This window comes from Telopea speciosissima, chromosome 5 (assembly GCF_018873765.1).
Source record: "Telopea speciosissima isolate NSW1024214 ecotype Mountain lineage chromosome 5, Tspe_v1, whole genome shotgun sequence".
Classification (NCBI taxonomy): Eukaryota; Viridiplantae; Streptophyta; class Magnoliopsida; order Proteales; family Proteaceae; genus Telopea; species Telopea speciosissima.
Window position 1 is genome coordinate 9,842,728 of NC_057920.1, and position 144,179 is coordinate 9,986,906.

Genomic DNA, 144,179 nt, shown 5'->3' on the forward strand with positions numbered 1-144,179 from the left:
GAATCTCCTGAGTCCCCTAAAGTTTATATGACTAACACATTACCCACTAGTACAGTGTGTCTAATAGGGAAGAACAAAAGAGAATAGGTTCCAACCAGTCCACAATAATCCAATTTATCCAACAAAGAAGACTTAGGCTGTGCTTGGAATGCATACCAAACACTGCCTTATATTGGTTGGACCGTTTAACTCAACAAAAAACTCACTCACTGAGTCATGAACCGTCTCCACCATATAATCTGTTATCATCCTAACCAGCAAACCATAATAAATGATTACATGTACAGTAATACAGTGAAAAAACATAAAAGGGATCTTTTTGTTGACACCTCCTCAAGGTGTCAAATAATTTGTGTCTTTTTTTTTTAATGAAAAAAAAAAAATGCATTACTTAAAAAGATGGCAAATTAGTACATTGTTCAAGCATACAAGGGATAGATTGTTTCGCAAATACAAGAGCCATTGATTTTACCCATTTTAAAATCCTATCATCAGTTAAGTTTCGGAACGAGATATCCTTTGACATTTCCGAAATCTGTAAAAAATAAGTTAGAACCTCGTATGGCCAAGGAGATTGGGATGGAGTTGGAAGAAGTCCAGGAAATGAGTTGTTAGAATACCAAACTTCTTTCAGCTTCACACTTCTCTTGGTAGCAAAAAATAACCCGTTAATTATCTCAACCAGCTCGGATTCCAAAACATTAGATTTCTTAATGAAACCTGCACTGACCAAAATGAGTTTGCCATCTATCACAATGCCAAAGGCCCAACCAAGAGAGTTTAGTTCTGTGGAGTCAACCCCTGTGCATAACAAGACGGGAAAGTCTAAAATAGGTAAACCAGGCATGGAAGAGATAAGCAAATCCCCTCATTAGAGTTGGTTACAAGAAGGGATAAAAATGGGGATAGGGAAATATGAAGATCTTGCAACCAGATGGTAACCTTTCTTAGCAGCATTAAAGGATTAGGTTGAACAAGCTTAAAACAAAAATTGTTCCAAATACAGTAGCAAGTAATAATAAACATAGAAAAAAACTAGATAAGAGTGGGTTTATCAAGCCTGCAGGAGAGAAAGGTAGACATGCAGAAATGTTCCAAGGAAGGATGGTTGAGAAACTCGGTTCTCAGACCCAGAGGACCAGCTGCCTAGATATGTTTAACCCAATCACAAGAGAGGAAGATATGCCAGAGGGTTGCATTATAAGTGCCACAGAGAGTACAAGTGGGATCGACCTGAATCCATTTCGAAACAATATCTTTAACTGAAATCCCTGCATTTAATACACGCCACAAAAACAATTTAAACTTAGGATGCAAGTTAAGTTTCCAAAAGAAATTCCACCAATTGAAAGAAGAAAAATCACGATTAGTGGAGTGAGAGTTGAGAAATTTAGCCGCTCTTTTAGTATTAAAACGGCCATCTTTGGCAAGGGTGCACCACCACAAATCACAAGCATCCGACAAAGGAATAAGTGAGATGGCATGTGCAAAATTAGGGACAACTTGTTTGAGTCAATCACAATCCCAGATGAGGTTATTGGACAAGAATAGACAATATTTTTCAGGGTAAGTTTGATGAGAGGAATCCAAGCAAATGGTAAACCTAGGATGGACGGGATCCATGGATCAGTCCAAAAGTAGGTATCTTGACCATTGCCTACTCTCCTACGACCTTAAATGACCAATGATTTTAGTGATGCTGTTCCAAGTCCAAGATCCCTTTTTTGAAATAGTTTTGGGATAGAAAGGAGAAGTATTTGAAAAGTTATGAGCTTTCAAAACCCAAGCCCACAAAGCATTGTCATTAATCAAAAGTCTCCATCCCAGCTTCAAGAGAAAATAATTTGTATCTTATTTACCAAAAAAAAAAATGTTTTTCAGTTTATAATGAATTAGTTAAAGTTTTCACGGAACAATTTTTAAGCTACTTTAACCATTTTTAAGCTTTCATTAAGATGTAATTGGAATACACTCATGAAACACGAAACTTGAATAGTAGTTGGGCAATGGTCCCATGAGATGGAGATAAACATTTACAAATTAAAGAGGAAAAGGCTCCACCTAATAGCCTCCATATAATGTTGATGATAGGCGACTACGTTCCTATCTTGAAGTCAAAGTAGTCCCAGTAATAGTGTCTTAAGGGATTTTTATCTCCTCAAATGCAGTGCACTACACTTGAGAATCCAAGTGTTAAAACACGGGCAATGGTGTCCTTTTATCTTCTCAAGTGTTGGGTGTATGGTTGATAAGAGGATAAAAACAAATGTGACTCTCAGGCCTTATCTTGTGCTCCAACCGTGGTTCTAGGGGAAATGCCTGCAGCCCGGTTGATGTTTCCACGGACACTCCCATTGCCACTGACTACACGTATGCAGAGGCCATGCAACCACGCAAAGAATTCTTCCCCGAACATATTGAATTATTTCACCATTTAATTCATGTTTGCCATGACTTTCAGGTTTTTCCCCCTTCGGGTCATTGTAAGTAAGTCATGGATTTCACAAGTTACACAAGCGGTTCTTGATATCAATTCTTCTTATATTAGAGAATCTGACGGTCGTGAAAACTCTTCCAGAAATTTGAAGGGATAGATAGAAAGATGTCTTCATCTCAATTAATTAATTAGGTCACTGTAAGTAAGCCATGGATTTCTCAAGTTACACGAGTTGTTCTTGATATCCATTCTTCTTATATTAGAGAATCTGACGTTCATGAAAACTCTTCTAAAAATTTGAAAGTTGCACGAGCTGTTCTTGATATCCATTCTTCTTATATTAGAGAATCTGACGTTCGTTGAGAACTCTTCTAGAAATTTGAAGGGATAGAGAGAAAGATGTCTTCATCTCAAGTAATTAATTAATTAATTGGGTCAATTCAATGTAAGTAAGCCATGGATTTCTCAAGTTACACGAACTGTTCTTGATATCAATTCTTCATATATTAGAGAATCTGATGTTCGTGAAAACTCTTCTAGAAATTTGAAGGGATAGAGAGAAAGATGTCTTCATCTCAATTAATTAATTAGGTCACTGTAAGTAAGCCATGGATTTCTCAAGTTACATGAGTTGTTCTTGATATCCATTCTTCTTATATTAGAGAATCTGACGTTCATGAAAACTCTTCTAAAAATTAGAAAGTTGCATGAGCTGTTCTTGATATCCATTCTTCTTATATTAGAGAATCTGACGTTCGTTGAGAACTCTTCTAAAAATTTGAAGGGATAGAGAGAAAGATGTCTTCATCACAAGTAATTAATTAATTAATTTATTGGGTCAATTCAATGTAAGTAAGCCATGGATTTCTCAAGTTACACGAATTGTTCTTGATATCAATTCTTCTTATATTAGAAAATCTGACGTTCGTGAAAACTCTTCTAGAAATTTGAAGGGATAGAGAGAAAGATGTCTTCATCTTCCCCGAGCAAAAGAAGAGATATGCATTAACTATGTTGATGAATTGATGATGATGGCTTTCTATTATAAGGAGACAAATAAAATTTGTTCTTTATTGTTTCTATATTAGGTTTATCCTTTCATTTTGATTTTTGTTTTCTTTGGATGCCTATGATGATGAATTGATGATGCGTTTCTATTTTGAGAGTGTTTGAATGACACCGTATATTTAAAACTTGATTTTTTTCTTTAATTGTTGTTTGTCTTGTTCTCAAAAGTTCTTTAAATTAGAGATATAAAAGGATTTCAAAAAAAATAACTTGAAAATGACATGTTAATGTCTGTCATTGTCCCATGCACGTATTTCATGTATATATATGAAATTACAATATGAGAGAAAGGTCTCTGTCCGGGAGTGTGGCCTGTGCCAGCACTCCCATGAGTCTATCTCTCTCCTCCCCATTTGAAAAGACACTTCTGCCCCCCTTGTTTTGATGAGGAGAGAGATAGACACATGGGAGTGCTGGCGTAGGCCACACTCCCGGACAGAAAACTACTTCCCTTATCGTCATTGAAAAAAATATTTACAATACTAAAAGGGTAAAAAAACATAGCGAAGAACAAAACAGAATGGGATCCACAGTAATCCAACAAATTAAGAAGACTGGATCCAACTCCTCTCCACCTCTCCAATAAGGAGAGCCTAATGAGCATCCAACGGCTATGTTAATTGGATTAACACAACCCCTACCACAAATTTGATTACTAACACATGTTAATCAATAACAGGGAAAAAAATATCCTGAAAGTCATGGGAAACAAGAATTTAATTGGGGAAAGTGAAACAATTCAATATGTTTTCTCCCACAAGAAAGGGTCGAAAAGACAAATCCCCCCAATTAATGCATCGTAACCCCCACGACTCTCATGCCACCATGCATGCATGAAGGATTATTATCTTCTCTAATTCCCTATAGCTCGGCAGTGCGACAATGCTAGTGTAAATGTCCAACACGTGACAGCTCGGACATCCTACGGTCTGAGCTCAACATAGTCAATGAGCTCGAACATCCATACTAGCGTTGCACTGCCGAGCTATAGGGAATTGGAGAGTTACCCTATTTTTTGTGCAAGGGCCACACGACCAATGGATGACACCCCTAATAGTAACTAGCTAAAGATCGAGCCCAACTGGTTGACACCCCTAATAGTAACTAGTTGCCTCTCGTCAACATTATATCTATCAGCTCGAGCCAAGACAAGAAGACCTAGCTCCTATCCAGCCGTGGCGGGAACTGGACGGTCCAATACTCGAAAACCACCCCAAAAACAGGGGGTGGTCATTTCACATGTGGGGCCTAGGTGGGACCCACTTGTGAAATGGCCACACCACCCCTATTTTTGCTGTCGTTTAGTGGGGCTGAATGCTCCAGCTCCCGCGATGACTAGACAGAATCCTCTTCCAAGACAAGACGTCCTTAATTCATAAATGTTTATCTCCATCTCATGGGGCCATTGCCCCAACTACCATTCAAGTGTCGTGTTTCATGAGTGCATTACATTTTCAGTGACACCTTAGTGAAAGCTTAGAAATGGTCTAGTGATAACTTTAACTAATTCATTATGGACTGAAAAAATCTTTTTTATTCATCGTAAGGGAAGATAATATTTAAGAAATAGGAAGTGGTTCTCTACTCGAGAGGGCAGGTAGCCCACACCAACGCTCACTGTGTCTATCTCTCTCTTTCCTAAAACAAGAGATAAAAATGTTTTTTCACATCAAGAGGAGAGAGATAGACACATGGGAGCACTGACGTAGGCCATGCTCTCCGAGAGAGTTCTTTTTCTCTTTAAGAAACATACCTCATAGTTTCTCATTCACAAAAATCATTTTGCATGGAGAAGATAACATATTCTCCAACATAACAAATAAAAAAAACACACAAAAACAAAAGGAGAAAATAAATTCTTTGGAAATAGCTTTGTTATTTACGTGATCTAATGATTAAGACTCACTTACATAATTGCTAATAAAGAGGGATGGGAAAAACAAAATAGTCTCTTTCAATCTATTTATAATGGCTATTAATAATTAAGATTGTCAATCGAAATTTGGTCCCCTTCCCCCTTTTTTCTCCAGATTAGATGAAATATTTATAGTTTTTAAGAGATGGGTGCTTAAAAGGAAACACGGATGTATTTTTGTTTTTTCTTTGAACTAGATCAAGCATTATTTGATGTCATTATCTGAGGTGTAGAAATAAAAACCTATACATGATGCGGAAAATACTATAAATTGGAAAGAAAAAACAATCACGCAACAATGATACACGGATATACGTCACGTCTAAGAAGAGAAGAGAACAGTTTCACTAGCAATAGAGAAAAGTTTACAAGTTTTCTTCCTCACAAAGAATTCTTCGTAACCCTAATAAACCCAGCTACTAATATGTAGATTTCGTTTGGTTAGAAGGGGAATTACAGAGAAGGAAAGAGAAATTTTCATACTTAAAAGATAAACTTTTGTAATCACTACCCCATGTAACTATATCATTAATTTCAAATCATTCCATATTTAGCTATTAAATTCCATTTTACTTTGCATCTAAATTCTCTTTGATTTAAAAAGTAACATAAAATTTACATGTAAAATGTATCATTACTAAATATGACAAAATTGAAGTAATTTATCCAATCACATAGGATAATGATTACAAAAGTTTTTTTTTCAAGTTTGAAAAACTCTTTTCCTATAAAAACCCTAAAACAAGTTAGTCGTATAGGTTTTTAACGATCCTTTAGAAATAGTCCACAACTAAAACTACGGCATACAAGACATCAACCCTTAACATGAAGGACATGTGTTTTTTTGGGTGGATAGATTTGTATTAATCAAATATTGAAGGTTATAGTTACCATTAGTGGGACCGTTCAACTCGACAAAGAACTCCGTCACTGAGTCATAAACCGTCTTCGCCTTAAAGAAAAAGGAAAAAAAAAAAAAAACCCCACCTGTCGAGAAAGAGCAGATTCTATGATCAATAGAAGATTTATCATTAAAAAACTAACAACATCAATTGTATTGATTATTTATATTATTTTGACTTTTGAGGCCAAATTACGAATGTCTACTCTCTTTCAACCTAAATATTATAGGAGAGAAAGAACGTTAATTGGGCATGTACGGTTTACTGCATGTCTTTGTGTCGATATAGAGGCACGTGAAATGGCCGTTGTGGCCTCATGAAAAGACAGAATTTACCAATGATGCAACGGTCATTTCGTTCATCCCTCCATCAGGGCACAAAGGCAACGCAGATCATCACATCTAGTTAGCATTATCTTTCCCATATTATATACAGATGAATTGTTATGGATAACAGCTCATGAAACTTGGAGAAATCCATAATTAATTAATTATTAATTAGTAGTAAGATGGTGAGCCATGGTAGGACCGTAGAACTGCCCACTAAGCAAGGGAAGGTTATCCTTCCTTCTCCCAAAAACAGAAACTAACTCATGGTAACGTGGTAAACAAGAACAGGAAAGAAAAATAACCTGAAAGTCATGGCAAACAAGAATTTAGTTGGTGAAAGCGAGGGAAGTTTGGATCCGGATCCTCTACTTCCATCCTACTTCTGTCTCCTCTCATTGTGTCACCTGGCCTGACAATCATCCAATGGTTAAAATAAGTATTTGCATGTAGGAGTGTTAAAACCTAGCCCGAGTTGATGTAATCACTCCAAACTGATAAAATCGGAATCAAATCGACTTTATTTGATCAGCTTTATGCTAGGGAATTACACATTTGAAATCAAACCGAAATCGACTTAATCTGAAATCGAAGTCGACTTAACTCAATATCAATCCAAAACTCATTAAAAAATGTATTTTTTCCATAACTTTCCATACATATATAAGTCAAACCGAATCCAAATTGGACAGAAATCAAAACTAATCTGATAACAAAACAATAAAGAAATGGGTAAAAACCCAAAATCAGATTAAAACCGAGACTTTCCTTATTGTTTTAGTTTCGGATTCACCTTTACCACACTAAAATCGATTCAACGCAAACCAAAACCAGCCCGAACCAACCGATTGACAAGAGTATTTGCATGCTTCCAAAGGTTTTCAAATGGATTAAACTTGAATAAAATAATTCTCATAATTTTTGATAGAAATAATTCTAAGTTGGATCTGAGAGAAGGGGAATCCATATGTTAATGCACTCAAGTTTGTGGTCCCCCAAAACAATAAATCTAAAAAAAAAATTCAAAATTCAAAGCAATAAATCTATAAAAAAAAAAAAAATTCAAAATATATGCACCTGGTGGAGTCGAACCCACAAAACAAAGGGCCACAGCAGATCCCATTGATCTAATGAACAGAAACTGGCCAATTGGGCTACAGGCGTATAGAAGTAAAGTAAATACAAATCAGATCCATAGACGTTTTTTTTTAATTTATTATTATTATTATTATTATTATTTTGGATAAAACATAGATGGAAATTAGAAGATTAAATACATAGCACCTTATGGGAGTCAAACCTACAAAACCAAAGCATGAATTCATGACAATTGAGCGAGGTACTCTTGTTCGTTTCTGTCTTTTCAAGGGATGTAGTGGTTATTTTGCTCACCCCTGTGTTTGGGCGTAGGAACAGTGTGCACATATAGAAACTCACATAATAATATCTCAAAACTCAGAATATCTTTGTCAATCAGACCATATTTTATTTTGGGAAAAAGATCTCTACTTGGTGGTGTTTTCTACACCCTCTCACAAGGCACCGTGAGATGACGTCTCTACCCCTGACCCAGACGCTTGTATAAAGACCATGCAACCAAGTAGAGATCTCTGGCCTTTTAATTTTTCTTCATGACATTCCTTTAACGTAAAGTTTCTTCATCTTCCCCATTGTCTATTTGTACTACAAATAGCTTTAAGACCATTTACATTTGAGTGAACCTTCGATTGAGAGTGCGAAAATTCTTATGTTATAAAGAAGTTTTGACTAAGCAGGGTAATCACACAATTGTCTCATGCATGGAAATAGTTAAAGGGAAAAAGAGCTTTGTTCAGGAATGTGATCTACACCAACACTCCCATGAGTCTATCTTTCTCCTTTCCATATGAAAAAACACCTTTGCCCCTTGTTTTGATGAGGTGAGAGATACACATGGGAGTGCTGGCGTAGACCAGAACAAAAAATTGCTTCTTAATTAAAAAAAAAAAAAAAAAATAGGGACTAACTCATTATGGATTAAAAAAGTTTTTTTTATTCATAGTAGGGGAAGATAATATTTAAGAAACAGGAAGTGGTTCTCTGCCCAAGAGCGTGGCCTATGTTAGTGTTTCCATGTGTCTATTTCTCTCTTCTTTATGTGAAAAGATGTCTTTATCCCTTGTTTTGGAAGGAGAGATAGACACAAGAAAAAACTGAGGTAGGCAATGGTCGAACAGTGGGAAAGTAGTCATTTCAGTTCCCATGTGAGGGATTGAAGGGAAATTGGAGGGTGTCAGAATTGGAGGTGATAATGATCCGGCAATGGTCCCCGACAGAGTTTTTCTTCCCTTAAGATACATACCCCCTAGTTTCTCTTTGATAGAAATCATTTTTTAAGCATGCTGAGGAAAACAAACTCTACCACATAACATAAAGAAGAAGAAGGAGATAACTTTGTCATTTTCGTGATCTTTAAATAAGACTTAAGAGTTGCCTTATTAGTCTCTTTCAATCTATTTTTAAGGCTATTAACAATTAAGATTTTCAACAGAACTTTGGTCCCCCACCCCTCTTTTTCTCCGGAGTCCAGACTAGATGGAATATTTTTAGTATATATATAAAAGATGGGTGCTTAAAAGGAAACACTGATGGATTTTTGTTATTTTCTTTGGATTAAATTAAACATTAGGGGAAAAGGTTAGGCACATTGCCAAGGTGTTCAACATGTGTTATCCTCTCTTCTCCTCTTTTGAAAAAGACCCCTTGCCCAAAAATAGAAATCAGAATCAATTGAGACTATTCACATGTCCCATTGCGAATTCCGCATATTTGAAGGCAGGAGGTCAAGGGACCGACCCTTCCTTCTCCTTGCCCTGATTCTGTAGAATTAAAAAATATATGCACCTAGTGAGAGTCGAACCCACAATATCAAAGGCCGAAAGCCTTAAACTGATCTGTTGATCATAACTACTTTTGTGTTGAGCTATAGGTGCTTCTTATTCATTATTTGAGAAAAAAATAAATTAAAAAGAAATAAAAATACGACCAATTCGATCAAATTCCGGTTTTTGAAATCATGGATGTAATATTGGAGAACCATATGATTAAAATTGAATTAGTAGGATCTCAAACTAAAATGATTAAACTATGAGAGAGATTAGGAATCTAATACGGTGTATACAATCATAATAAATACTTTTTTAGACTAAGGAATCCAGATTGCAAAAAAAATTAAAAGATAGCTGATTTACTTGTAAAAGAAATTTATATGCACGGGAAATACTAACTTTCCCTTATTTCATGTTAGGTTGTTAACAAAAGCAAGTTATATGATGAATCTTATTGTTTATTCACTAAATCCAATAATCTAATTATATATGGTAATATGCAATATAATTTTATTTTTATCTTTTTGGGAGCGTGGGAGGTCAAAGCTTGCAATCAATTAATTGTTATTATAAGAGATTGTTGCCTGATCGTGTAGCCTCAGCATGGGAGCCAATAAGAGTAAAAGTAAAGACATCAATATGGATGAGATTTTTTATTTCATGGGTGTAGGATGGTAATTTTGTACGCTCTTGTCTCTAGGTGCAGGATCGTCTACGTGATCGGGCCGGCATGATTCTTTTTCTTATAAAATAAAGTTCGGTTTCTCAATTGCATGCTCTCAAATTCTCTACAAATCTTCGAACGCCCCTTTTCTGCTCTCATTGACCTGTTGTGAGAAATTCTATCCCTCAATACAGGGTTTTCGATCTCTACGTTTAGAATTAGAGGAAAAGATTCCCAAGACTTTAGAATGGGAATTCTTCCTTTCCACACATTCTCATATAATAAACCGTGGGATTCACATTGACAATTCTCTCCTCAGACAAAGTATGGATATCTATTGAACTAATCCATTTCCCAATATTTCATTGATATTATTTTCCATTTTGGCCTTGTGGGTAAAAACCTCTCCTTTTATGGTTATTGGGCAAAATATCACTGTTAGGCTGTGTGGCCCTACACAACGGGCCAATTAGAACATGAGGGTAAAAATTTTCATTTAAAAAAAGGACAATATGGTCAATTTTGTATGATCCAGTGTTTCATACGCAACTTGGGAAGGATTTTTTCTCCTCATAATTATTATTTGCTTTTTCAGGTGAACCATAATTATCAATTTATTTCGTTTATATGATGTAATCACTAGTGATGATATGTGAACGATGATGTCGGATTCACATCTTATCTTTCACAGTGGAACCTTCCAACTGCCGTGTTGCAATTGGACACTACTTAATTAGTATCCCCAACTCAACATTTTTCTTCTTCTAGATAGAAGAAGGTCCAATAATATAAAGATAGTCCCATCAATGATCTTAGCATTATTCTTTAATTATTTTTATTTTGCATAAAAAATTAATGAATAATTTGTCGGAAGTGGTTTTCTGTGGAACACGGCCTACGCAAGCACTCCTTGTATCTATCTCTCTTCTCTCCAAAACAAAAGATAGAGATATCTTTTCATATGGGGTAGAAAGAGGTAAACAAATAGGAGTATTGGTGTCGGCCACACTCTTGACAGGGTTCTTTTTTCCATAATTTTTTTGAAAAGAAAAAAAAAATTTATATTAATAATGGGAAGGGGTTTTGTGCATGGTCATGCATGGTGCACAATCATACACCAATTAAACTCTTGGTTGGAGTGAAAGGTCGTGTACCATACACAATCGTGTGCATATATATCCTTTTGCCTTAAATAATAATATGAGAGAAAGAACGCCACCCAATCGTGCTAGACATGCCACTCCTATGCTAACATAGGGGTGCATGAAATAACTGAAGCACCCTAGTCATTTAGGGGGTTCCAAAGGGTGCAGCAGTTATTTCGCACACCCCTTTGTCAGGGCATAAGGGTGGTGTGCGCTGTGCATTTGGGTGGTGTTCTCTTTCCCTAATAATAGATAAGAAGATTACAAAAGAGGGAGGACTCAAAGAACCTCCAGAACAAAAATACATCAACCCGACCTCCAAATCGACATCCTCTATGACCACGTAACACAACCATTTGGATGTGCTAGGGAAGGGAGGCAGTTCCAGATACAAAATGCCAATAGAGATCAATGATTTAAAGGGAGAGAGTGCTAGCATGGCCTATTATGCCATCAATGTAGAGAGACATTTCTCTCTTTAGTTAATCATTATTCGAATCAAGGAGATAAGAGTATTTGTCTTCGTACCCTGCCCCGATGACTCAAAGATTCGTTTTCCTTTATTTTTTGGGATTGGGCCTTCATTCCTTTTTCTTTATTCTATTGGGGGTAGGGATAGATGGCAACCAGGAGACTTGAACTCAAGACCTCCCAATAACAATGGTCTTCCACACACCACATATTACCAAGTGCGAGGCACTTGTTCACTAGAGAGGCTATGATTACTTTATAATGATAAGGGCCCAAAAAAAAAAAAAAAAAAAAAACACTAACTACTTAAAAATAATAAACAAAAATTCTCAAAGTTTTTGCTTAGTTGTAAACCACACTGATTCAATTTAAAAACTCAAAATTGTTATTTGACTATTTGTTAAATCAAGACGATTCTTAATCAAGTTTTATAACTAATCGGGTTCAGTGGATTTTTGTGATAAAAGAATTCAAATTTCATGTTTTGATTTGACTGCACGTGTTGGAATCCACATAATAACTTAAAAAGCCTTAGAAAATGGATATGAGAAGCGTGACGTGTAAAAGATGAAAACCATATTAAAAAAACCACATGCACTTAGATCCGAGTATCCGAGCACCACAACGTGACGCGTATACGATGAAAACCATATTCAAACCCTTGATGAGTAGGAAAAGTGGAAAACGATGGACCCTCCTCCACTTGTGGAGGAAAACTTTTTTCCACCAAAAGAATACTCCCCCTCCCCCTCTTTTAGAATATTCCAAGCAAAGTAATGTAATGGGGCCCGGATCAGGGTTTACAGTCTTGAAAGACTTTTTTTAACAACTATATAAAAAAACAAGATCTAAGGTTAATTGTTTTATCTATCTCGAACTTCCTTTTCTGTTTTTTTGCTTTTTTTTTGAAAAATATCAACGCCACCCCTGACTTTATCAAACTAATTTCACACAGACCCCCAACCGTTAGATAAGAGATGGTAAATGATGATATCAGTTATTTAATATTTTTTAAAAGACATTTTTACCCTTATTAATGGATGAAGTACCTAATCTACCCTTTCAATTAAAACACCCACAAACCCTTCTTCTTCCTCACACTCACCGACAATCTTGGAGAATCCACTACAACCTACCGTCTTTTGAAGAAGAGACCTACTCCGGCGATAAAGCAGCCCCGCGTCAACCAGCGACCATCTTCCTCAGTGGGTGAGATCGTAGGTATGTCCAATATAATAGTAATGGTGTGGAAATGGAAATGGAACTTCGCAGGTGATCTGATTCTTCTTTTTATCGTTGGTGGGTCGTTCACCCAACTGCAAATTGTCATCTGAAGAACAACCCATTTTATTATTTGAAGGAAACGATATTCTTCTCCTCTGCAATTTTCCAATTCAATACCAGAAAGACAAACACAAAGTCTCAATCAGTCTCTCATTTACTCTGCTTCATTGAATGCTTGGATTTAAGAAGACCTCCTGTACTGCAAAAGTAGGTGAACTCTTCCATGAGTTAGAGAGAGAGAGAGATAGAGAGTGAATAGTTTTGGTTTAGACTTTAGAGGAGAGTAGTAGACCCATTTCCTATGTCGGGTTTTTGGTTTATGAGCTTAAGCGTTAGATTTTATTCATTTTTCTTTCTTTTTTCTTTGAAATCTTTGCTGGTTTAACTTTTCTTCCTTGCTGCCCCTACACCTGAGCACAACACTCCCCTCACCCCCGTGGTAAACATAATCAAGGAAGTCCTGATGCATCAATTCTCCAGTCCCCACCAATTCTCAAACATCTCATAGTATTTGATATACAACCGACAATCAAATGAGGCCTAGTTATCACAAGTCATGGCACTTATTTTGTTAGTGGCATATTATCACCCAGACCTAGGATTGTATCCTGTTAATAGTAGATCTTGGCTTCCCATTGCGCTAGTGGTCCTCCCAAACACAACCTCAAAAATAAAAACTCCTTTTATCACCCAAAAAGAAGAGGAAATAATTGCAGAGCCACAATTACAGCCAAGGTATATGAAGCATTTGAAGAAAGAGAAATGGTAGGATTTTGAAGGGGCATTATAACATTAAGAGCAACATATGGACAGCTTTAAACTTAACTTTGATGGTAGTTTGGCCGGAAATCCTAGGTCAGCAAGAGTAGAGTTATAAGGAATCAGAAAGTTGGTAGTTTGGTTATAGTTTCAGGCCCCATATGGGGAAAATAATTACTTTAAACAGAGTATGGTTGCTGATCCAGGGATTGGAGAAACTGGTTCACAGCCATTCTTCTCCTGTTCTTGGTCAAACAAATTTCATATATTAACACCGTTTAAAAATGGGTAACGGTTGATATTATGGTAGTTAGTGGGTGTGCCTTAAAATATAGGCAAACGTCAGGGGGTGGCACTAATAATTTTCCCTTCTTTTTTTAATTATCCCACAAAAGCAATGCTCTCACTTCTATTTGTTCGTCTTGTAAATTAAATTCTTAAAGGTATAAGGTTCCTACATTGCATATTCAAGCGATGGGGGAAACCCTTTTCGAATATGATAATAGGGATAGAAACATTTATGACATATCATCTCCTCACATGAATAGATATGTGAGATATGTGAGGTGGTGTATAATTTCATTTTTGACTTGACGTTGTGCAAAAAAAATTTTAATTATTAAATTATATCTTTAATTTATAGTTTTAAGAATTGGGTATCGTATAAATCGGTTTGTATATATTGTATCAAATAGTTTTCCCTCAAAGATAATAATGTCATGTGGTGTTTTGACGCTTATACCTTTGGGTCTATATAGTTCACCGATCCAGTATCGACCAAGTATCAATATCGGTGTTGGCCGATACACCATATCTAAGATCGATAGCTAAAACCAATGCCTAGTCCCCTCTTCTTCCCTCCCCATTCTCTCCATCTCTTCTCCTCGACTCCTCACAGTCATCGGTACCTCCTTCCCCCAAACTGTAACCCTCCTCTATAACTCTCCATATGAATAAAATGTTGAACCACATAAATATATGTAAACAAGGAGAGCACGGTGAGCGGTTTGTGATATTCCTTGAATTTAAGAAGGAAATTGAAGAACAACAGAGTTTTACTTGAAGAACTTGGTATATTAAAGTAGGGAAAAAAAACTTTGTCCGGGAGTGTAGCATTTGCCAGCACTCCCATGAGTTTCTCTCTCTCTCCTCCTCATATGAAAAGACACCTCTATCATCTTTTTTAAGGAGGAGAGAGATAGACACATGGGAGTGATGGCGTAGGTGCGCCACACTCTCGGACAAAAAACTGCTTTCCATTAAAGTAATAGTTAAAGAAAATAGAGGCTGAGCTTGAGAAACCAATATGATTAATGAACTCTTGAGCTGCTAAACCAACAAAACTTCAAGTGGTTCTTGTGATTAGATAAGAATACAACTAGGTTCAGCAAGGGAATTACGAAGGGGAATTGAAAGAAGGAATTGGAGATCTGATCTTAATTTGAGATTCTATTTATGAGGTTCACTCTATTCTTGATTCAAGTTCATGACCAAAACTCCAGAATTTTTAGGGTTGTAGAGAGAGGGAAGATGAGGAAGAAGAAGATTGAAGTAATTGAATATTTTTTTAAGGGAAAAAGGGCTTTATCTAGGAGCATAGCTGTTGAGCTCAGACACATGATAGGGTGAAATGACCCCCTGAAAGGCAGAAATTCCACCCCTGTCGATGCTTCCACCCATTGGTCTTCGCGCTAGCGCATGGACAAAGATTTCTTCCCCATTTCTTTATTACCTTCAATCAAGAGTATGCTTTGTTGTTTTATAGGGATTAACTATAGAATTATGTAACAATCCAACAGATTAACCAATTACAATTAACCAACCAATGGGGGGAGAGGGTGTATCTCAATTGGCAAGGGAGCTTGTCTAAATTGACATTCATTCTAAGTTTGGGAGCATGAACCCTGTGACAGCATGAGACCAATAAGAATGCGTGTGAAAGCATCAACAAGAGCAAGATTTCTTCAAGTAAGTCATTTTTTTTATCAGTTTTTTGGCTCATAAAGAAACCAGTCACATTCACGTTCTGTAAATACCAAATCTCTTCTTAATATTCTTTTCATAGTCCAACTCCAATAGCATCAATTCGAGACAATAACTCATTTTCTGCAAATTCCACATTGAAAATAAGCATGGAAGCTTACTAGTAATGAAATCTGTTCCGTTATTCTACCAAAAAAAGGCTGAAACTTAAATGATATTTTGGCTATGATCCTCCGGTTTCTATTCATTTCATACTACATCGCACACAGCAAACATGATCGGAGCTTGGATTTGGAAATTTTATCTTTCATATTGGAAACTTTGATAAGTTTCTACCACCAGATTTGCAATGGAAGATCTTTGAATTCGTCTATTTTTTTTTTGGCAACAACATCACCATGATTACTTCATCTTTGTGATGCATTGAAATCGTGGTTCTATTTTTCCACAGAACTTATCCATTATTGGGATTATCGTGTCAGCATTGACCATTATGTTGAAAGCGTATTTAACGTGTTGACTATGTATGGTTTTAATGCACTTTTTTGGACTTTCTACCCTGGCCTGGCCCCTCACTAATAAAGGCCAAAAAAAAAACAGAGAATTCACCCAATTTATTTATATTTATTTTTCTCCAATTGAGAGAACCGTGCAATAATAAATGGAGGCTCCAATACTAAATCCAAATGCCCCACCATAAGTGGCCTCGTACAATACCCGCACTGACACAAAAGATAACGTAAGAGAAGAGACAATACGTTTTAAACGTGATCTTATGTCATAATGGTTTTTTGTTTTTTTAATTTCTTAGATAAATTATAGGCTTTTTAAAAAGAAAATTTTTTTTTTTTTGGATTTTTTTAAAAAAAAAGGGAGAATGTTTTTACTTGGGACACAGATGCCAGAATGACCACCATGCCTCATGTATGACGAAAATTTTGCCCCTTTTGTGTCACTGCATGCACTCTCATTGATAGACGCACACAACATGGCCCTAGGTCCCAACCAGAAAATAGTTGTCCAAAAAAAATTATCTAAATCCACTAAGATAAGAAAAAATATTACATAAAAAATAATAGGTTGTAACTTTATTTTATTTCTTTTATTACCCTTAATTTTATGTGTACTTTTTTTAACCATAATTTCCCTTCCCCTTCTCTCTCCCTCTCTCTCCCCCCTTTTCTTTGTCTCCAATGACCCCCATGGTTCTTAGTATCGGTATTGGATTGATCATATCGGGCAATTTGTACTGGCTTTGCACCTTGTCAATCCCGATATTGTATCGGTGACACGGTACAAATAAAATGTAAATCAGTCAAAAAAACCTATTTTTAAAAGAGGATCAAGGGTAAATTTATCAAATACGGCTTATCTTTGTCGATACTGTATTGGTTTCTGAGTTGACCCATACCCGTTTTGATACCAAGCGCTAAAACCTTGGCTACCCCTAACCGTTTCTCAATCATTGCCATAGACATAGGCAAATACCATATTAATAAGTTAATTTTTAAAAAAGTGAGAGAACACACATGCGCACTAGCCAATGGGAGCATGTGTGCAAGCATCGACTTAGGCGGGATTTCCACCTTTACATAGGGGCAGCATAGTACTTTCCATGGGAGCAAGACAATTTTGTATCCAGGTGCAAGAAACACGCTGACCACACGACCACGTAACGTTCTTTTTCTTTTTTTTTAAAATAAGATAAAAAGACAATTAAAAGAAAATTATAACTCGTATAGGAATGTGCCAATGTCCTTTCTCAATGCGATCGATGTTCGACATTAATAACAGCTAGGAATTGTTATCCTCTGTTGTCTGCTACCCAGACAACAGAGTGTTGTCCCCTCACATGGACGCGGAATGATAATTTGATCATCCTGCATTCCTACCCAAACACACTACCCGATGAGTGGTTAAATCGTCATTTCGTGCCCATGTGAGGGAACAACACTTTGTTGTCCGGGTAGCGGACAGCAGAGGATAAAAATTGTAACGGCTAGGGTGGTCATTTCTGTCCCTTTCTATTAGAGAAACTTGGGGAAATGGAGCCGCTAAGAAAATAAATCAGATAAAGGTCCATAGTAGCCCAGTTAGGCACTTATGTATGTGGACCCCGCCATGCAGAATTTTTTTTTAAAAAAACAAGTGGAATTATACATTCCGAGTCAGCACCGAATTTTTCATATTTAAGCATGTTTTAAACCATCTTTCCATTACTAGAATAAGGTGTAGACAAGAATTGGTTTTAGTGTCCTTTCTGACTGTGAAAGCCAACCAGACTCTCTCACACAGAGAGAGAGAGAGAGAGAGAGAGAGATCAGGGTGATGCTGGTGTTGGTGTGTTTCATACAGTCTTGGCGTTGCAGCTTTCTTCGAAAATCCACTGAAAAGGTTTGACACGAACACAAAGATTCTATTTTTAAGCAGAGGACCCAAGATTAGAGTTACCAAACCATCCACCCTTCTCTCTCTCGCTAACTTTATCATCGGTCTGTTCAGTTCGAGTCTCGCTCTGCTGCTTCGTCTTCTCCTTTCTTCTCGGTTAAGTAAAAGCAAATTCGACAGGGAAGGATGAATTCTGCGAATTTAGGTTCACGGGTTCAAGCTTGCTCGATATTTAGTCATGGAGGCAGATCCAAATCTCTAACTAGTTCGATGTTTAACCCCTTGCCGAGGTTGCCCATGTCTCTCTTTTCTCCAAGGGTGAGAGGAGTTATCGCTTCTTCTTCTTCTTCTGCTGCTGCTGCTTCCATCTCTGCAGTTCATGTCACCAAGGAGCAGGAGAAAACGCTGAAAGAGGGAGAAAGCCTAGAGATGGAGACGGGCTTTAATTTCAAAGCTTACATGATTCAGAAGGGATCTTCCGTGAATCAAGCCCTTGAAGGCGCTGTTTCCCTCAAAGATCCGCTCAAGATCCACGAAGCCATGCGTTACTCACTCCTCGCCGGCGGCAAGCGTGTGCGTCCTATCCTCTGCATCGCCGCATGCGAGCTCGTCGGAGGCGATGAAAACACAGCGATGCCTGCTGCGTGTGCGGTAGAGATGATCCATACCATGTCGTTGATTCACGACGACCTTCCCTGTATGGACAACGATGATCTCCGTCGTGGGAAGCCCACTAATCACAAGGTTTTCGGCGAGGATGTGGCTGTCATTTCCGGCGATGCTCTGCTAGCCTTCGCTTTCGAGCACATCACCACCGCAACAGTCGGTGTTCCGCCAGCGAGGGTCGTTCGTGTTATCGGTGAATTGGCTAAGGTGATTGGGATCGGAGGCCTGGTTGCAGGTCAGGTGGTTGATATTGGTTCTGCAGGGGTTTCTGATGTTGGATTGGAGCAGCTTGAGTTCATCCACACCCACAAGACTGCCTCCTTGCTTGAAGGATCAGTGGTTCTTGGAGCGATTCTGGGTGGTGGATCTGATGAACAAGTTGAGAAGCTGAGGAAATTTGCGAGGTCTATTGGGTTGCTGTTTCAGGTAGTGGACGATATCCTTGATGTCACCAAATCTTCTAAAGATTTGGGGAAGACGGCCGGCAAGGATTTGGTGGCTGACAAGGTTACTTATCCAAAACTTCTTGGGTTAGAGAAATCACGAGAGTTTGCAGAGAAGCTGAACAAAGATGCTAAGGAAATCCTCTCTGGATTCGATCCAGAGAAAGCGGCTCCACTGATTGCTCTGGCAAACTATATTGCTTACAGACAGAACTAGTTTGTTTCTTGAAGAAAGATTCTTGGTTGCCTAATTTGTCCAGAAATAATTTGAATAGATAGGATTATATGTTAGTAGGGGAAAAAAAGACTAAAAGTGCTAATAGGCAGGCCTGTATCAAGTCAAGTATAATTTTTCAATGCCAATCCATTATTTATATATGGTTTTATCATCTTCAGCTTTCATGATATAATTCTCTTGTATTGGATCTTAGAAATTTTTGGTTTGATTTCAATGCCTTGAGAGATATTTTAAGGATTTCAATCCAACATCCCATTCTTTCAATTCAAGATTTTGGCAGATTCTGAGATATGTACAAGATTCCCAAGTCCAAAACAGGATTTTTCTCTTTTGTCACTTTAAAACATCTTCATCTGAAATTCTTGGCAAACAACTCCAGAGGAATTGTTGGAGTAGTGTTGCAGACCTCTACTCTTTTTAACTGAACAAAAGAGTTCCACATAAATACTCTGGCATGACTTGTTCCAATTGCGAACACTAAACTCCAAAATATAAATTGCTGGTCAAAAATCAAAATAAGATGACAATGGAGATCTTTTCCTTAACAGAGGTAGGTTTGAATATGAACCAATCTCAAGTCGGTATTCATTGGCCGGATTCATCTGAAGTCGATATCTGATATTCGGTGGCATCTGAAGATGATATTCATTGGCAGGATCAATCCGAAGTCCGATATTCACTGGCTGGATTTGAAGTCTGGTGAGGCCAATTAACCTAGTTACCAGCATCGAGTTAAAGAACCCACCTGGAAAATTTTATTCTTCACCTTTTCAGAGGAAATAAATTTGAAGTAATGAGACGAAAACCAGTCTGATTGAAAGTTCTTTGGCTTACATTACATACCTTACCAAGGTTCCTCATTGAATAATGAATGTTGCAATTTTCTTGAAGTGATTGGTTCCCAAATCAGTGAAATCAAATCTCCTTCAGAATATCCTACCTGATACAGCAAATCTCCTCAGAAAATTCGAGCGATCTTGACATTTTATTCAATGTTCCTGCAGGATCTCCTTAAAAGAGGTAAATTTGAATATGGATTGATCTTAAGTCGAATATTCATTGGCCGGATTCGAAGTTGAGATTCGCTGGTGGGCCAATTAATTCGCTTCCTGGGATAAATGTTGGAAGAGCCAACAGGAGAACTTCATTTCTTCACCTTCCAGGGAAAGAATGAACTTGAAGTAATGGGAGGGAAGTAGTAGTCTGATGGAAGGTAGTCTGTCTCATATGGTATACTCTGGCAAAGTTCCTCATTGCAGAAGGTTGCAACTTTCTTAATGTGACATGGATTCTAAATCAGTGTAATCAAAGTTTCTTTCCTTCCATCTTGCCTGATTCAGCTATTCTCAGAAATGTCGAGCAATCTTAACCTTTTCTTCAATACTATTCCTTCATTCTTTGAGCCAACAAATCCAGCATTTCATAGATTTCTGTTGATCTTGACTGTGATGTGTCACCTGAAACAAACTCATGAACTTGGTGATTAACTTCAATAGAGCTGCAACCTGGTGTTCTTTTGATCCCCTTTTCCTTCAATTTCTTCCTCACCTCAGCAACATCATCCCACCTACCAGTGCAAGCATAGATGTTTGAAAGAGTAACATAATTCCCTTTGTTCTCAGGATCCATCTTTAATAAATATTCCATCGCTCTCTCACCTACGTCTACCTTTTTATGAACTTGACAGGCACTGAAGAGTGATCCCCAAATGACCGAATCAGGTTCAACAGGCATGGTTTTAACAAATTCCTCTGCCTTCTCCAGTAACCCAGCTCGTCCAAGGAGGTCAACCATACAACCGTAGTGCTCAATCCTAGGCACAAGGGAGTAATCCTTACTCATGGATTCAAAATAGCGAGTCCCTTCCTTGACAAGACCTGTGTGAGAACAAGCACATAGAACTCCAAGAAATGTGACTTCATCTGGGCTCACTCCCTCAGATACCATGTTTGAGAAGAACTCTAGGGCCTCTGTACAGCGACCATTCATGGCTAGTCCAACTATCATTGCTGTCCAAGTTATCACATCTTTCTTTCTTCCCATGTTAATAAAGACATCCAAAGCCTTCTCCATGTCGCCGCACTTTGCATACATGTCTATCAGTGCAGTACCAAGATTGTTATCAATCTCAACTCCATTTTTATTTATATAACCATGAATCCAGCTTCCCGTTTCTAGTACACCCAAATTAGCACAAGCAGTGAGGACGCTGAGAAGGGTTATCTCAGTGGGCTTAATTTTCACTAGCTGCATTTGGCGGAACAGTGTCAAGGAACGATCACAGTGGCCATACTTCAGGTAACCATCAATCATGGCTGTCCAAGAAACAACATCTTTCTCTGGAATCTGCTCAAAGATTCTCTCAGCAGAGACCAAGTCACCAACCTTGATGTAACCTGAGATCAATGAATTCCATGAAGCAGCATCCTTCATGGGCATTTCCATAAACAGCCTCTTTGCATCTTTAGTCCTTCCCAAATTTGCATAACCGGAAACCATTGAATTCCATGACACAAGGCTCTTCTCAGGGGCATGATCAAAATACTTCGTAGCTGACACTAAATCTCCATGTCTGAGATATCCTGCGATCACACTGTTCCAAGACACTACATCCTTCACAGGCATTTCGTCGAAGACTTTGGTAGCGGCTCTCATGCTGCCTTCACAGACAGAGTACATGTTCAAGAGGGTTGTAAGGACATAAGGATCCGATCCGAACCCAGTTCTTATAATACAACCGTGGACCTCCTTCCCACGTCTGAGCTCCAACTGGTCTTCACAGGCACGCAGAACAAAGGGATAGGAGAAGTTGTTAGGGAGGAGGTTTTCCCCGCGCATTCGAAAGTATAGGAGGATGGCTTCCTCGGCTAGATTGTTAATCAATGATCCTCTGATCATGGTGTTGTAGAGGAAAAGGTTAGGGTCTTGGATTCGGTAGAAAACCTCTCTTGCGTAGCCAAAGCTTCGAGAGGTAGAAGAAAGAGCAGCAAACTCGACGAGCTTGCTAACCAGATAGGGGTTTTGATCAATGGCGGTTTTGACCATATGGGCGTGGATTTGCTTCAGTTCTGTCAAGCCGCTAACCTTCTGGAGCAGAAGCAGGCATTGTGTGGCGGATCTATGATCCATTTTTTCAGAAAAGAAAGACGGGGGGGAAAGAGAAGCACATGAAGAGATCGTTTTCAAAACTCCTGGATTTTTTAAGCCTGCAGGCGCCGCGCCTGACTGATTCAAAAAAAATAACGCCGTTGCCGGGGATCGAACCCGGGTCACCCGCGTGACAGGCGGGAATACTTACCACTATACTACAACGACTTTGATGAAAACGAGAGCACTAATGATGGTAATTATAAAAGTGTACTAAACTCACCAACTCAATCAGTAAACCTAATGGCGAGTAATGGGTGCTAGAAAATAGTGAAAACGCATTTCAAACCTCCAACAAATAATGAGAATAATATTGATAATAGATTCATAGGTGTTTTCCTTGTGAGTGAAGGAAAACTTTCACTTAAATAATTGTTATTTAACCTAACGTAAGGGTGTCAACTGGTTGGGCTTAATCGATTTCAGTCAAGCCTAATCCATCCTCACTAATTTAAAGTCTCACACTGTTTCCACCTGTCTGGATAATCGAGTCTCGTATGCTAGGTGATTGACATATTTCTATTTGGTTGGTCAATAACTAGTCCATAATCTGGGCTCAACGTAATCAAGCTATATCTCATAAAAAAAAAAAAACAAAAAAAGATAATCAAGTTATAATCATGCTTTGAATAGGTTAATTGACGAATCAGACTATATATAAACTAGTTATAAGTGTATAAACAGTCGATCCCAATATTTGGTAAGTCAATTGTTGAGCCATTACCTTTCATTAGGAACATCCAATTATTTACATGATCCAAACAAAACAAAGTAGTTAAAACTGAGGAATAAACAAAAAAGAAAAAAGGTGTGAAGAGATAGGGAAAAGAGGGATGGAAAAAGAGATGAGAAATAAAAAATTGACAAACAACAAATGATAGATGACGAATAACAAGAAAAAAAAAAAAGAGAGACTTAGAAGGAGATAACAGTTGGAGCCAACGATCCACTAAAGACTAACGTATCTACAACTACATCCCCGAGCGGCAGCTAAATGGCGGCGTGAATGCAAGATGCTATCGGAATGATCAGCCGGATAGAGGCTAGGGTTGTTTCCTTCCCACCATGTGCTTCCTTGTGTGCCAGAAAAAAATAAAAATAAAAACAAAAAATGAAAGTAAGAGGAAAGAGGCTCAGTTAAATAGGGTCTGCCGCATGGATATCCTCGCCCTCCAATAGGTTCTATCCGAAGTCATACTTGGTACAAGACCTATATTATGCATATTTAGGTTCATGAAGATTTACATAACAAATCTTCTACTCAAAACATATTTCCTACACAAAATCTTAAACCCATCACCTTAAACCAAAAATGCTCAAGTCGAGTCACATTGGATTAGGGTATGCTCTGTTGTTTCTAACACTATAGGGTAATGTTTGCAATCCGTAGACAAATAGGGTGGTTGAGGTGCTTTCTAGATGTTAGTGATGATTTACACACAAAGAGAGGGTGGATGGGCTTGTTTGAACTATGGTAGAGAACATTATTGGAGACAATATTTTGAGGGTATGGCAGATGGGCTTGTCTCGTATGAAGATTCTCACGTCTATGGAATATGTGGGTGGTTTGATATAATTCAGCATACGGGCCCAGCCCAGACCAAAATTTGTGTGGGCCTGGGCCTGAATATATTGGGCTGATGAAGAAACGAATTTGTATGAAATTTGATTTGATTTTCTATTTACTTTTCAATTTTGCATTCCATTGATGTGCATTGTTCTTCCAAAATATTGGTGGAGCCCATATCCCAGATCAAGATGTCTTCATTAAAAGGAAAAACGGCACTGAAAAGATTAAAAAAACATTAAAAGCTTGGGCCACGTTTGGTATGCATTCTAAGCCGATTTTGCATTCTTAGACGATAAAAATAATTATGTTTATCACCCAAGAATGTGAAATTGACTTGGAATACATACCAAACACAGCCTTGATCTCCAACATCGCAATCCATATTCATTTAAGGGAAACTGATCCGGTGTAGATGCAATGGGAACTCCAAATGTGTTTGATGAAATCCTCATGAAACCAAGCACGTAGGCTCGTGTCATTGTGCTCATTTAATTTATTTGATCAGACGGTTGGTAGCTCATGTACAAATGAAGGGCTCACCATATTACCTTGTGATAAATATATTGAAAAATGTAGGCCATATGTATTTAGCCACTAAAACTTAAAAAGGGGGAAATGCCAATTCTTCACATGAAGGCAGAAATGACCACCCTATCCCCTTTCTGAAAACACTGCCCCGCGAATTGGAGGTGATAATTATTCAGTTATGCGTTGCTTTAACCAACTGGCTTAAATACATAGCCCAATACTTGGCCTCAAGAGACTTTTACAAGCCCAGGCCTGGTCCATTCCTGATGGTTGGGCACTTGGGCTTCAACGGAACCGGAATTGGAACCGGCCGTTTACCATTGAATCGAATTGCACCATAGAAAAAATGTTTTGGCTTTGATTTCATTGTTTTTTTTTTTTTTTTGGTTGGATTTTGATTTGCACCGAAAAACCAACAATTTTAAACCAAATAGGAACCAGAAAAACTGAACAAAAAATGCTACCTCTTACTTGAATACCAGTTTACATGTCAATAAATGATTAATTTTTTTTTGTTCAAAAAAATCAATGATTAATTTTATAAGCAAGAAATGTTGAATCATATATGAAACATATATATAAAATATCTTGGGATTATTTATGTAATATATATGTTCAAGTACAAATTGAAAATGATAGATTGGGCTGACAAGGAAAGAGAAGGGAATGAACAATTAATATGTACTTTGTAGTGGGATGGGATTTTATGGGAGGGAAAGAGAGAGGAAATAGGAGGAGAAGAGAGATAACCACAAAATGATCTTTTTTATGAATAGTATCAAAATCCTACCAATTGACTTTGAAATGCCCCATTTATTTGATGAGGAGGATAATGGAAATGTTGTGGGATTAAATTTCCAGTGTAGTGGGTTGGGGAACAGAGGTGAAAATTTTATTTTTCCCATGAATTGTAATCTAAGATAAGGGTGGGATTTTTCAAGTGTCACGTCAATAGATAAAACATTTAATCTGAGTTTTTATAAGTTCACCACCTCAGGTTAAACAAACAAGGTTGGGGTGAGATTTTGAGGTGCCATATCAATACTTTCCCACCCCAATTCTCCCATCCTACATAAGTCTCCATCAAACAAACAAGGCCAAATCTCCATCAATCAAACAAAGGCTATAGTGAATGGGGTGGGAAAATGGGATGTCACTTTACTAGATATGAATAAATGCATTTAATGAAATTGTTAGTTACCAAAAAAAAAAATAATTAAAGTTGTCTGTAATAGTTTGGGGTAAGCACAAGTTTTCAATTCCTTTTTACCTTTTTTTCACTTTTATCCTTTAAATAAATAAGACTTTGAATATTTTACAATGGAATATCAAGAATTTACTATATTTAATGAAGTATAATGCTTTACTATTTATCACATGACAATATATGGATATGTCATTATTAATTAGAGCCAGTCTCATTAATACAATATTTACTTTAAAATGAGTAGAGAAAGTGACTAAAGTTACAAAAGATATCATTTTGTATTTTTTATTCACTTCCGTCTAATGATATTTTCATAATAAGAAAGGTTGTCTAAGCTACTAGAGGAAGGTACATTAACATCCCCTCTCTATCTCTTTCTCATCCTTACATGAAATGATCTCATTGCCCTCACCTATTAATGGGAAAAAGCTAGACACGTTGGTTAGATATCCAACATGTGTCATTATCTCTCTTCTTCATTTGAAAAAAGACTCATTTGTCCTTGTATGTCGAACTTTACAATTGATGTACTTAGCTAACTTATAAAAAACTGACAGCATGCCCAACCCTCTCCTTCTATTTATTGTAGATTAAAATTTGACCATTAAAAGAGACATGAGGATCTATCTATAGGATTCACTAAAATTCATATTCCACACACACAGACAAATATAGTGAAAAAGGGGGTCTAGAAGGATCTATGAAACGCGGCCCTTACCATCACATGCCTTCGATCCTTACCCTTTTCCTTTTCTTTCCTGCCAAGGCTTTGACCCGTCAACTTTACCGCGATGTACCAAAAGGAAACAACGAGGAAACAATGGATTCTCCAATCCAATCAGAGGAATTGGCCCACCAAGATCGCGAAGTGTCCACTAACTAAACGCCACGTGCCTTAAACAGAGATTAAGAACTCTAATTAATGAACTTAAGGGCTTCACTAACTAACCATGGTAACAGTAACAGTAACGGTAACGGTAACTGTAACGGTAACAGTTCCAAGTCAAGCAGGCTTATAAGGAGGTCAGCTCCTTCGCGGAAGAAGTTCATTTGAAAACGAAGACAGTAGCCATGGAGAGTGAGTGAGTGAGTGAAGAAAGCTAAGTGTTCTAAGCGGAGCGACAGGGAAGTGCAGAGGGACGAGTAGAGGAATTCTCTGATCTTTGCGTTTAAGTAAAACTTCTGGAAAATCATCTATCTTCTTTGTTTTTTGGGTTTTTTTCGTCTTTGAATTTTCTGAAATTCTTCTGCTTTCTTTTGCTTCGAGTCTGTGATTGAATTGTGGTGTTTTTGTTTTCTTTTATGTAACGCTTGAAGCTTATGTTCTCGGCAGTTTGATCTCTTTTTTCCTTTTGTGGTTCTATATGCTTATAGCATACCTGATGCTCTGATCGAGAATTGCGTTTTCTTGAAGCAAGTCTGGAGTTTTTTTAATTGAGAAAAAGATTGAATTTCTGTTTTAATACTTTTGGATTTTGAGTTTCTGTTATAATTAATTTATTGCCTCTGTTGGATGTCTGTTATATCCATTTCTGGTTTTCGTGAGTGATGTTAAAATCAAACGAATTCTTGTTTCACCCACTCTGTCCATGACAATCCAAATGATGAATGGATGGATTTCGGTCCTCTGGTTTTCAAACTTTTAGAACTCGTTGGGAGTTCTTGATACGATCCCCATTCTTATTGGCTTATCGGTATCTTAAATGTGGTAAGTTAAGACAAATTCTTAATTTTCACCGAATTATATATAGTTGTGGTGGATGAGAATCATGAGATGGGGGCAAATACTTAGAATTACAAACAGAGTATATGTAGCTCAGTGTTAGTGGACAAACCATGTTTTTTGACTACCCTGCTACATGTGCTCACTTTGTACTTTCGATAGGTTGGGGCTGTTTTTCAGTTGAGAATTGGAAATATAACCATTGAGATTAGTTTCAATCTTGATCATCTAATCATGTTTGGTGCATTAAAATGTGGGCTTAAGTTCTCTATTGACTTCATCTTTTTTTTTTTCCCTTTCTGCTAAAGCCTTTTTCTTTTCCTTTTCACCTTTTTGTGATATCCATTTTAATTTATTGGTCAATGTTCTGACAATTTGCAACTTGTGGCATGACTAACCTCCTGCTTTGAACTGCCCAAACACAGGTTCTGGGCCTTGATTTATCTTTTTGAACTGGGTGACCATGTGTCCTTCAGCACCTGTCCCTTCGCTTGCTAAAATTGAGTTCCATTTCACTGATGAAGTGCTTGTAGACCATTTGGAAAGAATGGTCCGTGGGGCGCCTCTTCCAGACAATGTGATTACAGATGTGAACCCTTACAATGTTTTGCCCTGGAATTTGCCTGGTAAGTGTTGATGTAGATTTCTAGTTGGTCATCAGAAAAGGGAGTCAATTTTCTTCAGCATTATTTATTGATATGGCTATCAGATATTGCCTTTCATCTTCATGTATCATCTTGGTTTTATGTTACAGTGTCCAAGGCCCTATTTTACTGGTTGGAAAAGTGAATGATTTATAGATCAACATTTCTCATTAGGAACCTTCCTTTGCTGCTAATTCAGCAAGTGGGACAGTTAATTTTCAGTGTTCTTGCTTTCAAAATTTCACTCCTTATCTTCACCTGCTCTTAATTCTTCTTCATTCCTTTTCTTTCCTTTTTTCCTGCACGAGGGTTTTGGGTTGGCCTTATCTTGCCTCAGTAATTAGGGCTAAAAATATATTTGGATCTAGTACCTTGGGCATTTATTTCCAATAGTGCAAGATATCTGACATGGACTTGTATCACTCATCCTATTCTGCGTACATATGGAGATGATAAAGCTAGCCACCGCCCCCCAACCCCCCCCCAATAGACACATGTCGGCAATCTTAGCTCATTAGCCCCTTGATTTGAGTCGTGTGGAGAGCTGATTCTCTTCTTTCTTCTGTGTTGAAACAATTAGTCACGAAAGTTGCAAAACTTTGTTAACTTGGTCTTGAAAATGATAACATATGGCATATCTATTTGTGCTTAAAGGTTTACATTCTTTTGACCTTCTTTCATATGTGCATGACTGTGGCGATACTTTCGGAAAGATAATAGTAGATGCTATTACTATTTTCATGCACAAGTCAAGTGTTTATATTTTTCTTACGTGCACGACACCTAAACTCCACTCAATGGTCATTTACCCAGAATTTTTAGCCAGACAATTCCCCATACAAGTGACTGAAACACCCCTGAGTGAACAAGTTTCCTGGCTTTAAGGTGAATAGAAACACTTCCCTACTCCCATGACTGGACCTGGCAGGGCTGGCATTCCTCATAGAAAATGTGATGGCAATATTGGATAATGTGTTAAATAATTCACAGGAAAACATTTTACTTCCTCAGGAGTCGCAATGTCTTATCAATTCATCAATTAAATTTAATCACCAGATCTTTTTAGAAAATGTGAGGGCTGGCATTCCTCATAGAAAATGTGATGACAATAATAGTGCAGTTAAGCGTGGTTATCCAATTTATATTTTCTATTGAACACTGCCAATAACATGCCAGAGTTTGCTTATTTATACAGTAACTCAGCTTAGAGAATCATGTTACAGATGACATGTGGTACTTCTTCAATTCGTCGGATCCTAAAGCTACAGGTACTGGATATTGGAAAGCTACAGGGGAGGGATGCAGAATACCAAAAAATGCTACCACTACTGGTTGCAGAAATACTCTGGAATTTTACGAAGGCAGAGCTCCTTGTGGAACCAAAACTGATTGGATGATGTATGAATACAAGTTATATTGGAAGGGACTCTCTGAAAAGAATGAGGCACAGGTATTTTAAGAACCAATAAATGCCTATCTGCTCTTCAGCTTTGACAAACCTACTAGCCAACTGCTGATTGCTTGCATAATTTGCAGGATTCCAATTCACTGTGTACGGTCTTTCTCAATAGCATCCAGAGTCCAAACCATGAACAGCACCAGAACCATACTGGTGCAGATGATGCTAATGGAAATTGTATTCGTCCAATGTCAGCAATCAGGGTGAACGAATGTGGCTTGAGAAGGTCCCAGGTAAGTGAACTCCATTACTTGGTTTCTTTGCTGCCTTGTTGGAAAGGACATCTTCTGCAGCACTATATGATAAGGTGCTTTGTATATTTCTTGACTGCCTCCCACTCCCGCATCAATGTTGTACTGATTCAAAATAAATCCCTACTAGGTTCATGGAGAGAACTCAGTCCACAGTCTCTCTAGTGTGTTTGCACATGTTGTCTTGATTGAAAACATGAGCAGTGACTGTGCTTGTGAGATTCATCTATGGAATTGAAGTTAGCTGCTCATTTTGGGACCATGGCTTCTCTTGTGCATTTGGATTTTTGCATACTGATTCTTCGCATAAAATGAGTATGGGATTTAGTATGCTTTCATCTCCTATTTTAAAACATCAGACATGTTTATACCTGTGCAGGTGAACTATGGTATTGATGAGAATGGACCGGCAGCTGTGTCTGAAAGGTATCTGCCAGATCAGAGGCCTAATAATCCAGTCCAGGACCTGCATGAAAACTATGATTTCTCAATAGGAGACTTCATAGAATTAAATGATCTTGTTAATCCTGAATCTCCTTCCAGTTCTGAATCAAGTTGCTTGACCATGTCATCGGATGAATGCTTTGATTCCTTGGCCTTGTTGCGGGATATAGAGGCTGAAAATACACAGAAAACCCAGACAAATTCTACATTCTGTGTCTCTACATCTCACAGACCCAAACAGATGGTTCTCAAGTCAACATCGTCTGGTATGTCCACCAATCAGTTCTTTTTCCAGTCGTTTCTAATATCTATATCCTTGTTGCGGTTTCTCAATTGTGTTGGATAAATTCATATTATGTCTTCAAACTTAAGAAATCTTAGTTTTCTTCAGTCACAACTATTGTCTGTTAAAATATAGATACCGCCAGAAGCAAGTGTCAGGACCCATCATGGTGGGCCCTTTGCTTAGACGAATAAGCACATAATCAGACGACATGCAAGCTGAGGTGGAGATTTCCATTGGTCCTCACAATATGCACCCTTGCAGAGTTCGGGACCCACCATTAGACTTGCATTGTATACTTGTATAACTACTATCTAAATGATTATTGACCCTGACCATTGTCTAGTCCTTACCTATGTTATTGGTGGGAAATCAAACAACAAACCCTTGCTGAATACTGGCCTTGAATGGCTTGTTGGTTGCAATTGATATTAACTTTGCAGTTGGTGAAAGCCTCATCTACAACCTTATGCCTTCCAGGATCAGCAGTACAGCAACATGTTGCAGTTCAAGGCCCTCGGCTTGCCCTTGAGAACAAGATTCAAAAACATGTTGTAGTTCAAGGCCCCTATACAAAAGCAGCAAATCAAGTGGCATCATCAAGTGGTCTCCCAGCAGATTCACATGGAAAAAGAAAGGTTGTTGGTTGGATGACAAAGCTTAGGAAGAAATGTTGCTGCTTCATGCCATTTTAGCTTTTGTATGTGTGTATATATATTATATGTTTTATAAGAGTGTGATAGGTAGTTTAGGCTCCGTCTGGTTGCCAAAAAAAGGAAGGGAAAGAAAGTGAAATTGGTTTTAAAAAGAAAAAAGAAAATTAGTTATCATTGCCTAACATGATTGTATAACCTACTTAAAATTCTCACCATATTTAGTAATTATACTTTTCAAATGTAATTTTTATTTTACTTTTCAAATCCAAATGATTTAGATTCAAAGTAAGGTAAAATTTAATAACCAAAATTGGAATGATTTGATGTTAGTGACACAATCATGTTAGGTAAGGATCACAAAAGTTTCTTTTTTGAGTTTGAAAATTTTCACTTTCCTATTCTTTATTTCCGTTGCAACCAGACATTATGGACAGGATTAGTATATTTACACTTTGTAGAGGTATTGCTTCTCTGTTTTTTTTTTTTTTTCCCGACCATTACCCCTTTGTATAACTCACCATAAAAGAAGTATATAGTTTTCTGGAAATTTAACCAAGTACTTGTGCTTTTGTGTGTGAGCATATAAAACATTGAAAACAACTGGAGTTGTCATATAAAAGTGGACAAGGAGAGAAACACATGCACTTGCTGTAGTTGTTATTTACTAGGCAATTCTTGTTATATTAGAATGCTCGAAAGTTGAAAATAGCCTAATAAAGGTGTGGATGATTGGGAGTATACTCAGTTTATTAGGCTCATCACAGATAATGTCTGAACAACTTGGTAGGTTAGTACAGGTATGGATGATTGAATGTAAACTTGCAAGGAAGTTCTGCAGATAGTTGTCGAGGTAATAACAAAAAAATCATCTCTCGTTGTTGTACGAAGGTTCATCTCCAAGATCAATTGATTTTGCAGCAGTAATGATCTTAATATTCTAGTATTGAACCATTTCTGTGGCAAGGCATATGCCCTTGTGGACTTTAGTGTTGGGGCCGGGGTGAAGCTCAGTAAAAAGTGCAGACAAAGGTCTTCAGCTGCTAGTTAAATATTGAACTTGGGTGATTCTTACATTGGAATGAACTTTCACTGTTTAAACTGGAAAATTATGTTGCTAAATAGAAAATGGCATTCGAAGGTGGCCCTAACCTTTTGGTAGTTTTGAACAAAAAGGCCACTCTTACACTTGAAGCTGCACTTTCACACTTGCAGCTCAAGTTTTCTAACCATTTGCTTCAAGCAATGACCCCTTTCTACTATATTGATTTGATAACTAACTACTTGGTGGAATTGAACAATCTTACTGAACAGTTGCAATGATTTTCTCTTGAATTGTTTGAAGTGCATCTTTCATGAAACTATCAAAAAAGGAATAAGGCCAAATGTAGAATTTAGGAAGGACCTTACTTTGCTTCTTGTTCAAGGAGGCCTACAATTATTTAAAATCTTTTTAAGTCCCCCTACTTGTCTATTAATCGATGGCAAGGATTTGATCTTAAAAACTACTTTTTCTTATGATCTTATCCTTTTGATGTAGCTTTCAAATGATAATTGACCCTTGCAGAGTTATGGGACACACCTATAGATTTGGTTTTATTATACTAAATAGTAAAACTAAGTATCTAAATGATAATTGCTCCTGACCATTGGATAGTCATTCTTTTTTCTTTTTGGTGAACCTCCCTCCCTTGCTGGATACTTTCCGTGGCCCACCTGAAAAGTGGGAGGGACACTGCTGTGTTGGATGGAGGATTTGCACGAAATTCATTTTGAAATCCAAACAAATACTATCGACAAATTAGATTGTGAATTCAATGGATTCATTTGACTTAAGGATTCGAGGGTGGCCCAATGATTTTTAGAATCTCTGATGTATAATGTTATATATCTAAATCTAAGATAAATGATAATTCTAAGAATTATCATTTATCTTAGAATTTGACTTAAGAATTTTTTATAGAATAAAAAAAAAATTCTAAGATAAATGATAATTCTTTTCTCCTTTTTTCTACATTTAGTTGGGGAAAAATAAAGTTGTTAGGTTCAGTGGTGCCTAAGCCCAGACACAGGAAGGACGAAATGAGCATTACCATTTAGGACTCAGGCTGCCCTCCGCCTCATAATTGGTCCCCCCCCACCTCTCGGTTTCCTTAAACTGAATTGTGATGCCTTCTTTATCCCCTCCTCCTCCTTAGGGGGGTATAGGTATCATTTTGCGCAATCACATGGGAAATCCAATTCTGGCCTTCTCAGAACCTGGCATCGTCTCCTCTGTGTTGATGGGGGAAGCTATGGCCTTGCGCGCCGGGTTGTTAACCATCTTAGAAGCAAATTTGGGCAATGTGATTATCGAGTCGGACTACTCCCAGCTGATTTCTCTGCTGCTCAACAGGACAGACTCTCATACCCCTTATTTGGTTGCAAGCATAGTGGATGACATCGCGGTTTTGAAATCCAGCTTAGAGGGATGCTCTCTCTCTTGTATTTCTAGAGAAGCGAATAGTATCGCTGATTCTCTAGCTAGGAAAACCCTGTCTATGGCAAGTAGGACAGATTGGCCTATTTCCTCTCCTTGGCTTCATGATTTATGTAATTTGGATGCCTTGAGCTCCCCTTGCCTTCTTTTGCAATAAATTCACTCTTTACCAAAAAAAAAAAAAAAATAGTGGCTGAGCTTCTATTGTCTTTTATAATGCAAAGTTCAATCGATTATTCAAATTATAAACAGCCTTCTCAGGGGTTATGTTAATCAGATTAATTGGACTTGAATGAACTAATCAAGTCATAAACAATTGATCCGATTGGTACAAGTAGGGCCTATCAATGTTGAATTTAGATTCTCTTCAATGACATTTAACCATTAAAGTCAATCTCCCACCATCCATGGGGTGTGGACCCCCACATCCCAGAGGTGGTCCCCTTACAAGGATTAAATCTTGGTATCAGGTTCAGGATTGGTATCAATCCCGATTGACACTGACATGAATCGGTCGATATGGGCCGTATCAGACGATTTGCTCTCTTTTATGACCAAAAAAAGAAAAAAAATTCAAATTTTGAACCATTTTGCCCTCAGTATGGACCGATATACCGCACCAGTATCGGTATCATATCAGTATTAGGTACCAGCGATTCCTTTTCATCTAGCCCCTGGTGTCGGAGCATCAATGAACACAGTTATAAAAGGTCGAGAGAGTACCGCGGATGCACGTTCACTGCTAGATTTATTCTCAGATGTCTTGCCATGTCGAGCCAAGAGTAGCATCCCAGATTACTTTCCATTTAATCTGGTATGTGTTGTCTTCGGCACTATTTGGTGTTCTGCTTTTCTTTCAAATGCAAAATGTCTGTCCCTATTGATGCTTCCACGAGCGCTCCCATTAGCTTCCGTACACATGGAGGGGACACACTCTCTCGCAAGAAACACTTCCCCTAAAAATTTACTTTACTTTTGGTTCAAATCCCTTGGATTCGAAAAGTAATTTAATAACCACATTGAAAAATAGAACCATTAACTAAATATGATCGATAAGAAATTTAGAAATTTATGTTATACAATCAATGTAAGATAATGATTAGTATAAAAATTTATTTTTCTTTTTAAAACTTAATTTTACAAAAAAAATTTCTCCATTTACAACGAAACTGAGCCTTTATGTTGGGGGGAGTTTGTTAAGTGGTTAAGTAAGCTTTGCAATGGGGAATTTGCTTTTCTCCAAACCTGGCTAGATCAAAAACCTAGAATCAAATTGTGTAAAAGTTAAAAATTGATCTGCATTCTTCACTGAAACTAGTTTTTGAGTTGACCTGTGACTATATTGTGCTGAATTGAGTTGTTTGCTTTAGAGTATAAACTATGTGTGTACTGTAATTTTCATACCACAGTTCAAGTAAAATTGATGGAAGACGTACCAAAAAAGGTTGAGCTTCCTTCCATAATCATAATCCAAAAAAATATCACTCCCCTGACACAGTTTATCTCTCACATTATTACACATGTATATTTGGCAGTCAATGGGAGCGCGCACATAAAGGCATTAGGCAGACAATCGTTACTTTCTTTCATGGGCGGCAGTATAGTCATTTTTGCCCTCTCTGTTTGGACATAGATAGGTGTGCACGTGCGACACCCAGTGAAAACATACCTAGAAGCATCAAATAGGTGGTCACCGACTTGCTTAAATATGGTCCGCTTCACACCACAATGCCTCTTCCAAGAGTCATATGCGCCATATTACATAGAAGTTGATTTGGTGAGCACTATATTTGTGGTGCATGGCTTAATGAATGCTGCCCATCATGGGGACTTCATGGGATTCTTAAGACAAAAGATGTATGAGCTTGGTTGAAGCTCCCTATTTGTATGTGGAGAACCCTCTCTCTCTCTCTCTCTCTCTCTAAAATGTGACATGGATGTGGTCTCTTTCTCTCTCTGAAGCTCCCTAATCTTAGAGACTTTGACTTTATTTTTGAGGATTGCCAAGTTATCTTTATGTGGAGAACTCTCTCTCTCGTTTATCAAAAAAGAGAACTCTCTCTCTCTCTCTCTCTTAAATGTGACATGGATGTGGTCTTCTTGTTGGCAATGCGTGCTTGTTTGACTGTTTGTAGTGAGAAATGCATAGCAAGAAAGGGTAATGAAGGTCACATGTACCATATAAACACAAAAGTGGAAGTTGAGAAAATGGTTCACAGATGGAGAAGGGAGGGGAGTTGGATTTTTCCTGATGGACCCAACGTTTTAAAAATTGGAACCCGGTAATCGAATCGGTGAATTGGCTGACATCGATCTCGATTTTTATCGATTCTAAATTTTGCTTCCTGGATTGGAATCGGATCAATCGGTTCTTAAATCATTTTCTGTATAAATCATCTTGAATTGAAACGATTCATGAGCCGATTCTCAATTTCTAAACCGATTTGATTTTTACCATAAAATAGCTTAAATTCCTAATTCTTGAATCAATTCAGTTCCATTTCAGACCGAAATCCTTTCTAACGGATTCCTTTCCTGATTCCAAGTTTTAAAACCTTGAGTGGACCGCAAATAGTTAGGCTATGACATTGTTGTTGTTGGTACTTGGTTTTTTTTTTATATCAAAGATGGGCAGCGTCAGCTACCCAAACAATTTATTAATGAAACAAATAAGAAGAAAGTCTGCGGAAGATCGCAGGATTAGCAATACTATCAGGTGGTGAAAACCACCAAACTTTAGACAATCCAAAACGAGAGGCACTCGTAGCCAACAAGTGGGCTTCCCTGTTGAGGGAACGGGGAACAAAAGTATACAACACTAAACGAAACTGAGATCTCAGCCACAACCGCTGCAGCCCAGTCTAAAGACCCAGAACCTGAATTCAAAGCTTTAACCAGAGACAAACAGTCCGAGAACACTAATAACCAAAATGCCAGTTTCCAAAAGTTTCAAGAAACTATCTGGCACACCAACACAAAAAAAAAAAAAAAAAAAGGAAAGTAGTTCTCTGTCCGGAAGTGTGGTCTATGCCAGCACTCTCATGTGTCTATCTCTCTCCTCCTCAAAACAAGGAGGCAGAGATATCTTTTCACATGAGAGGAGAGAGATAGACTCATGGGAGTGCTGGCATAGGCCACACTCCCAGACAGAGAACTTTTTCCCAAAAAGATATTAGCGGGAGAACTCATTTTCATCTATAAATAGGCAAAGCCCTCAACCGTCGAGAACCCGGAAGCCGGAACGCAGTATTTATAGTTCCCTTCAAAATTTCTCTCTCTCTCTCTCTTAAATGTGACATGGATGTGGTCTTCTTGTTGGCAATGCGTGCTTCTTTGACTGTTTGTAGTGAGAAATGCATGGCAAGGAAGGGTGATGAAGGTCACATGTACCATATAAACACAAAAGTGGAAGTTGAGAAAATGGTTCACAGATGGAGAAGGGGGGGGGGGGGAGTTGGATTTTTCCAGATGGACCCAACGTTTTAAAAATCGGAAATCGGTAATCAAATCAGTGAATTGGCTGACATCGATCCCAATTTTTATCGATTCTAATTGTTGCTTCCTGAATCAGAATTGGATCGATTGATTCTTAATCATTTTCTTTATAAATCATTTGAATTGGAAGAATTCATAAGCTGATTCCCGATTCTTAAACCGATTTGATTTTCACCGTCAAATAGGTTAGATTCCTGATTTTTTAACCAGTTCAGTTTGATTTCGGCCGATTTTTTATTCCAAGTTTTAAAACCTTGGGTGGACCCTATATAGTTAAGAGGGAAGTTTCACAGACGGCCGTATCCCTCCTCACAAAGAATTAAAAAAATCTAATTTATTAATACTTCTAACCCATTAATAAATACTTGAAACTTCCACTCTCTCACAGAGCCGTGTGTATGAGAACTTTCGGAATTAAGCGGGAGAACTCATTCTCGTCTATAAATAGGCCAACAAAGCCCTCAACCGTCGAGAACCCGGAAGCCGGGAACACAGCATTTATAGTTCCCTTCAAAATTTCTCTCTCTGTCTCTCTCTCTCTCTGCCCGTCCCTTCCTCCTTCCATTAAAGTGGAAACTGAGGTTCCAGATTGAATCTGTATAATTCTTGTAGATTCTATTCAGGGTCTGAATAGAGTGCATCGATGGGAGGACAATTCAGCAATAGGAGAGGGGAGACTCTGCCTGTCTTTCAGCGCGGTTCCAATTTGCAGTACTCAGTCGAGATGAGCTCAAATGAAGCAGCAACAGCATTCAGCCTCGACGACCCAAATTTGCAGTCTTTCGATTCCACCCTGCAAGTAAGCACGAACCCACCCTGTCATAATCACAATTGGCTCTGGGATCGAGCTTCGAGCGCTCTCATTTGACTCACTAAAAGAAGTTACTGGAAGCTTCCTTGAGATGAACCAGGAAGTTGTCCAAGGCATCTTACATTGTAAGAAAGGTAAATGGAAAAACAAGCAACTCTTCGAGCTTGTGAAGGATTACTTCGAGAGTAGTCAGCAAACTTTGGATTCCTGTACGGCCTTGGATGAATGCCTAATGAAATCCCGTGACAGGCAGTTGATCCTTCATGTTCAATTGCAAAAATTTGAGGAGGAGGAGAGAGAGGGGTAGATGACAAAAAGCATTGGGCGACACTGGAGGAGGAACTGAAGAATTTTAAGGCTGCTGGGAACCCATTCACGGAGGAGTTCTCCCAAAACTTCCTAACGGTTCACAACCATCAGGTGTTGATGTTAGAGAAGCTGCAACTTCGAAAGAACAAACTCTATAAGAAGCTTGAATCTGTGGAGACATGGAGGAAGGTTTCAAGCATTATATTTGCTGCAACTTTTGCTGCCATAATTATTTGCTCGGTGGTGGCAGGTGCCATGGCAGCGCCTCATGTTGTTGCTGCAGTGGCAGCTGCTACTTCAATCCCTGTAGGATCAATTGGTACTTGGTTTAATTCTCTTTGGAAGGGCTATGAGAATACTCTGAAAGAACAGAAGAAATTGATTGACTCAATGTACGCTGCCACTTATAATGCAATCAAGGACTTGGAGGGTATTTGGGTTCCGGTTAACCTCTTGTCAATAGAGATCCAAACTCTAATGCAAAATGCTGATTTTGCCTTTAGGGAAGGAGGGGCAGTGAAGGTTGTAGTGGAGGAGATCAAGAAGAAGTTGGGGTTTTTTATGAAAGACATAAAAGATTTGACTGAACAAGCTGACAGATGCAGCCAGAATATTCGAAAGGCGAGGACAGTTGTTCTGCAGAGGGTAAGTAAACATCCCAAGAACTGAAGAAACCTCTTGGTATGCACTGTTGAGTGATGACTGATGTTTGTTCAGTAACCTTATGTAATTTTCAGAATTGATACTTTCAGTTCTTAGTTTGGATTTGTTTGAAATGCTGGGCCTTTTTTTTTTTCCTTCAATATCTTTGTTATAATAATAATAGAATGTAATTTAAGTACCACATGAATGCAGTTCACTAGTAGTAAATTTGTTGGTGTGATACTTCAGAATGTGATGGTTCCCTCTACTTGTAACAAATATTTGATTTCTGCCCTGCTCTGCTCTCTCTGTTTCTCTCTTCAAATACTCTCTATTTTGAAGAATTCAACCTTTATGATTACTATCTTCATGACACCTAGATTGCAGCAGACAACCATTCCTCACACAAGTGTTACTTTCATTATAATGCAACTTTTAATGTGTACAAATGATATAAATCAACATAACCAAAAAATCTATTTATCAAGAACCATAACCAAGGATTCTAAGCAGTGTACAGTTAGCCTCCAAAATTGAATCTATAAACAAGACCTACCCTATATAGTTTAAGCGGATTAGGGTTTTATTTTTCTCAAAAGGGCTCTTATGGTGATCAGACACTACTGGTCCTCCTCCTCTCTCTCTCTCTCTCTCCACAAAACCATTTGCTTACTTAGTCCTTGTGATGGGATCATGAGGCATCCTCCTTACGTCTTATCCTCGATATGGTTTGTCTGATTAAGGCTCTCTAGTTATAGAAATGAGAAAATTTTGGATAATGTAGTTTATTTTCAAGTGAATATATATATAAGTCAGCATTTAAAAGTTCTCCATGAAGTTTAACTGATTCATAGATTTTTCCTTCAGATCTGAGGGGTGAGTCCGCCTTTATTGAAATATCTTAATGTCAGTTGAAAGGACTGAACCAGAAATGGATTGGATTTATAGGAACCTAAGGGTAAAGCCAATATGTGATAGGATGAGGGAAAGTTGATTGAGATGATTTCAGTCCTGTGCATCGAAGACCAGTGACTACACTGGTGAAAAAGAGTGATATGATTCTAGTTGAAGGTGTTAGAAGGGCTGGGATTCACTAAGGTTGAAGTAGTGAGTAGAAGCTTCAGTGCTCATGTCTTAATAGAAAATATAGCCCCTGCAAGATTGGAATAGAGAACAGGTTTTGTGTATCAAACCCTAAGATGTTTGCAAATGGCTTGGTGGAGAATGTCCAAAATATTGAGTAATTGGGTTTCTTCACATTCCATTTATGGTTAATTTTACTGCTAGTTTGAGAATTTCCAGTAATAATAGAATGAGTAGTGTGACCCTCTGGATTGTGGAAATATTTTGTTTTGTGAAAATTTTATTAATATTTGAATACATATTTTTTTTTCAAGGAAAATAATCTTTTGAAGTCATGTAAAGGGTTGTTACACTCTGAAAAGTTCTTATTTTGACTATGCTATATATGCTCACATAGAACTTTCACTAGGTTGGGGCTATTTAGTTTCGATCTTGATCATCTGATCATGTTTGGTGCATGAATTTGGGTTTAAATTTTTCCCTGTTGTATTCATCTCATTTTTTTTAAAATTTGCCCTGGAATTTGGGTGGTAAGTATTGATGTGGATCCCTGGTTGGACTTTATCAGAAAGGCAGTCATCTATGATGGTTTTTGGATTAAATCCTTTAACATTATTTATTCATTTGGACATTTCCTTTCTTTATATATCAGCTTGACTATATATTTCAGTGTTCAAGGCTATATTTTACTGGTTGGAAAAGCTGGTGATCTACAGGTCAACAATTGTCATTAGGAACCTTCCTTTGGTGCAAATTCAGCTAAAGGAGGGTACAGTTAGTTTTCAGTATTCTTACTTTCTGTATGTCACACCTTGTCTTCACCTGATCTTAATTCTTCTTCAAAAGCAGGCATCAATTAAATTTGAGCACTTTACCTTTTAGATTTAGTTCAGGCAGTTCCAGGGTCCTGGTTTTCGACAAAAATAGTGCAGCTAATTACGGTTACCCAACTTATATTTTCTATTGAATACAACCAAATACTGTTATGTGTGTCTCAAATTTTTGTACCCTTTTCAAAGATTGACACGCTCAGACATTTTTTTTTGGTAAAGGGTTTGATAGGATTTTTTTTTGAGGTCTGTAATGGTAGTGGAGGGCTTGGGCCGATAGGAGGGGTATTACCTTATTTTTCGTATCTTATTGTGTAAGCAAGGGTGAAGTCGATTTGGGGTTTTTTGTGTTAGGGTTTTGAGAAGGGAGCTAGCAGCACCGTTTTGGGTGTTCTTGAGAGATCTCCACATTGTAATTTTCTTCCATTACATTGTGAAACATCTTCAGCTTCACTGTGGACGTAGCACATTGCTTTGGTGTATGAACCACATAAAATCTGTGTAGTGTCATCTATCTTCGCTCTGTTTTGTTTGTTCATGTTTGCTTTAACAAATGCCAATAATATTCCTGAGCTTGCTTAATTATATGGTAATTCAGCTAATGACAAACATGTTGCAGATAAAATTTGGTACTTCTTTAATTGGGAGGACCCTAAAGCTACAGGCACTGGTTATTGGAAAGCTACAGGGGAGGGACATAAAATACCAAAAAATTGCTACCACTACTGGATGCAGAACCACCCTGGAATTTAACAAAGGCAGAGCTCCCTATGGAACTAATACTGATTGGATGAAGTATGCGTACATACAAGTAATATCTGAAGGGACGCTCTGAAAAGAATGAGGCACAGGTACTTCAACAACCAATAAATGGCGATCTGCTTTTAAGCTTAAACAACTCTAACTTCGATTTGGATTCTCTACTGTCGAGCTGTCCGGCAGGACCCTACTGCCAAAACACAGCAATGCGGTAAATGACCGCCTTACCAACTGCTGATTGCTTGCATAATTTGCAGGGTTCCAGTTCATTGTGAAGAGTCTTTTCTCGTTTCTCAATAGCATCCAATATCCAAACTTGAAGACTTCCAGAGACTTCACCCGCATGTTAGAAATTTTTGTTTCCCCTAGTGGTACAGAAAAATAAACATAGAATAGATAAGAATGGAAAGTACTGCAAAAGGTTATTAAACTCTGACTTTGATTCTGATAAGATCCAGTCGATACTGATTCGGTCAGAATCAGTTGGAATCGGTTGGGTTAAATCGACAAATTCAATTCCGATTCGTGAAACCTTGCTCTTGCTCGTACACGTGACTTCTACATTCCCGGTTTTGTCCCCTGTTATAAATACAAAAGACTACATTAGTCCATTACACCTGATGGTGGCATGAAAAATCTTATACCTTAATTTTTGGTAACCGTACACAGGTTCTAAGTGGAAAGGCCAATTGTAGAATTTATTACAAATCTCAGTTGATCTTATTATCATTTGCTTGTTGGTTAAGCAATCCTCAAAACAACTTAAAAAGTTAAATCTCCTTCAGCCACTATTTGTCTATTAATCGATGGTTAGAATTTGATCTTAAAAATTAAATTTTCTTGTGATCTTATCCTTTGCCATGCCACATGAGGTTTCAACTTTATAAGAATTTTGGGATCCACCTTTAAATTTGGTTGTATTATTATACTTTCTTTTTTTTTTGGTAAAGAGTTGTATTATTATACAAAAGTATACAAATGGTATTCCCTTTGTTATTGGTGAAATTGCAATTTGCAAACAACAAAGCTTCCCTTGTTGGATGCTGGCCGTGGCCCATCTGATACGCGGGACGGAAATGTGTTTAGGATTTGGAGAAAGACACCTGCTTTTCAGCCCCCGGGCCTTGAGTGTCATATCCCAAGAAAACGGTTTAGTATCGGTCCGCCTAGGAGATCGGTGAGGTGTCCCCACTAAGAGATGGCTTAGTATTAGAGGGATTGAGAGATTTGTGAGGAGTGCAAACTTAGTCCCACATTGGTTAGGGAGGGTGACCTCTTAGCTACTTGGTATGACGTGATTTAAAACTGTGAAGCCCATGAGCCAAAGCGGATAATTTCATGCTAAGAGAGGGGCTGAGTCATTACTGTAGTATAAAAAAACGAGCCTTAGTAATAACTGACATTAATGCATTAATATTCATCGACAATGATAGGTATAGATACCCCTCGAAGAGAGATGGTGGAATTAAGATATATAATCACTCAAATTGAAATTAAAGAAATGAAATACATACATACATACATACCCACGAAACATGCACCCATATTTGTGGCTGTGCTACCTAGATCCTTTACCAATGGCTGAGTTCTCATATCAATTATCAACCTTTAAAAAAAAATAGAGTTTTTTTTCATAACATAAATCATATTGTTAAGAAACACAAATAAAGATAAAATAATACAGAAGAGAACTGAAAGAAACTCCAAGGGAGAAAGAAACAAAACGGAGATGAAATGCGATCGAAGGACACCTTACACATGGAAGCAACCAAGACCGCAACATCCCAATAATGTGGATTGTTTCAGTTCAAGAGGAGAGACACTTACACAGCCCATTAATTCTCTCAATAGAAATCTTAATTTTCTTTTCTTCTCTTTCTTGTCTGCATGGAAAGCGGTGCTCCATACCATTGTGTTGGGTTCCATGGGGTAGGCAGAAAAATAGCCTCACATCGGATATTAGTGGGGATGTGGGTGGGGAACTAGGTACTTGGACACCTTCTCTTTAATGACTAGTTTTGAGGATGAGTTCTATCCAAATCCCTAACCAGATTGTGGTAGGGTCAGGGTGTGGCAGGATAGCTCTTGAGTGGAAGGGGGGATTGTTGAGGTTCCAGGCGAAAAAATAGACTCACATTGGATATAGATCGTCAAAGCATGGGACTAAAGCCCCCTAGCCATCATAATCAATCCCACATACTGTAAAACCTTCCCTAACAAACCAAAATCCTATTCCTGCATCAGAGATATCGACCGCCTGAACCAACTGGTCTTCTGGGATAGTCTACTGGTACTAACGCCAATGGAAAAAAAAAAACAGAACTTAACCAATGTTTCACACTAACATAATCTAATGTCAATTTTATGAACATCTATATTAACTGAGTACCCATTCCGGCCAAGGGTAGAAAGTTCAACCTCATTAAGTTTCTGCATGTGTCTTTGCAGATAAGAAAACCTGATCAAGAGTCTTGTAAACTGGGTTAGGATAAAAAATGATAGATTGGGTCCTAAATCATCCGAGTCAAATAAGACTCGATATTTTTACCGAGTCATGACAATCTTGGTAAGTTTCGTTGTTTTAAAAAAAAAATGCATAATATTGGTTCACTTAGAAATTGAGTTGAGTAAAATAGTGAATCTGTATTCTAAAACAATAAGAAGCCCTCAACTCCTTTCTCTGGTCAATCACACAAACTCAAAGTGCATTGATATGTGATTCCTTGATTTTTTCTGTATTTTTCGTTTTTCTTTTAACTAATTTAATCATTGTGGTATTGGACGCTACAGAAATAGCATGAAAATAGAGGAACCAGTGCAACCTCAATGGTGGAAAGTAATAAAATGGTCAGGTGATGTTGACCACCTTTGCTTATGATGAACTGCTCGCTCAAAGTAGTAAGGAATCAAATGTTTGTGCCACTAAGCATATAACCCAGAATTTTCCTCCTCTCAGGTTCTTGCCCAGTCAGGTTCGTAGGTTCCTCTCATAGGAAGGGCAGAAATGACGACCTCACCCCATCCGAGACAGTGTATTCGGGCAGGGAGTGAGGTCGTCATTTCCGACCCTCTATGAGAGGAACCTACGAACCTGACCGGGCAGGAACCTGAGAGGAGTTAGATTCCATAAGCCGATGGAATTAATTAGAAGTTCTTGAAGTCATGAATATCTCAACACTAATTTTAATAAGAAGGGTTGGTGCCAGGGTTTTAGCACAGGCTGTGGTGGATAAGCCTGATCAGTTCAAGTTACTGAACATCAATGCCAATTTCATTTCTGATGAAGTTATTCCCTGAAGTGCTTGGGCACTTGGATGAGAATTGAATGACCCTGAAGGGGAATAGGTTGCCAGATGAATCCAAAGAGGAAGGTGATGAAAATGAGGATATGAATTGGAATCAAAGCTTAAACATCTCGAAGTGAATCAAGAGGAGTTAGAGGCTACAGATTGTCAGGTATGGTTTCGTTCTTGGTTTCAAATGAGGAGGGAACCCTCTTTAAAATCTGACTATAGGAGGATGGGCATTTATGACATTTTACCCTCCCCTTCACATGAACAGTGTGATATGTGAGGACCATGATGTGCAATTTCATTTTTGGGCTGGTGTTGTTCAAATCTTTTTCTTTTTCTCAATAAAAAAAATGTCTTTAGCGTTCTTGGGGTTTCGCGGATGAAAGAGGGTTCAACTTATCTTTGAGACCCGTTGATTTTTTTAAAAAGTAAGGGGGTATTTGGAAAAATGTCTTAAATCATGTAAATGTCAAGCTTGGTATTGGATATGTGGAAATTAAGGCCCTTTGCTATCACAAGCTGGTAGGTCTGTATTGATAAAGTTAATTCTTAATTCTGCTGGGTTTTGGAGAGGTGGGTCTGAGATTAGGTTCTCTTCACCGAATAAAGCTTCGAACGGATGGACGATAACCTGATCTTGAAGGACGTGTGGATTTCCACTTTCAAAAAAGCAATAATATATCATATCATATCATATCATATCATATCATATCATACTTTTTATGGACTCAATAATAATACATGCCGATTCTTTATTCTGATCCTATAATTCTCCACTCGAGAGTAGCGCGTATAGAAATAAAAAGAACTAACATATTTTGTGTTTGATTTTTATACGAGAATGTGAAATTGACTTAGAATGCATAATGCATATCAAACACGGATTTAAGTCTTCTATAGCATGATGCCTATGTGTTGAACTGCATGTCCAAACACTGTGGGCCATCAAATGATGCGCTACACACCATGGAGCCTTACAGAGGAACCCAACGCTATCAAACACAGTATACAGTTGCGAAAATGAATTTTTTTTTTCCACCAGATTCACCGCGTTTTCAAGGAATTTCTACTTTCCCAGCATTAAAAATTAAAATTATACAAAAGTGGACTGAAATTGACTTGTATACTGTACCTGTCCAAGACTTTTATAAGAGTCTCTTGGTGGCTAGCAAGAGTTGTGATAAAGCTAAAACCATTTTTGAGGGATTGAGAGAGAGAAGAAGATCATTTTGCAGAAGCGTCTTCTCATCCCATTACTAATTTCTGATTTCCCCCGTTTCTGTTGGAGACGTTCTTAATGGTCTACCAGAGAATCGGAGAAGCCGCCGCTTACTCCTCGTCGTCCAATATCCCTGGATGGAATTACGATGTCTTCTTGAGTAGTTTCAGTGAAGATGATAAGGGCAACAAAATCATCATTGATGCGCTCTACAAAGCTTTGGTCCAAAATGGGATTTGCACTTTCAGAGACGATGACGACGACGACGACGAAGACAAGCGAAGAGAAAGAGAGAAACGAATTGAAGAATCGAGGATCGCCATAATCCTTTTCTCAATAAAATACGTTTCTTCGATTCGGTGTTTGGATGAACTGGTGAAGATAGTTGAATGCAGAAGCAGCAATGGTCTAACTGTTTTCCCTGTTTTCTGCGATGTCGATCCATCGCATGTGCGAAAACAGAACGGTAGTTTGGAGGAAGCGTTTGCCAGCTTCGAAGAAGAAGAGGAAAAAGACAAGGTCGAGAGGTGGAGGGCAGCTCTTACTAAAGTGGCTAATCTTTCTGGTTGGGATCTCCATGTTTCCCCTGGGTAATTCCTTCTTGGTGAACACCCCCCCCCCCCCCCTTCTCCCTTTTTTTTTTTTGTAGGTTTTAACAAAAACACACACCCACACTACTCCACAAACAACCCCAAGACTGCGAATTCTCTATGTGGAATTGGAGCTTACGTATTTGTAAGATATTGGGCCTAAAATTTTCCTCTAAATCTATCTGGTATCCTTAGTTCTCCAAACTGATTGTTAGGTATTCGCCAAAAGCTTCGAAGCTGATGGAATTAGGGCTGCAAGTTTGGCCCTGTTGCCTGTTGGCCCGAACCCGCTCTGGCCCGCCCTAAGCCCGAACAGGGTTTGGGCTAAAGATTTATGGCCCTAAGGACGGGTTAGGGCCAGAAATTCCTGGCCTTGAGTTAGGGTCGGGTCGGGTTAGGGTTGAGACCTCGGGCTCAACCCGACCCTGATTTTGGCCCTGATTTTGACCCTGAATTTTGACCCTGATTTTGACCTTGATTTTGGCCCTGATTTTGGCCCTGATCTTGACCCTGATTATATATAATGATAATATGATATTCTATTATATAGAAAATTATTAAAGTAACAATTAACAACTCTTTAAGGGTATGTTATTTATCAAAACATAACATGACATCAAGTCACCAACTACTGTTCTGTTTCTTTTTCTATTTTTTTGATTTTTTTTAAAAATAAAATATGATTCATAAATTTAACCTCTTAGGTTGTCTTTGGTATAGTTTAAATTTATGTTTATTTGACACGTAAATATAAATAGATGTGTTTGGTATGCTTTATGACTCATATTTCTCATTAAAATAAATCAATATAAGCATAAATTTATAATATGATTTATCACCATAAACTGTTAATATTTGTTTATGTGGGGTACCATTAATGAATATGAGCAGAATTGTTACTTAAGTAGGGGTAAATTTGTAAAATTAATGAAAATTTGAACAAAACCTCCCACCCTCTTTCAACATCTATTAGGGGTGTCAAAACCTAGCCCGAAACGACGAAACCGAGCCGAACCGACTGAAACCAATGTGAACATACCAAACCAATATGAGTTTATTGGATCATGTTTCAGATTGGGGTTTTGTGAAACTGAAACCAAACCGGACCATGTTGAAGCCAATAAGACATCAAACCGAACTTAAAAAACTGTATTGAAACAGATATAACCCGCTAAGAAACCAATACCAGCTTGAAATTCATTAAAAATCAATTTTTCTTAACGCTTTTAAATATATTTACAAGGCAACCTGAAACCAAACCAATACGAACTTGAAATCAAACCAAAATCGGTGCACCCTTGTTGGATCATGTTTTGAAATTATTCACTCTCACATTGAAATCGAACCGAAACCGGTCCAAACCGATCGATTAGCACCCCTAACATTTATCATATTAAATATATTATCATATAGTATCTTATATATATAATACATAATATATTCTTCACTTAAGTATACCAAACCTATTTTTCATTATATTATCTATTATGCCTAGTAGTAACCAAACGATTATTGTTTATAGCCCATAACCTATTATCATAAATTCATTGATATTCATAAATAGGTCATAAATATAAATATAAACTATGCCAAAGAGAGCCTTAGTACATTATATATACTATATAATCAAGGTTGGGAAGGATGAAGATGTAAAATCGTTAAACAAATAAAAGGCTGAGAGGTATCGGAGGTTTGAGGGGGACACAAGAAAAAATTTGACCTCTAAGTACAGATGCAAAGCAACACCACAATGCAAAAGAAAAACCAAATTAATTAATTCTCAGATGGAGACAATTATTCCAACATGATGTATAATATTTTGTGCAAAAAAAAAAAAAAGCCAAATAAAAGACAAGCAAATCTCCATGAAAAAAATTCTTTATTTATTAAAAAATAAAGTTATAATTGATGTGAATGAGTTCCTAACCCACTTGGTAGCTTGTGCTTCACAAAAGCCCATTCTTTCTAGGAGGTCTTCGGTTCAAACCTCTTGTTTCACACCTCCCTCCCCTCCCCTTGATATTCCATTTCCTTGGCTGCCAGCCTTGTAGCAGGAACATTCATTCCTGCTACTAGAGTAGCAACAAATTTTCGTTCCTTTAACCTATCCCATACTAAGTTGGCCCAATGTAGCGTCCATACACTAGAATGGACCCCACTAGGTGCATAACACTGATTACCTGTTTATAATCCTTATAGTTGATATATGAATTATTACTTGCAGGCAGGAGGCAGAATTTATCCAAAGACTTGTTGATGATGCTGTTTCAATTAAACGAAGTCGATCACCATTGAACATTGCTAGGTATCTCATTGGAATAGATTCCCGTGTTGCAAGGATGATGAATTCATATATATATCGTACTTCATGTGAAGTTCGTCTCATAGGGATTTGTGGTATTAGTGGATTAGGTAAAACAACCATTGCTAAGGCTGTATATAATGGAATTTATCATAGATTTGAAGGTTGCAGTTTTCTTGAAAATGTTAGAGAAGTTTCAAAACAACCCAATGGTCTAATTCATTTACAAGAACAACTCCTTTCTGATATCCTTATGAAGAAAAACTTGGAGATAAGCAGTGTTGCTAGAGGAATAAATGTCATCAAAAAGAGGCTGCAATGCAAAAGGGTTCTTATTGTCATTGATGATGTTGATCATTCAGAGCAATTAAATGCATTCGCTATCGAGCGTGATTCATTTGGTATGGGAAGTAAAATCATTGTCATATCAAGAGATGAACATTTTCTAAACGAGGCTCAAGTGTGTGATATTTATCATCCTGAGGAGTTGGACTCTCATGAATCTCTTCGGCTCTTTAGTTGGCATGCATTTAACAATAATTCTCCCCAAGATGAATACAAGGAGCTTTCAAAGGAGATAGTTGGTAATGTCAAAGGACTTCCCTTAGCTCTTGAGGTCATGGGTTCTTTAATGTTCAGCAAAAGAAGCTTATCTGAATGGGAGGAAACATTAGCCAAACTAAAAAGTACTCCTGTTGATCAAATTCCAAAACCACTTCGATTAAGTTTTAATGATTTGGATGACACAGAGAAGAATATTTACCTTGATATTGGTTGCTTCTTTATTGGAATGAACAAAAGCTATGTATCTAAAATACTAGATGGATGCAACTTGTTTGCAGTTATCGGAATCCGTGTTCTCATTCAAAGATCTCTTATTACAATTGACAAAGACGATAAGCTAAGGATGCATGATCTTCTTCGAGAGATGGCCAAGAAAATTGTTCATGAAGAATCTCCTGAAGAACCTGGAAGACGTACAAGATTATGGTCACAAGAGGATGTTTGTAATGTATTGACGAAACATGAGGTAAGAGTAAACAACTTTTTATTCTTCTTCTTCTTCGGCAAACAAGTTTTTCTGCTCGGCGAAGCAAAGGTGGTCTGAGTAATCAAGGGCCATAAATCCCTCTTATTATTTAAAGGGTCCTCCTAGGCGTCACTACAGAGAGTGAATCAGATTGCTTAGTTCGCAAGACACAAGTAAAGGTGATGTGCCATTAATGCAGCTTAGTTTAAATGATAATAATTATATGAAAATCCTCTGCAGTACCGGCAGGGCGGTGATGCACATCCGGTGGCACAGCAGAGGCCATGTGTGCCATGTGTGCCACCTGGCCTCTGCTGTGTTGTCGGATGTGCACCGCCGCCCCGCCGGACTGCAGAGGATCCTGGTCAGTAACAAGGGGGACTCTAAAGGTCAAAATTTCAGTAATGATAATATAAGCAGAGAATATAGATCTCAAATCCATCCTGCCTCTGCCCTGTGAGTTAGAATTTACTTCATAAATCCATCCTCATTTTAGAGGAAACTTCTCTCTCTCTCTCTCTCTCTCTCTCTCGCTTGTGTTCCTTCTGCTGCATTACTCTAGTGTGTGTTTGCATGTGTAGGTGGTGTATTTGCTTATTTGAGTCTACTGATCCAAATCTATTTGTTACTAGGGAACCGAATCTGTCGAAGGCATCACGTTAAACATTTCTCAATCTGAGGATGTGTGTTTTAATACTAAAGCATTTGTAGACATGCATAATCTAAGACTGCTTCAACTCAATTATGTACACCTAAGGGGAGCATATGAACATTTGCCTAAGAAATTAAGATGGCTTTGTTGGCATGGATTCCCTTTGAAATCTATACCTGCCAATTTTGACTTGGAGAAGCTTATTGTTCTTCACATGGAAAATAGCAGTGTTAAAGAGGTTTGGAAGGAAATCAAGGTAATGGATGAAATAGCATCTACAATTTTCTTTATTTAGATTGAATTTTATATGTATGGATTCTTATTTATTCTCATCCATCCCTTTTTTTGTTTTTTTTAAAATTGTGCAGCTGCTTAAAAGGTTGAAAATCCTGAACCTTAGTCATTCGAGCTACTTGACAAAAACCCCCAATTTCTCAGGAGTCCCCAATCTTGAGGAACTGATCCTTGAAGATTGTGAAAGTCTGGTTGAGGTTCACCACTCCATTGGGTATCTTGACAAGCTTATTGTCTTGAATTTGAATAACTGCAATAACCTTATGAAGCTTCCAGACAGCATTGGTATGTTGAGATCTCTTGAAGTATTCAATCTCCGTGGTTGCTCGAATCAGTTGCAATCTACTTCATGGTTTTCATTCCCTCAATGTTATTTCAGTTCACTTATTAGAACAAAGCGTACTTGTACTCTGCTTCCTGCTTCTTTCTCTGGTTTATGCTCTTTGAAATCAGTAAATCTCAATTACTGTAATCTGTCAGAAGATATCATTCCCAGTGATTTATGGAGCTTGCCATTGTTGAAAACCTTAAGATTGGACGGGAACAGATTGTGCACCCTGCCAGCCAGCATTAGACTTCTTTCTTGTCTTCAATCGCTTACATTGTCAAATTGTAAAGATCTCAAACTAATGACAGAGCTTCCGTCAAGCTTAAGGATTTTGGATCTAGGAGGTTGCTCAGCAATGGAAATATTACCACCCAACATCAGTGTTCTCTCTCGACTTATGTTTCTTAATTTTGAGGGATGTAAGAGGCTACAGTCATTTCCAAGCGGTTGCACATCTTCTCAAGGAGTAGACCTTAAGGGCATGAAGAGTTTAAAAAATTTAGTTATGAACTATGATCACTTCTGTAATAGATCTGATGAAATAAGTTGCCTTCCTAAACTTTGGAGCCTATATTTGTCAGGCTGCAATGAGAGGTCTCAAACACTGCCAAAGCTTTCATCAAGTTTATTTACCTTGTTTGTAGAAGGTAACACATCTACTTTGCTCGTCGATAGCGGGGAGATCCAGAGCATGGAAATTTCTCATTCTATACAAGACAGTTACATCGAAGGGTGCCACCATCTGGGGAACACTTTGAGGAAGAACAGCCTTTTCCAGGTTCTCTCTCTCTCTCTCTCTCTCTGTATATATATATTAAGCTTTCATTTTAAAACTAATTGGTTCAAAGTGGGGTGGCAATACTCCACCTTACGTGCAGGCCGAGATTTTGGGCTCTGTCTTCGAGGGTGGAGCAGGGCCAAACATACCCACTTTGATACCATATTAAGCTTCCATCTTAAAACTACTTGGTTCAAAGTGGGATGACCTCTTGTGGCTATTATACTTGATAGTCGGAGCACCCACAGCCGATATGGGATTATTACCTCAATACTCTCTCTCTTTTATAAATGTTTTTTTTTTTTTTTTTTTTTTGGTTGACTCTCTCTTTTATAAATGTTAAAACATATGAATTCTGTGGATCAGGATATACATAGGGAATTTCAATTGTGGGGTACTGGAAGTGAGATTCCGGAATGGATGAGCCATCAAAATATGGGGTCTTCAATATCCTTTGAGGTCTCTGACTGTTTGGGTTGCAAGATCCAAGGGTTGGATGTATCTGCTGTTTTTTCAGCTGAGGAAGGCCCTGGAAACTACTCTTGTCACCCTGTGATCTGGAATAAAACCAAAGATATTCAATGGGGGCCCATTGTTGGACTTCCGCAATCCACACTTCCACTTCGACCAGGTCAAGACATATTGTTGGTGCGCCATATTACAATGCGTGAGCTTCGGGCTTTCTCGATACATAAAGATGGATTTGGCGCACACTTTGGAGTGGGGGATCAAGTGGAGGTTTCAGTCGAAATTGAGGGTGGCCATGGAGGAAGTTTGCAAGTGAAGAAGTGTGGTGTCCTGCTGGTTCAGTGCCCAGATGAGGAGATGAACCTATTAGATGATCGATCATTGTTGGAATACTTGTCTGATTCAGAAGATGATGATCACGTTGTGGATGCCGGCGAAAAATCAGAATCAGAATTGATTCAAAAGATGATCTCATTTTTGGAAAACTTGCCTGATTCAGAAAAAGATCTCGTTGTGGATGGCGACAAAGAATCAGAATCAGACTTGATTCAAAAGATGATCTCGTTTTTGGAAACCTTACCTGATTCAGAAGAACATCTCGTTGTGGATGGCGAAGAATCAGAAGTGGCCCCAAATCACAATGCATGAGGACGTCGAAGGATGTAGGCATGTAGCAAAAGGATGAGGATTGGCCTACCTGGCTCTCGTGGATTTGAGCCCCACGATGAGGATGGATATTTTAAAGGGAAAATTATTTGTACGCCACCATCTACTAGGGCCCGATTGCATTATACCCCCAATTTTTCAAAAACTTACTTGAACATCCCCTTGTATTATACGATTTCTTACAAATAACCACTGTCCGTTAGTCAGTCACTATTTAAGTGATGATGTCATGAGTTAAAAAAATTTTAAATGCCTAAACTATCCTTTAAGGTTAGTGAAGTGACCCATTTACCCTTTGGCCAAAGTAAATGGTACCTTCCTTTTCATCGTTGAACAAGCCCTCCATTCTGCTACAGCTGCTGTGGCGATTTGCAGGCGTCGGAGAGGATGAAACAAGCCCTCAACCCTTGTGATCATATCGTTGGCCATTACAAAACCCCCACCCTTCCCACAAACCTTCGCTGAAACCCCTTGCTCCTGTCTGAAACCCTAACATGAAACCCTCCACCACAAGCACTACCGTCGTCCACCACTCTAGCTCACTCGCTTTAAATTTATGTGATAATATAACAATTGGATGTGATCACTTGGTGAACTTAGCAGAAACGTTAAGGACAAAATCCTTGACCTCCCCCATAAACTCAGAAATTTCTGGCAGTTAACGAAACAAATAGAAAGCATGAATTGTGTTTGGATACTCTAATGGCTTCACTTCTTTCCCAAATCTCTTGAGCCAATTGTAAAACTCTCTCTGCCTGTCCTACAATTGATCGAATCCTCCCATCACCACCATTGTCTCTGGATACTTCACTCCCCTAATATCCACCGCCCTCGGCCCCAACATATTCACCGCTTCATGGTCTTTGTTGTCTCCTTTTGGCAAGAAAGCCTTCCACAACCAACTCGTCTGTTTAGGCGTCACCAATATACCATTTGCCATTCGAGTCTCCAATGCCGTTCTCTCTTTGCCGCCAAAGAAGGGTTGTATCGAAATCTGTCCGATCACCCTCAGACGTTGTCCTCTCTTCTTCCCCATCGCCCACCACTCTAGCTCACTCGCAGGGAGTTGCAGCGGTAAACCTTGCCGGAAATTTCAGTCGTCTTCTTCGCCTTTGCCGGCAATGGATATGGTGCACTGCCAAGCTTCTTCTCCAACGGTGCTATTAGATTCGATTTGGGTTTTTTTTGGGTATTTTAGGGTTAAAACATTGAAAGGGTAAGTTGCTAATTTTAATTTCATAATTTTCAATTGAATAACTGATAAGGGTAAAATGGATTTTTTCATTCAACCACTAACAATAGACTAACACCGTCAGGTTTTATGGGGATTTAAGTAATTGTTTGAAAAATTAGGTGTATCAAGCAATTGAACCATAGTGCATGTTGTGTAAAATTGGGTGTATCAAGCAATTGAACCATTGTGCATGGGGTGTACAAGTAATCTCTCTCTCTCTCTCTCTCTCTCTCTCTCTCTCTCTCTCTCTCTCTACTGCATTGAAACCAATATAAACAAATAAGAAACCAATACACGCTAGAAATTCATTAAAAAAAAAAAAAACAAACATTTTTTTTCTTCCATACTTATGAATATATTTACATCCCACGCGGACCTCTGCAGGTGTGATCGTGTGCTCAAGTCTCAAGAACGCTCGCATTCCTGATGTAGTCCAACCCATTAACTAGGATTTCCAGTTTTATATGGTTACAGGAAAAACTAAATCTCAATTGCCTAGAGCTAACCTGAATGGATGATTTTTCTGATACTGATTTGGTTGATGAGCCCTTTCAATTGATGTAAATTCCCCCCCCCCCCCTAGTTATGTTGGAAATGAAAATTTTGTCGCCTATCTTTGTAGATTCAATAATTTGTTGATGAAATTGCTACTAAAATTCATTAGATGGTGTAAACAAAATATGATTCAATTTGATCATATCACTTTGAGTGGGTCAACTGACTTCTAGCCCAGCTTTGTGTCACCTGTGACCGTGACATTCACTCAACAAACCATCCTACCGTCTTTACCATAGTAAATTTGCGTATTAATTGTCTTATCGGACCATATAATTCAATAACACAACTCTTACCGTATTCTATAAGGTAGCTTAATTTTATACGCGACTCTTAAGAACAGTCGTATTAAGTATCATATTAAGTGTCGTATTAATTATCGTATCAATACATATTTATGTGTTTTTTAATTAATATATATACTCTTGTCAAAGATCTACCAAACCTCAATGTCCTAGCTTCCAACAAATTAAATTCATAAGTGTAAGAAGAATACTAGATATGATTCAATTTGATCATACCTTAGAAGAATACTAGATGTTGTAAACAAAATATGATTCAATTTGATCATACCTTAGAAGATCACTTTGAGTAGGTCAACTGACCTCTAGCCCAACTCTGTGTCACCTGTGCCCATGACATTCACTCAGCAAACAATCCTACCGTCCTTACCATAGTAAGTTCGCATATTAATAGACGTATCCGACCATATAATTCAATAACCCGACTCTTACCATATTCTATGAGGTAGCTTAATTTTGTACGCAACTCTTAAGAACAACCATATTAATTACCGTATTAAGTATCATATTAAATATCGTATTAATACATACTTATGTGTTTTTCAAGTAATATACATACTCTTGTCAAATATCTATTCAACCTCAATGTCCTCCTAGCTTCCAACAAATTAAATTCCGAAATGTAAGAAGTATACTAGATATACTGAAAAACAAGATCCGTAACATCACCACGTGTCCATTTATTGAACAAGTCTCGTAACAAATTTTTTCTACACAATCTTTAGATTATTTGGATCCTTATGAAGGACTTACCATTAAAAAAAAAGGGGTTGTTATTAAACCCCTAATCTTTGGTTTATATTGCAATGATGAGAATAGATCCTTTTCATTTGCTTTTTTTTGTTTTTTTTTGGTAATTACATGCACTGCATGTTGGGTATATATTTATTATTAAAATTATTTATTTTTTATTTACATAGATTGCATGAAGGGTATATATTTATCATTAAAACCCTGCCTAAGCAGAACTCAAACACACGCACATTCCGACTCATGCAACAACCCATGGTTTTAAAAGTCCATCAAACCCAAACCCATGATTAAACTATTCAAATTATCCCCAGGGAGTCAAAAAATTAAATCCTGACAGAAGAGGAAATTTTGCAAATACCAAGATCACTACCGCAGTATATCTCAATGAGGATACACACAATTGGAAAAGCCAGCATCAAATACAGGCATCACAACGAGCAATGGTTCAAAAATCACTTAGCCCGGCCATATACGAACCGAAGCTAGGCCAGATTGATTCTCTCAAGCAATGGAAGTATGCATGGGCATAACAAATAAACCAAGTGACAGAATTCATTGATTCAGCATCGAGACGGATTATCCTATACACATATGTCCAAAAGGGAAAAAGAACCTATCTCTAATCTAGGGGTGTCAACCGGTCGGGTTCGGTCGGTCTCGGTCGGGCCTAGACGGGCCTCACCAATTTTATAGGTTGCACCGTGTCCGACCGTTTAGGTGTTCGGGCTTGCATTGGGCGGACATGGTACTGTTTAATTTCGGTCGGTCGGTGTTCGGTCTTTAATTGGGACAGCCTTATTCAAGGTAAACGGGTCTTAAACGGGCCTCGGTCTGGCTAATGGCCTATTTAACTCTAAACGGGCACTAAACGGTGTGAAAAGTAATATCAGTCCCATTTCCCATGTCCACAAACTATAACGTCCCATGTCCCATGTCCTATTTAAAAAAAAAAAAGGTAACAAAATATAAAAGTAATGTAGGAAAGTCTCATGTCCCATTTCCTATGTCCCATGTCCACAAACTATAACGTCAAAAGTAACAAAATATAAAGTAATATCAATCCCATGTCCCATGTCTACAAAGCACAAACATAAGAATCAAAATGAAACATTAGCTTGTAACATCACATTTCACAAGCATTCTCGGATCTCGGTAACCCAAACAAAATGGTTGGCCTTTCGGAGTCCAACGATTGTTGCCTTTGTTCGATTAAGCAAAATAAGTAGAAGAGACCTACATGAAACAAAAGATATTTAGAATAAATAGAAGAACAATATATATAGCAGAAAATAGAGCAACAACGCTAGATCTTATCTATCTATTCATGTCATCTTAGCAAAACTAGAAAAATAGAGAAACTTAAGTCTCAAGTTTGAACCAATTGTGTGCAATGTTTAAAGAGATGAAAACTTACTTGAAGATTGAGCTAGAAGAACTAGAAGATTAAATGACATTTGAAGATCGAATGACAATACCTGTGGTCCCTGTGGAAAGATAGTACAAGTCAAAACGTGATTGTAATAAAAGACAAGGCAAATAAAAAATATAAGAAGAAAAATGACAATACCTGTAGAAAGTCATCTAATAGACTAAACGTTATTTACAACCTGTAGTAGAAGCAATTGAAGATCCTTGTGTAGGTATTGGTCCTACTGGAGCCTCATTAGTTACACCACTCTCATTCACGGACAACACATCTTTTAAAGCATCAGCCAAATCATTGGCATCATCACCCAGTTCAGCTTTAAAGAAAGAAAAAAAAAACAATAGTACATATAAGATAATAAGAATATGACCAAAAAAAGAGAGAACATAATATCAATTTAATAAAATGTACACAAATTTTTAAAAACTACCTCTAAAGTCTACTCCAAACATCCAATCTTGGAGGCAAATCAGTGCTTCAGCATTAGTTGGTAGTAGCTTACTTCTATATTTGTCAATAACTCTACCTCCAACACTAAAAGCAGATTCAGAAACAACTGTTGATACCGGAATAGCTAACACATCCCGTGCCATCCGAGAAAGATCACGATATTTAGTTCCTTGCGACTTCCAATAGGCCAATACATCATATTGCTTCGTCGTATCTTTGATCCTTGGCTCTTCCAAATACAAATACAATTCAGATTTATCTGATCTTGTTGTATTATTGCTACTCTCATATGCGTTTAGCTCCTATAAAATAAAAAAACCAATATAAAAAATGCAACATATTGAAATGAATATACAATAGAAATAAAAAACAAAATGATTTATACCTGCCAGTCTGATGCATTTCCAACCGTATCAGTCTCAATATCATCTGAGTGTAATGCCCCCTCTTCCATGGTCACATCCATGCTTCGGTACTCTTCAAAGAGTCGTTCTAAACTTGTTTTTACAAGTCTAAATTTCTCCTTTGATCTAGAGTCAAGATTATATATCTTATCAAAAGCCCATGAAACAAAGGATAACTTGTATCGAGGGTCAAATACAACTGCAATAGCTAAAATAATGCTATATGAGTCCCAATACTTGTCAAACTTCTTTTTCATTTCTTGTGCCATCTTCTTCATATGGTCATCTCCATGTACTGTCACTTCCAACAAAGACTTATGTATATTCCATACGTTATGAAAATACAAATTTGCTGTTGGGTACTTGGACCCAGATAACACCTCTGTGATGTCATTGAAAGGCTTCAAAAAATGCATTAATTGCTCCACCTTGGACCATTCCTCAGTACTTGGACACTCTCTATAATTTTTATCCACCAACTGAAGTTCATGAAATGCACTCTTATAGAATATAGCAGAATCAAGCATGTGATAAGTGGAGTTCCACCTCGTGGTAACATCTCCATGCAATCCTTTCTTATTTGGTAAACCCACCTGCTTGCAGCATTCTAGGAATTTCACTTTCCTTGCCTGAGATGCCTTCACATATGCTATGCTGGATCGAACCAATTGTACACAATTATCAATTACCTTCAAACCATCTTGTACAATTAGGTTTAATATATGGGCACAACATCGGTTATGAAAAAAATCACCATCACACATTAAAGCCTTCTTCAATACCAAATTTCTTTTCAAGTGATCAATAAAAGAGAGATTTGCAGAAGCATTATCTAGAGTAATAGAAAACAGTTTCTTCTCAATCCCCCAATATAATAACATCTCTGATGCAATTTGACTTATGTTAACTCCTGTGTGTGGTGGTGGCATGATGCAAAATTTTAGTAATTTCTTATGCAATATCCATTCTGTGTCAATGTAATGACAAGTGAGAGAAATATAAGAGTCAGTCGTGATGGAGGACCACAAATCAGTAGTCAATGACATCCTACCATTGAAGGAATTCAAAAATTCCTTAATCCTCTTACTCTCCCTATTGTGCCACCTCAAGATATCAGCCAATTGGGTATTCCTACTAATCGGGCTGAATTGTGGGTAAAGATAGGTAATCAAATCCCTAAACTCTTGATATTCAACAAACACCAAGGGTAGTTCTCTTCTAACAATAAGCATGGTAATCATATCTCGCACCATTTCTGCATCAATCTTCTTGCTTTTACATGTCAGATTCCCATCACCTCCATTTAATATCATTTGGGCAATATCTTTGTTTTTACGTTTGGTGCAATTCTTAAGGTGTCTCCTCCAACTGCCAGTGCCATTGATATCTGAGTCAGCCAAATATATATTCCCACAAGCCTTACATTTTGCCCTCTGTCTCCCATCAGGATTCTTTTCTTTAGGAATTTGAATAAACTCTTTCCAAACTATAGAAGTTCTTTTCCTCTTTCTCATTGTAATACCAGTTGAAGTAGCAGCTCTAGTACCACCTGTAGCACCAAAACAAATGATCAGTAGGCCCGGTACGGACACTTGCCTTACTAGAGGACGGACTAGAAACGTTTCCTTCATTTGGAGTCATTTGAACTTCTGGGATTCTTTGATTTGGCATTTCTAATTTATGCTAAATGACTAAGTGACTAACAATAAGCTGCAAATAATAAACAAGAATAATCTTCATCAAAATAAAGCTAAAATTCTTCAAAATATAGTCTCTAAAATATATACTTTATTAAACTTAAATAAACCTAAAGAAATATTTTTCAAGCATCTAATAACCAAATGCATGTAAGGTTGAAAGAGGCTTCATGATTGACTCCAAAGTTCAAACAATAATAATAAATATTACTAATAACAAATTTAAAAAAAAAAATCAAAAACCAAGAACAAATTCCTGAAATGGTGAATATTCTAGTCAATTAGGAATCTTTTGTGGAAGAGTTTTTTATTTCGGATAAGTAGGACTACTAGGTTAGTATGAAACAATAAATGCTCAATAGGAACTACAGAATGGGGTAAGATCCCAACTATAGAAATTCCCTTTAACCTCTTACTTAACCAACTCATCAACTAATGAATTGGTTGAATGCATCCTTCATACAAAAGATAAATCTTGGTTGGTGCATAATGCTATACAGCTTTCCGAATGAAGTATGTTTATCTCCAGGACCTCCTATCTCTACTTGAAGCCATCCAATCATCATTTTAAAATTTCCTTCTAAGATTAAATGTACCCATCCAAGTAGAAGGGCAGTCTCAGTACCCTGTACGACTGCTTTCAATTCTACTGTGACTGAATTACAATTAGCCAATAGAACCAGGAAAACCTATAAGTACTGACCCCTCAAGGTCTCCATATGCCCCCTACTCCAACTAACCCTGGATTGCAGATGGAGCTGCCATCAATATCGAGTTAATCACATTATGAGAGGGAGGATTCCACATATGATGGATCACAGATACAGGCAGTGTAGCATCTAGAACCATGTGGGAGAGAGTCAGAGAGATGAAGATAAAAACTAAAAAGTGAAAAAACTAGAATACTAGATGACAAAACGATCTAATAGAATAATAGATTTTTTATAAAAAATAATAGAGTCATGATTAGTTTATTACCTGTCCCGTTCTTTCTTCTTCTTCTGTCCCGTCTTTCTTCTTCTTCTTTTCTCCCTTTGCCGTGTGACTCTCTGAGATTCCAAGACTGAAATTTTGACTTTGCAAGACTGAATAGAAAAAAGGAAAAAAGAAGTGCAATTTTGCCGTGTGACTGTGTGAGACTCAAAGACTGAAATTTTGATTTTGTGAGATTGAATAGAAAAAAAAAAAAAAAGAGGTGGAATTTGGAAGGTTAGTTAGGGTTAATGGTTTTTTTTTTTGGTAAATAATTAGGGTTAATGGTTAGTCATTTAGGAGGGTTAGGTTACCTGGGTTGTTACTTGTTAGGGAGTTGGAAGTTGGAACGTGTTTACGTTTGGGAATTTTCTCTAGGGTTGGGGGTAGAATAGGTAATAATAATCGGGCTTAGGGGGTCGGGTTTAAAAGGGCCAAAGGGGGTCGGGCTCGGTCGGGCCTTTAAACGGGCGGGTCGGTCGGGCACCCGATGGTGTTACTTCCAGCACCGGGAACGACCGTTTATAAACGGGTCGGGCTGAAGCCCAACACGTTTATTAATCGGGTCGGGCCGGTTCGGTCTTTAAACGGTCGGGTGGGGTCGGGTCTGTCGGTGCGGGCCTGGCATTGACACCCCTACTCTAATCCCCAATTGAATCCAATCAAGAACCATGCTAGTTTGACATCAAGATGATATGGATCGTCATTTATCATGAAAGTCCATGAAACAAACCTACAAAGGATCCCAACTGGCCAGAAGGGTTTTTGAATGAATACGTTGAAGCTTAAACCAGATCAATGCATGAGCAAGCACAACAATACAAGAATTCATATGCAAGGCCAAACATTACAAGCAACCACCAAAGAACCAAACACAAAGAATTTGAAGGCTTACCTTGGGCGGCTTCCACGCATTACTACAAATATGCATGGGCGTATCTCTGAGGATACGGCCCTTGTACCACGGAGCCCTCGAGGACTCCTCGCAATCGCTGAGCACATCCTCATTAGGATCGATCTCGGGATGGCGAGCGAGATCATCTCTTTCCCGTATCACAATACTCAAACTCCTTCGCCTCTTAGGAGGAGGAGTATCATCAGGCAACATTGGCCTCTTCTCCCTCTCTTGGCCAGACATGGCAAAGAAGAACAAAGAAGAAATGAAAGAAAAATAGAGAAATCTAAGGAAACCTTGGGGCCTCTTGAAATTCCACTCGGATAGAAACAGAGAAGGAGAAGAGACGATCGATTCAAGTCCAAATATGCAAGATTTGGTTCACAAACGATTACTCACGGCCCCAAATGGTGCAAAATCCCCTCTGGAAGCCCTACAATCCGCAAAGAACAAAGAAAGAAATGAAAACGAAAAGAGATTTTTTGTATTCATAATAGCAAACCTCTTGCAGAATCGACATCGAACCAGGTCATCCTCAATGTCAACACACTGTTGAGCCAAGCACTTCGATGTCGACGCGGGCTCTCACTGTCGAATAAGCCATTTTCAATGTCGAACTATGCACTTTGCCACCAAATTTCAAGTTTGAACAAGTAGGTCCACCCCCATGGTGACTTGGCACCCCTAGCACGCCAACGCTCACCTTACACGTGGCCCACGCCAGTGATCAAGCAAGATCTCCAATCCACAATCACGCCAGTTCAATTGGCGATTACCAATTTGGGATCTCAGCCAGCATATCCCGCACGCCCTTGCATCGACAAAATTCCCAGTATGCCCTCACCATGGCTAGAGCTATACAACCACCTATGGCAATTACAAAACTACCCCTGCATCACGCCCTGTCAATGGCAGATTTATCCCTAGGAATGCCCGTAAAATTGGCGATCCTCTACAATCACATTACTCCTTGGAGCGCCCATACTATCGGCGATCCTCTACAATTTCACCTCGCCCTGTCAACGACAATATTTTCCAATACGCTCATACCATGGCAGATACTGCTTACAACCCCGACGGAAGCGCCCATACTATCAGCAATCTCATCACCCCAGCCAGTGCAGCCCGTACTATTGGCTGCCCGAGCATTACTACAAGTTCAACCGATGGAGCCACCTGCACAGGTACGCCTCTATCCCCCACACTCTGGTGTCCCTGAGCAAGGCACTAGCGAGTTTTCTCTCAATCCGACGAAGCGAAGTGTTCTGAAAAATCACTTCTTTGACCTACAGCTGTTGCATAGTCTCAGTCAAAGAGGGGTATTCTGTAGACACCTCATTTTGTCCTTTCCCCCAGGAGGTTTCCCGTAACGATGATGAGTACCCTCCAAAGCCTAGAACCGGTGTATCTGTGGATGTAGCGTCAGTGTGCACTACCCAAATCCGCTTATCGATCGTCTATTTTCCCTTGCCGGAGCCCCAACCAGAGTCTCCAAGCCCTCCAAGTTCCCCTGGAAAGGCTAGCCCTGACCCAGGCCCCTTGGAACCAACCTGGCCTAGCATAGACCCTGGCCCAAACAACCCAATTCATCCTTGTCGACACTCAAAGGCCCCGAGTCGACACCGAGCCCACCTACCATGACCATCGACATATCCCCTTTCACTGTGAAGTAGAGTATTTCTATTGTTTATTTCATTTTGACATTCAGACAATGACAATCGACAGCTGATCCATTTCCCTCGATGTCGAGTGTTGTTTATCGACAGCCACTCGAGGTTGACCTCATCCTACTTCGAGGTCGAATCAGGCATTTTCAATGTCGATACTGTGCAAATTCGAGAAACCAAAACTTGCCATGTTTGACTCCGATCTCGCTTCCTTTTGCGATCAAGCCTATTTTTGGCAATTAGGATCTCAATTTTGGCTCCCTTAGGCCCCAAGAAACGTTCCCTAAGGCAACTTAACACTTGCCTACCTCCCATTGGTCCTTACCTTGACTTTACACCCACTGTTGATGCAAAGACCCCTCATGTAGACAATCCGGATCAAGCTCAAGGTCCCTATATGAATTTGGGAGTGCACACACTCCTCTACATCTATATATATATATATACCTTCTCCCAAGTTGAGGAGGGTTACATGGACTTACCCTAGTCTTTACCTCACACAATTCTTTAATTCCAACTCCCTTATTCAAGAGTCTTGAGTCCTTAGTCTTTGGCCCTTCAATTGGCCTTAGCCTACTGCCTCCTTGTCTCCTTGAGTCCCAAAATCCATTCAAAACTTCAAGATTCAAAGCCTCAAGACATCCACCCGGTGATCTCAGCTTGACAACGAAGTGTTGCTTACAAAGAGACAAGAGAAGCCCCCACAAGCGGCGATACTTGCATTAGGTACAAGTGTCTTGAGTTACAAAAGGAAAACCTCTACACAATTGTTTTCATTTAACTAGGTAGGTCCTCCTTTGTTTCTTAATTTTACTTAATATTCGTTGTTTTCGCTTAACTTCCGTCTTGCATCTCCTAAATTAAGGACTCTTAAAGGAGTGTGATCCCATCTTTCTAAATGGTGATCACACCCATTTTTTCTTTTTTTATCTTTATCTTCTCTTGTGTTGTATCTTATCTCTTAGCATACACACACTTTTCCATGATCCCCAAGCCCCGTAGTATAAGACTCTCACATGCTAGTATTCATATCGTCATTTTTCACACGCCATGCTCGTATGCCTTCGTGTTTTATCTTTATTTCCATGCATCTAGCCACTATCTTTGTTTCAATACATCCATCTCTTACCATGCCTAGCTTAGTGTCAAATGTCAATCATGCTTAGGTTTATCTAGGATTTGAGTCTTTCATCACTATTTTTTACATTCCTGTATACTAACCATCGCCTTGCAACCGAACCTCCGAGTATGTCACTCTTGCTCATCTTTGCACATTAATTCTTTATGATTTTTGTATCTTACGTTCTTCCAAAAAGCATATTGTACCATTACCTATGCATAGTAATAGAAAGACCGGTAAGTCCGGGCGGACTGGAAAGCCTAATACCTTCCCTGGATCGTAACTTGATCCGTACCCAGATCAATGGATCGATTAGACTCCAACGGACATAACATGAGAGTCATTACATTTACACTTTGAGTCTTAGACCCTCCTCTAGGTGCCAACTCCTAAACATTCAATTCACCTCTCTCTTCTCCTCAAAGAGAAATGGGATGGAGGACGTGTGACGATCTCCCGCCATGTCATTGTCCTCACAACAATCAAATTCTCAATTGGACCTAAAACAAGAACTTCAAATCTGACCGATATTTAAAAGACTAGCACTATATTTGGAAAATGTTCCTAGTAAAGTGCCCCCTAGTTGTGATTCTTTAAGAGACAGAGGGGATATTTGGACAATTGACATTCGAAAATGATGTAAATTATCCCAATATTGGATTTGATTAGAGGTGGTTTAGGGGATCTAGATCTTCTACGGCCTAGTTGCTCGTAGCAGCCTATGCGATGTGACAAGGATGCGCACACAATGACTGCCTTACCTCCGCTCTGGCAAGACGCTGAGCAGTGGGGAAGGCAGTCATTGTGCACGTGACCCTGTCACATCGCACAGGCCGCTACGCCTACGGGCAGCTGGGCCGTTAGATCTGTATTGTGGTTCAGGTGCCTCGATTAAGAATTCCGTAGCCCATAATAAGTGATTAAAAGTCAAGAAACCCGAGAGTTTCTGGGTTGGTGCTTTGCAAACGACCTCGCTGCCGACCTTACCTAGCCAGCATACGCAACGCAACGACCCACAAAGTCTCCCGGAAAGAATTTCAGAAAGTCCTTTACCAAAAAACCAAAGAATTTCAGAAAGTCTTCATGGCCGTGTGACTATGGCTACTGTCCACCTCATGGCTCTGCCGTCTATGGGTGGATTCGATCTTTGTAATGTTGGCGAATCTTTCAAATGAATAAACGTCTTTTTACCAACAAAAAAAACAGAGTACTGGGGCCGATAATTTTCCGTATAAATACGACTAAGCGTCAAACCGTAACTCACAAAGAACTTGAGGTGAGGTAATCTCTTGGGTTCTAATCAGGATCTTAATAGTGCATCAATGGGAGGACAATTCAGCAGGACAGGAGTGCCTGCACTTCAGCTCGATTCCGACTTGCACAACACAACCGAGATGAGCTCAAATGAAGCAGAAGCATTCAGGCTCGACCACCCAACTTTGCAGTCTTCTGATTCTACCCTGCAAGTTGGCAGGAACCCTGTCATAAACACAATCGCCTCTGGGGTCGAGCTTCGAGCGCTCTCCTTCGACTCACTCGAAGAAGTTACTGGAAGCCCGGTTGTGATGAACCCGGAAGTCGTCCAATGCATCTTAGAGAAAGTTAAATGGAAAAATAAGAAACTCTTCCAACTTGTGAAGGATTACTTCGACAACAGTCTCAAAACCTTAAACTCCTTTACGGCCTTGAATGAATGCCTAAGGAAAGTCCGTGACAGCCAGAAGGTCCTTCATTTTGCATTGCAACAATTTGAAAAGGAGGAAATCATGTTGGTAGATGGCAAAAAGTATCTGGCGACAGTACTGGAGGAGGCACTGAAGAATTTCAAGGCTGCTGGGAACCCATTCACGGAGGACTTCTCCAAGGACTTCCTAACGGTTTACACCCATCAGGTGTTGATGTTAGAGAAGCTGCAAACTCGAAAGAACATATTTGATAAGAAGCTCGAATTTATGAAGACATGGAGGAAGGTTTCAAGCATTATATTTGCTGCAACTGTTGCTTCCACACTTATTTGCTCGGTGGTGGCATTTGCCGTGGCAGCGCCTCATGTTGTTGCTGCAGTGGCAGCTGCTACTTCAATCCCTGTAGGATCAGTCGGTACGTGGTTTAATTCACTTTGGAAGGGCTATGAGAATGCGCTGAAAGGACAGAAGGAATTGATTAGCTCAATGCACGCTGGCATTTATGTTGCAACCAAGGACTTGGAGGGTATTTGGGTTCCGGTTAACTGTTTGTCAATAGAGATCCAGACTCTAATGCAGAATGCTGATTTCACCCTTGGGGAAGGGGAGGAAGTGAAGATTATAGTGGAGGTGATAGAGAAGAAGTTGGAGGTTTTATTGAAAAAAATTGAAGATTTGACTGAACCAGCTGACAGATGCAGCCAGGATATTCGAAGGGCGAGGAAAGCTCTTCTGCAGAGGGTAAGCAAACATCCCAACAATTGAAGAAACCTCTTGGTATGCACTGCTGGAGTGCTGACTGGTGTTTGTTCTGTAACACTGTAATTTTCAGAAAAGATACTTTCACTTCTTAGTTTGGATTTGTTTGAAATAATGGGGCCTTTTTCTTTTTCCGTTTAGGTTGGAGGGGGCTTTGCATACAAAATTCTAGGTTTTCAATTAACTAGTGTCGATCTTATTTATGGTAACAGAATGTAATTCACAAGTAATAAATTTGTTGATGCGATACTTCAGAATGTGATGGTTCTCTCTACAAGGAACAAATATTTGATTTCTGCTCTCTCTTAAAATACAATCTCTGTTTTGAAGAATGCAACCTTTATGATTACTATCTTCATGGCACATAGATTACAGCAGACAACCATTCTTCACACCAGTGTTACTTTCATGATGATGCAACTTTTAATGTGTACAGACGATATAAACCAACATAACCAAACAATCTATTCATCAAGAACCATAACCAAGGATTCTAAACAGTGTACAGTTGCAAAATGGTGGACTTCACTGCTGGAAATAGCTAGCATCTTTTTCTTTCTTACTTTGCTATGCATACAATTAAAATAATCATAATCCAACTTAACCAATCAATCAGTCATAAGTTCACAGCACATATATTCTAAGATAAAGGTCTGAGATCAGAATTTTCTGAATAGGGTGAAAAATCTTACACAATATGATCATAAAGCCATCATGAACTAGCTCTGTGATATGAATTTTGACTTCCTGGTGGTAAGATCTGGATTGGTTCCCCATTAGTTGGATACATGTTTAATTTCAAGATGGATATCAACTTGATTAGCATCTGAATGTCAGGGCCACAAACCCATAATCTTAATTCAATGTCACAGGCTAGTTTTGGCCCTATTTCCATTGTCCATGCCCGATTAGCCTCCAAAATTGAGTCCATAAACAAGACCTATCCTATATAGTTTAAGCAGATTAGGGTTTTATTTTTCTGAAAAAAAATGCCATTTGTTTTCTCTACAAACAGTCATGTTCTTCTCTTGCTGAATTTTCTCTTCATAATTATTGTTTTAGATATGCTCTTGTAGTGGTCAGGCACTACTGGTCTCTCTATCTCTCTCTCCATAAGATCATTTGCTTACTTAGTCCTTGTGATGGAGTCAGGGGGCATCCTCCTTACATCTTATCCTGGATATGTTTTGATTGATTAAGGCTATCTAGTTATAGAAATGAGAAAATGTTGGATGATATAGTTTAGTTTCAGCTGAATATATCTAGTCAACCTGTAAAAGTTATCCATGAAAATAAAACTCAGTAATAGATTTTCCCTTCAGATCTGAGGGGTGAAGTCCTCCTTTATTGGAATATCTGACTGTCAGTGGAAAGGACCGAACCAGAAATGAATGGATTCATAGGACCCTAGGGATGTGTCAATATGTGACAGGATGAAGGAAAGTTGATTGAGATGATTTCAGTCTTGTGTGTTGATTCAAGTTGAAGGTTTTAGAAGGGCTGGGATTCACTTAGGTTGAAGTAGTGAGTTAAGGCTTCAGTGCTCATGTTTTAATAGAAAATATAGCCCTAGAAAAATTGGAATAGATAACAGGTTTTGTGTATCCAACCCCAAGATGTTAGCAAATAGCTTGGTGGAGAATGTCCTAAATATTGAGTAATCGGGTTTCTTCACAGTCCATTTATGGTTTATTTAACTGGTAGTTTGAGAATTTCCAGTAATAGAATCAGTAGTGTGACCCTGTAGATTGTGGAAATATTTTGTTTGGTGAAAATTTTATTAATATTTGAATCCATTTTTGTTGTTTTTTTTGTCAGGGAAAATAATCTTTTGAGGTCATGTAAACGGTTGTTACACTCGAAGTTCTTCGTTTGACTACTCAGCTATATGTGCATACATAGAATTTTCACTAGGTTGGGGCTATTTAGTTTCGATATTGATCATCTGATCATGTTTGGTGCATTAGTTTAGGTTAAGTTTTTCCTCTCTTGTATTTATCTCATTTTTTCCTTTTCTTTTTCACTTTTTTGTGCTATCCATTTTTAGTTATTGGTCAATGTTATGACAACCTGCAACTTTTTGCATGACTGCCCTCTTCCTTTGAACTGCCCAAACACAGGTTCTGCGCCTCGATTTATCTTTTCGAACTGGGTGAACATGCATCTTTCAGCACCTGCTCTTCACTTGCTAATATTGAATTCCATTGCACTGATGAAGAGCTTGTGGAACATTTGGAAAGAATGGTCTGTTGGGATCCTCTTCCAGCCAATGTGATTACAGATGCAAACCCTCACAATGTTTTGCCCTGGAATTTGCCTGGTAAGTATTGATGTGCATCCCTGGTTGGACTTTATCAGAAAAGGGTGTCATCTATGATGGTTTTTGCATTAAATCCTTTAGCATTATTTATTCATTTGGCTGTCAGAAATTTGCTTTGTTCTTCATATATCAGGTCGGCTATATATTATAGTGTTCAAGGCTCTGTTTTACTGTTTGGGTAAGCGAGTTATTTATAGATCAACAATTGTCATTAGGAACCTTCCTTTGGTGCAAATTCAGCCAAAGGGACAGTTATTTTTCAGTATTCTAACTTTCTATATGTCACACCTTGTCTTCACCTGATCTTAATTCTTCTTCATTCCTATTCTTTCCTTAGGTATGGTTTTGGGTTGGCTTTATATCTTGCCTCTTAATAATTAGGGCAAAAAACGATATTTAGATGTAATACCTTGGGCATTTATTCCAGTTTTACAATGATGCAAGATATCTGAAATGGACTTTATCACCTATCCTATGCTCCGCAGCTATGGAAATGATAAAGCCAGCCTCTCCTCCCCCTCCCCCCCCCCCCCCCACACACACACATAGGCAATCTTTGCTCATTGGCCCCTTGATTTGAGACATTTGGAGAGCTGATTCTCTTCTTTCTTCTGTGTTGAGATAATGAGTCACGATGTCTTGTCATTTGATCACCAGACCTTTTAGATTTAGTTCAGACGGTTCCAGGGTCCTGGTTTTCGACAAACATTGTGCAGTTAAACACAGTTATCCAACTTATATTTTCTATTTAATACTACCAATAACATTCCTGCGCTTGCTTATTTATATGGTAACTCAGCTCCTGAGAAACATGTTCCAGATGACATTTGGTACTTCTTCAATTCGGAGGACCCAAAAGCTACAGGAACTGGATATTGGAAAGCTACAGGGGATGGACGTAGAATACCAGAAAATGCTACCACTACTGAATGCGGAACCACTCTGGAATTTTACAAAGGCAGAGCTCCTTATGGAACTAATACTGATTGGTGGATGATGTATGAATACAAGTTACATCTGAAGGGACGGACACTCTGGAAAGAATGAGGGACAGGTACTTTAAGAACCTATAAATGCCTATCTGCCTTTCAGCTTAGACAACTCCAACCTACTAGCCAACTGCTGATTGCTTGCATAATTTGCAGGATTCCAGTTTATTGTGTAGGGCCTTTCTCAATAGAGTCCAAAATCCAAACTTGAAGACTACCAGAACCATACTGGTGCAGATGATGCTAGTGGAGATTAAATGATCTTGTTAATCCTGAATCTCCTTCCAGTTCTGAATCAAGTTGCTTGACCATGTCATCAGATGAATGCTTTGATGCCTTGGCCTTGTTGCGGGATATAGAGGCTGAAAATACACAGAAAACCCAGACAAATTCTACATTCTGTGTCTCTACATCTCACAGACCCAAACAGATGGTTCTCAAGTCAACATCATCTGGTATGTCTACCAATCAGTTCTTTTTCCAGTCGTTTCTAATATCTATATCCTTGTTGCGGTTTCTCAATTGTGTTGGATAAATTCATATTATGTCTTCAAACTTAAGAAATCTTAGTTTTCTTCAGTCACAACTATTGTCTGTTAAAATATAGATACCGACAGAAGCAAGTGTCAGGACCCATCATGGTGGGCCCTTTGCTTAGACGAGCTGATGCTGAATAAGCACATAATCAGACGACATGCAAGCTTAGATGGAGATTTCCATTGGTCCTCACAATATGCACCCTTGCAGAGTTCGGGACCCACCATTAGACTTGCATTGTATACTTGTATAACTAGTATCTAAATGATAATTGACCCTGACCATTGTCTAGTCCTTACCTATGTTATTGGTGGGAAATCAAACAACAAACCCTTGCTGAATACTGGCCTTGAATGGCTCATTGGTTGCAATTTATATTAACTTTGCAATTGGTGAAAGCCTCATCTACAACCTTATGCCTTCCAGGATCAGCAGTACAGCAACATATTGCAGTTCAAGGCCCCCGGCTTGCCCTCAAGAACAAGATGCAAAAACATGTTGTAGTTCAAGGCCCCTATACAAAATCAGCAAATGAAGTGGCATCATCAGGTGGTCTTCCAGCAGATTCAGATGGAAAAAGAAAGGTTGTTGGTTGGATGACAAAGCTTAGGAAGAAATATTGCTGCTTCATGCCATTTTAGCTTTCCGTATGTGTGTATATATATTATATGTTTTATAAGAGTGTGATAGGTAGTTTAGGCTCTGTCTGGTTGCAAAAAAAAGGAGGAAAGGAAAGTGAAATTGGTTTTAAAAAGAAAAAAGAAAATTTGTTATCATTGCCTAACATAATTGTATAACTTACTTAAATTTCTCACCATATTTAGTGATTATACTTTTCAAATGTAATTTTTATTTTACTTTTAAAATCCAAATGATTTAGATTCAAAGTAAGGTAAAATTTAATAACCAAATTGGAATGATTTGAAGTTAGTGACACAATGATGTAAGGTAAGGATTACAAAAGTTTCTTTTTTGAGTTTGAAAATTTTCACTTCCCTACTCTTTATTTCCCTTGCAACCAGACAAAATGGACAGGATTAGTATATTTACACTTTGTAGAGGTATTGCTTCTCTGTTTTTATTTTCGACCATTACCCCTTTGTATAACTCACCATAAAAGAAGTATATAGTTTTCTGGAAATTTAATCAAGTACTTACGCTTTTCTGTGTGACCATATAAAACATTGAAAACAACTGGAGTTGTCATGTAAAAGTGAACAAGGAGAGAAACACATGCACTTGCTGTAGTTGTTATTTACTTGGCAATTCTTCTTATATTAGAATGCTCGAAAGTTGAAAATAGCCTAATAAAGGTGTGGATGATTGGGAGTATACTCAGCTTATTAGGCTCATCACAGATAATGTCTGAACAACTTGGTAGGTTGATAAAGATGTGGATGCTTGAATGTAAACTTGCAAGGAAGTTTTCTGCAGATAGTTGTCGAGGTAATAACAAAAAAATCATCTCTCTCGTTGTTGTGCGAAGGTTCATCTCCAAGATCAATTGATTTTGCAGCAGTAATGATCTTAATATTCTAGTATTGAACCATTTCTGTGGCAAGGCATATGCCCTTGTGGACTTTAGTGTTGGGGGCAGGGTGAAGCTCAGTAAAAAGTACAGACAACGGTCTTCAGCTGCTAATTAAATATTGAACTTGGGTGATTCTTACATTCGAATGGACTTTTACTGTTTAAACTGGAAAATTATGTTGCTTAAATAGAAAATGGCATTAGAATTGACACTGATGAATCATATAAGACTAATATGATTTGATAGAGATCTGTAACCTTGTGCATGTACTGCTTCCACAGAGTAGTACTGAGAGGGGTGTATTGAAGGTGGCCCTAACTTTTTGGTAGTTTTGAACAAAAAGGCCACTCTTAGACTTGAAGCTGCACTTTCACACCTGCAGCTCAAGTTTTCTAACCATTTGCTGCAAGCAATGACCCCTTTCTAATATATTGATTTGGTTACTAACCACTAGGTGGAATTGAACAATCTTACTGAACAGTTGCAATGATTTTCTCTTGAATTTTCTGAAGTGCATCTTTCATGAAACTATCAAAAAAGGAATAAGGCCAAATGTAGAATTTAGAAAGGACCTTACTTTGCTTCTTGTTCAAGCAGGCCTACAATTATTTAAAATCTATTTAAGTCCCTATTTGTCTATTAATCGCTGGCAAGGGTTTGATCTTAAAAACTACTTTTTCTTATGATCGTATCCTTTGGATGTAGCTTTCAAATGATAATTGACCCTTGCAGAGTTATGGGACACACCTTTAGATTTGGTTTTGTTATACTAAATAGTAAAACCAAGTATCTAAATGATAATTGCTCCTGACCATTGGATAGTCATTCCCTTTACTTATTGGTGAGCCTCCCTCCCTTGCTGGATACTTTCTGTGGCCCACCTGATACGTGGGAGGGACATGGCTGTGTGGGATGGAGGATTTGTACGAAATTCATTTTGAAATCCAAAACAATAGAGTAAAGTAAATACTTTGGACAAATTAGATTGTGAATTCAATGGATTCATTTGATTTGAGGATTCGAGGCTGGTCCAATGATTTCTAGAATCTCTGATGCATAATGTTACATTTCTAAATTTAACATTTTATATACATTTATAGAATAAAAAAAATTCTAAGATAAATGATAATTCTTTCTTCCCCCTTTCTACATTAAGTTGGGGAACAAGAAGGCTGTCAGGCTCAATGGCGCCTACGTCCAGACATAGGAAGGACGAAATGACTGCCCTACCCTTGTGAAATGAGAAATCCTACCCCTGTTGGATACCCCTATACCAGCTATCACCTTCCCTTCAAGTTATTATGCTAAAATTTGCCTTAAGAGGGTGAACATGTTAAATCCTTGGGAGACTCTACTTGTTTGTTGTAAAGAAGATAAACAAAAGAAAAAACATTTTTTGAAAAAATGTTTTCAAATTTTTTTGGGTATCTTCTTTATATATATGGGAGAAAGTTCTCTATCCAGGAGTGTGGCCTATGACAGCACTCCCATGAGTCTATCTCTCTCCTCCCCATATGAAAAGACACCTCTACCCCCTTGTTTTGAGGAGGAGAGAGATAGACACATGGGCGTGCTGGCATAGGCCACACTTCCGGACAGAAAACTACTTCCCTATATATATATACGATGTAAGAATAAAAAATGATACTTTATTTTTGGGAAAATGTTCTCTAAGTCGCTGGGGGTAGTGTACGTTAGCACCTTTGTGTCTATCTCTCTCCGTCTCACACAAAATGACCTCGCTGCCCCTTATGGTTGATATTATTTTGTTGCAACCCATAAGTGTGTTCTCCTGTGCCGCTTGCTCAGAGAACTCTCTCTCTTTATTTTACATAAATGTAGGATTCTCTTTCTCTTTTCTCTTTTCTCTTTTCTCTTATAAAGACAATCAGTTGTACAAAATACAAATATGACACTTTATGAAAGAAAAAAACACATTAGGAACAAGCTTAATTCTCTACAAATCTTCCTACAGTGATATCACATGTTATGGTTAGGAGTTTCCAAATGTTTTAGAAACGGTGCCTTCAAACATTCTCTGATCATTCCATATTTTTAGTGAGACTACTAGAAATCTGTCTATACATGTCTTATAAAGTGAGGGTGAACTAATAGGTATATTTAGAACTTGATGGATGACCTCTTCTTTTAATTGCCCCTTCCTATTCCCAAAACTTGTTTTGTTTAAAAAAGGAGTTAAAAGGATTTTCAAAAACAATTCAAAAGTCACATATCATTATGCCATTATCAAAAGATGTCACTATCATGCAACATTTTTCGAGTCTACACAAAAAATGAATAAAAAAAAAACATATGGAGTTCATACGATGAGTGATTAATGTAGGCTATACCCTCTTACCAAATAAAAAAATAGAATGTCGTTCTCTATGTGGGATGCAGGGGCCACGCCGTGCGTGCCAACCAATGAGGGTGTGCATTTTGGCACTTGGGTAGTGGAATTTTCACCATTCATGGGGGTAGGGTGGTCATTCCGCCGCCCTCCGCTGTGTGTTTGCGTGGCCCCTGCATCCCATGCAGATTGCAGAGAACTTTTCTCGTAAAAAAATATGTAGCTTATCCCAAAAAAATTAAAAAGAGTTAAGCGACTAGTGAAGGGGATATCTTTCCGGATCTTTATCACCTCCAGTTGGCTGCACGGCCCAATTCCCCAGTTCCTCTAACAAAGGGGGGCTGAAATGACCTCTCTACCCATGCCCAAACACTCTGCCCGGGTGGGGTCCACCATCCCCCTATTAGAGGAACTGGGGAACTGGGCCGATCAGCAAACTGGAGGAGATGATTTTCCATATCTTTCCCTAGGATAAAATATTAAATAAGGTAGGGGTGTAATTGTAAATATGTAAGCTATAAACCAGGAATATATGGCATTTTGGTAAATTCAAAGTGCATCAACGGTAAATAATAGTGGATACATTTGAACATTTTTGGAAATCCGACTTCCGAACCAACAACCCATGGTGCACATAAAAAATACACAACACATTAGCTTCCTACATGATTGAGATCACGCAAATTTGGGTCGACCCTGAATAATGCTTAATTTTTTTAGGGAAAAGGAAGGTGCATGAAAAACAGTTAGCCGGATTGTAGCGGACACCGGCTTGTGAGTTAGGACCTCTTTTTTCTTTTTCTCTTCTTTTTTGGGTAGAATAGGATCTCTTTTTTCTGTCAAAAAAGAGAAAGAGTTAGGATCTCTTTTTTCTATCCAAATAAAAAAAACAAAAGAGTTAGGATCTCTTTTACAGACGCCATTCTACCCAAAAAAAACACAAAAGAGTTAGGATCTCTTTTAAAGACGCCATGGGCAATCGAATTGTCTGTGTGCAGGGTAAGGTTCTAAAACTCAGGTTTCGAATAGGTTTCGATCAGTCAGAAAACGAGTTCGTCTCGATTTCGATCATATCTCGATCGAAACTTGGGATTTTCTACAGACTAACTCGAACCTTGGTTTTGAGGTCCAAAAGTTTTTTTTTTTTTCCCTGATTCTTGTTGTGCTGCCTATTTTTGACATTTTAAACTCAATCCATGCATTAGTTTCACATAGAGAACACTAAAAATATTACTTGTGGTTTTGATCCAAGTTTGATACTGTATATTGTCCTTGGACATGGTATCAAATAAGGTTTGATCGAAACATAACGTCTTCATTATAAATGAGATTTAAGCAATCTTGAATTTGTTAGAAAGCTTTGTTTTGATAGTTTTCCAATAAGTCCAAGATTGTTTAAATCTGATTTGTATTGAAAGAGTTATGTACCGGTCAAACTTAATTTGGTGTGCGCGAATACTGTCTAAATGAAAATATTTTTTTGGACATCATAACAAATGAATATTTTACCGCACTTTTGGTTTTTAACAATATTTTATCATATTAAGATTTATAGAATTTTTAGATTTGAGAAAAACCTCAGCATTAAAAAGTTAAAAATTACATTACCTATCATCAAAAATCCAGTTTTTGTTCTTGAACTAGGGGGTTGACTTTTTATCTTTTTGAAATTTAATTTTTTAACTATTTTTATTGAATTCAAATAGGGGGGAGGGTATATGCTTATTTATGAATAATATCTTAAGTAATTGAAATACAAATATAAAAATATTTATTTAAATGATATTAGACATAACTAAGTGTCTGTGCTGGTTTCTGGCAATTTCTGGCATAAATATCTGTCTATCCTAATTTTGAGCCAAGTTTTCCCTAGTTTCGAGTCAAGTTTTCCCTAGTTTCGATGGACATATATGTCAAAACCACCAAAATATGGTCGAAACCAATCGAAACCCGGTCAAATCCAGGGATTTTATAAAATCCCCCTTCAACTCATCTTGGAAACTTGGGAAACCGAGTTAACTCGATGGTTTCGACAGGTTTCGATCAAGTTTTTGTTCCATGGTGCAGGGAATGTTCATGTACGTGAGCGTACGTGAACGACTCACAACCGTTCAGATGGAATCCATTTTATGGGAATGTTCCATCTGAACGATTGTAATTCGTTCATGTACGTGAACATTCACCCCACCCCCCTCGAATTTTCCATGGCGTTTGTAAACTCCCATAGAAGAATGTGGAAGAAGAGGAGGAAGGGAAAATACAAAGAAGGCATAGATAGTTTAGGTATTCAAATAAACAATGTAAGGCATGTATGTCCATGCACCGCATAATCTTGGATTTTTTTTCGTTTGTTTTGCCACCAAATCAAATCGGATTGGGCTGAAAATGAATTCATTTCCACCCAAAGAGATAACTTGGATGGAAGAAATGTTTCCAAAAAAACTGGTATTTCTCCTGTTAAACCATTCCCATTAATAGCAATTATCTCCAACTTCGACAAAGACATAAATGGATCAACCAGAATCTTCCCGACGAGATTGTTTTTGGAGAAGTAGATTTCTTTCAGACGAAAAGTGCAATTTACCAAACTGATAGGAAGTTCACCTTCAAGAGTGTTGCTTTGAAAATCGATGTAATGTAGTCGAATCAGATTAATGATTTCTTGTTGAATTTTGCCATGGAAGCTATTGTTTTAAATGGTGAGGAAAATCAGAAAACTGAGATTCCCATGGCCAATTATCATAGCAATTGAACTGTCTTCTTTTGGGTCTGCACCACATTCTTCTATTATCTGACTCCTTGAGTGTAATCTCTGATTTAAACAAATTTGTTGTTATACTGGACTGGGCTCTGTGCACTCGATAGCTGATGACATTAGCTCCTTATGTATTTCTTTTGACACCATTTCTTTGTAATTCATTCCTAGGAATGTAAATAGGGAGGCCCATATTCTAGCTAAAGGGGCTGCAGTTTTGAAATTCTCTAAGGCGTGGTGGATTCAGTCAAACTTAATTTGATTTGCGTTAATGGTGTCAAAATTGCTCTAATTAAAAATATTTTTTTATATATCAAAACAAATGAATATTCTACCGCACTTTTGGTTTTTAGTAATATTTTACCATATTAAGATTTATGTAATTTTTTAATTTGAGAAAAATCCCATCATTAGAAAATTGAAATTTTCACTTACCACAAAAAATCTAGTTTTTATTAAGTAAGATATGGGCATCTGAAGAGCAAACATAAGCAGAGCAGGATATGATACTAATTTTCTGTCAGGGAACTAGTTCCTCCATTTTTTTGGCTTTGGAATATCCTGTTAATTTCTTATTTTTACTTGCCAACATACCAGGATACAAAAAGGAAAAGGATCTTGCACAGTATAATTATCTCATTTGGATTAAGCAATGCATCCAAAAGTAAGGAAGTACTGCTGATCTTGCTCTTTTACCTTCTTTTCTCATTCTATTTCTAGTGAGCCAGTTTTTATGTCTCTTTCCAAAAACCAATAAGCATTACCTTTTGGGGATCACCCAATTCTTATTTGTGATGGCTGTCTAGAGACAATCTCTTTTAATAGTGGCTGAGCTTTCCGTGTCTTTTATAAAGCAAAGTTCAGTCGATTATTCAAATTATAAACAGTCTTCTCAGGGGTTATAGTTAAGGGTGTCAAATTCTAGCCCGAACCATTAAGAATGACCAAAACCGATAAAAAAAAACCCAAGATCGAATCGAATCGATTCTTATTGGATTGATTTTGGATTGGAGTATGACGAGACTGACTGAAACCTAAATCGCACTGGACCGATCGATAACAAATAAAAAACTGAACTGAATGAAATCGATAAAAAAAATAATAAGTATAAGGTTATGATTAATTGAATTGATTTCAATATTAGTTAACAAATTTATGGTTGTAAGGGAAATTGTTACAAATCAATGAGTATGAGGTTATGAAAATAGGGAAATTGATTTGTAACAATGCTTGTTCCATTGATCTCCTTTTTAAGTGTGGGGTTAATGAAATATTTTATGTAGTTGAAAAGAGAAAGAGAAGAAAATATGCACAAACCGAACCCAACTTGTTAAAAAAAAACCGGTACCGAACCGAATCCAAACCGCTATCAATCCGTTATCATAAATCAAAATCGACACGAAACTAAACCGTGCCAAAATCGAAAAGTCCTTATTGGTTCAGTTTCGCTTTCACTAAAAATCACACCAAAATCGAAAAACTGGACCGAACCGACCGATTGACACCCCTAGTTATAGTAATCAGATTAAATGGACTTAAATGAACTAATCAGGTCATAAACAATTGATCCGATTGGTACAAATAGGGCCTACCGATGTCGAATTCAGATCCTCTTCAATGACATTTAACCACTAGAGTCGATCTCCCACCATCCATGGGGTTTGGACCCCCACATCCTAGAGGTGGCCGGTCCCCTTGCATGGATTAAATCTTAGTATCAGGTTCAAGATTGGTATCGGTCTCAGTTGACACTAACACGAATCGATCGATATTGGCCATATCAGACGATTTGCCCTCTTTTATGAGAAAAAATAATAATAAATTTTGGACCATTTTACCCTCAGTATGGACCGATACACCACATTAGTATCGGTATCATATCATCAGTATCAGGTACCAGCGATTCCTTTTCATCTCGCCCTTGGTGCTGGAACATCAATTAACATAGATATAAAAGGTCGAGAGAGTACCGCGGACGCATGTTCACTGCCAGATTCATTCTCAGATGTCTTGCCATGTCGAGCCAAGAGTGGCATCTCAGATTACTTTCCATATAATCTAGTATGTGCTGTCTTCAGAACTATGTGGTGTTCTGCGTTTCTTTCAAATGAAAATTTTCTGGTAAGATAATGATTATAAAAAATTTTTTTTTTTTTTTTAAAAACCTTTTTTTTTTTTTTTTTTTTTTGGGGGTAGAAAAAGCATCTATTGATTGAACTGGGTTACACTCCTCCTGAGGTCAATATCACAACGTACAGAAAAATAGGGATCAGAATTAGATCAAACAGTCCTATCCATCACGATCATTGACTGAGCCTTCTTGACCAAGGTATCTGCCACCTCATTGGCTGCCCTTGGAATATAATGAAATGAACATTCATCCAAATAGGAACAGAGGTAATGGATGTCCTCAAGAATTGATCGTACCGAAAGGGCCGTAGGTTTAGAGGGATCTTGCAGGTATATATGCCACCACCTCCTGATTGTCACACTCCACCTGAAGTTTATAGAAACCTTCAGACAAAGCCTCCAGCAGTCCTCTGATAGCAGTGGCCTCAGCGATGAGCATGTCGCTAATATTTGATGGATCTGAGACTGCAAACCGGGAGTGGCCTTGATGGTCTCGAATAAGAAATCCCAAACCTCTCATATTCCTCTCATGGTTTGAAAGATGCGTCACAATTAAGTTTGAAAAAACCATTTGGGGACCGAGGACCGAGAATCAACAGGGTCGTTAGCAAATTGATGGGAGACGTACCAAAAAAGGTCGAGCTTCCTTCCATAATCATAATCCAAAAAAATCTCACTCCCCTGTGAAGGGACAAGACAGATCCAGGAGACACAGTCGAGACACAGTCCAACCTTGCAGAACTTTTCAAATAGGTAGTATCAACAGTGTAGGACTGACACACTTTATCTCTCACATTATTACACATGTATACTTGGCAGCCAATGGGAGTGCAGGCAATCATTACTTTCTTTCTGGGGGCGCCAGGGTATTCATTTTTGCCCTCTCTGTCTGGGCTTAGGCAGATGTGTGCGTGCGAACACCCAATGAAAGTACACGTAGAAGCATCAAGTAAGTGGTCACCAACTTGCTTAAATATAGTCTGCTTCACACCACAATGCCTCTTCCAAGAGTCATCTGCGCCATATTACATAGAGGTTGCTCTCTAGCAAAGATACCCCTCCAATGTAAAATTTGGTGAGCACTATATTTGTGGTGTATGGCTTAATGAATGCTGCCCATCATGGGGACTTCATGGGATTCTTAAGACAAAAGATGTATGAGCTTGGTTGAAGCTCCCTAGTTTTTATGTGGAGAACCCTCTCTCTCTTAAATGTGACATGGATGTGGTCTCTCTCTCTCTCTCTATCAAGCTCCCTAGTCTTAGACCCTTGACTTATTTTTGAGGATTGCCAAGTTATCTTTATGTGGAGCTCTCTCTCTCTCTCTCTCCCTAATCTTAGACCGACATCTCTCTCTCTCTCTCCCTAGTCTTAGACCGACATCTCTCTTGAGTCTTGAACCAATTTAGTTCGATTTCAGACCGAAATCCTCTCCAACGGATTCCATTCCCGATTCCAAGTTTTAAAACATTGGGTGGACCAACAATCCAATAGCTATGATATTGTTGTTGTTGGTAGTTGATTAAACGGTTGAAAACGCCGGTTTCCAAAAGTTCAAAGAAACTTCCTGGGTGGGGCCTCTTCTGGAAATAGTTTTCTCATTCTCATTCTCATTCTCATTTTTAAACTTTCCTTCACCTTTCTCTCTCTCTCTGATACCTTGTCCTTCACTCCTTCTCATTCTCATCCATGAACTTTCCTTCACGTGTCTCTCTCTCTCTCTCTCTCATCGTCATCTATAAATAGCCTCTCATTCTCATTCTCATTCTCATGCTCATCTATGAACTTTCCTTCACCCCTCTCTCTCTCTCTCTCTCTCTCTCTCTCATCCTCATCCTCATCCTCATCTATAAATACCTCCTCATTCTCATTCTCATCTATAAATTTCCCTTCAAAATTTCTCTCTCTCTCTCTCTCTCTCATCCTCATGTATAAATACCTCCTCATTCTCATTCTCATTCTCATTCTCATCTCTAAATTTCCCTTCAAAATTTATCTCTCTCTCTCTCTCACATCCTCATCTATAAATACCTCCTCAGTCTCATTCTCATTCTCATCTATAAACTTCCCTTCAAAATTTCTCTCTCTCTCTCTCTCTCTCTCTCTCTCTCCTTCCATTAAAGTGCACACTGAGGTTCCAGATTGAATCCGTATAATTCTTTTGGATTCTAATCAGGGTCTGAATCATCTAGAAATAGCCTCCTCATTCTCATTCTCATCTATAAACATCCCTTCAAAATCTCTCTCTCTGCCAGTCCCTCCCTCCTTCCATTAAAGTGGAAACTGAGGTTCCAGATTGAATCTGTATAATTCTTTTGGATTCTATTCAGTGTCTGAATAGAGTGCATCGATGGGAGGACAATTCAGCAAGAGGAGATGGGAGAGTCTGGCTGTCTTTCAGCGCGGTTCCAATTTGCAGTACTCAGTCGAGATGAGCGCAAATGAAGCAGCAGCAGCATTCAGGCTCGACGACCCAAATTTGCAGTCTTTCGATTCCACCCTGCAACTGGGCACGAACCCTGTTATAATCACAATTGGCTCTGGGATCGAGCTTCGAGAGCTCTCATTTGACTCACTAAGAGAAGTTACTGCAAGCTTCCTTGAGGTGAACCAGGAATTCGTCGAAGGCATCTAAGATTGTAAGAAAGGTAAATGGAAAAACAAGCAACTCTTCGAGCTTGTGAAGGATTACTTCGAGAGTAATCAGCAAACTTTGGATTCCTGTACGGCCTCGGATGAATGCCTAATGAAATCCCGTGACAGCCAGTTGATCCTTCATCTTCAATTGCAAAAATTTGAGGAGGAGAGAGGGGTAGATGACAAAAAGCATTGGGCGACACTGGAGGAGGAACTGAAGAATTTCAAGGCTGCTGGGAACCCATTCACGGAGGAGTTCTCCCAGAACTTCCTAACGGTTCACAACCATCAGGTGTTGATGTTAGAGAAGCTGCAACTTCGAAAGAACAAACTTGATAAGAAGCTTGAATCTGTGGAGACATGGAGGAAGGTTTCAAGCATTATATTTGCTGCAACTTTTGCTGCCATAATTATTTGCGCGGTGGTGGCAGTTTCAATGGCAGCGCCTCATGTTGTTGCTGCAGTGACAGCTGCTACGTCAATCCCTGTAGGATCAATTGGTACTTGGTTTAATTCTCTTTGGAAGGGCTATGAGAATACTCTGAAAGAACAGAAGGAATTGATTGACTCAATGTACGCTGCCACTTATAATGCAATCAAGGACTTGGAGGGTATTTGGGTTCCGGTTAACCGCTTGTCAATAGAGATCCAAACTCTAATGCAAAATGCTGATTTTGCCTTTAGGGAAGGAGAGGCAGTGAAGGTTGTAGTGGAGGAGATCAAGAAGAAGTTGGGGTTTTTTATGAAAGACATTGAAGGTTTGACTGAACAAGTTGACACATGCAGCCAGAATATTCGAAAGGCGAGGGCAGTTGTTCTGCAGAGGGCAAGTAAACATCCTAAGAACTGAAGAAACCTCTTGGTATGCACTGTTGAGTGCTGACTGGTGTTTGTTCAGTAATCTCTTGGTTTGTTCAGATAACAAGCTTCCAGTGCTCGTGTTTTAATAGAAAATATAGCCCGCCGTAGAAAAAAACAGTACATACTTTTCTTCCTTCAATTCCCTCTTTCCTTTCTTTCCTTTCTTTCCTTTCTTTCTTTCTTTCTTTCTGTCTTTGGAAAATCTGTACATCATGCGACTGTAGAAGTCCGAAAAAGAATATAAATTAGAAGATCTATTAGAGATGAAGATCAGCAATACAGTTATATAAGTTACTTGCCTCTGAACATGTTTTCAGCCCCTATTTGTCTATTATTATTCGATGGCTAGGATTTGATCTTAAAATTAGTTTTCCTTATAAATGATGGATATCCTTTGATCTGGTGATCTGGGTAAGATTTGAACCTTTTTTCAAACTCACGAATTTGTTGGTGCTTTGGTCGCAGAGACGGGTTCTTGTTAAAGTATTGTTTCAGTTTTAAGAAACACATCAAGACATTCTGGGTTTATTTCAAATTTGTTTCAGACAATCACATTCTACGTTAATAAAGATAATCAAATTCTATTCATCCAAATAAAAATTAAAAAAAATTCCATCAAATTTGTTTAAGCACTTTTGTGAACCCTTTTCTGGGATTCAATGAGACTGGAAAGTATTCTCATGGCCAGATTCAAAACAAAGAGAACTCCATGACCTCCGCTTTCCTTTGCAAGTGAGTTCAAAAGTGTAGCTAACACCTTCCTTCAACCCATTTGAAAATGAGAAAATGGGGTTTTGTGAGAGGAAGAAGACGAGAAGTTCAGTTCTGTGAGAGGAGAGTCGTTGGAGAGGAAAGCTTTCGATTTCGGCTACTGATTTGGAACCGGATGCTTGAACGACTAGAGAGTTTCGAGATGGAGAGGAAGGCTCTCGATTACACCTTCGATTTCTGCTACTCATTTGGAACCAGATGTTTGAGCGACTATAGAGTTTCGAGATGGAGAGGAATGAAGAAAGTGGTTAGATTCTGAATTCAATGAATTTCATTTGGTTTGAAAAATTCAAAGCTGGTCCAATGACATACTAGAATCTTTGATGCATAATGTGAGAAATCTAACATGTAACATTTCCATGTAAGAATGAGAGAGCTAGACAAAATTCTAGCAAAAAAAAAAATTTTTTATAAGAAAAAAAAAGAAAAGAAAATAGTAACATTACACCTCCTTCTACCCTCATGTTTTTAAATATGCAAATTGCTCTTCCTTTTCACCTAATAAACTGTTAATCTATTTAATTTACCATTCTTCTTCTATTTTTTACTATTTTTATATAAAAGCACCTACACGCTTCTTCTCTCTCGTTTTTCACTCTATTTGTTTTTTTTTTTCCTTCAATTTTTCTATTTAATTAATTTTTTATTCAGCATTTCATCTTCATTGTTCTTCTTCGAACAAATCACGGTTCTAAGTATCGGTATCGTATCACTCATATCGGACGATACATACCGATTTTGCTAGACACCAATGCCGATACCGTATCAGTATAGTCAGAAAACTCCCTTTTTAAAGGAGATTCAGGGGTAATTTTGTCTGATATAGCCAATCCAAGCTGATACTGTATTGGTATGCAAATCGGTTTTGCAGGTTACCGATACCCGTTCCAATACCGTGCACTAAAACCATGGAACAGATCGACTCTATTCAAAGCACCCCACTTCTTCTCTCTCTTCCTCTTTTTATTCAATTTTCCTTTTTGCGTTTTTTATTTTTTATTAATCTACAACACAATTCTCGAGTCGTCACTCTTCTTCTCCCTCTTCATATTCGCAGAAGCAGAAGGCAACCCTCCCTCTCCATTACAATTGATTGATCTCTACATGACCATTTTCATCTCTCCTCAACCTCGTAGCCATGGGATAGAACGGCACAAGATCAATCATCGGATTATCTCTGCCTTGTTGGCGATTTCAATTGAGAATCCATGAAAGATGGATCAGTTTCAATCGGTTTCAGAGAAGGGAACACACCTGTAATGAAGACAAAGGAGAAGAACTGGAACATGGTGAGGATCAGGTCGATCTGTTCGAGGAAGAACGATGAGGACGAAATGTTGAATAAAGGATTGAAGAAAAAATAAAAATAAAAATCAAATGGAGTAAAAAACGAGAGAGAGAGAGAGAGAGAGAGAGAGAGAAGAAACGGGTGGGTGCTTTCATTTTTTACTATTTTAATGACAAAAATAATAAATAAAAAAATAAAAGAAAAATGATAGGTTAAATAGATTAGCAGGTTACTAGGTGAAAAGGAAGGACCCTCATTTAAAATCATGAGGGTAGAAGGAGATGTAAAAGTATAAAAACAGGGGAGTATCAGAAAAGAAGTTTCAGATAAGGTAGTTTTAATAAATATAGGCTAAATATAGGATAGTGATAATAACTGCCCCAATTCTCTTTATTGTAAAGACAAACCCAAAAACTCCTTAAGTGATTCTCTTCTTTCTTCTTTTTTTTTAATGAATTGGAGAGCTTTAATAGGGGGTAGGTGAATCCGGATCAGCTACCCACATGGGGACGAGTGAGGACAAATCTGACCCCTCCATGGGATATGGGTCCCACACCCCCATGGAGGGTTCACATCTGTCTCCACCCGTCCCTATGTGGGTAGCAGATCTGAACTCGGGGTAGGTAAGGGTGTCAAAATCAAATTGAAATCGTTTATCGAAATCAGATCGAACCGTTTAAATTGAAATCGTGAAATTGTTTAATAAATGGTTCGATTATGGTTTCAAAGTTGAGGTCATTTAATTAAATGGTTTAAATCGAATCATTTAACCGAATAAATCGTTTAACATTCTAAAATATACATCAATATACCAAAATCAAGCACAAACCGTTTATCTAAACCAAATCAAATCGTTTAAAATCAAAACCATAAAATCGTTTAATAAATGGTTAGATTATGATTTCAAAATTGAGACCATTTAATTTGTATGGTTTAAATCGAACTGTACTATTTAATTGAAACCAAACAATTTAACACCCTTAGGTTTAGAGGATTAGGAATTAGCCCCAAGGTGTTTTGAACTCAAGACCTCTTGTTTGAGGAATTGATCTTTTGCCAATTGACCTGACCCCTTGGGGGGTTATGTGTCTTTTTATTGTAACGACAAAGCCAAGAACTCCATAAGTGATTAAGAAATTTCCACGGAGTTAGGTTCGTAGTGTCCTTTGAAGACATTTTTGGAAGGTACGGTAAATATCCGCCAAGCATTAAACCCTGATATAAATAATAGTAGGGGCTTGAATCTGTTACTACCAAAAATAACCCCAAGATCCCTGATATAAATAATAGTAGGGGCTTGAATCTGTTACTACCAAAAATAACCCCAAGATCCCTGATATAAATAATAGTAGGGGCTGGAATCTGTTACTACCAAAAATAACCCTGATCTTGGGGTAGTGAACCCTGATCTAAATTCCCCACATTCACAGAGCCCTCTGCCATATCTTCATCCTTTCATTCAAGATATCAAGTGGGCTCTCTTCCCCTCCCTATTGTTAAGGGGTAAATCACTCACAAGCATTCGGAAAGGGTTTGGAGTCTAAACTTTGGATTGGACCGATAGCAATCTGAGGTGGACACTGAGGTGTTCCAGATTGAGGTCTAATTTGCTAATTTGGTATGTTTTCTGTTTATGAAATTGTTTGGTTTGATTTTTATATTTTATTTCACTAAAATAAAAATAAAATGGAATAGAAATTGTTTGGGTGTGTTTTTTTTTTTTTTTTGGGGGGGGCGGGGGAGGGGTGGGGGATTGGGTGATGTGCTTCCTGAGGACTTAAGATCATATTTTTTTGTTATGCTACATAATGTCCAAAGCATATGACTATGGTTCTTATTTTACTTCCTGTAATGCAAAGATTTCTATCGGAGAAATATCTATCGGGGCACAACTATGAATTTAACTAAGAAATTGAATGAAATTGGGAACAACGGAGATGAGACTGCGAAGTGCTCTTTTCTTTATTCAATATTGAATAATGCTCAATCAATCCTCTGTACATGAGGGTCTAGCCCTTAATTTATAGGAATAAAGATCAAGTTGGGGTATCTTTCCTTTTTCTGTAATTTTCTTTTCTGGGTGCACGGTTTCAGGAAAGCTCCCATTTCTGTTGAGATTCTCCCGTAAATCTCGGAATCTCCAAGATTCTTGAGGCAAGTGGGATCTTCTCTTGGGGGTTACATAACTATCGTAATGGGGCCTAACTTCATGACTGCCAGGCGTGTGAGAGTCTTTATGCACGTCTACATCTTCTTTACATTTGTGAATCGTGGGGAGTCCACGTGTATGGTCAGGATTTGAAGTACAAATTATGGTGTATCACTTCCAATCAATAGCTTAGAACAAAATTTTCTTAATTTGTTTCTCCTAGCCAATCGGCCCTATTGAGGATAAAATCAAGGATCGTGATCCTCTACGGTGCGCTGCCCGTAGTGGCCATAGCAGCGCACACATAAGGCATGGCGCAATGACTGCCTTACCTCCGCTCGGGCAAGAGTAAGGCGATCATTGCGCCACGCCTTGTGTGTGCGCTGCTATGGCCGCTACGGGTAGTGCACCGTAGAGAATCTGAATACTAAAAAATCAAACAGTTTTGGCTCTTATATTACATGCCAATTTTTTGTAGAATGCTGTTTCCTACTTTCCACAGGTGAAGAAAAACTTAATTTTTTATTTATTGAGAATTTGAGATTGTTTAGAAAACTTTCAGGGCAACAAGGTAACGCCCTTCATGAGATCTTCCAAAGGTTTTTCTCTTAATTAGTCTTAACATAGGAGTAAACAAATGATTAAGGGAGCTTTATTAATCTCATATAATATGTTGGAGATACGTGGCTAACTATCCAATGCTTACGTGTCACACGTGATCCTTAACCATTAGGAACCCATAAAATATGGGAATGATAAATAATAATAAAATTGTTGAGGCATCTGATTGGTCTATTACACTTGTGCGAGTCACATAATTTGTGAGGCTAGCATATTAGATTCTCAAGATTCAAAAGTCTTCATTAAATAATTTGTTGCGATTGAAGTCCATTCATAGATGAATATATTCAGTAGTGGAAAATAACAATTTAAATGAAAAGTTGAAAGTGATTCTTTGGGATTATTGGTTTGGTGAGTAAGATGTGGCTGACTGGTCACTTTAACTCATACGTCAAGCTTTTGGATTCATCTTAATAATATTCCTTCCCCACCTCTCACCTTTTTTAAAAAATAAAATTTTCTAGGAAAGAAGTAGGTATGTTCTTAGAGAAAAAAATTTAAATCCATACAGGATTACACATATATAGTGATTCTGGGGAGGATCGTAATGTACACAGCCTAACCCCTGTTTTCACAGAGAGATTGTTTTCAGATACGTACTCATGACCACTTGATCACAATGGAGCAACTTTTACCGTTGCACCAAGGCCCATCATCTATTGAAAGTTCTTTAATTGATATATTGAATATTAATAATTATTAAATATTCAATTTTAATTCCTATATTAATTCTAGTTATGCCCCAGCCCTTCCCTCCTTTTCTTATATATACTATAGTGTTATACTACAATATTGTAATATTATAAAATCTAATACTACTATTAGTAATATAGTAGTATTATAATGTGTTGATATACTATAATATAATGGTACACAAATTCGGTTCAATTTTGATTTCAAACATCGATTCCTATGATGGAACTGAAATCGAACCAAATCGAATATGGTTCTTGCATCCCAAGTTCGGATTGTAACCAAATTCTATTCGAATTGGCGTATTCAGTCCAGATCTAGTTTTGGTTTTCGATTCCAATTCCAATTTGACATTCTTAATTATTGGTGTGGATTTTTATTCATTCTGCCCTACCTTTATTATACAAAGTCCAAAATACCTTTAATACTATCTTAGAAGTCCCATCTAATCATCAAAACTAAGGGTGTCAATTGGTTGATTTGATTTAGTTCGTCTTTGGTCGGATTGAATCGAATTTGGTATTGGGAATGGGTGAATCTGAAACCAAACCAATACAGGAAGATTCAGAATTGGATTTAGGTTCTTATCGGTTTGATATTGGTTCTTATCGGTTTGATATTGGTTCATTCCGATTTGGGTTCGTCTTACCATTATACATAATTATGATATATATATATATTATAATTTTTTGAATGGGTATCAGTTTGGGTTAGATTATGATACGGTTCGATTTTAAACCGATTCCACAACACCTCAATCTAAAACCAAACCAATAAGGAATTGATCGGTTCAGTTTGACTTTGGTCCGGTTTATCGGTTTGGCTACACCCTAAATGCAAAACCCGTGAATCTCTCTTTACCTTATGGTTAGAAAAAACTTGGTCTACCTAGAAAGACTTTCTTCAACAAAGAAAACAACCAGATCTTGGGAAGCACGTGATTTTTAAGGGAGACCTCTTGACGTAGTGTACAATCTTTTCAAATATCATGTAGTCAGCTGCCAGTAATATTATGACATGTGTAATGCTAGACTTACGTGTCTTCTCGAAGCCGGTAATGTAGCCGAACCCGAAACTCCAGTTGGTCGGCTTGAAGCACGCGAGCCTTTGGGATTCAAGAAAGCGACCCGCTTTTGGTCCCCTCGGGTTTATCGGTTGTTTAAAGTAATAACAAAACCTCCCCCAGATCATTCTAAATAACATAATTGCCATTAGAATCGACCCTAAAATGACATTTATGTTCTTATGCTTTTAAAGAGAAAGAACTTTATTTTTTGGTAAGATAAATATTAGATATAAAATTAGAATTGGTGTTCTCTGTGGGGGAACGTGATCCCTCGTACGTGGGGCCAATGAGAATGCGCATTGGCATCATTGGGGGGGGGGAAATCATTTAACACCCCCCCTTACTTACACCCCCCTCCAAGTAAGTTTCTTTCATAAAATGATGTCCAAAGGTTTCAAGCAAGACTATGCATGATGCACATGATGCATAGTCAGGCACAAAACCTTGGGATGAGAACGTTCAATGGGCAAAATGACTCAAACCCCCTATTTGACATTCGATTTCTTTATGCGATCATGCATAAAAGCCTTCCCCTAATATTAATGTAAAGAGTCTTACTGCAAAAAAAATTATATATATATGTGAAGAGTGACTTCAATTCAATACCATGTGGAGGGTGATTCTTTTATTTATTGCTATATGAAATGTTGATTATGGCTTTACCAAAAAAAAAATAGTGATTAGGGAGGATGCACGAAATTCATTTTGAAATAAATAAAGTGCAAACAATGAATTTCATTCATCCTTCGTAATCTTATTAATAGGATATAACTACAAGAGAAAATACTGGGTATGCTATCAAGTGTCAGCATGTGTCATCTCCTCCCCTTTAGGAAAATTCCTCCTTGTCTCATGTGCTTAGTCCTATCAGCTATGATTGTCGTATGCCTTTAGCTTTGTTCAAAGTTGGCGGCATGCCTAACCCTCTCCTTAGATATAAATAGAAATCATGCCAAAGAGATTTGTATTACTACATAATAAACAATTCCTTATTAGTCATTGATGAGTTTTAGTTTATTTGAATGTACATTAATGAGAAGGGAGAGAGAGTTCTCTCAACAAGCAACATAGAGGAGCGCATCAATAAGGTGTAGAAAATTAATTTTGTACATAGGAGGGCAATGATATCATTTCATGTGAGGAGGATAGAGATAGAAAAAGAGAGAAGGTGCTTGCATACTTCCTTGATGGCTCAAAGAACCTTTTCCCTAAGGCTTTGTTTGTTTCGACATAAAATTTTACCTTGAAAATTTTCACTTAAAAAAATTTGACCTGTTGAAAAGTGTTCCAATGTTTGTTAGTTGACGGAAAAAAGCATTGAAAAAATATCAATATATAAAATTTTACATTTACCAAGAAAAATTTTCATGTAAAATTTTACGTCGAAACAAACAGAGCCTAATGAGCAATAGGGGTCATGGATTATACCAAACACCTGTATAGATAAAAATGTGTTAGAAAAATAGAAATATTAACCATGAAAATGTGTCAAAAACAAAAATATAAACCATACATAAGAGCCACAGTGAGGGAGAACTTACAAATGAAAAAATAATAAATTTCTAAATGCATGAAATATTTAAAAGAGATGTTTAAATGATATCGATCTCTACATGTGTATTTAGACCTTGACACTTGACACCTTGTTTTAATTGTTCTTGGTCCTATTCTCAAAATTTTTTAAGTTAAAAAATATAAAAATATTTTCAAAAACAAATTAAAAATGACGTTTCATTATGTCATTGTCATGCAAATATTTCAAGGATACAATATGACATGATAATATTTACTCTCATTAAAAAAAAAATGTGTAATACTAAAGCCTAAAAAGATAAAGGGAGTGTTTGGATGACACCTTTATAGTTGTGTTTAGAATTTGAAAATTCTCTTTCTGGGAGAGGGATAGGTATGGAAGTGCTATACTGTATACTAGCACCCTATGTCTCTATCTCTCTCTTCCCCTCCTTTGAAATGGCTCCCTTACCCCTCGAAGGGAGGAAGAGAGAGATAGACGTATAGAGTGCTACTATATTGTATACCACTGGCATATCCAGCATTTCCCTTTCTTATCCCCAAAAACTCTTTAAGGTTCAATTTAGAGGGGAAGGTGGGGCAGAATTGTTGGGAAGATGGGACCCACATGTTGGTGGGATTTTATTGGAGTGAAAATATTGGGGTAAAGTTACTTTTCCCATTAATAATAATCAAAATCTCACCAAATTAGTAGAACTTTGGATAGACTAGATGGGATTTTGAAGTGCCATATCAATAGACAAAACAATTAATGATGTTGCTTTAGCTTTTGTAAGATTACCATTTAAGAATAACCAAACAAAATTGAGATGAGATTTTGAAATAACACATCAGTATTTTCTCACCTCAATTAAATCCCTTCTTAACATACTGGCCTAGGAGAAGGGCAATGGATTAATGTGTAAAACGCGAATATGTGGTGTTTTGGTAAATTCAAGGAGCATAAAAAGGTAAAAATGTAAAATGATCCTAAGTGGTGTTTTAGTAAATTCAAGAGGCATAAAAGGGTACAGTTGTCATTAAATGAGTCAGCAACCCTTGAATCTTCTCTGAATCCACGAAAGTCGCTTCCTTCCCACTGTACTTTATATATATCTTAAGGCTTTTATAGATTTTATTTTTCCTTTATCTCCTCCGACCTCCGACTCTTCGCAGCAGGAGTCGTGAGGGGTATACTCTTCTTCTCTTCTTTGCCTGTCAATCATTCCGTTCAGTAACCGTTGCTTTGCAAGTCAAAATTGTACAAAAGAGAGTCTCTGTGAGAAAGATAAAGAGAGAATGAATTAAGGAAGAAGACATTGCTTCCCGCGTTTTCTATCTCCCCTTGCCACCACACCTCTTTCTTCTCATCTTTTTTTCTCATGCGTGCAAGCCATTCTCAATCCACCGTCTCGCCTTATCTGCTTCTTAAGGGTTTTCAAGTTTTATAACCCCTTTTAAGCTTCTACTTCCTCATTCCGGAAACCATCTCTGCTTGTCTGCATCACTTTTTCGAAAAAAACATCGATCGTTTCTCAAATCCTGTAGCCTTGATCGATCTTGAAAGCTCAACCTTCCGGTGTTCCTTGTGATCGATTAGGTGAGAGAATTTCATGCTCTGTCTGATCTCTGACTCTGATTTCCTTCTAAGCTTGAAACAATTATTGGGTTAAAGAGGTTGGGTTTTTTTTTTCTCTCTTTCGTATGTTTTTTGTCATTTCTAATTGAAAGATTAAGATTTTCACAGACCCATTAAGCTTAGCTTTAAGGGGTTTCAGCTGGAATGTTGCATTTTCAGAGATGATTAGTAAATGATGCAAAGCTAAGATTGGTGTCCACTCAAAAGTAGAGAATTTGTGTTCTTGCCATCAGGAAACCTTCAGCTTAGATCTGGGGTTTTGGGTTCAAATCAGAATCTGAATTGTGCATCGATGGGAGGACAATTCAGCAAGAGGACAGGGGAGGCTCCGCCCGTCCTTCAGTTCGATACCAATTTGCAGTACACAGCCGAACTGAGCTTATATGAAGCAGCATGCAGGCTCGACCCAGATTTGCAGTCTTTTGATCGCACCCTGCAAGCCCGCACTAACCGTGTCATAAACTCACTCGCCTCTGGGGTCGAGGTTCGAGCGCTCACCTTTGACTCACTCAAAGAAGTTACAGGAAGCCTGCTTGAGATGAACCAGGAAGTTGTCAAAGTTATCTTAGATTGTAAAAAAGATATATGGAAAAACCAGGAGCTTTTCGAGCTTGTGGAGGATTACTTTGAGAACAGTCTTCAAACCTTAGATTTCTGTACGGCCACGGAGAAATGCCTAAAGAAAGCCCGTGACAGCCAGTTGATCCTTCATGTTGCTTTGCAACAATTTGAAAAGGAGGAAGGAGTAGATGGCAAAAAGTATTCGTCGACACTGGAGGAACTAAATAATTTCAAGGCTGCTGGGAACCCATTCACAGAGGACTTTTTCCAGGACTTCGTAACGGTTTACAAGCAACAGGTGTTGATGCTGGAGAAGCTGCAACTTCGAAAGAACAAACTTGATAAGAAGCTCAAATCTGTAAAAGCATGGAGGAAGCTTTCAAGCATTATATTTGGTGCAACTTTTGCTGCCATTCTTATTTGCTCGGTGGTGGCAGCTGCCATGGCAGCGCCTCCTGTTGTTGCGGCACTGGCAGCAGCCACTTCCATCCCTATAGGATCAATGGGTAAGTGGATTGATTCACTTTGGACGGGCTATGAGAATGCACTGAAAGGACAGAAGGAAGTGATTAGCTCAATGCAGGCTGGCACTTATATTGCAATCAAGGACTTGGATGGTATTCGGGTTCTGGTTGATCGCTTGGAAATAGAGATCCAGACTCTAATGCAGAATGTTGAGTTTGCCCTTAGGGAAGGGGAGGCAGTGAAGATTGTAGTGGAGGAGATTGAGAAGAAGTTGGGGGTTTTTATGAAAAGCATTGAAGATTTGAGTGAACAAGCTGACAGATGCAGCCGCGATATACGCAGGGCGAGGACAGTTGTTCTGCAGAGGATAATTAAACATCCCAACAACTGAAGAAACCTCGTGGTATGAACTGCTGACTGCTGCTTTTTCGGTAACTCTATGTAATTTTCATGCTATGTATGTTTAGCAACAGTGGTTGACTCTTTGTCTTGGAGCCATTGTTCTGTGCTCCTTGTTTATGTAGAATAATACAACATAATTGATACTTTCAGTTCTTTGCTTGGATTTGTTTGAAATGCTGGAGGTTTTTTTTTTTTTTTTGGAGTGTGGGATGGGGGGTATGAAAAGAAAATTCTTGGTTTTCACTTAACTAGTGTTGCTTTTATTCATAATCATAGAATGTAGTTCAAGTACCACATGAATGCGGTTCACTAGTAATAAATTTGTTGATGCAATACTTCAGAATGTGACGCTTCTCTCTACATGGACAATTATGGAGCAAATGCTCTCTCTGTTCAAATACTTGATATTCAATCTCAATTTTTAAGAATTCAATATCTTAATGATACTATATTGCAGCTGACAACCATTTCTCACACCAGTTGTTAGTCATTATAATGCAAAATTTAATATGTAGAGATGATCTTATATCAACATAACGAAACATTCTATTCACCAGGAACCATAACCGAGGATTCCAAGTAGCGTACAATTTCATGATGGTGGGTGTCGCTACTGCAAATAGCTAGCATCTATTTATTTGTTACTTTTCCATGCAAACAATTAAAATAATCATTATCCAACTTAATGAATCAATCAGTGGCAAGCTCACAGCACATTATTCTATGATAAATTTCTGAGATCAGAGTTTTCTGATTATGGTGAAAAATCTTACACATGACCATAAAACCACCATGAACTAGCTCTGTGATATCAATTCCGCCTACCTGGTTTCTACCATAAAAAAGAAATTCCGACAACCTGGTGGGTAGGTTCTGGATTGGTTGTCCATCAGTTGGATACATGTTTAATTTCAAGATGGATCAATTTGTTTAGCATCTGAATGTGTGGGCAACAAATCCACAATTATGATTCAATGTTACCCAGTCTATTTTGGCCTTATTTTCATAGTCCATGGCCTGTCAGCCTCCAAAGTTGAATCCATAAGCAAGACCTATCCTAGATAGTTTAAGCAGATTAGGGCTTTATTTTTCTAAAGTGCCATTTGTTGTCTCTCCAAGTAGTCATGTTCTTCTCTTGCTGAATTTTCTCTTTCTAATTTGTTGTAGGGATTCTCTTAATCTCTTATAGTGGTCAGACACTGCTGGTCCTTGTTTCAGGGTTGGGGATTGGATGGTAAATCATACATGTCCATCTTCCCTGTTTTTCTTAGACCGCCATTATAGAGTCTCAAACTATGATATATAATGTAGATCACATCTCCTCTTAAGGGCATACCGAGTATTGCACTACCTGTACAGTGTCCACAAAACCATTTGCTTAATCCTTGTGGTGGGACATCGTCCATACATCTTATCCTGGAATATGTTTTGATTGATTGAGACTCTCTAGTTCTAGAAATGAAAAAATTTTGGATAATAGTTTGGTTTCAGGTGAATTTATCTGATGAGTCAACCTGTAAAAGTTGTCTGTGAAGTTTAACTCAGTGATAGAGTTTTCCTTCAGATATTCAGGGATTATTTTTGTTCCCCTCTTGATTGGCAATGGCCAAAAGTTGTAGGTATTGTTAAAGTTTTATACTTGAATGTTATATGACTCCATTTACAATGCAAAAAATGAATTATTATTATTATCACAAAGGTTTATTATTTTTTTAAATGTCACAAAGTATCTATTCTGCCATGTGGACAGATAATATGTTCATTTCAACCGTTGGATAGAGAGGACATGGTCTAGATTAGCCACGTGTCAAATTTCAGAGTCTAAGTCAATCAAATACCCCCTTTTGTATTAACACACATCTCTTGTATGTCCATGCATGTGTACCGTAATGCTAGACATTACTATGCACTCTCCCAACTCTTGTGTGGGAACAGATGGTTTAGATTAAAAAAATGTAAAAATGGATGGCTCGGATTTCTTGTGATTTTTGGAAACATCACCTTCCGTTGTTACATGGATAACTACCCATAGATAATATGAAAGTAGAATAAACTACATAGAAAAGGCATTCATTCCTGAGGAATAGAAAACCAGTTCTACCCTATGAAGTTCTTGCAGTGCAGACATATCTCCTTGCTACACATGCAAAATCAGTTTATTGATCATGCAGAAGAAGACAACCTTGGTGGAGAATACATTACCATATATGGGAATAAGCTGTCTCTCAGAAGTTCAGACTCCACACTGATAATGGGAGAAAAGTTGGGATAAGTTATGTTTCTCTCAAGCAAAGGCCAAGTAAGAATAGATGCTATGGATACATAGAGCAAGGAGTTTGCAGTGATAAAGATTTGGTGAAGAGGGAAGTACTAATGCTCGAGCATGATCATCACCATTGGATGTGGCTTGATCCTCTGTTGTGGACCTTTGATTTTTATTTTTGTATCTTAGTTGTATTATAATAATGGGCATGACATCGCTCCTGGTTGCATGGCCCCTGCACCAGCGCGGGGGCCAATGAGAGTGTGCACGCAGGGGCATTAAGATGGATGGGATTTTTTATTTCACGAGGGGTGGGGCAGTTATTTCGCGTGGTCCTCTGTTTGGGTGCAGGGGCCATGCGATCAGGCAGCGTTCTTTTTCCCTATAATAATATAGGCTAGATACATAGGATGGTCTTTTAAAGTTGTAATGTAGAATTTTTATCTTCACACAACTTGTGGGGCCCATTTGAGAGAGGTCATAGCATCAATTATTCAATTTGGTATAAGAGCTAAACCTGGTAATAGATCCCATGGATCCCTACGAGAAGTTTATTTTCTTTCAAGAACTTCAAGTGAATTGGGAACGCAGTTTCACCTAAAAGCTCGAACTTTTAGGGAAAGGGCAGCATCAGTGTATACATTAACAGACCCCCACACGTACAGGCCAAGATCCCATGGTCCTTGCACATGGAACTCACGCGGCATTTCTTCATGCGGAACCAAGAGAGAAGTGTTGGCCCTTACCCGATATTTTCACTTCCCAGGAGTCGAACACTCGACCTCCCCACTCTGATACCATGTTCGCTACCATTTCACCTAAAAGCTCGAACTGTTAGGGAAGCGCAGCTTCAATGTGTATATTAGCTGATATTTCTTTCAACAAAAATGATCTTAATCATTGAACAATGGGTGGAAGAACAAAAAGACGATGATGGACGCAATAGCACCACTGGTCATTGAAGATCAACTTGTGGAAGAGCATAAAATAATCCCAATTGAATTCGTGCTTCCCAATTGCATTTTCGACAATAAACTTCTTCTCAGTTCTCACTGATTTCGTACATTTGGGTTATGGTTTGATTGATGATGAGGATGGATGTTGGTAGTTCGTTGAATATCCTCTCATTATACAAAATTCGAGGGTGAGTTTTTTCAAACAAGGAAGGAATAATGCAAGAGCATGATCGCCACCATTGGATGTGACTTGATCCTTTGTTTTGGACCGTAGATTTGTAAGTTTATATCTTGGTTGTATTATAATAATACTGGCTAGATACATAGGATAGTCTTTTGAAGTTGTAATGTCGGAATTTATCTTCACACAACTTGTGGGGCCATATGAGAGAGTTTATAGCATGTGGTTATACAATTCCTCTCTACCCACAAGTCATGGCTAGATTTTAGGAGTCTGATAGGGAGCAATTTCCTTTTTCAATTAGTCTTTATTTCTTTGTTATTGAATTGTTGGAGTCAACTAGGAACTTTCAAAGATAGCCTGCGGCTGGAGAGTTCTAGGCAGTTTAATATTTTAATCTTTATTTAGACTGAGATAGTTTTATAAGTATGTAAAGGCTAAACAGCATTCCTTATGATTTGGAATTATGGAATAGTTTTTTTTTTTTTTTTTTTGAAAACTGAGTTGCAAGCTTTCTCCCCCTCCACAATTGAATTTGATCTTCTTCTTTCTTTCTCCTTCTTCTTCTCCTCTTCCTTGATCTGAATCCACCACCAGCAGATCATTCATTTGATCTGCATCATGTTCTTCCTTCCAAAGGAGGAGATGCCTCGTTTAAGTTAAGTAATAAGAAGATAGCATAGCTATCTAAGATGCAGATCAGCTTGAAATGAAGGAATGCCTATGCAAATCAAATCTAGTTGCAGAGATGGTAAGAATGACTTTGATGAGCCTGAGCTGGCATGCTTGATCTTTGGTCCATTGAAATTTGAGAAAATGATTCATTATTTCATCTAAGAAGACTTGTGTCCATATTAATTATTAGATGGTACTCAATGCATATCACTAAGTCAGTAGTTATTTGAACTGTTTCAAGCAGTATTGTCTCAGAACTTCCAGAGACAGTTGTAGTTCAGTGATAGAGGTACGTCTAGAGCTGCGAGAGCCATACGATCTGGTAAAAAGAAGTGGATCTGTTCTGAAAAATTTAGATTACCTGTTGATCTTTCTGATCTTCAGACTACCCCAACTCAAGGGATTCCATGGATGCTAGCCTGTACAAGGTATGGAGATAAAGAATAAAATTCATGCGAATGTTCTTTCATCGTGCAATAATTGGATTTCACTCATCTTCTATCTAGATTTAGTTGATGTTGAATTAATCTCAGACGATCATAGTCATCTCTGCTATATGGAAAATCAAGTTAATGAAAATGGTGCTCTGCAGTTGTATTAATAAGAGAAATTTGACTGCTATCAATAGTTAACTTACTGAACTCAATAAAAATACCATATCCCAAGAAGGGGTCACCCCCTTCCCCTTTTATCACATTTTCATTTATCTACTTTGAAATATTATTACATAGAGATGAGTCCATTTAGCTACATAAAGGGACTAAAATCTTGTATAGAGCATAGTTGTCACGGCGTCTAGGTGACCCAAGGCTTTGGAGAGGGTCCAAAATCAAGGTGACAGCCGTGACACCAATAAGATGACCAAGGCGTCCAAGGTGCCCAAGATGATGAAGGTACCTGGACGCCTTGACAACTAAGGTATAGAGAATGGGAAGTCTGCCACTATCAGCACTCCCATATGGAAAAAGCAGCTACTAGTTCTTCAAGGATTCTGGCTGTAAACAAATGAAAACAATCACCAACTTAAATGCATTCTGCTGAAAACCAACTTTATAAAAATGCCCTTATGTTTGATTAGTCGGCCCTTGTATTTTGTTGTGTTGGATGTCAAGAAACAAACTAACAGAAAAACCACTTAAATAGAACCAGCCTCCTCCTTTCAGAAACTAACTGTATTTAGTACCTTAATGCTTCAGTTTGACTTGTATTCCTATTGCTTTATTTCTTTATTGGTAAAAGAAAAATTATTGTTGAGAAAAGAGCAATTGTCTGCAGTAAAGAACATCAAAAACATCATTCTTCAAAATATTTGAAAATTCCTCAGCAGGATCACCATCTCATAGGGACATCTTCATCTGGACTTACAACCACCATGACAGCTAAAACCATGTTGCCATTGCTGTTATACACTGCTTGCCAGTAACCCTTATATTAGCATGTATGATTAGCAAGATTTCATAGCCTTCGGGGATTGATGTAGCCTGATGCAGGAACAAGGAAGAGAACTAGGCCTAGTTCAAGGGGAACCAGGCCCAGCTCGATGGTGGTTAAGTATACCCAATTCGTGGGCTTAGTTATTTAATAACTTAAGTATTTTCTTTTAAGTTAACCCTCAGCTGTGTGTGGGCTTCCTTTTGGGATTAGAATTCCTGGTTTTATTATGACTCTTTATGTTACTTGGCAATAGGAGTTACTCTCCTGGTCAGAATAAGATTAGTCTTTAGGTTATTTCTTTAAATAGATTGTAATAGCCATTGGCTAGGCACAGTGAAAGATTAATAAAGTTGAGATATTCAATGCAGCTAAAAGAGCTAGAGGCAGGCTTAAAATGACCATAGGAAAAGTGGTGAGGAAGGACATGCATAGTCTAGACCTTGTACCAAGTATGACATCAGAGCCTATTGGAAGGCAAGGATCCATGTAGCGACCCCATTTAGCTGAGATTCTCCTGATGTGCTGGGCTGTGCCTCTTTCCTCTTACCATCTTTAATCTTTCATATTGCTTATTTAATTTTTCTATCTATTTCCTTTTTTTTCATTGCTCTTCTCTTCCCCAATCTCTATTTTCCCATCTTTTCCTTCCCTTTTTTGGTTAGAACTCAGTTTCCTGACTTTGTTTTGTTTGGATCCATATAGCCGACCCCATTAGGTTGGGATAAGGCTGAGTTTGTTGTTGTTCTAGAGTTGTATAATCAATGGAGCTGTGATTTCGGATCAATCTATATTGATTGACTGCCTCCATTATGTTGTTGCTAGCAAATAACACTCTTTTTGGTTTTGGACCTTCCAAATCATTCCCGCAGGAGATCTGGGCCGATTTTTTTCTGATTCTACGATAAAAAGATTCATTCTCTTCATAAAAAATAAGAGGTAGAACGAATAAATCTTTCTTTTTTGATTCATCCCTGGCAAATTTTATTGGATCCAATCTGTAGAAATCAATAGAAAAGGCAATCCCTTATGATACACTAGATCCGGCTCGGTTATTGATGTGATTCAGTCTCAGGTGGGAAGCCTCGGTGAGAAGCCATGGACAGTGGGAAGCTGATCCTAGTTGATGGGAAACCATATGTGTATTGTATCTATTCTTTTAATTGATCCAGGTATTGATCCTCCCTTTTATCGATTACATTTCTTCTCTCAGTTTTAGATCTCAGATTTGCTTAGTTTTAATCTCCAGGTTTGGTGATTTGTTACTAGTGATTGTTTCCTATTGATTCCAGAACACCATTAATCAGTGTTTTGAAACCTTGCGGTTCCCCTGGTTTGAGTTCTTATTTCATCTAAGTTTCATTGCAACCGCAGGATGATCTATTAATCAGATCAGATCCATCTTCTGGGGTCTTCAAGGGTAGCCTAGGGGAAGAACTTGACTCAAGTTTGGGTCCATTCTGAGACCTGATTTTAGTGCTACTTAAAAATCTCTGATGTAAATTCTCTGTTTCATATCTGATATTTTTAAAATTACTTTGAATCTGACCATACTCTGGATTAGTGTTAGTTTTTTGAAAGGATAACTCGATCCAAGTTTCAGCTTGTCTTGTTGGTTTGCTTTGAATGAATTTGAGTTTCCTTCTTTTCTAAATCTCAGATTCAGAAATCGCTGTTTTTTAAATTATTTTAAATCTAGCTGTTGGATCAATCCCATCTTTTGAAGGACTCTTATTCTTTATATTGGTGATTGCTTCTTAGAGTTTGACTCTCATCTGAGAGGTTTGAAAATTCAGTCAACTATTGTGTTGATTATCTGAGTTGGATTAGCTTGGGATCTTGCTCGGGTGGTTATTCTTCCAACCCCTTCCCCACCATAGCCATTTAAAAAAAAAAAATTGTATGTTAATTTCCAGCTGAAACTTGCCCTTGACCCGAAGCTAGGAAATTTTCAAGTGAATTGTGAGTTATTTCATGGCAGGCCACTCGGCCTCTGTTATTGTCTCTTTATCGAGTCTTCATAGGGCAATTTTCACTGCTTAATGACCGAACCTGGTTGATCTATCCATGACCAAGATGTATCTTGGGTGAAACTAAATGGAGGTTCAAACCAACTGATGTTGAAGAATCAATGGATGAGTTGTGGTTAGAGTCATTAGACCTGACTTTCACTTTTTTGTTGAAAGCCCTAGTCATACGGGCATGATGTAACTCGAGTTGTTGAGCTGTGAGCTGTCATTCATTGTCAGTTGTTGTTATCCTCAGTGAGCGAGCAAGCTCTGGATTGCCACGCATAACAAAGAGATTTAGTGTGAAGAGCCAACTCCTGTTTGCTTATCTAACTGTTGATGTTTTGTTCATGGTTGCAGTAGAAACTTGGTATAAAATGGGGAATTAGCTTTTCATTCTTGCTTCCCACTTAGTTGGTAACCACTTCTTGCTTTCACTCACTCTGGTATTTATGGTTGATTTTCATATAGCATACAGGAAGGAATCTACTCCAATGATGTACTGTCATTATTGTTTGGTTCGACACTGATTATAGGTAGGTTAGTAAGGCTTTTCTATGTTTGTTGCATTGTTATTGGTACAAACTGGTAAAATAACTTTTCATTTCTCGCTTCCCTGTCATTATTTTTTTTTGTTTCACCCACTTCTTGCTTCTTTCTGTCATTTCTCTTTTAATTATGACTAAATTTCATATAGCCTATGGTTTGTGAATTGTGATTTAGTTTGTCACTGATTATAGATAGGTTAGAAAGCATTTCTACGTTCCACTTCTCTGCTCCTGACAGTGTTTATTGTTATTGCTGTATCTTTCCCTTCTCTCTCTCTCTTTCTCTCGCTCGCTCTTTTAATTTTAATAATTGTTATTGGATGAGAATTTGCATCCAAGGGGCATTCACAGCCCGAGTGGTACAAGATATAGAGAAGATCAGCCGAAGTGTCAACAAGAACTGCAACACAACAGTCATGTTATTGTTCCAGTGGCTAAACTCTTATTAGATTGGCACAGTTCTGAACCAATATGCTCTTCAAGATCGCTTTGCATCTCTTTACAAGGCAGACTCCAAAAAGTTAGGGTGTATCTGAGTGCGTATTTTAGAAATTTAGATGCTTCATTGATTTTCAGAACTCCATAGTGAAAACCTGCATTTTCCAGGTCCGCCAGCAAATTATCCCTTGTAGATAATTCTAGGTAATGTAGCTGTTGACTCTGGAGGCTTATGTCTGTTTGGTTACTTTATCAGTGGGCTGTGGCCATATTCAGTAAGAAATCCCACTTGTTTTCTGGTAGTGTTTATATATTGTAGTACCCTGTGGAATACAAATATTTCTGATTTGTTCAAGTGTAATTTGGTGTCGAATCCCTTGAATATCATTTCACAGCCAACCCTTGAGGGCTTGTGTCTATTTGATTACCTAGTCAGTTATAGTTGAGCCGGTCTGACCTCTGGTTTAATGCACTCTATGAGGAGAAAATCAGAGGCCCAAATATTCATCCAAGGCTTGATTTTGTTTCCATAACCTAGGTACCATTTAATACCTGATGCAGATCAGCAGCAGGATAGGTACTTTTTGAAGTACCAGGGGTGGGGGGGAAGAAGCACTCTCGACTCAAAGCTGTAATTGAGTTGACTCAGTCCTTTATGGGTTTTAGTTAGACTTTTATTTTTGTTTTATTGTAAGTGCTGAGGTAGGCCCCATTAAGGTCGGGCCCATACTAATATATTGTTTTTTATTTAAAGCACCTTAAATAGCCCACGATAGGAGGAGTTAGGATAGTTTTAAAACTCTATTTCAGTTTCCTATTATGTTTTAAGATATTGTTGGGTCTGATTAACTCAACTCTATTTAGTTGTTGTTTGAGCCACAAAGCTCCCAACGTTTATGAATAAAGTTGGGTTTTCTATTTTTCCGTATGTGAGATTCAGATGGCTGTGCGATACAGTGCTATGTGGTGGGATTCTAGTCGAGGCTAGGTGGGAATGCTTAGTCATATCTTCTTCATTCTTTCTTCTCCATCAATAATCAAGTACAGTCTTATTTTGTTTACAGTCTTTCAATTTGGTAAAACTTTTCAGTTCTTTGATGGTTGCACCTGAGATTTCTGTTTTTCCAAATCACCCCATGGTTTTAAATTAGGAAACTGATATTTTTTATTGGAGAGCTTCCTTGAGCTAATAATCTGTTGCCGATTTCTGTGGGTTATTAAGGAATCATAAACTTTTTTATTGGGAGACTTGGTTATTTTTTTTCAACTCAATTGGTTTCTGTTCCTAAACCTGGTGGCACCTTGTTTTGGGGCCGTTCCTGCTGCAAATAGGAATTCATAACTTTGTTTCTGATCTAACAAATGGATTAATATTGAAGTTCCTAATTTTCTGGTGATTGACTTACTATTCTGAAACCTATTTTGCATAGCCTAATCTAACCATCAGACTTCTCTCATCTTTTGAAGGAGGTCTTCCTTTGACCAGAACTTGAGGATGATCAGACCCTTGGATCTGGAGTTATTAAATTTTCTAAATTCTGGTTTTTGAGTAGCTATTTTGATCCTGTCTATTGTGTTGCAGCCTAACACCCATTGGTAGGGTTTGTCAACCCAATTATTGTTCACTTTTTCTGCACACTCCAGCAATACAATAGCTCTGCTTTCAGCCAAGGTCCTTCTAAAAGGAGGAGTTGACCTAGAAAAAGAGATGAAACTGGTTTTTGTGTCTTTGAGAAGAATTTGTGGTGGTCAACTGCCCCAAATATCGAGTATAATCTTTAGCTAAGTTTCCTTGCATCCATTAATATCATAGTGGTTACCTGTACTGTAGGGCCTACTACCATTTAGATTAGTTAAAACATTGAAAATGCTTATATTAGGATCATGGCAGTTAGACTACATGACCATAAGGTAAATTTTAGACTTCTTTTAGCTCTGAAATTGATAGCAAAGTGTTCGAAGTCACAATCATGGCATTACAGCAGGTTCAGTCTCAACTAATGCTGTGTTTGGTATACATTCTTGAAATAGATTCTGAGTCTAGAATGCATTAAGAAAATAAAGAAGAATCGGGTATTAGAATGCATTCTAGACCCAGAATCCATTCCGAAAATGCATACTAAATACAGCCTAAATAGTTTATTGTGCATGCTTTATTTGCTTTCACCAATATCTTGCATATGAGCAAACATGAAATCACACCTTATCATTTAGACATGCTTCATTTTGAAACCCATGTTCTATTGTTGTTCTTGCTGTTATGATGGTATTGACTCTTTTTGTTTGTTTTTTTTTTTTTTTGAGACGTTCTTAGGATGTTCAGTAACAATCCATATAGTCAAGACGCAAGAGCAAGTGAAATTACTGTCCCGCCCTCCATGCAATCAACAATCTCGTCCATATTGATGCCCATGTGTACTCTCATTAGCCCTAGTGCTGGTGCAGGGGCTATGTGACCAAGCAGCGATCTCTTGCCAACGCTTATTGCTTAGCCCCTAGTGAACTAAAAAAATCATATTCAGTTAAATGCTCCTACACGCTCTTACTGGTGTTGGTGCAAGCGTTATCATACATATTTCTGTCAAAATTGAATTTCTTATTATTGATATTTATATTCGAAAAAAAATAAGGATTGGTTGAATTGAGGTTAAGCAATCTGCCGAAGTTATACATGTTGGATGTAAAAATGCATGAAAATGGGTTCGTTTTGCCTTAGGGGGAAGCATCCGCGTGAGCAGGTGTGGTCGAAGGATAAGCAACAAGGATCAAGATTGTCTCCAGGGAGCCCAGTACCCTGGGTGTTGCCATGGGGCATCCAGCGGTTAGTTGTGCCGTACACATCTTGGCGCATGCCTAGGGATGTGTGCGGCACAACCCAACGGCTGGCAGCACCCTGGGCATGAGACGAGCTAAATTCAAGCAACAATGTCAGCTTAAGTAATACAAACATTGGTGAGAATCTAATGCCCCGAAAACCTAAGGATTCTTTGACAAGGCCCCTGACTAGAATAATATAGGATTTCAATGGATTAAGGGGAACTAATCAGGGTATCTCATCTGAGCTGATTTGATAAGCTTGTGATTGGTTGGTCAGATCCATTTCAACCTCATTACCTTTAGGGGTGCAAATGTAAGTGCAGGTGCAACTCGGTTGGGAAAGAGAGGAATAGCATACAATATAGATCTGACCGTATTGGGTTGAATCAGGCGATACTCGATCCATATTAGTATCGGTCTTTAGTGATTACCGATACGTATCAACTGATATGCCGACAGGATACCAATACTTGGAACCAATTTATATTTTCCCCTCATAGTGGCTGTTGTTTATTTTCTTATGTCTTTGTAGCTTTTTTATATATCTTCCATTTTATTAGGCAAGTTGCAGAGTTTAATAGATGGTGGACCCTCTTATAATAATTTATATTCTTAATCTTCTCTTCATGTGTTGCCCCGCCCAGATTCCAATTTTTTCAAGCTTACTGCACTAGGAGATTGCTTTTGGGGAGAAGGTGTTAGGTGGCCAATCACGTTAAATTATTAATAGTAATCCATATCGGATATGGTATCGAACTCAGTCACTAGAATCGGTTCTCCCTCTGCCGATTCCAATACAAAGCGCCCAATTCAGACAATCCGATACCGATCCCTCGAACCGTGCTGAGGAGACTCAGGTGAGGAGTGAGACGGGTTTGTCTTTCAAGGTTTGCAATTGTATCGTGACTTTGGGCCGAGGTGGTGGGCCAGTATTGCAGCAGTCGGTGGAAACATTCCGTAATTGGCCTTTTTTTAAAAATAAATAAAAAAATCTGTATTTGGGCCATGGCATAAATAATTGGATCAAAATCGGTGGAATAGACAGATTTGAATTGAAATCGATCGCTCTTGATTTCAATAAATGCTCATTTCAATACCTTCTTTTGAAATTGATCATGAATGTCCTTTTATCTTCATTATTGGTTATGAATATTCTTTATTTTTTATTTTTTCTTCTTCTTTTTAGTCAATAAAATAACATAAAAGCAATGAAACTTACTTTAATTACAAGATAGATCTACAAGATTTTTGAATAAGACATTAAAAAAAAAATCACATATATGTGAAAATCTTATCTTTGCTTCCTAATTTCATTTTTTAGAGGATCGATCGATTTTCAGGCTGATTTCAATCTGATTCAAAATGGAATCAATTGAGATCTATGCTTAATTCTGAGTTTTTAAACCTTGATTTGGGCCACAGTGTAATTTGACCAAGTTTTCTCGAACTTCAGGGTGGAGAGCCATTGTAGAAAAAACTAACTGAGTCGGAGGAATTGACCGGTAGTTCTTTTACATGCATCAGGATTTGGGAGGCAAGAGGTATTTTGGTGAAGTTCTAATGTCAGTCTGAGCTGCTTCCGGGGTGATGTTCTAAGGCCTTCTTTGGATAGCAAGGAGTGTAGGATAAGAAAGTTTGGAGGTGGATCTTACCCATAGTGAGATGGGACATCCTAGAAAATAGAAGGGAAGGTAAAATGTCCCTTCATCCTCATTCCACTTCATTTGGTTGGTTTTTCCTGAGATACTACATAGAGAGTTGTTAAAATTCCATTAAGAAAAGCTTTAGTTATTTTGTTAGTTACTTGATTGATACGTTTAACCTATTTCATATTAGGCTGACCCAATCTATTTCTCGTACACTAGATTGAGCCTCATTAGGGTTATAATAAACCATCATGCTTTCTGAGTTGTCGTCCTTGGTGGTTCTCACTCTAACAGTAGGTAATCGCCATTTCTAAGAGTTGACGCTAAAATCTATCTGATACTAGGTTGACCTAATTTAACGTCCATATACTAGATCGAGTCCAGAATTGACTAGAATATTGCCAGAATCAATCCAAAAAACCCTAGAATCAGTCTCCCAAATCTAAAAACTCAATAATTCGATCCCCAAAACCCTACAATGCTTGATCAAAGATTTTAATCTGATGGGCTTGAGGAAAAGCACCTATGCTTGATCGTTATAATGCTTAGACTTGACTTTCATTTTTACATTTTTTTAGGCGACGCAAAGAGCGGCAAAACTTCCAAAGGATTGATTAGAAAATCCTCATTTTGCAACGCATAATGGTAATGGTACATCTTTCATTAAACGTCCATCAAAATGTAAGCTGTTTCTACAAAATAAATAAATAAATAAATAAATCTAAGCTGCAATGAGATTATAATTAATCATTTTTCTGACTTTCTAACCTCGTATTAAACATATCATCAAAACCTAAACTCCAATGAAATTATACTTAGCCGCCACCCTACCCCCTGTGGGTCTTTAACTAGAACTTCTCTCTCAACGCAACCTTCACTAATGAACATGGTTTCAAGAATTGATATTGATGGAACGGTACAACCAAGGATAGAAATATTAAAAAAATTAAATTTTTTTTAAAGAAAATAGGGATAAACGTATCTGATCCAAACCAATTAATAAAACCCTGCAAGTGAGAGAATTGTGCCTGGAGCTCAATACCAAATCCTTCAAATGTCTTGCGGGACACAAGCTTTCCAACCAGAGATTTAAATCACGATATTGATCTCGGCCGAAACTAATATCAAAATGGATTGCCCATATCTCATATCAGACTGGATTAGACCATTTTGCCCTCAAATTTGGATTAAAAAAAACATTAGTAATCAATTATTTTAACCTTAATAAGAGAGAGTGTGTGTGGAACTGTGGACCTGGAGGGAGAGCACGAGTCTTCTAGCTTGCTTTGGGTACACAATAGTATAATGCAATAATAGTACGCAGAGCTGGTTGTGGACTCGTATCTTTTGTCGTTTATTGAAAGACTTTTGGATCCTTCCCTTCCCTTCCCTTCCCTTATGCTGCCTCAGAAGCACGACTATTAATACTCTTTATTACTCTAGTATTTCTACTTTCTCTTATTATTAAGGAATGGATTACTATATATTTTCAATTCTTTAATTCAATGGAGGGTCCCAACTCCCAACTCCCAACTCCCAACTCCATGTGAAGAAAGAAGGATTGCTTTACTCTCTCTCACTCTCTCTCTCAGTTAGGCACCAATCCCATCAAACACACTACTTCTAATCTCATCTAACGGGAATTGTCATCATCTTCCTAATCTAATCACCAACCCTAGACTTTCTGTCTTATCCCTTCTTTATAAATGAAACTATGAAAAGCCCTGCAAATTAAATTTTTTTTTCGTTCGGATTCGTTTAGTTTTTAAAGATGAGTTCTATTCAAGTCATCTTTAAAAATAAAGTCAAAGAAGTTCTTGGATTCTCCCGTGAACGGAAATTCCGTTAAAATTTAGAATCGATTGATTTGAATCAAAATCAAAACCAGCTTAGTGATCCAATTCATGGGATCCATACTAGATTTTTAGGATTCAGACAGAATCTGAATCAAAATCAGAATCAGAATCAACTAAAGCCTATCCCCCCTTGCCCATTCCGCTTCCTTGAACCTTGCGTTCTACTTCTACATAACACGTTTGTGTCAACTTTCAAATCCAACGGTGAGTTTCAGGCCGGAGAGTGATTAGAAGATCTGAAGCATTCATCCAGGGACAAGAGGATATGACGGCTGTTGTTGTTTTAGTTATGGCGGGAAACCGGAAAACGAGACAGCCCAGATATTTTAGAGCGGGAAGGGAAAACAGGTATGTGGGGCCTCTCTATCGGATAAGACCATACGGAACAGTAGATTGACGGATAAAAACGCACGATCCCCGACCCCACCATCCCAAATCATGGGCCCACTTCGATTAATTCCCGGTTTCCGTCACGGTTCTCGACGTTAATTGTTTTTTTTTTTTTTAAACTTTTCTTCTCGTTTTTTGGTTTTTCTTTCTGCCCTTATCCAGCTGTCTTCTACTCTTCTTTCACTTCTCATGAAATGACAAGCATACCCCTTACCTTTCACTTTTCAATTGATTCTTAAGTAACGGTTTGGTCAAATGATTTGACACTTAGCACATGGCGGACTATAATCATGATTAATTGCAAAACTCAAAAATCAAAAGTGTCCCCACTATTCCATTAAAAACTATACATCCACTCCGAGGAAAGTATGGGCATGTTAGTAAATTGAAACCCGCGTTCACATTTCTATGAAATTAAGGGCGGGGGAAAGGGAAACTCATCATGAAAGCAATTATTCTTAAGGGCTATTCTGGTCACTTAAGGTAGTTAGAAGTTTTGTCGTTTTCTAGCTTGGAGAGGGTATTTTTGTCATTTGAAAAGCTACTTAGCACCACCAGTCAAGCGGTCAAAGTACTGTAACTCTCTCGAAACCTAACCGCTAGTGGTGTCTTGCATCACGCCCAAGCTCGGAGCGCAGCACTAAAGAACATCAGGTACTAACGTGGCGAAGCATCATTGGCGGGATAAAGGTCGTCGGGATTCAGAGCAGCAAAAACAAAAAGGTGAGTAGTGAAAAACCACATTTCCTTCCTTCCTTCCTTCTAATCTTATTTCTTTGCTCTCTCTCTCACACACACACACACACACACACACACACACACTCACTCTCTCTCTCTCTCTCTGTGTTTTTTGTCCTCTGGGTTTCTTAATGTCTTCTAGCTTTCTGATGTTTCTGTTACTGAAGAATTTCGATTACGGGGTTTTCAATGCATGATCCTGCGATTTCATGAAAAAAAAGTTTTTATTTTATTTTTTATCACTGATTCGATTCATCTCCGATTTTTTCCTGTGAGAAATTCATCTATTGGGGAGTAGAAATGATGGAGGCAGTTGAGAGTTCCGTCAATGGAGTTTTTTCACAGTTGCATAGCTATGGAGATAGTAGCGAAGAGGAGCTGTCTGTATTACCTCGTCACACTAAAGTTGTTGTCACTGGAAACAATCGGACGAAATCCGTGCTAGTTGGTCTCCAAGGTGTGGTGAAGAAAGCTGTTGGGCTTGGCGGATGGCATTGGCTGGTAATTTCTGTGATGAATTGTGTTTCTTGGGGTAATGGGTGTTCTGTTTTGGATTGGGTTATTGTAGTTAGAGGGCGAATTTTTTGGGGTTTCTCGTTTCAGAGTTTTTATTTGATCTGTTTTCAGCAATGTGGATTATTTCATTTGTCTGGGTTTGCCTCTGCTCTTTGGTTATTCGTATTACTAATTATAATTTTTTAGGTCAAATTGATGCTTTCTTCTCTTGTATTTTATGGTTGCATTTCTTTTTGTGTGCTTTTCATAAATTATTTTGATTTCTTTTGAATTTCTTATCGGAAGAATTTAATTTCTTTCTAAGCTTTCTCTATTGAGATTAAATCTGGATGACTTCTTCTGTTATGGGCTTAGGTTGCATGTTTGTTCAAGTGTGTGTGGATCTGTTAGGTTTTTCATAATGAGGAAAATTTTGTTAGGAATTTGTCTCAAGACTTGCTAACTTTTCGATTTTATATTAACTTTTTTCCATTTGGAGTTTGAATAATAGGTTTTATGAGATGAATTACATCTGACAATGATTATGCTATTGTTTGGGGTAAAATCCTTGTTATTGTCTGTTGTTGCAAGGACTTGTGAGGTTCCTGTGGGTACTTTTAGGTTTTTCCCTGTGATTGCTGAATGGGTTGTTTCTGCATTATCCATTTTGAGATTGAAATCGATTCCATGGATTGATGGTGGGTTGTATTTTGGTTCTCTCTCATTATGCAGATTGTGGAAGTTACACTGATCCAGTCGGTTTGATATTAGTTTTGCTGTTAATTTTGCTTTATTTTCTGTTTTTTGGCAAAGTTTGTTACCCCTTCTTTTTCTTCTTCAATTTTTTTTTTTTTTTCTTTTGAAGATGATTGCTGCGGAGAGTTAGAATTTATTAGGCTGTATTCATTTAAGTTCTCTGCGTGCTCGTTCCTTAGGCTTGATTTGCCTTTATCAATGGTTTGAGGTGCATGACTCAAAATTGTTTCACTTTTCTCGACTTTTGGGTAGGGTTGCCCAGTTTTCTACAGATGATATCTTTGAGATATTTCTGTTTCCGCAACATTGATTTAATGTTTTCTTATTTTCCTTATTTCATACCAATTGTATCTGAGTCGGTTTTTTGGCAGTTTTACTTACCTGTTGAATGACATTTTCATCTGCAGCTCATTCCTTATTATTTTTTTTGGGGGTTATCCACTTTCATTGCTAAGAGTTCGTTCTACTGTCCATTTTGGAGGTGTGATGTTTAGATCAGTACTTTTGTATGAAGTATGCATGAAAAATTTAAGCATTTGGTTCTTCTGTCTCTAGCTAATTTAATTTATGTGTGTTGATTGCATGAGCATTGATGTGGCGTCAACCTTTCTGTATGAGTTTTACCAATTTGTGATATCTAAATGAACATTTTGTGTGTTTGGCATGACATGCTGACCTTGTTGAGTTATATAAGGTCTCTATTATTCAATCCTTTACCTTTAAAAAGTGAATTATTATTTTCTTTTATTTTTTCTCCCATCCCTGGGATATTTATTTGCCTCAATTGGTTGATGTTTTTATCTACTCTCACTATTTGTTGTGCCCTCCTGTATGCCTTGTGGAGTGGTCAATATTTGTTTTTCTGTTTATTAAGAATGGGTTTCAACTGTTGTGGCTCTCGTACTATTAATATTGTTCTGTCCACTATACTTCTCTCCTGTTTTAATTTTTCAATTGCTTCAATGTTTCCACAGAATTTGGTGATTTCTAGGAACCATTCATCTTGTTTGCTTATGAATTGGGTGTTTTCGGGTGGTTCTTGATCTTGCCACAATTTCCTAACTGCAGGTTCTCACAAATGGTATAGAAGTGAAGTTACAGAGGAATGCCCTTAGTGTTATTGAAGCTCCAACCGGTCATGAGGATGATGATGACCTCGAGTGTGAAAACCTGCAGTGGAATTGTTCAGATATGAGTGAGTTTAATTAACATCGTAAAACTGACATGCTCTATTTTGGTTTCCGTTAGTCAAGACATGCATCAGTGCCGATTGTATGATGGATGAGCTTGTTTCATAAACAAATACCTCTATTGTGTTCTAAAAAATATGAGCTTTTTTCTGGGGTTGATATATTGCTACTGGAAAGGCAAATGATTTCACATCCAAGGATGGCCTTCTGGCATGCTAATATTCTAGTTCTAGTAGTATCTATCATACATCTAGGATGTTATGAAAATGCAGTCTAGATTATTTTGTTGCTTTTTGTCATACATAGGAAACGGTTCATTACGCCCCCCCCCCCCAACCCAAAATAAAAAAAAAGAAGAAGAAATTGAGAGTGTGCACTGGGTGACTCCAGCAAAAGTGTGAGAGGTGAGGTGCCGGTGCCATCACTTTCTTGTTCATCTGTAACACATTTGTAACTGGGATGTTTGTTTTGTAATAACTGTCTTTCATATAACTCTCTTTAGAGCAAAGAAATCATTCTTTTTACATAGGATTCAATTTGTCTCTCCTTTGCTTTGTTCCTTTTTTTCTATTCACTAAAGTTAGTTTCCTTGTCTCTATTATCTTTATTAATTACTGTATGCCCTTCTGTTTGCTCCCTTTTTTCAGCATCTGATGACACCCAGAAATCTCACAGACAAAGGCATCGGTCGCAGAGGTCTGTTGGGTCATCTCATAAGACCATGAGCCGGTCTTTTTCCTGTGATTCACAATCTAAAGGATCTGTTTCACCAGTTCGGGTTGCCACAGTATGTGACTAGATACTACATTTAGCTTCTTCTTTTACCCTACATGAGGCGTAGGGTTTATAGAATTGGTTCAGTACATAAATTTTTTCGCCACTGCTAGTTGCTCTTCTAAACCTTTTATAACCTTTGCCACAGAAGGTTGACCTCAGTAAGCTAGAAATGGCGGCATTGTGGAGATATTGGAAGCACTTCAACCTTGTGAGTTAAATTTTGCTTTTCGAAGTTAGCAGATGCTTGCCATCCTTTTAAAAACAAAAGGATATTAATTACTCAGTAGTTGCAGCATGTTTCTTCTAAATTAAGTCAATTCTGTTTTCAAGGTGGATGCCATTCCCAACCCATCAAAGGAGCAGCTGATTGATGTTGTTCAGAGGCATTTTATGTCACAGGTACCCATTCAAAACCGAAATTCTAAGTTTTCCCTCCTATAAAGGATGTAGGAAAATGCTAAGGCAATCAATATAGGTAACTAGAATACTGTGTTACCAATGGACCAGGTCTTAGTCTTATTAATATGGCTTTGGATGCACACGCATTTGATTCACAATTCAATTAAGTTCCTGGCAACTAAAGATTTGCTTGTAATTGGATTGGTTGAATATGTGCCAAACAAATCTGTAAGTAATTATTGAGGCTTCTCAGAGAAGTGCTGTTCTTAATTCATTCAAGTATAAAAAACTTCACCCATCAAGTGATGGAAAATAATAAGATGAATAATCCAATGTAGTACACCATTTGATGTAGGTAGTGCTGAATTTTCTTCAATAAACATAGAATTATGTTCAGGAGAACTTCTAACATTTGAAACCCAATTGCTTCTGTTTGTTTTTGGAAGCAATTGGACGAGTTGCAGGTAATTGTGGGGTTCGTGCAGGCTGCAAAGAGATTGAAGACAGTCTGCAACTGACCTTGATAGAGAGGAAAACTTTGTATTTTGTTTTCGGCACTAACAAATTCTAGTATCATATGTCCACTTCCCTCATTTCTGTACTAGTAATGAATGGTCCTGTAACATATATGTATCCTTTGGGTTGTTTCTCCATGTTCCTTTTTCTTATTAGTGATTTGGGACGCTGGGTTGGAGTTTAGTAGTGTTAGTTATGTAGATATATGTAATAGTGAACTTGAGGAAGTTTGTATTGCTAAATACTCTTGCTGAATTCAGTTCTGACTGTTTTGAGGGAAGTGAGACTTTTTTCCAATGTATATGCATTCTAGTTCTAGTTAACATAACAGCCTTGTTCATTAATCATTTTGTAGCAGCTGAAGCTTCTGAACTAATCCATGAATATTGTGAAAGTATTCTAGGTCCTCATTCTCTTGCCTAGGTATCCAGTGAGAGAGCCTAGACTGGTTATAAGTTTTTGCTCGTTCAAAGTTGAAAATGGTATTCAGGTGCCTAAAAAAAATCTGTGAAAAAGAGAAAAGTTGAAGAATATATGCGGAACAGTGCACATGACTTGGTCTGGTGAGTGAGAGAGAGAGAGAGAGATATCAAAGATGCGAAATCTGTCTCAGCGGAAAATGTCGCTATCTTTGGCCTTGGGACCTCCCTGTGCCCCGGCAAGGAAAGAGACGATATTTGAATTTTTATTTTTTTGATAAGATAGAGACGATATTTGATCATTTATTGCGTTTTTCTCATGTTGGATGTGGTAGGCTGTTGGCACATTGATGCCCAACTAGCCATTAATTTGCTCCTTCAAGGATCATCACAAAACTTGTGTAACAGAGCTTTTTTTTTTTTTTTTTTTTAAATCTTGTTTTCGTCAAGTAGGGGTAGGTGAACTAAAAGTTGTTGAAATTTGTTTTTCCCCTTTGTTGTCATTTGGTATAGGGGTAGTTTTGTCATTTTATATGTAAATTGTATTTTTAAATGTTGTAATTTTTTGAAATTATTTTTTACCTTTGCATTAAATTTAAATGATAAGATTGTTCCATTATGACCAAATTGATCATAGGTTTGAGTTTGAAAACACTATGAAAATCGACGAAGGTTGATTTTGTTTATTTCATGTTTTTAGTGCACAGTTTTGGAATGATATCGGCAAGAATCAGTTGGCATCAGATTAATTTGCCCTTGATCTTCCTTTAAAATATGTTTTTTGATCGATTTATCTCCCATGTCTGTACTGTGCCACGATATCAGCATGTTGGGATCGGCAAGGTGCAAAACTGGTACGGATCGCTGATATCGCCGGAAACCAATACTTGGAACGAATCATGGCTTAGTCAGCAATGGTTGATAGTGATTAAGATCGTTCAAATCTATATAGCTCTACTGATTGGTCTCTAAATTCTGCAAAATCTGCAACTGAGGCCATGCATGGCTCTGGGTTTTTGGGATTTGATTTGAAGTTTTACCTTCCAAAAACAGACAAAAGATTTGCAATAGTCGCTCTCATTACCAAATCTTTGATACGTATCTTGCGTGCACAGCTCATTGGATTTGGAAGGACACCACTGAGTGAGATTGAGAGAGACCCCACCCATTAAGTACTCAAACCTTTCCTTCCTAGCCAACCTCTTGTGGGGTTTAGTTTATTAACACAACGGATCTGAATTCATTATTTTTGCCCATCTCTCTGTTATAAGGATTGGAGTGTAAGACTGAGCGAAATTACTCCTTGGTGAGGGAGGGTCAGGCAAGCAATTAAGAGAGGAAAAAAAGAAGAAAAAGAGGTGGTGGACCTATGCAATTGAACATGTATAGGCCTATCTACTTTCTTATTACCATGAGTGAACACACATTAAATGAAACCACCAACAGTTAAAATACTTTATGATCATTGATTGAGAATAATTTAGTTTGGCATGGTTTTAGATTTTGCAGATCTAAGGAGTGATCCACTCTATAAATGGAAATCTTAAGTTGGTGGTTTCACAGGATCTTCTTTTTTCAAAAATGAACTCTTCTCTTATGTTTGACAATGATGGGTTATGTAGAAAACTGGGAATATAATTGAGAACAACCCTTTAGTTTTAGAAATCTTTTGTTCTTCAGTGAGATCAGTGAATGACTGTGCCACAACCAACATAATTAAACTAATAAAAAGAGAAAGAAGAATTAATAATCATTAGTGAGATTTGTTGGGATTTAAGTAGAATTCATTTAAAAAAAAAAATTAACTTTTAACTTTTAAGGAGAGAACGCTCAAGTCCTTATAAATTTTCATATTAACATCAATGTGATTTCGTTGTTGTCGCATGAAACCCCAAGAAAATCTTCTCTAACAAATTTACTGATCCATTAACCTCTTCTCCCGGTTTTTTTTTTTTTAAATGAAGGTTATTTGTCGCATGAAACCTCTGTCACAATGGTCAGTTGACTTGAGATTGAGTGATGGCTGGCTTAAGATGAGGATAGTGGGATTTGAACTTAGGACGTCCGAGTTTACGATCCACCCCAGCTCTTTACTACTTGAGCCAATATCCCGTGTGGGTTAAAAGTAAAACTTTGTAATGGGTCTTTGTGTTAGCCTAGTAGTCTACTTCCCTAAATTGTCAAGGCCTTAAGGGTCTCCTTTCCCCACTCTAACATCATGAAGTTGATAATGGCTTGCTGGTCAAAAGACAAATGGAAAAGGACAGATGTTTTCTGTGCCGTAGTGCTAGCTATGCCCAAACACATGGGTCTGCTATTTAGGAGGCAGGGTGGTCATTTAACCCACCTCCATGTGTCTAGACGCAACCTAAGCTCCGGCACAGAGAACCTTGGCCAAAGAAAAATTATTTGGTGAACCTTAATGTAATGTAATTACATAAACTCCCAACTATCTCCTTAAATTCATGGACCACACCCTAACGCAACCTTTGGTTTTTTTTTTTTTGGCTTTTCTCCTGTATGGGAAGCTTATGGAAAACCACATGACACAGTGGCCCACACTAGCAAAACCCAAAGACAGAACGAGAGAAGCACATGGAGGAATGATTGTTCCCCCCCACCCAATCCACCAAGGTGTTTCTTAATAAAGCCTCTTTAAAATTTATATGTTCATTTTTTACATTCTTTTTCTTCTTTCCACATTCCCATTAAAATATTATTAGGGTTTTTTTTTGTTGTTAATCATTTTTATTGTTTTATTAGTATTAACTTGGCAAAATAATTTATATTGATCTTAATTAATTGAAAGTTTGTGATTTCTATTTTTCTTAATTGTGTATAATAAAGAACTCAAAACTAACAAAACCTAACTGTGATAGGGTAGGCATGGTTTTTGTTTGGATTTCTCTTGGTTACGCCAAAAACACTATTAATTAATATGGAAAAAGATTCCTGTTAGGTTTCGTGCAGCTACGCCCAAACATTGGACTGGATGAAATGACGCCATCGCTTCTTGAAATGAAAAAATCTCACCCTCGTTGATGCCTCTGTGCATACTCTCATTGGACCTGTGCTTGTGCAAGGACAAGACAGCTTGGCAACGATCTTCTATCCTAATTAATATGAAATATTTTTCACCAAACTCTTAACTGACATTCTTGTCATCACATTATATATTGTTTTGTCTTATGAACTAATGATTTGATAGTCAAACTATGTAGAATAATATGAATAACTAATTATATTTCGTGAACTATTTCAATCATATAATCCATGATAAATAGGAAGAGCTAGTGCTGCACCCATGGTTTTAGTGCATGGTATCGGAACGAGTATCAGTGACCCGTAAAACTGATATGATATCGCTATGGTATCGACTTGGATCGGTTGTATTGGATAAAAATACCCCTGAATTTCTTTTAAAAATGAATTTTTTTTGATCATTTTATCCCTTGTCCATACCGTGCTACTGATATAGTATCAACGATTAGCAAAACCAATACGTATCGCCCGATTCGAATGATACAATACCCATACTTAGAACCATGGCTGCACCCATTCCTTAATAAGAATAAGAGGACTAGAGGAGTGCTGGTGTGTGTGATCCTCAATTCCTCATACTATGCTGACATGCATATATCTGCTGAGGCTTTTAAAAGTCATGAAGCAGTCCAAGCAAATCAAAAGGACTAAATTAAGTAGTTGCCCCCCAACTTTGTGATAGGGACTACGAAGAATCAAATCTTTAGGAAAGTTACCATATGATCTGCTTGAATTGACCTTATGTGCGTGATAGGAGGAGGTATCGGTATTGTGTCGGACAATACATATTGGTTTTGCAAGTGATTGATAGTATATCAATATTATATCAGTGATACGGTACGGATAAAAGGTAAAATAATAAAAAAAATCTATTTTTAAAGAAAAATCAAGGGTATATTTGTCCGATATGATCAATTTATGTCGACACCAATCTAATACTATATCGATTTATGGGTTGACCGATCCTCATTCCGATACTGTGCACCAAAACTAATGAGGGACACATTCACACCTTATCCACCCACTATATCCGAACCACCACTACTCTTCTGACAAAGTCGTTACTACCATCCGCTTCCCATGGGTGACTCCGAACAACACAAATCCTGATTTGTAACAGTTAAAACATATCTGTTGGCACTCGGCTCCTGTGCAGCACCCTGTCCAGGTTGCATGTGCAATATCAAACACAGTGAGGCATGAAAAGACCACCTTATCCCTGCTTGAGCGCCTTATCTGAGCAGGGGTGAAGTGATCTTTTCACATCTCGCTGTGTCCGGCGCTGCACGTGCAGTCCAGGCAGGGTGCTGCATGGGATCTGTTGGGGGATAAATAATCCAATACCACAGTGATCTACATATTGGTTGGTTTGATTCTAATCCCACGATGATCTGAAGTTCTGATCTGAGGTCCTAACAGATTATTTAGGAAGCCTAAGTTGTTTATACTTTCCTATTAATTTACATTGACTCACCTAGGAAGGTAGGGAATAGGGATATCATTATTATGCAGAGAAAATGATTTTTATTTTTCACCCACGGTGACGGATATGAGTGTCTGAAACAGTCAAGGGCATTTTAGACTTTTAACATATAAGGGGCAGGTAATTATATTTATGTCCCTAGATTTATGGATGAATCCTTCAATTTTTCTCTTTTTTAATGAAAAAAAAAAACACAAATGTGTTTGATGTTTCATACTTTCATTTAGTAGTATATTTTTTGGTTTTATTATTGAAAAAAGGTTTTGTGCAACACCAGCTCAAACTGAAATTGCATATTCCTCATATATCACTGTTCATTTGAGGAGATGCTATGTCATAAATACCTTTCTCTTTTTCGTCAAATTTCAACGGAGGTTTCCTTATTCACCCAAATTGCACTCCCGGGCAATGTAGGGAACCACACTGCCATTTGTTCGTCAAGGGCTTGTCACCTTGTTTGGAAACACATCTAAGGAATCTAGATTATGAAATCATGTTTTTAACGAATTGTTAAAAGGTAAAGCTTCTTGGGTCACCCACCCATGGAAGTTTCTGTGGACTGTCCACCTAATGTGTCATATATAGAATGATGATTTGAAAATCAAACCATTGAATAGGAAAGGCATGTCTAGATTGGTCATTTATGAATTTCATAGTAGAACCCAATCATTTATCTCTTGTATTGCTGATTGAGTTAAAATTTGACATGGATCTTTAACGGGCAAGAGATCGTTGCTTGGTCGTGTAGCCCTTGCACCAGTGCGGGGACCAATGAGAGTGTGCATAGGGGCATCAATATGGATGTGATCTTTTATTTTAGGAGGGGTTGGGAGGTAATTTCGTATGCTCCTATACTTGGCATTGGAACCACGCGACTAAGTAACGTTTTTTTTCTTGTTTTAAACAATGGAAGAGTGTCCCCCATGTTGCCAGAGTGGGAAGGAATCTGCACTCTACACCAATGAATGTTCTTAAAAGATATCATCCATGTGGAACCCATATTTTTAGAAAAAAATAAAAAAATATATATGAAAAGGAAACGGCACACTAACAGCGTAACAATCTTTTTCTCTCAAGTTCAACAAATTTTGTCACTTTGTAATTTAAAATCTTATATTAAAAAAAGTAATATCCCATTGAACTAATCATATAACTTTGTAATGGCTACATGTTGGAATTTTTAAATGTTTTAAAATAAAAGATTAAAAACACAATTGTTTTTTTTAGGTGTATCTTTTGGAGACACCCCTCGGTTGTGTATATAATATTGTTTTCATCTCTATCATAGTTTGTCAATGTCACTAAGTTTCTGAGTATAACCTTCATATTTCCCTGTATAATCTCATTCAAAGGTGCACTTTATGGGATTAGAGAATTGTTTTTATGTTGGAGGTATAAAAGCATGGTCAACCCGGATTGCACAAATTGGGACGTTTAAAAACCTTAAAGAGAGTATTATGTGATATGACTAAACTTTACTATCTTTTATTCTAGTGATACAAGAGAACGTATATGATACGATCATAGGTAGTTGGGTCATTGTGTTGGGTTTAGTCTATTAGGGGTAGAAGGGTAATTTGTATTATGTTAGTCTATTAGGGGTAGATGGGTAATTTGGTAGAATTTGGTTTTATAATGTAAAGCAAGAGATTGTGAAAGGCAATGAAGAATTAACTCTACTTCTCTCTTTGTCTCTGTCAATCTGCTTTCTCTCTCCATCTTCTTCTTCTTCTTCTTCTCTCATCTTCTTCCTCTGTCTCTAACCATTGACGTATCATTGGTCCGACCTGCCTCGGCTCTTCTGCCTCGGTCATTACATTGGAGCTTTCATTGAGAGAAATTGGCAACCAACCATGGCCGACGGACTCCGCCTCAGCCCATCGTTCACCCTTGCTCAGGAATTGAAGGATATTCGTGCTTTGTTGCTCGATTGCAAGAGGACCTGCCTCAAAATGCAAAGCAACATAGCAAATTTGTGTTTGAGTTCTACAGCGATCAATGAGCAAACAAAGGAACTTCAGCGTTTGATACGTGAATCAATCGATGAAGAAAATTCCAAAGACATTGCAGACCCTGAATCTGTAGAGCAAGAAGACGATTCCAGTGTAGTGAATCCAATTGCATCAGAGATAGTGGCTTCAGAGATTGTTGCATCAGCGCCTTCGAGGCTCCAACAGAAGGTCGATGAGCAGCCAGATCTGGTGGTTCCAGTACCACTGATAGCCGGAATACTCTCTTCTATTGCCAAACCTGTGTTGCCATTTTTCCCCGACTATGGATGTGCCCTCGAATCCTATTTTTTAAATTTCGTTGGCAGCACACCACCTGGGGCACCGGGCAATCACCGCAACCTCCTCAACGTCTTCTCCAAAACTGAGAGGCTCACCCAATCTGAGCCTAAGACTCCCTCCCCTGTTTGTATCACTCTCTTCCCTTTTCTGATTTGGAGTTCATGGAATTCCGGCGGTCAAGTTCCCAATCCGCCGATTAGGGCCAGCTTGGTGTTCGATCGAGGAAAAATGGAAGTCAGCACGACGGTGGAGGTGACACGTGTTTGTCGACGCCCAAGTGCAACGATCACACTGGTGATCGATCGCAGAACAACAGGGACGAATTGGTGTTCCATCGCCTCTGTATACCCTCCCTTCTCTGTTCCCTTTGATGATTTTCGATCTGGCTTGTTCCTAACTTTTTCCCTTGTGATCGAAGTGGATGCGGTCCAAGCGTTGAACCACCACCATATGCTCGCAACTTGGAGAGGGGAGGACTGGAACTCTCAGCCACCACCGGAGCCACCACCACCTCTGCACGCCTCACAGGGTGTTTTGTTTATTGTGTTCAAAGCTTATAGAGAAGGGACGAATGAAATGGCGAAGTTGACGGTGTTTATAGGAACCTCATTGGTTAGCATGTGCTCGCAGTGTGAAGACGTAATTAATTCTGATAGAATGTTTGATGAAATGTCAGAGAGAAATGTTGTCACAGGGAAGCCAATTTTGATCGATTGGTGGTGGGAGTTGCTCGAGAGTGGAAAGCTCTTGTGTTCAGTGGATGAGCGGTCTAAGGGTGAGCTTGGGGATCAAGGTAAGCACAAAGCAAAACCAAAACAGGAACAAAGAAGCCTTCAATGCCGAAGATGGGTTTTCTATTATTTTTTATGGGTCATCCGTCAATGTCTTCTGGAGTCTTCAAAGATTTTTTTAAATCAACTTCCAGAGACTTCTGGCGCCACCATGGTTGAAGCTCTTGCATCTTGGCATTTTTTAATCCCTCATGCATTCACGCCATCTTTAAAAGCAGGTCTGAACGTGGCTGAAGCTCCCTCACCTTGGCATTTCCAATTTCTCTTAGAAATGTTGGCTTATGTTAATGAGGATTGTGGCGTACAATGTGATGAGCAGCTGAGTAATGATGAATGTGGGGTATCGTGTGATGGGCAGATGAATAGCATTGTGAGCATTACAATGCTGCACTCCACTCGTTGCAAGCATTTGAATTCACAGTTAGCTCATATTCTTGGATGGTGGGGTAAGGCCATAATGATCCGCAATCAGCCCCTTCTGTGGGAGTTGATTATTGGGTTTGAAGTAATGGAGCTCACAATTCAACACATGTTAACAAACTTCAATGAGTGCTGATCGGACAGTATTATACTAGATATTTACTTTGCAATTGGTTTGGTATATGGGCTGGAATGCGTGCTATTTGCTACATCAAAAGGATGGATTTTTGTGAAGCTACGACTCTATCGCCAGCATTCCGTTGCTTTATGCGCAACGAGTGATAGAGCTGTATGGGGTGCACTCTTGGGAGGTTGTCGAGTTCATACCAACATTGAAGTTGGGGAACGGATTGCAAAGAAGCTACATGCTTTCACAGGTTTAAGCAATAAATAGTCACACAAAATAAGTGACGTCTGGCATCGATCATCACCTGTTTGTGATATTGTTTGAACCTTGAGGACAAGGTTCTGAAGGGGAAGGCAATGATACGATCATAGGTAGTTGGGTCATTGTGTTGGGTTTAGTCTATTAGGGGTAGAAGGGTAATTTGTATTATGTTAGTCTATTAGGGGTAGATGGGTAATTTGGTAGAATTTGGTTTTATAATGTAAAGCAAGAGATTGTGAAAGGCAATGAAGAATTAACTCTACTTCTCTCTTTGTCTCTGTCAATCTGCTTTCTCTCTCCATCTTCTTCTTCTTCTTCTCTCATCTTCTTCCTCTGTCTCTAACCATTGACGTATCAGTATATTAGTGTTGTCAATCCTTTTTCCAACTTCAACAAGAATATTTTAGCGAGCTACAAAGTGTCATACAAACATATAAGTCTTATACTACTAATTCTTCGAAATTTCAATCCTCCTTTATTTGCTTCTTTTATTTGGTGGGGGGGGGGGGGGGAATGTTAGTGGTAAAATCCTCCAATACCAGCTAACCTGTTGTGTTAAATTTGGAATCACAGGAAAAAATTGTTTTTTCAAAAACCTTAACTTTTATATCCATGCAAATTATAACTTTCCATCAAGAGTTTTTTACTCATTATTAATTTAAGAAAAGCCCAATTCAGCCCAAGAAAACTAAGCCCAACGTTGGTTCTTAAAAGATGGGGCTCAGACTAGGGATGTAAACGGATCGGATTCGGATCGGATACGGATCGGATGTGATCGGAGTCGGATATTCCCTGACCGAATTCGGATACCTCTAAACGGATTCGGATGCGGATCGGATTCGGATTTTTGACCATCCGTTTACATCTCTGTCTTGTGTAACTCGGACCTTCCTCCCCCTAGTGGATACAATTCACTCTCAATCCATATCTCTTAGATCATGATTCTCTTTTCATCATATTCTAGAACCTATTGAATCTTCAAAAACCGTCAGAATCATTATTTATTTAATTTTTTATTATTAAGTATTCGGATTTTTTTTCGGACGGATTTTAATCGGAGTATTCGGATTATTTCCCGGATATCTCTAAACGAATACGGATGCCCCTAAACGGACACGGATGCAGATTCGGATTCGGATTTCGGTTATCCATTTACATCCCTAGCTCAGACTGGGCAAACTCGAACCCAAGGCAAGGGGTTAGGCTTAGGCAGCTAGCCCTTTCAGGCATCAAGTTGGGCTTGGGCCACCTAAAACTCAAAAGGATCAACAAATGGAATCGAGCAACCGGTCAACCCAGGAAAGCTGTGTTCCGCTTCAAAAGCTATTCAAGGTCCAACCCTTGGCCCAGAGGCCCCCTCCCTCCTAAGGCGTAAACTCCCAAACACGATTGTAAACAGTATCAGATCGGCCGATTCATATTGGTATTGGCCTATACCGATACCGTGTTTTGACTGGTATAGACTTAGTGGAACAATATGGCATCGTAAAACGTACATATCAAAGGCAAAATGGTTCAAAAAGTAATTTTGGGAGAAAGAACGCTAACCTGTGTTGTGCCTCAGTGTGCATCTGCACTCAGACGCAGCCTAGCATGAAAAGACTGGTGCACTCCTGATCCTTTCCTCCTTTCTAGGGGGTGCACCGGTTTTTTCCCGCTGGACTCTGTCTGGGCATAGGTACACGCCACGCACAGCAACCGGTATGGACCATATACGGCCGATCCAACCAATAGCTTGTTTTAAAAGGATTTTGGAGTTGGGACTTGGGAGCGACAAAAACAACTTGAATGGAAAGGATTTTTGAGGAAGTGAGATTCGTTTGTTCAAAGATAGAAGCGTGACCGAAGGAGGAGGAGAAGGGAGGAACTGAGAAGGAAGCAGGGAATTTCGAAACTTCACTAGTAAGACGCTCTTTTTTTTTTGCCTTTTCCCTCTGTTGTTGTTTCTTTCTTGTGAGCCCCACCTTCAATTTGCAGATAAGAATATTGATGCTTCTCATACTCAGTTAAGCGTCTAGAAATCCCAGCTTAGCACCATGAGTTCCCACTTCCTTCATTTCCTTCTGCCTAGGTTATATACTACTTTACCCAACAAGAGGGAAAAAAAAAGCTGAAATAGACACAGGCATGCCTGCAAATACCATGCATAGATATGAATAATCTGAGATAAAATCAAATTTATTATTTTACAGGGGTGAGTTTCTTGTCAGGCAATGTGGAATGGCTTCCATTTTTGCGGGTTTATTTCCCATATTGCAACTAGGTTAGTGCTCAAACTTCTACTCATGTCAAGTTTCAGCCCAATTGGATTGCACCATGCCTGAATAAAAGGTTTGAAATTTGGTTGAAAAGCCTGTTTAATAATTTAAGCAGTCTAAAAGATGTAGGGAAGAATTGAATACATGGTGGCCCATGTGGTTGAGATGAGTATTGAATTTGATATGGCCAGGCAAAGAATTCCTCATCTATTCAACAGTTAGAATGACCCAATCAGTCCTCCACATTGCAATTAAAGGGTAGCATGAAGAGAACATTTTTACCTCATTATTTTAATATGTTACTATTACATAAAATTTTTATTCTGAGACATGGTGAAATCTGATTAGCCTGAAACTTAGACACATGAATAGAATAGGATCACACAAGTTGCCCTCAAAGTTTGAGTGCCAACCGAAAACTTAGCCTTATCCCAATTAAATGGGGTCGGCTAGATGGATCCTTGCCCTCCAATCAGCTCTATTCAAGGTTATACTTGATACAAGGCCTAAACTATGCATTTCATTCCTCACCACTTCTCCTAAGGTTATTTTAGATATGCCCCTAACTCTTTTAGTTCCTTCAATCTGAATCAAATCACTCCTCCGTACTGGAGCATCCAAAGATCTCCATTGAACATGGCCATGCCACCTCAAATGACTTTCTCGTAGCTTATCATGTATCTGAGCTACTCCCAAACTAGCTCTAATACGATCATTCCTTACTTTATCCTTTCTAGTTTTACCAGTCATCCATTTCAACATCCTTAGCTCCACTACACAGAGTTTATCTATATAATGCTTCTTAACTGCCCAACATTCTACACCATACATCATAGCCGGTCGTATGATTGTCCTATAAATTTTTCTTTAAGTTTTAAAGGAATATGCCTATCATATTATACGCTGGACGCACTTCTCCACTTCATCCATCCTATTTTAATTCTCTATGAAACATTATCCTTTATATCACCTTCTTTATTTATAATTGAGCCAAGATACCTAAAATAAACACTTTGCGGAATCTCCCTCTTGTCAATTTTCACCATCTCATTATCCGTCCTAGTGTAACCAAAGTTATACACCATATGCTCCGTCTTTATTCTACTTATCTTAAAACCTTTTGATTCCAAGGTTGATCTCCTGAACTCCTGAAGGATGTTAATCCACACCTCTTCTTTGAAAGAATATGCAAGGAGGAGAAATTTGACTCGGAAGTAATTGTGGCTGATGTAAACTCTATCATAGAAAGTGGCCTTGTTATAAATCTTCTGGCCAAGTGGAATTCTGTTGCTCTCGGATACTTAATGAGATAGTAATATCCTATTTGATTCTATAATTGTCTCTACCATAATACAGGTGCCTTGTGCAAATTGTAGACAAACTGGTGCTCTGTTGGCCTTCAGATACAGTTTGAAAATGGGGCTAGAAATTGAGAGAGCTGCATACATGGCTCTGATAGGTCTCTTCATCAGAACAAAGTCTTTTCTGATTGCCATGGAGATTGTTGAACAAATGATTTGGGTTGGAGTTTCTTTTGGAACATATTTGGTTTCACTATTGGTTAACCAGTTTGGATCTGCTAAAATGTCTGCAACTGCCTTAAATATTTTCAATTCGTTGCCTGATGACCAGAATGCAGTCACTTCAACTGCTTTAATGCGAGCCTACCTCTGCTGTGGGGATGTTGATAAAGGACTAGAAATCTATGATACCATGAAAAATGAAGGAATCAGTGCCTTGTTAGGGATGAACATGTTGTAAGTTGGTCTTGAAGAAGCTGGCAGAGTTCAAGAAACTGAAACTTACAGAAAAACAGTGAGGAATATACAACATGATGGCCTTTCCCAAGATAAGTTCTCAATGGAGGCACGCCTTTGTGACCTTTTTTTTTCTAGGGCTATAGTTGTTTGACTTGGTTGTCACAGGACCCTAATAACGTCCAAGTTTGGTTCATCTGCTTTATCAACTATGTGCTTCAAGAAGGGCTTAATGATATTTGCGAATGTGGGCAGCAGGAAATCTATTGGTTTCTTTCCCATATGAAATCTGTCTGATGAGCTTGAAAGGAGTTTAGCCAGGAGAATTCATGTGGTCAGTATGCTAAACTTGTGATTGATAATTCCCTTGGTAGTCTTTTGTACATGCTTGACCTGAATAAATCCATGGACATGCAAACTTCACCTGTATATAGGCACATATTGATTTAGGTAATCATGGTATCACTTCTGTAGGCACTCATTTGCACAAATGAAGATGGAAATAAAATAGTAATGGCGCAATACAGTTCATCAGGTAAATTGATGTACTGAAGCAAGATTTTTATTTATTTATATTTTTGAGATGCCTACATGTTTTTGCATAAAAAAAACTCATGTCAATCTTATTCGTTTTGGTTTATGCTAGCGGGGGTGTGGATGGAGTGACTACAAGAATGACTTCTAGTGGCCTACAGCCTCCTCCAGGGTATGGAGTTTGTAAAAGAATAAAAAAAGTGAAAACAAGAGGACTTCAAACCCCTCCAAGAGGGTATGCATCACTTCCTCTTTCTACTTTATTTTTTAGATTTATTGTAAGAACTCATTGTAGTTTAGAGGAGGCTGTTTGAGTGTTTTCGGCTAATTTTCCCATTGTTTGTTTAAAACATATTTTTTCTTCCTATTTCTGATCTTTGATGAGGAAGAGCTGTTCAAAAGGTCCTCCCATGTCTTCAGCGCTGAAGGTGATTTATTATGCCAGCATGCATAAGTATCGTCCTTCTCAGTTCTTCCAAACTTTGATTTGGTTTTAATACATTTTTACTTTTTTCTTCTATTAAGCAATCAATCATTGGCTATTCACTTTTTTTTTTTCTATGAATCAGACGGTCTCCCTATGCTGAATGATTGACTCAATCAACTAGATTCATTCATCTTATTGATTCGTTGAAGTAGAAGTCCAATTCTAGGAAGTATTTCTGCCAGTCCTTTAGAAAGGTTAACGGTGATCTTTCCTCACTGCAAAACAGAAGTCTTACTTGAGCTTTTGGAGCTAAATTCAACTTTTTAATAGTGTTTCTGGTTTATATTTTAGATGGAGCAGGGTTTTAGCGTATTCAGGACATTATGCATAAAATGCTAGTGGCTTTTGAATACCTTGCCCTTACCATTCAAATAGGAAATTCTCACCCATCCCCTAAGACGAAACGTTTAACCTTGGAAAACTAGAAACATTGAAGATTAAGAGATCAATAAACTAAAAACATTTAAGAGAAAGTGATTAATAAAGTACCTAGAATTGAGTAACAGTTTTTTATCTATGTTATTTGGGTGATGCTGTAGAGGACGGGCCTTGGTGCAATGGTAAGGTTGCTGCATTGTGAACAAGTGGTCACGGGTTCGAGTCTGGAAACAGCCTCTCTGCAAAAGCAGGGGTAAGGCTGCGTACATTATGACCCTCCCCAGACCCGTAGTGGCGGGAACCTTGTGCACTGGGTACGCCCTTTTTTATTTGGAGTGATGCTGTAGTATGATACTTGGTATTGAAGCTTATGCTTACTGAGGAAGAACGGAAAAATACCATAGCTGATGTAGCATTTTCTCAATTTTATTGATTAATATTGTATTTGTAACATACTTCTATTGTTGCAAAGTTAGTTTATCAACTATTCATGGAAACAAAAAATATTGATAAATCGATTTGCCAGTGATCCCATTTGAAATACAATAGTATCTTTTTCGTACTGGCACAAACTGTCACATAGCAACTAGGTGTCCCCTAGAAAAGGTCTACGTGATGCCACGTCCTCCTCTACTTGTATGTTTCAGTAAAAAATTTTTTTTTATGAACATGGCCAATCCAGATGCTCCCTTATCTATCCAACAGTCTGAATAGTGATGTCTTCCTTCCACATGGCTCAAATTAAGGGGTTCCTCCAGTAACAGTAGTGGACAATGTGATCTTGATGGGTTTCTAGAGGCCTAAGGGAATAGGTTCAGAAATCTAATGAAACTAGAATCTTAGTGACAGGTTTAGAAACCAGATCTAAAAATAAATTTAGTAATAGTAAATCGAAGAATTTAGATATGCTCCAAAAGCTGGTCAATGATCAATTATATGGAGAAGAATGGTTTCCCAAAATCTGGCTCTAATCTGATGGGCAGATCTGAAGTTATAGGTTAATCCTACTTGAAATAGGACCCAAAAAACCCTGAGATCGGTCGGAGCTAAAGAGCAGTTACTGCATAACTCAAATAGAGCAGATTTCAAAGTGCAATTAATAATGATTAACAATAACAGATCTGTTGTCAACTCACAGCAACTAATATGTGATTACAGCAGGAAGTTAATGTTCTAAATAGGTACAAAAATTGATGGGAAGAGTTCCAGATTTATGGGACTCTATTCGAATTGACTTCGATCTGAAAACTGAAACAAGAGGTAGGTTTAGAATGCCTTGCGGTTGATGGATCTGAGATCAGACCAAAGATCTCAGATATATTGACCCGTGAATTAAAGAGTTTCAAGATATTGGGATACTATAAACAGAACAAGAACTGTACTTGAGGATTAATGGAGAGGAAGATATGACTAATCATCCCACCTAGCCTCAACTGGAATCCCACCAACCACTATTGACTTTCCACCAACATAAGACTGCATCTCACAGTATAAAGCAAAGGCTCAAGCCAAAATCTCATTAATCAAATTTGTGTACAAGGCTGGACCCCCTTACAAACTTATTTGAAGACTCTAAAACAAACTCAAACACTAAAATGGAAAGGCCAAAATCATTCCTTGATTAATAAGATAACATAAAGTCATAAATTGACTACGAAACTGACTCAAAACAGGATTGGACTTATAGAATCCTAATTTAGCCTAAACCAAAACACTTAATAACAATTAAAATAAAGAAATAAAGACTATTACTAATTCCGTGGGCCTAGCTTCTACCCTAATTATAGGCCCATTAAAGTGGCTCATTGCAATTAAAACACATTGGATCAAAGGCCAAACATATACATAACCCAACCCAAAGCTTATTTCCATTAAAATAGCCCAATTTATGTTTTATCTGCATTAGATCTACAAACTATCATCCCATTCTCAGGAATGGCTAATATTGTCCTAATTACTAGTGGACAATAGATGGCCTTGCATTTTGTTTCCTTGTAACTACCTCAAAGATGATCTAAATGATCAAAGGCACTATGGTTTCCTTGTCCTCCTAAGCTGGCAGTAAATGGTTCTCCACCCTCATCATGGCTCTGGTGGTATGAGAGCAACTGAGCTGGGATCACAATGGATCATGGACCGCCCACCCCCCTAAAAAAAATAAATAAATAAATAAAAACTTGAAGATTTTGAAAATCTGAATTTTTGGTTCTATAAAAATTACTAATCTTCAAATTGCAATGAACTCATACAAAACCAATGATAGTTGATTGCGTGTATGATCTCATGGCTTGATTTATTTGACGTATTTATTACATATGAGATTTTCTTATTGACACCCCTCAAGGTGTCAAATGATTTGTAATCTTATTTTTTTGCCCTCCTAGCATAATCCACTTCTTTCACTGAGGATCAAAATCTTTTATTTCACATGTGTACTCGAAATGTGTGCGAGACAATGACAGTTCTGGAGAACGACATCATAGTAAGTACACTTTCAAAGCACTATTAAAACTCATTTTTACCCTCGACTTAAAGAAGTTTGGGGATAAAACAAGGGGCAAACAAAAGAAGGTTACATATTCTAAATACACCTATAAAGGTGTCATTCGGATAGTCCCATTACATATACAGTCAAAAAAAGCAATTGCAGCTTTTCTTTGATTCAGCTCTATGAAATCAGAACCTCAGTGGAAGTTACTGTAATTACGTATCAACATTTGACTTCAGAGTCACTAGCTCTGAGATATATTTGTATTCGTGCAATTCCAGAAGTTGCAGCCAAATGCAGCATTAGAAATTCTTTCCATCTTAAAACTGCAGTCACCCCCCTCCCTTCTGTTATTTCATCTCTCTCTCTCCTCCATATTTATGGAGTGATAGCAAATGTTACTAACATGAGGAAGAGAATGGCACTGCTTGGTTACATGTTTTATTTACCTTAAGATCATTGTTTTATATAATAGTAGGGATATTTTCTGAGGTTGTATCTTTCTCTTCTCTGATAATAGTATGACTAGCAATGCACACATGTACTGTTTCTTTCTCCCCAAAAGGCCCTGATTGCTAAGTGCACTGTGAGAAGACGCACAGCGCCTAGTATCCATCATTTATGGCTAGGACTACTGGGGTGTCTAAGTCCCATTCACTCCCAGCCTGTGATTAATAGCCCAATTATATTGTATTATCTATTACAGGTTGTGTCATGAGTACTGTTTTGGTATGGAATCCTATATAGCCTGGATTTTGGCCATGAATTATCATGAAAATTAGGTCAGAACAAGTAAAATTATCAACTTGGTGCCAGTGGAAGAGTGCTAACCATATACTGGCTCACTAACTGCTCAAGTGCATGATGATCTGGTTTACAAAGATTTGTGGAAATCGGCCTTTCTGGCCACTTAGTGATAGTGGAGTTGATAAAGAAGGATCACAAAACTGTGATACCGCAGTAGTGGCAAGGACATGGTATCAGACATGTTATGTACTTATGTTTTCTCCCTGAAGGTACTATGGTTTCCATAAAATTTTAGAATGATTAGATGATTTTCAGCCATCTGTTGAGGGTATCATCTTTTGGAGCCTTTTTCAATCCCTGGCTGGGAAAAGAGGAACTGGAGAAAACTGTTCCAACAACTTTTCAGGTCCTCTCTCTATCTCTCTCTTTGGACACACACAAATGAAAATATGAAATACAAATATGCTTTCTCTGTAGGAATTGTTGTCTCTTAAACATATCAAGCTCTCAAGGCAGTGCTTTCTCGTCCATTTTGATCCTTCAATTTCTTTGTACAAATCTCTATTATTGAATCCATGATGTCATCTTAGTCAAAAAAGAGAAAAAAAAAAGTGCCCTTGGTCATAGATTCATTTTTGGCCCTAGAACGTTAGTCCTCATTGCTGAATCCATTAGCCACTCTCTGATAGCCTTTTTTTATCTTCCTTGTCTTGTTTTTATTTGCTAATCAAACACCAATCACTCACTGTGACAAAATTTTCAGTCAAAGATTCATCTTTCCAGACATTAACATGAATCTTTACGTCCAATCCAATAACCACTATCCCATAGAGCTATCTTTTCATTACCCTTTCCACAAATCTTGGGTAATGGACAACTAAACCCCAGTTATGAATCAACAGTGCATAGCACTCTATAAAAAATACTACATATTAGAGTGATTGAAGATTTCTGGACTATGACCTCTGCAACATTTGTGAGAAAGATGAGGGAAAAGAAGGGTGCTAATTGAAAGAGTAAATCCTTTACAACTAAGAAGTTTAGTCATGAATCCAAATGAGTCCAAACAAAGTAGGGTAAAAGGTGGACATGAACCGTGGTATATGGAGCCCTTAAGTCCTTGACAGGCTATCTTTCCCAATTCTCTCGTCTCTTTTTATTTAATGATATGGACCCCTCTTGAATATGAATCAATACCCATTAAAGCTCTTATCCCTCTTTATGTGTGTATGATGTCAATATAAACAGACAGGTAATCGTTGGTGGTAGGATGTCTTGTATTCAGTCACATGGATTTGTGGGATGATTTTGAATGGTCGTTAATAGCTCGTAGGACCATAGGGTTCGATTCGTAGTTAGAGTATTCTTTGAAATGAGAGTAGGCATGAAAATGAGTAGTTGTAACCCTATTCTCCATTGTTAGTGAATCAATTCTTTTTTCATAGTGGACGTAAGCAATCTTGCCAAACCACGCAAATCTTTGTGTTGTGTCTGTGTGATTGTTTTATCTCTATTGTGTTTGGTTTTTTTGCATCGTGATTAGGTTTTAGGTTCCTACAATCATGTCATTCTCTTTTTTTGCATCGTGATTAGGTTGTACATGATGAAACGAGGTGCATTATTGTTTCATATTCTAGTGTTGAACCAAAATGAGTTTATTTCCTTTGGAGACAAGACCATATGGAGTCCAATGTTATTTGATTAGCAATCTTAAGATTTCACTAGCAGCTTCTTTTGTTTTTGTCTTTTGACCACCACTGGTGATTTGCTGACATCCATTACATGTTGTAATGTCAAATGCCATAGTGAGCTGGGTCTGCAAGCAAAAACCACCTGCAACTTGCAGTTTTAGGGTTGTTACCATGTCTCTAATCACTGTATTACCCTGAAGGACCTTGTCCAAAATTTGGGTACTGCAACACTGATCCATAATCTTGTGAGTTTGATAACAATTCTGCTAAGAGATTCAATTAATTGGTTGTTGAAGTTTTAAGAATATAATTTAGTAATTGAAACAGAGGGACATACTTATTGATGTGCTTCCATGACTTCCAAGTGTATAAGAATTCACTCGCTGTGCACTCCAATAATCAAATAAGTATTGTGTTGGAGGGTTTAACCCAAAACCTTAAAGCATTATATGGAGATAGCTCCTCAAGTATATGAAAGCATCGAAGACCAATACAAACCGATGCGTGACTATAACTCTATTAACTCAATAACTCCTTAATTACATCTTTCAACACATATTCTATCAGGTTGTTTTGTATTTTCATATAACAATTTTTGTTTCTGCTTAATATAATCTAGTAGTGGATTTCCATTACAAAAAAAAGGGAAAATTTCACGGACACCCCCTGTAAGTATTCAATGTGTCACGGACTTACCAAACTTGAAAAAAATATCACAGACTACCCTTATTTTATAATTATATTTCAACTTAGTCCACTCCCTTAGGCTTTTGCGGTTAAATTGCTATTAGTTTTTTCATAATGGCCAAATTACTCTTAGAAGGGATAAAATTACCATAATACCCCTTAAGGGTAAAACCCCCATTTACCCAAAAGATAGACAAAATTACCCTTTATCATTGGGTGAATTTATCATAATACCCTTATGGATAAAACCCCAAATACAAACCATTATCTTCATCGTTGGAGACCTGCAACTTAGAGGGAGGCGACCATCACGCACCCTCCCTCCACCTATTGCAAACTCATACCTGGGAATCTCTCCAGTCTCTCGACATCACTTCTGGGGATGTGATCTTCTACACTCTTAATCCTAACGGGTTCTTGGGAGGAACCTCCGCTGTGACCCAGTAGACCCAGGCGGGAGAGGATCGTCAATTTTAGGCAAGTAATAAGCTTTCCGATCAGCAAATAGAAGAATTGAAATCAAATCAAATCGGTAGGTTAGATCCCCCCAAAACTCAGATGGAGTTTTACTCCTCGATTGCATAACCTATGCACAAAATATGGATCTAATCCAATGGTAGGATTGAGATTAATCAACCAAACTTCAGATCTGAAAATCACAAAGTCAGAACTTACGAGATTTTAAACAGAAACAAATCTGAGAATCGGATCAGCACAAAACTTGGGTTGAGTAGCAGTCTTGGATAACCCTATATTACACCAAAGTTTATTTCAAATCTGATGGTTGGTTTCAAATTAATTTAACATGCGAATTTGAGTAGAACCAGCTCTGAGGATCAGAGCTGCCCCTACACCCTGGTTGAGTGCCCCTTTTGGGTGCCTCTTTGATACCCCAAAACCCTGTCCTGAGTTGATGGATGGATCCCCTCAATTGTGAATCGATTCAGATCAGAAAACAACTCTAAAACAGAGCATTTGTAGGGTTTTAAGATCAGATTCTATGATGGTACATGTCCATCGGGTGGGCTTCTATTTTTGGAAAATGGTGAAGGACGGATTGAGAAGTCGGGGAAGACCGGAAGGGAGAGGGAGAGTCTGAGCAGAGGAGGGGGAGTGGTGTCGGAGATAGAGAAGGAAAGGGGTAAAATCTGAGCACAGGTTGGGTATTTAAATAAATAGGGACAGTTTTTTTATTTAAATAACTGAGGGGTAAAATGGATATTTCACCTTTGGATACTAACTGTGCTTAACGTCAGGGAGAAGGTTGCCATTTTGACCAAGTTTGGTAAATCCATGATGTATTGAATACTTAGGGCGCGTTTGGTAATGGTTTGAACAAAGAACGCCCATTCTTGACTAGAAACGTTCTTTTGCGTTTCTAGTCTGGAACGGCGTTCGGAGACTGAAAATGACCGTTTGGTAACGGTCTCAAGAACGCTGTTCAGAACGAAAATGGTGTTTGGTAAAACCTGTTCTTCCCTATTTGATGTTAATTACAATAATGCCATTTTTTTTTGTCAATTATACCAAAAAAAGACTTGTAAAATTCTTTTCTCTTACCAACCTTAACATAAAATTAAAATATCTCATTAACATAACTAAAGTAAGTATAAAAATATGTCAAATTTTAAAGATGCCATTAAAATTGGGTTCTTGTGTGGATTAGTGGCATAACTGACTATGCTATGAACAGTTGAATAAAGAGGGCCTTGGTGGACTCGAACCACCATCCTCTTGGAACATGCTCATGTTCCAAGTGCTCTACCAATTTGAGCTAAAGACCCATCAAGTTGTCAATGAATTAACACAACAGATTAAACCAAATTATATTCTCCATTCTTTTTTTAATTAATTTGCAATGAATGAATTTTAATGGCCCAAGAAGCACAAAAGAAACCACTCAACGAAGCTGTGGAAAGGGAAAATGTTTTTATCCTATATGTGTGGCCTGTAAGCTCCAATCTATACAATCTTTGTCTTCAATTCTAAGCAAATCCCAGATTTGCACTCTGCTAAAGCCTTCCTGAATTTTTCTTTGTTACAATAAACTTCCAGCATCTCCTAACAACAAAATTAACAATTAGAAATGGAACCGAATATATTTTGCTGGTCTGGTTCTTAGGAGGTCCTTTGATGATTAATATTAAAATGGTACATGTCATGCAGGTTTAACTTCCTAGGTGAAAGCCTGGAAGTCGTCGTTTTCTCCTCTAAAAAGCTTACAGATCTTGGATTTGAGTTCAAGTACAGCTTAGAAGAGATGTACAAGGGAGCCATAAAAACAGCTAAGGAGAAGGGTTTGCTTCCCCTTTCTAACCAAACCCAACTCAATAACACTAGCTGGAATGCTAAACCAAAATCAGAGGAAACTGGAAAAAAAAAAAAAAACACAAACAATGAAAGCCAAGAGGATATAAAAGGAGGGAGGGGGCAGAAGAAGAGGAATTAGGCATAGCATCATAATGCAAAATCTCTTCGATTCCCTCTACTTTAACCTGAAGCTCCAAACTTTAATTCCCAATTACTAACCAGACTGTTCTGTGTTGTGCAACTGAAAAAAAATAATAAGGAAACACATTCATAATGATCCTCAAGCTTCTGTAGGAACATCTCATCATGATCATCCCATAGAGAACTAGTTCTACAAATTCATAAGTGACTGTGCTAGAGATAGATGTATCTTTAAGGGAGTCTATGCATCAAGGACACCATATTTCTATGTTGCTTTACCTTTTATTGTATAGAGCAATATCTGGTTTGTCGTCCCACTTAGTGGGGTTTCGTTGTCTTCTTAATTGAAATGCTTATTCATTTTGAAAGGGGGAGGTGGGGGGAAGAGATTGAAGTACAACCAAATGCTCTGTAAGAATTATTCCTTTAGCTAGAGACCTGACTACCATGCCAAGCCTTCCAATCTAAGCTGGCATCTTACAGAACATAGTCCAGCAATCACATAATATCAGTCCATACAAAGAAACCAGTTGATTGACACCTGAGCTCAACCAATCGACAATATTTAATACTGAAAACAAAATAAATCAATGTTGAGCAAACCATACAGGTTTGTTCTAGATCAAATCAGCCAAAAGAATCCCAATCATCAGGCATAATTTGAGAACCAATCAAATTCAAATTAAAAATCCCCCATTTTCAATCGAATTACCTCACGAAGTTGATGTGAATACCCAAGCTTCGGTGAACAGCGGAGCAATCGATGCAAAGAAAAATCTCATATGTGACGAACGCCCATGTCGGATTCTTCGCATTGCAATCGAAACACATCTGCATCAGAAAACCGAAACAAATGAACAGTGAGAACCGAATAAAATTGAGATAAAAAGAGGAGGGAAAAACAGAAACATGAACCTTGTCACAGGTCATACAAAATTCCCAAATCACACCAAAAAAATCCCTAAAATTACAGATCATACAAAATTCCCAAATCATATCAAAAAAATTTCTGAAATCCCATACCTTTTCGGCTGAATCCTTCGAAGTATAGGGTTGGTGACCCAATTCGAAGACAGAGAGAGAGAGAGAGACATGAGATCATGGTTTGGCCGTAGTTGCAGGTACCTTCTCTTCCTCTTCCCCTACTCCTATTTCCTTCTCTTCCCCAGATCTATCGCAAGGAGGCAACGAGCTTGTTGGCTTCTTTCTGAAAATCACGGGTTTTCACGATATCACGTTGTAATTGTCGTTCTTGTTCTTAGTAGACCGTCTCTGAGACGGTCTGTAAAGAACGTTCTTTTGGTGCTCAAGACTTCCGGTTCGTTCTAAAAGAACGAAAAAACGAACCGTAAAGCCAAACACTTTTCATGTTTTTTTTGTTCTTTTTGAACAAAAGAACTGCTTACCAAACGCACTCTTAGAGGGGGTGTTCGTAAAATTTGCCCCAAAAAAAACACAATTCACGAAGCCATTTGAAATCAACTTTATATCAGTCAAACCTTCCTTTTAAAAAACAATAAGAATTGTTTAAAAATTAAGGGATGAGAAAAGAAAATTAGAAAAACAACAAAAACAGAGTCATTTGCACATTCATAAGAAGATACAAGATTGATAGAGACATCAAATTGTCCAATTTTGAGAAAAAGTATATGATGATATCCTAAACTCTTCAATCATCTATGACGAAGGTTGTCAAAAGCATCATTTAGAGATGAGATATTTAAACGATTAAAGATTGGTGATGGTATTAGTGATCAAAATTCGCTGTAACCTTGTGGCTTGTGTAAAACAATCAATCCAGTCCAAGGACACTGACCACAACATGCACCACCCACTCCACCTTATCGTCACATAAATGGAAATTGATATCATCAAAGAAAAAAAAAAAAATTTGAACCCAAAAAAGAAATAAAATTTCTTTTCAGTGATGTCAGATTCAGATATAAATCCCCATTGAGGTGTCCCTAACGTGACAACAAAATAGACACGGCCAAGGATACGGAGCAAGCAGAGAAAACAGAAATTAGGTAACACGCTTATGCTCCAACTATCCCTCAAGTCTTGTCCTTGCCAGTTGCCATTTGCCAATGCTCACTTTGAAACTTCTTTGTCCTTATCTCTTTCTTTCTTTTCTTCTCATGTTTCTTGTTGGCGTGTCCCAAATGGTGTTTGAGATTGAATGCGTAGGGCTATTTCTTTTCTTTTGTCCTTGATCTCCCTCTCCCCCCACCCAAAAGAACGAAATTCTCAAATGATGCTATCTTTTAAGGAGAATTTCGAAATTCCTTTGTTCAATTATGGACCTATTGACTATATAAATTATGAGTAAGTGATCTTTACTTGGTCGCATAGTCTCTACACAAGCTTCTAGGTCAATAGGAGATCACACTTGGGTATCTACCCAGGGGGCAGAGGTGTCATCTCACGATGCCCTATGACAGGACATAGGAACCACCATCAAGTAGAGATCTTTTTCCCATAAAGTATTCATTGAGGCAGAGGCGGGTTTGGATGTGTGTTGGAGGAATCAAGAGGGTATATATTAAAACCCTATAGGGGTAGGGGTTTGTGAACTCTAAGATGGTGGTTGAACGTTCACCGGATGGTGGAGGAAAACTTTGTCTTATAAATTATGTCTCATGTCCTATTCTTGTAAGTTCTTTGAGTCATGGGTAAAAAAGGATTTTGAAAATAATTTAAAAATAACTTGTCATTATCAAAAGTTGACAAGAGTTTTGCATGTGAAAGGCATGCAGGCTTAATCAAGATGGCTCGCTAATTATATGTTTAACACATGTATCTGAGGTCAGAGGTGCCGCTAAGGTGAATGTCAACTTCCACTGCTTTGATTGGTGATTGCCTATCTTGCTTAAATAACGTGCTTCACTTCTATTGTTCATCAAAATATCTTTTTGTTAAGTTCAACTCGTCACATTGAATGTCATTTTCTGAACTTTGAACTCTTTTTTGAATATATATGTGAAATGATAGGATTTACCCTCAATGAATAAAAAGGAAAATTTTTTCTTATACTAAGATGGCAAAAAAAAAAAAAGTGTTATTTTTTTATAGTAAATAATAGGGAAAAAAAAAAAAAGATTACAAATTATATGACACTTCAAGACGTGTTAATAAGAAAATCCTTAAATTTTTTTAGTAATAGAAAATCCTTAAATTAAACCACCAAATGAGAACAAGCGTGGTTCTCTCTTAAGCACTCTTTTCCATTTTAATAAATAAGGTAGTTAGAACATTTGTATCTTACGCAACTACGTGGTTTCCAAATGTGACCTCGGATTATAAAATGTAAATTGCTACTTGATGACTTTATTCCAACTCAATTAAAAATCCATTTCACATGAAGAAACATATGAAACAGAAAATAGGAACAAAGCAGACAGATTAATCAGGATTTAATCCAATGGGATTAAGGGTTCTTCCATAATACAGTTGCTTTTCAGCCTCAATTTGATCAACTATGTCAACCACATGATAGAATATGTCACTCCCTCAAGGAGTTCCTTTCAAGAATCACCTCTATCCACCCCCTATATTCCAATCTTTTGATATTCTGATCAGAATTTTTCAGATTATCAAGGTACCATCACTGGAAAAACAATCCTCTCCAATTCTTTAATCTTCGAGTGCAGTGCAATTTCGGAGTCTGGATCTCGACACGTAGAAGATGCGACATTCAATGATGCCGAGCTTGAGAAGAAAAAAAACTGGGTCAATCGAGTTCGCACCGTTGAATGAAGCATCTTCCACGCACCGTACTCGATGATTAGGGAATTGGAGAGACTTTTAATGCACCACCATTGGCCAGATTCATTGATAAGATGATATTCTAGTAATGTTTCATAAACTACTACAAGGTTCTATGGAGTATCCAAGTGCTAAGCATCGTATTCATTCCTGCCCAATTGGGAGTGGATTCTCTCATAGTAGTGATGTTAAACTAATTCTCATTATCCATTAGGATTAAGCATTGAGCACCAATTAAAGCAGTTGCTTCTTTTCCTTTTAGTCTAATCTTTCTTTTTAAGCACTTAACTAATATGCTTAAGGAAAAAAGAATTTTGTACGGGAGTGTGGCCTACGTCAGCATTCTTATGACTCTATCTCTCTCTCTCTCTCTCTCTCTCTCTCCTCCTCATATGTAAAGACACCTCTGCTCCTTTATTTTGATGAGGAGAGAGATAGACACATGGGGATTCTGGCATAGACCTCACTCCCGGACAGAAAACTACTTCCCTATGCTTAAAATCATATGTCAAAGGATCGTCGTCTTCTGCATGTTTGACATGTAGGGGTTTATAATTATGGGTAAAGTTTGGTAGCTAAGTTAATTAAAAAGAAAAAAAAAAATGAAAAAGAAAAGAGTCAAGTCAAGCTCTTTCATTTAGAATGTTCTTCTCCACTTAAATTAATTGATTAGATAATGTCACATAAATATTGGGATTGCACTAAGAAAGCAATTAAAATGGAGATCCACTAGGAATAGTAATTGAATGAGGTATGTCTCAGCTTGCCTAACCATTTGAGTTGTGTCTTTATGTGTCATGGTTTCAAATGTATATTCTTCTTACTCTTTCATGAAATAAATGGTTGCAGCAAAGTTGGAAACCTAAAGCCTTTAGATGATGTCACAGACGAAGTTAAAAGCTAATTTAGTAGGTGCAATTCAGACTCAGAGATTATATTCCACCATGAGATTGGAGGTCTCACCTTTTGTTACAAAGTCACCCCACCCACCAAACTTGCATCTACTAATAAATGGTAGACGACTATATAGCAAGTGGGTTGTATGGAACTCAACCGGAAAGTTTGCTTTTGTCACCGTCCGGGCAGTTTTGCCGTCGTAACCTCCTTGCTTTAGAAATGAAGGGGAAGAAAAAGGTAGAAGCTCATCTTAGTGGACTTTTAGATGAGATGCTAACCTTACTAATCAAGCTAGGTGTAGTGAATCATAAAGAGATATTGGAACAAATTAGTATCAAATGCCTAACTACCCGTCGCTTCTCATGAGCTCCCCTGTCTCTAGGGAGGAGCCACAGCCAAATTATGCCAAATTTAAAGAAATATTGAATGATTGAGAAACACTATAAAGAATTGGGTCGCATTTTACTGAAAGATAAAGTTGGATTATCAGTCTTTAGAATGTAATTTTTATCTTTTAGTTTATTTTTCCTGTTTGGGGTGATTTTAGTGTTTTTTTTTTTTTTGGAGGGTAAATTACACGTCACCCCCTGGTTTTCAAACGAAACTCAGATTATCCTTTGGTTTTTGAAAAACCTGAAATCACCCCCTAATTTAGACCCCAATATGACAAATTAATCCTTACTGTTAGTTTTATGATGTTAAGTGATGATGTCAGTCAATTAAATAAATTTAAATCTCTAAATTATCCTTGACCAATGTTGAAGATGAAGGAAGGGTAGTATTATAAATTTAATTCTAATGTTTTAGTACAAGGGTAAAATAGTCCTTTCACACTAATAACTAACAGTAGACTAACACCATTACTATAGAGGGGGTGATTTGAATTTTTTCAAAAATCAGGGGATGATTTGAGTTTCATTTAAAAATCAGGGGGTGACGTGTAATTTACCCTTTTCTTTTAGAGCGAGTGAATTGTTTCCCTTGGGTAAGGGTAAAGTGGGTTATATCCCCCCATTGTATTTCGGATTCATATTGTTTTATTTCAATAAAGCTTAGGGCAACCAAAAAAAAAAGAAAAATATTAAAAAAAAAACCCAACTTAGAAATTAAAGAAAGTGGATGAATGCTATCAGGAATCATAAAAGCAGAGATGGCACAACTTCTAGAATGGGTCTTGTAAATGGTGTCTTTGTCTATAACCATGAAAGGAAAAAAATTTGTACTGTGTGTGATTTTGTCTGGTAGGAGTTTCAGACAAAGTGCTCATGACGTAGCTAATAAATTAAGGTCCATGAAAATAAAGACATGAACATGAAAGCATCAAAGGAAGATTGTTTTTTTTTTTTTTGTTATTATTATTGTTGTTGTCGTCCCTCCATACACATTAGAAATGGAAGTAGTAGATATTCCACCAAAGTGTCTTGGGAATCTCTCTATATTGTCAATGTGGAATCCAATTTCCTATGTGATTCCCAACCCAATTGGGTGGAGCTTGTGAACATTCTTATCCTTTTTAGAAATCTTACTAGGATTTTTAAGGTGAAATGAAATTAGGTTCTCCATTAGATTCATGGTTCCTGCAATTTCTCTTTCTCTCTTTCTCTCATTCTCTCATTCTCTCATTCTCTCAATCCCATCTACTTAGATGGGTAAGGAGAATCTGGGCTCCACTTAAGATTAAGAATGTTCTTTATATATCTATTGACAGATAAGATGTAAGGAAGAGACAGATATGGATCATGGATGATGAAGTGATTATGTTTAATGACGAGATTTGAGAAAGAAAGAGAACTTCGATAATTGTAATAGGGACCCACCATCTAATGGTGACAATCTGACGAAACGAAGGGGAGCACTTTAATTAGGGATTAATTAAAGTAAAACAGTACTTAAGAGGGGCTGGATTGTTGCTTAATGCTCTTACAAAGTGGGAAATTTCCAGGGAAGAAGAAGTCGTCAACAATGGATTAGAAGCCAATATGTTGCGGAGATAAACAAATGTGTTGGATAGAGAGCTGCTTGAGGAAGAGGGTCTCTGCGGTGGGATTTGGAAGGAAATGAGTTGGCAGATTTATCTGTTTGTGAGTTGTAATATTGTTATGGTCAAGGGTTGTTTGAGTCGCAAGGGTACCCTACACATTTCACATAGAATAATTAAACCTTTATTTTTTAAGCAAAGAAAATAAGTAAATAAAAATAAGAGAAAAAGATGTGGCTCTTGCATCCAGACAAAGGAGCACATAAAAGTATCACTCAATCCCTCTTGAAATCAAAGTCACATTTGTGCGGATCCCCATATATGTTGTGTGCACTCTCAATATTAGTCCCAATGATGGTGTAGGGGCTACACGTCTAAGCAGCAATCTCTTACCCATAAAATATTCTTTATGAAGATACAAGCTCAGAGAGAATTTTCTGTATTGTTGTTATATGCT

General features: G+C 38.0%; 10 protein-coding genes, 2 long non-coding RNA genes, 1 other non-coding gene and 2 pseudogenes across 14 annotated transcripts; 10 read left to right on the plus strand and 5 right to left on the minus strand.

Moving 5' to 3' along the window:
• The first annotated feature begins 18,304 nt into the window (after nt 1-18,304).
• On the plus strand, nt 18,305-20,028 carry LOC122661568 (geranylgeranyl pyrophosphate synthase, chloroplastic-like). The gene has a single exon (XM_043857007.1). It carries the CDS (start codon nt 18,396-18,398, stop codon nt 19,533-19,535), a length of 1,140 nt encoding a protein of 379 aa, XP_043712942.1. The 5' UTR covers nt 18,305-18,395; the 3' UTR covers nt 19,536-20,028.
• A 911-nt stretch (nt 20,029-20,939) lies between these two features.
• LOC122661853 (pentatricopeptide repeat-containing protein At1g08070, chloroplastic-like) lies at nt 20,940-22,685 on the minus strand. Its single transcript, XM_043857361.1, has one exon. It carries the CDS (start codon nt 22,683-22,685, stop codon nt 20,940-20,942), a length of 1,746 nt encoding a protein of 581 aa, XP_043713296.1.
• Nucleotides 22,686-22,799: 114 nt separating this feature from the next.
• On the minus strand, nt 22,800-22,871 carry TRNAD-GUC. The gene has a single exon. It is a non-coding gene; the product is annotated as a tRNA-Asp (tRNA).
• Nucleotides 22,872-27,055: 4,184 nt separating this feature from the next.
• Nucleotides 27,056-31,685, plus strand: LOC122660769 (NAC domain containing protein 50-like). Its single transcript, XM_043856004.1, has 6 exons — nt 27,056-27,181; nt 28,157-28,357; nt 29,599-29,825; nt 29,912-30,067; nt 30,465-30,795; nt 31,293-31,685. The coding sequence occupies exons 2-6, from the start codon at nt 28,195-28,197 to the stop codon at nt 31,505-31,507; spliced, it is 1,092 nt and encodes a 363-aa protein (XP_043711939.1). The 5' UTR covers nt 27,056-27,181; nt 28,157-28,194; the 3' UTR covers nt 31,508-31,685.
• LOC122660773 lies at nt 28,936-29,155 on the minus strand. The gene is made up of 2 exons (XR_006332784.1): nt 29,047-29,155; nt 28,936-29,013 (listed from the first exon to the last, which is right to left on the minus strand). It is a non-coding gene; the product is annotated as an uncharacterized LOC122660773 (long non-coding RNA).
• A 6,329-nt stretch (nt 31,686-38,014) lies between the features above and the next one.
• LOC122660764 lies at nt 38,015-39,326 on the plus strand (annotated as a pseudogene).
• Nucleotides 39,327-46,422: 7,096 nt separating this feature from the next.
• On the plus strand, nt 46,423-53,475 carry LOC122661854 (disease resistance protein RPV1-like). The gene is made up of 5 exons (XM_043857362.1): nt 46,423-46,975; nt 49,200-50,307; nt 50,940-51,215; nt 51,328-52,359; nt 52,726-53,475. Exons 1-5 carry the CDS (start codon nt 46,464-46,466, stop codon nt 53,473-53,475), a joined length of 3,678 nt encoding a protein of 1,225 aa, XP_043713297.1. The 5' UTR covers nt 46,423-46,463.
• A 3,863-nt stretch (nt 53,476-57,338) lies between these two features.
• On the minus strand, nt 57,339-62,424 carry LOC122661855 (zinc finger BED domain-containing protein RICESLEEPER 2-like). Its single transcript, XM_043857365.1, has 7 exons — nt 62,182-62,424; nt 62,064-62,070; nt 58,599-60,166; nt 58,194-58,515; nt 57,945-58,079; nt 57,813-57,821; nt 57,339-57,412 (listed from the first exon to the last, which is right to left on the minus strand). Exons 1-7 carry the CDS (start codon nt 62,422-62,424, stop codon nt 57,339-57,341), a joined length of 2,358 nt encoding a protein of 785 aa, XP_043713300.1.
• On the plus strand, nt 58,368-94,863 carry LOC122660767 (UPF0496 protein At4g34320-like). The gene is made up of 5 exons (XM_043856003.1): nt 58,368-58,378; nt 66,676-66,678; nt 74,254-74,257; nt 82,148-82,201; nt 93,537-94,863. The coding sequence occupies exon 5, from the start codon at nt 93,554-93,556 to the stop codon at nt 94,676-94,678; it is 1,125 nt and encodes a 374-aa protein (XP_043711938.1). The 5' UTR covers nt 58,368-58,378; nt 66,676-66,678; nt 74,254-74,257; nt 82,148-82,201; nt 93,537-93,553; the 3' UTR covers nt 94,679-94,863.
• LOC122660766 (UPF0496 protein At4g34320-like) lies at nt 66,291-67,466 on the plus strand. The gene has a single exon (XM_043856002.1). The coding sequence runs from the start codon at nt 66,291-66,293 to the stop codon at nt 67,416-67,418; it is 1,128 nt and encodes a 375-aa protein (XP_043711937.1). The 3' UTR covers nt 67,419-67,466.
• Nucleotides 69,536-70,978, plus strand: LOC122660771 (NAC domain-containing protein 83-like). The gene is made up of 2 exons (XM_043856006.1): nt 69,536-69,732; nt 70,553-70,978. Exons 1-2 carry the CDS (start codon nt 69,654-69,656, stop codon nt 70,777-70,779), a joined length of 306 nt encoding a protein of 101 aa, XP_043711941.1. The 5' UTR covers nt 69,536-69,653; the 3' UTR covers nt 70,780-70,978.
• On the plus strand, nt 70,978-71,934 carry LOC122660770. Its single transcript, XM_043856005.1, has 2 exons — nt 70,978-71,176; nt 71,685-71,934. Exons 1-2 carry the CDS (start codon nt 71,032-71,034, stop codon nt 71,897-71,899), a joined length of 360 nt encoding a protein of 119 aa, XP_043711940.1. The 5' UTR covers nt 70,978-71,031; the 3' UTR covers nt 71,900-71,934.
• LOC122660765 lies at nt 82,305-83,544 on the plus strand (annotated as a pseudogene).
• On the minus strand, nt 83,806-93,275 carry LOC122660772. Its single transcript, XR_006332783.1, has 3 exons — nt 93,146-93,275; nt 83,947-83,957; nt 83,806-83,816 (listed from the first exon to the last, which is right to left on the minus strand). It is a non-coding gene; the product is annotated as an uncharacterized LOC122660772 (long non-coding RNA).
• A 15,861-nt stretch (nt 94,864-110,724) lies between the features above and the next one.
• On the plus strand, nt 110,725-115,091 carry LOC122662659. 2 transcript variants are annotated; one of them, XM_043858360.1, is made up of 6 exons: nt 110,725-111,138; nt 112,957-113,083; nt 113,726-113,865; nt 114,001-114,063; nt 114,186-114,254; nt 114,701-115,091. In XM_043858360.1, the coding sequence occupies exons 1-6, from the start codon at nt 110,938-110,940 to the stop codon at nt 114,770-114,772; spliced, it is 672 nt and encodes a 223-aa protein (XP_043714295.1). In that variant the 5' UTR covers nt 110,725-110,937; the 3' UTR covers nt 114,773-115,091. The 2 variants fall into 2 exon arrangements, with proteins under 2 accessions (XP_043714295.1, XP_043714296.1); XM_043858361.1 differs by having other exon boundaries at nt 114,004-114,063.
• The last annotated feature ends 29,088 nt before the right edge of the window (nt 115,092-144,179 follow it).

Coding starts and splice junctions, on each gene's coding strand:
- LOC122661568 (XM_043857007.1), top strand. CDS start 18,396: ATGAATTCTGCGAATTTAGGTTCACGGGTTCAAGCTTGCTCGATATTT.
- LOC122661853 (XM_043857361.1), bottom strand. CDS start 22,685: ATGGATCATAGATCCGCCACACAATGCCTGCTTCTGCTCCAGAAGGTT.
- LOC122660769 (XM_043856004.1), top strand. CDS start 28,195: ATGTGTCCTTCAGCACCTGTCCCTTCGCTTGCTAAAATTGAGTTCCAT. Junction 28,358..29,598: donor TTTGCCCTGGAATTTGCCTG/GTAAGTGTTGAT, acceptor ATCATGTTACAG/ATGACATGTGGTACTTCTTC. Junction 30,796..31,292: donor TCTCAAGTCAACATCGTCTG/GTATGTCCACCA, acceptor TATGCCTTCCAG/GATCAGCAGTACAGCAACAT.
- LOC122661854 (XM_043857362.1), top strand. CDS start 46,464: ATGGTCTACCAGAGAATCGGAGAAGCCGCCGCTTACTCCTCGTCGTCC. Junction 50,308..50,939: donor ATGTATTGACGAAACATGAG/GTAAGAGTAAAC, acceptor ATTTGTTACTAG/GGAACCGAATCTGTCGAAGG. Junction 52,360..52,725: donor GGAAGAACAGCCTTTTCCAG/GTTCTCTCTCTC, acceptor TCTGTGGATCAG/GATATACATAGGGAATTTCA.
- LOC122661855 (XM_043857365.1), bottom strand. CDS start 62,424: ATGTCTGGCCAAGAGAGGGAGAAGAGGCCAATGTTGCCTGATGATACT. Junction 58,516..58,598: donor GAAATGCATCAGACTGGCAG/GTATAAATCATT, acceptor TTTATTTTATAG/GAGCTAAACGCATATGAGAG. Junction 58,080..58,193: donor GTTTGGAGTAGACTTTAGAG/GTAGTTTTTAAA, acceptor CTTTCTTTAAAG/CTGAACTGGGTGATGATGCC.
- LOC122660766 (XM_043856002.1), top strand. CDS start 66,291: ATGGGAGGACAATTCAGCAGGACAGGAGTGCCTGCACTTCAGCTCGAT.
- LOC122660771 (XM_043856006.1), top strand. CDS start 69,654: ATGGTCTGTTGGGATCCTCTTCCAGCCAATGTGATTACAGATGCAAAC. Junction 69,733..70,552: donor TTTGCCCTGGAATTTGCCTG/GTAAGTATTGAT, acceptor AACATGTTCCAG/ATGACATTTGGTACTTCTTC.
- LOC122660770 (XM_043856005.1), top strand. CDS start 71,032: ATGTCATCAGATGAATGCTTTGATGCCTTGGCCTTGTTGCGGGATATA. Junction 71,177..71,684: donor TCTCAAGTCAACATCATCTG/GTATGTCTACCA, acceptor TATGCCTTCCAG/GATCAGCAGTACAGCAACAT.
- LOC122660767 (XM_043856003.1), top strand. CDS start 93,554: ATGGGAGGACAATTCAGCAAGAGGACAGGGGAGGCTCCGCCCGTCCTT.
- LOC122662659 (XM_043858360.1), top strand. CDS start 110,938: ATGATGGAGGCAGTTGAGAGTTCCGTCAATGGAGTTTTTTCACAGTTG. Junction 111,139..112,956: donor TTGGCGGATGGCATTGGCTG/GTAATTTCTGTG, acceptor TCCTAACTGCAG/GTTCTCACAAATGGTATAGA. Junction 113,084..113,725: donor GTGGAATTGTTCAGATATGA/GTGAGTTTAATT, acceptor CCCTTTTTTCAG/CATCTGATGACACCCAGAAA.